This window comes from Crinia signifera, chromosome 4 (genome assembly GCF_055691185.1).
Source record: "Crinia signifera chromosome 4, ASM5569118v1, whole genome shotgun sequence".
Lineage (NCBI taxonomy): Eukaryota > Metazoa > Chordata > Amphibia > Anura > Myobatrachidae > Crinia > Crinia signifera.
Genome location: NC_139220.1, coordinates 42,763,064 through 42,907,242, shown reverse-complemented (window position 1 = coordinate 42,907,242; position 144,179 = coordinate 42,763,064). Strand labels below are relative to the sequence as shown.

The 144,179-nt window shown below is 46.1% G+C and overlaps 2 protein-coding genes across 3 annotated transcripts; both read left to right on the top strand.

The window, feature by feature from the left end:
- Positions 1-26,655: 26,655 nt before the first annotated feature.
- Positions 26,656-36,908, top strand: LDHB (lactate dehydrogenase B). Of its 2 annotated transcripts, none has more exons than XM_083181650.1 (8): positions 26,656-26,779; positions 31,763-31,896; positions 32,750-32,864; positions 33,962-34,135; positions 34,559-34,732; positions 34,806-34,923; positions 35,969-36,092; positions 36,629-36,908. In XM_083181650.1, exons 2-8 carry the CDS (start codon positions 31,768-31,770, stop codon positions 36,794-36,796), a joined length of 1,002 nt encoding a protein of 333 aa, XP_083037776.1. In that variant the 5' UTR covers positions 26,656-26,779; positions 31,763-31,767; the 3' UTR covers positions 36,797-36,908. The 2 variants fall into 2 exon arrangements, with proteins under 2 accessions (XP_083037776.1, XP_083037775.1); XM_083181649.1 differs by lacking the exon at positions 26,656-26,779 and adding an exon at positions 28,059-28,216.
- A 23,876-nt stretch (positions 36,909-60,784) lies between these two features.
- On the top strand, positions 60,785-131,204 carry PWP1 (PWP1 homolog, endonuclein). The gene is made up of 15 exons (XM_083181646.1): positions 60,785-60,996; positions 78,901-78,959; positions 81,040-81,224; positions 89,972-90,057; positions 90,606-90,702; positions 95,576-95,686; positions 100,962-101,092; positions 105,698-105,771; positions 108,441-108,537; positions 109,904-109,965; positions 115,260-115,371; positions 123,037-123,127; positions 126,922-127,043; positions 127,195-127,300; positions 130,135-131,204. The coding sequence occupies exons 1-15, from the start codon at positions 60,931-60,933 to the stop codon at positions 130,245-130,247; spliced, it is 1,512 nt and encodes a 503-aa protein (XP_083037772.1). The 5' UTR covers positions 60,785-60,930; the 3' UTR covers positions 130,248-131,204.
- Positions 131,205-144,179: the final 12,975 nt, after the last annotated feature.

Genomic DNA, 144,179 nt, shown 5'->3' with positions numbered 1-144,179 from the left:
CCTAGCAACCCAGCGTGCATCGTCCCTGCTCCTGGGGCCATCCCAGGTTGGGGTGCCACATATCCACCCACTTTAAGGATGCTTGTCCTCGGGCATCGAACTAGAAATGTTCCGGAAAAAGTCTTCTGGGTTTGGGTTCAACTATTCACTGCCCTCGGGGAGGGGGCCACATACATAAGTCACATTAACAGTTCTTTACACAAAATGTACATTACACAACATTGGGGCATTATGTACAGCATATCTATTCCCTGTACCGCAGGGGTAGCACGCCTCGCGTGCTCCTAACAGAACGCCTCGCTCCAGTCCCAGGGGGTGCGATCTCAACGTCCTCAGGAGCAGGTTCAACGATCCTCGAACTGGTCTGCGGCGGTATATTCGGAAGGAGTGGCATGGACCATCCGACATTCAGCATCAGTTCCAACGGGTCTTAGGACCATCTTGCGACGGGATAATCGTTGTCCAAGCTTTCTCTGCTGCTTGACTTGGAACGAACTGGAGTTTGATTCAGATACGGTTTGATCCGGTTGCGATGGGTCCGCTGTGAGTGGGCACCCTCCCGCTTCGCATCAAATCTACTCTTGGAGCGATTGTTTCTTTTCAACACTGGGATACCAACAGGTATGTGGTCAGCATGGGCATTCTGGTCATGGTGAATCTTCTGGCGGTCTCTACTTTGCGCCAACTTTTGGTCGTCCAAGGCTCTTGTGTCAGCCAACCTGGGCTGATGTCCTTGTACCCAGGGTGCACATGGTTCCCAGCGGGACGGTACTGGATTGGTGAAAGTGGGTGTCTCTATCTGCTCTCTGTTATCCTCCACCTCTCCCTCTGGGTGAATAGGCAAGCGGGAGGGGGCATCGGCGTTACTGTGGCAGCGCCCACTTCGGCACCGGTGGTAGCACCTGCGGGCACGACGCCTGTCTGCATCAAACCGGCTTCCTCTTATTGGTACCCCACCTAGGCCCGTCACGTCTATCGCTTGAGCACCCTTTTCTCCTTCTACCACGTCGAATTCCACCGTCTCGCCATCTTCAACACTATACCGGAACTTCTGCAGATGGCTTCTCTTTATGGCCGTCCAATGGACAAAAACATCATCTTCCGTGTCATTTCGGTTAATGAAGCCGTATCCCCTTCGGACGTTAAACCACTTGACAGTTCCTTGTACTCGTGTGGCCAGCTAGGGGGTTGAGGCTATCTGGGGCAGTAGCGGGGGGTTGCCCAATAAATAGAAGTCTCCGTTGGTGATAGGGAGTGGGTACTGAGGGCTGGCCTGGGGTACCAGTGAGCAGGGTACCTGATGTCAGGAACAGGGTGCAGGCTCCTGCCCGTTGCGATCGGGTCCCCCCGGCGTCTGGATAGCTGGTGCTGGGCTCCTCTTCTGCAGGAGGGCATGCTAGTGTGGGCGCTGCTGCTGCAGCGTTGCCACACTCAGCTGAGCCTCTCCTGACCCGCTGTACTCCACGTCGGCTTGTTCTTCAGTTATGCTCAGGCGCTGAGGGATTCTTCCCTCTATGGCCCCCTAAGTGCGTGCCCGGCGCGGCTGACGGGCAGGGAGGTCAGCGGGGTTCATGAGCCTCTCCGCGCTCCCTCCCAGGCTGAGTGCGGCAGTCTCTCCCGGCGTGTGACTGGGGGTCAGCGGGGGTCGCGCGCTTCATGCGCTGCATCCCTGCTCCCGGCGTGTGTCAGGGGTCAGCGGGGGTCGCGCTGACATCACCGCTCAGTCTCTCCTCTCCGGCTCGCGGTCTTCTTCCTCCTCCCGCTGCCGGTCTTCTACGGGCACCTGCTCCTTCCGACTCCTCCTTGGCCGGCCACGCTACTCCTCACACCTCAGGTACCTCCTCCTTTCTGCTCTGATTTGTTCCTCTTGGCTGTCAATCAGCCTGAGGACAGGTGTTTCGCGCCCCTCGGCACCTCCAGGATTAACCCCTTAGATCCTGGAAGCAGGGTTTTCACTAGTGCTGCGGTTGCCTAGCAACCCAGCGTGCATCGTCCCCGCTCCTGGGGGCATCCCAGGTTGGGGTGCCACATATGGACACAGAACTCAGAGGCATTTTAAACCTGGGCATTTCCCAAAGGGTCTTTATATGACCCAAGAACTAATTTGAATAATCTGTCTGTTCCTATTGCTCCATACCCCCCACATACTTGCATCTTATGTGTCCATTCCAGATGTATGCTCATAATGCTTTAAATTGCAATTGATTTAGTTCTGTATAATTAAGTAACAGTGGACACTATATTTGAGCCATACACGCTAAAAATTTTACTTCTTTTGGCAACAATATATGTTCCTTACGATTCATGCAACACTGTAACAACAATGCTTCTTCTGTAACATGTACTTCCCCACCGATGTCTGACACTGCAAATTGTTCGTTTGATTGACACAGTGACTCACCACCAGTGACCATCACCAGCAGCGCCGGTGATGACATCACAACCCCCTCCATGGGAGGCAACGCTGCACGGGTTTTTCCTCCCTTGGTGACCCTATATATACCTGTATGCACATTAACTCTGTATATCCTGAGGAAAGTTTGAATAAAAACTGAAACGTTGGTGTTCAGCACTGAGTTATACACACTACAAGCCCTGATCAGCTATAATCACCTGAACTGGTCAATTCTTTTTGAATGGGGTAAAACAAAATATGCACAGTAATGGGGCCTACACACATGTAGCAATCCATGGGCATTTTTTAAGAGATCTCACTAGATTGCTTAGAAAATGCCCCTACATTGCTCTGTGTTTAGGGGCATAGTGTTAGAGATGCCCGGCCCCCTGGCGTTCAATATCCAGCATGCTGGATAAATCTATTTAATCACCAGGTTTGCCAGGGTCAGGGACAACGTTCGCTATGTGTGTAGGCCCCATAACAGCGTAACTTTGCAGTGCCATGAATTCTAATACATCTCTGACAGGACTGATGCTTGAGCTGACTGCTGTTTGTTTGGAGCTTGTGTGACTCAGTGAGGAGAGAGAAGCAGAGATCAGTGCTATCTAAGCTTGTTCTGTCAGTGGCATTGTAGGTTACAAGAGACACATTCAATGGTCTAATAATACCAGAGGATCAAAGCCTTTAATCTTGACACTAAATATAACTGCTTGTGTCTGAGTACTGCACATTGCGGGCATATGCAAAGTCTAACATGAGTGAAGGTAACGTGTACCATGTCAGGCCATTCACAGTGGTATCTGGTATGTGATGATAGGTGGCGCTGGAAAGGCTTGTTAATGGTCTACTTCTAAGATGGGGCAGATTGTGTCAGGAGATGGGGGTTGTGGGATTTGTAGGAGGCCATTTTGTTTGCAGGCAGGAAGCGCACTTCTCACTAGCAAACATACTCAGCTGGCTAAAACCATTAACCAGCACAATAAACCAGATACTGGAGCCATTTTACGCTGTAGTCTTGGGAATATCTTCTGTTGGAGGTGCTATTTGTTTATTCAAAACAGACAAAAGAGTAAGAAGTGGGAAGTAGTATTTACTGTGGAAACGAAATAGTGGTAAATCTGCTTACTTTCATTGTAATGGTGAATTTACAACGTAGCTGTCATGGGCTGCGACTGCAGTAGCCACTGTTATTCATATTCTGTGTGGGGTTTATGTGTTCTCTGGATCAGGACTCCAGGTTTTGGCTGATCCACTTTGCCTTGTGTCCATGCATACCTTAGTATTTGGTTGTGGCTCCCTCCTAAGCCACTGGGTATATACTGTACAGTAGGTATGCTCTCAGCACTCAGAACCTCCCGGTTATATTCCTGTGATACTCTTAGTATATTCCTTGTTCCTGGTGATTTCTATGTTCCCAGAGATTCTCAAAGTCCTAGCAAACTCCTGTATGAGATTACTCCAGAGTTCAGGGTATTCCAAACGGTGTATCCAAGACTTCAGTGCAGCAGCTGTGTCCTAGACTGCATCCAGTCTGTGAGATCCTGCCTGTGTCACACGGTATCCGGACTATTTGTAGACAACAAGTAGATAGACAGCCATTAGGTCGACACCATTAGTTCGACAACTCAATAGGTCGACATGCTTTTAGGTCGACATACCGTTAGGTCGACATGTCATTAGATCGACATGTCATTAGGTCGACATGTCATTAGGTCGACACTGCCATTAGGTGGACAGTGTCTAGGTCGACAGCGAGGCACCGTGCCCAAAGCATAGCGGGCTGCGGTTCACTTCAAACTGTGTCCATGCCGACTGTGTCGACATTTCAGCCAAAAAACAGTGAAAAAACCATGTCGACCTTTTGACTGTCGACCTAGACACTGTCGACCTAATGGCAGTGTCGACCTAATGACATGTCGACCTAATGGTATGTCGACCTAATGACATGTCGACCTAATGGTATGTCAACCTAAAAGCATGTCGACCTATTGAGTTGTCGTACTAATGGTGTCGACCTAATGGCTGTCTATCTACTTGTTGTCTACAAATGGTCCCACATCCGTGTCACACTACCATTGCCTCCAGTCTGTGAGATCCTGCCTGTGTCAGAGAACCATTGTATCTTGTCTGTGTCCAGCTTCTGTGAGTACCAGCGGCTTCTCCTACATTGTGGTGGAAGTCGCACCTTTCATTACAATCTGCCATTGGTATTCTCACAGCTCCAGCTGGAGAATACCAATCATGTTGGTAGTCATGGAGGCGGTAGGGGTGCAGGCCTTATCGCATGAAGACTTGTCTTTTGTGTATGTTTTTTGTTTATTTGTCTCAAGACAGATGCCAGAGGCATTGGTCGCTTAGGCGGTTAGGTTGCAAACCACAATACCTTGGTTATAGTTTTGTTTGGTTTACTGCGACGGATTTGCATTATAGCGGTAAAGGCCGCAAATCCTGTGTGCGAGGTTATATGTTCAAATCCATGTTCATGTGCAGAGCGCAGTTTATCGTTGTGTTATCTAGTCAGTTTATCTCCTTCTAGTACAGGGCCGTTTCTAGAGGCGGACAAGCCGTGCAGCTGCCCAGGGCGCCGCACGGCTTGTCTGCCTCTGTTTAGCAGCCAGGGCGCCCACCAGCTTCCCCCACGCCGCTGTCCCCCCCGCACGCCCCGTCCGCCGCCCCAAAAAGATGATCTTTCTTGTACTTGGAGGGGAGAGAGGAGCGCATAAGTCTCTCCTTCCCCTCGCTGTGTCACTGGGCTGTTAGCCAATCAGCTCGCGGGCCGGCAGCCAATAAGGAGCCAGCCCGCGAGATATGATTGTCTGACAGCCCAGTCACAGTGAAGGGGAAGGAGAGATGCGCTATGCGCTCCCCTCTCCTCCTATGGGCAGGCCCGGTGACAGGGGGGGTCAAGGGGGACATGTGTGATGGGCCCCCGGCGATCTGAAGGGCCCATCTGTGTTGTCACCCTCGTATATGTCTCCTGTGTTGTGCAGCTGCTCACTGTGCGCCGCCGGGTGCTTGTGACAGTTCAGTTGTCACTCACGCCGCCAGCCCAGCCAGGTCCCGCCGTCGACGTCGCAGCCAGCCGCTCAGCGCTCGGAGGCTGAGCCTGAGTCGGCTGTCTGCACTCCGCTATGCTGCACTGCATGCCAGGAAACCAGGACAATTCCCGGCGGGCCGCCCACATGCCAGAAGAACCGGGCGCTCTCCCCCACTTCCAGGGCCACGGACTGTGCGGCGTTACCGCGATCACAGCGATGTGGTCATATGTCACTTCGGTCTCTCTCCCTGTAGACACGGCAGCTCTCTTCTTCTCTCCTGCAGTCAGGCCAGCTCTCTCTTCTGCTGCAGCGCCGCCACGCCGGGGACGGCTGCAGCCGTGAAGGGGACCAGGGCAGATACATACTGATTGCTGCCTCTTGTCTTGGACCTCCCTCCCCCCACATGTGGAGGACATCACCCAGCGGATGGTGTGCTGTTCATTGTCCGCTGCACCATCAAGCAGGTTAGCGTCTTCTATATTAATGTAGCCTGCATACCTGACTCTACTTGCATATTTGATAAGGATCACCAGCAACCAGGGGTTAAAGTGAGGCGGAACGGGGCGGAACTGCGTTCCGTCAGTTCCATTTTGGAGGCGGAACGGTTCCGCCTCCATCCGCTCACCTTGCCCCCTCTGCTTCTCCCTGCCTGCATTGCTAAACAAGACAGCCGGGTAGAGTGCTGGAAAACCCGGCTGTCTCAGAGCACGTCGTCCATCCGTCCGCGGGCGGCTATTTGAAATGACGTGCCAGCTTGCGACTGCCTGATTGGCAGCCGGGCTGCGCGTCATTTCAAATAGCTGCAACGCACACGGAGGGATGGACGACGTGCTCTGAGACAGCCGGGTTTTCCAGCACTCTACCCGGCTGTCTTGTTTACCTTGTGTTGCTGGCAGGGGTGTCGAGGATTGGCAGGTATGCATGGGCTGACCTTTCTGCAGAGCAGTCACCTGGACCATGACGCCTAGTAATGCACAGCCGGCTCAAAGCTCCACTCCCAGTGTCCGGTCACTGCAGACCACATCAGCAGAGAAAGAGCACTTTCTGGGACTGCAGAAGTAGCTGCCCGGGCTGAGATCCTTACTTGCCAACAGCTGAGTGGAGAGCAGTGCGGAGCTTCTGTGGGAGCTAGGGAAGCAGCGGCATCTGTTCTAGAATGACCATGAGCAGTGTAACCTGCACTGGTGGATGTCCAGCAGCTGCAGCAGGGAAACAAGCTATGTGCAGACCTCCTACCTGAAGAGGATGAAGGTGAGGGGCCCTGTGCCAGCCATTATATTATTGGTTTTATGATTGTGTCACTTTTTCACATGTGCCAATGTTGTGTACTGTGTCTTCATTCTGCAAATTATGTCATATTGGGGTGTGATGTAGGGTACATAACTTGTGGCATAATGTAGGGAACGGAACCTTGCAGTGTGATGTGGGGTTATGCGGTGTGATTTAGGGGATGGGTATGTGTGGTATGATGTATGTGGTTGGAGATGTGTGGCGTTATGTAGTTGGCATGATATAGAGTCTGTAGACGTGCAGCGTGATGTGGTGACAGGGACGTGCATCTTGATTTAGGGGCAGGGGAGTGCGGCGTGATGTAGGTGCAGGGACGTGCTGCGTTATTTAGGGACCATTGACAGACAGACACAGCAGCAATGGCGGGCTGGGCCAGGGGCAGGGTGCCATCTGCCCACCAGGCCACTACAATACTTCATAAGTAGGGCCACCGCAGCCTGTCACCTTTATGGTGTCTGCTGCACAGTGTGTGTCAGGCTCTGACAGGCAGCAAGCATGATAAAGGGGGCTGCTGCTGGCATGCTGTGTGCGCTATCTATGAGTACAGTAGCATGTTACCACTGGCACTGAGCAAGAAAACCCTAGCAATGAGCATGTAGGTAAGCAGCACTTACTGTATGTGGCATAATATGGAAGGGTCATTACCGTGTGTGGCATATTGTGGGGGAATATGTTGTGTGACATAATGTCTAATGGGCATTACGGTGTGCATAATCCCCTGTCCCACAAAGCCATGCCCTAAAATTTTGTGGCGCGCCTACGGCGCGCACTTTCACATTGTTTGGCCTGTTAGATTCTTTTGCACTTTGGGGCATAATTTGCATTAAGGGTGGCGTTATGTGGCCCGCATTATTGTTTCCATGTCTATGTGAGATAGGTCATACATTTTGAGCTCGCAGGGGGGCGCCGGGGGGGGGGGGGGGGGGGGGGAGAGATGGCGGGGAAGAGAGTTCCACCACCTCACCAGGACCACTTTAAGCACTGCCAGCAACTTAGATGTATGTTTATTTTATTTATATACAGTATGTCATATGCATAAGACTGTCAAAATCTGTGGTACTCTATGAAAAAAACACTGACGATGATCATGATGACTTCATGTAGACCACAACTTGCTCCTGGACTTTTAGTCTAGGTTAATGTTACAGCCTATTGCAATGGTTTCCAAACTTTTTGACTAGTGACCCTGGGATGCAGTGAGGCTCTCGCAGGGGTGTCTTAAGTTCATGGTTACGGACCACATTTTTTTATGGTGGATAATCAGAAACATCTGACTAGTCACCTCCTTTTCACCAACCATATCACACCAGAGCCAGCTGCTCTCTCCCTGACTGGGCCACAGTCAGTGGGCGCATCGTTATGCCCAAATAAAAAATGGCCGTGAGCCCCCTCCCCCAGCAGCAGAAACCATATAAGGCTGCAGTGGAGGAGAAGGACTGCTGCCCACCCACCAGCTACCACAGCAGACAAGCTCTTCCAGATCGGGACCCAGTGACATACACTGGAGCCAATTACAGAGGGACTGGAGGGCACTTACTGATGCTGACGCAGGGGCACTTACTGCAGGTGTTACAGGGGCCAGGGGGCATTTGCTGCAGGTGATATAGGCGCATAGTTGCACTTATTGCGCCCATATCCACACCAGCATGCACGCATATGTAAGCAACTTTAAAGTCACTTATATATGCACCACATCATTCAATGGTCAGCGACGGCACCCCTGAAGTGACAAAAAACGGGGACCTGCAGAGCCAGGCCATGCTCCCCCACCAAAGCCTCCCTCCCGATACACCACCCACTGGATACTTTATCCATTTTTCAGCCATAGTCACGTCTCCGACACGGCAAGTCCTGATTGCCTGGCGGCCAAAGTTGAGAGGTATAATTAATATGGACTGATAAGCAAATCTTGTTGCTCTGACTAGAATTTTCCATGGCAATGGCAATAAAATTAGTTTTAAATAAGTGCAATCTTAATAAATAAGGCTCAAATTAAGTGTCATAAATTTTGTGGAATATTGTATAAGAATATACCATTTAGGTTCACAAAACTGCTTACAGGAGAGCAGATTAGTATGTACATGTCTCTTCATAACAAATTGTCTCACTTTGACCATCTCTAATAAATATTAAGATTTTTGGAAATGTGCTGTTTTCGGGAAACTAGATTAAAATAATAAAAGGCGTGTTAGGGGTATTATGTTGGAAAACCTTCAGGGTCCCTGGCTGCGGCACAGCTCGGCAGCTGGGGGGGGGGGGTTGAAGGGCGGGGGGCCCCGGAAATATCAGTGTACAGGGCCCCAAGATTTCTGTTGCCAGCCCTGCCCCTGGGAAACAGAAGCAGCGGCGGCAACGGGACTCGGAGACCCGGACTCTGCTATCCCCAGCAGCAGCAACGGTGAGTTGTGCTGCTGCTGGGATATTATCCTCTGGCACTGTGGGGGCATATAGGTCTGGCACTGAGGGGGGCAGATGTGTGGCACTGTGGGGGCATATTTGCCACTGTGGGGGCATATATGTGGCACTGTGGGGGCATATATGTGGCACTGTGGGGGCATATATGTGGCACTGTGGGGGCATATTTGGCATTGTGGGGGCATATGTGTGGCACTGTGGGCGCATATGTGTGGCACTGTGGAGCATATTTGGCACTGTGGGGGCATATGTGTGGCACTATGGGGGCATATATGTGGCACCGTGGGGGCATATTTGGCACTGTAGGGGCATATGTGTGGCACTGTGGGGGCATATCTGGCACTGTGGGTGCATATCTGTGGCACTGTGGTGGCAAAGCTGTCACTGTGGGGGCATATATGGGTGGCACTGTGGGGGCATAGCTCTCACTGTGGGGCATATATGTGTGGCACTGTGGGGGCATAGCTGTCACTGTGGGGGCATATATGTGTGGCACTGTGGGGGCATAGTTGGCACTGTGGGGCATATATGTGTGGCACTGTGGGGGCATATATGTATGGCACTGTGGGGGCATATTAGTAAACGGCATCAGTTGTGCGGCAGCGGCGCGTTGGGCATAATGTGTAATAGGCATTGTGGGGAGTATTGTGTACTTGCCATCATGGTGTGCGGCGTAATATGTAATATGTAATTGGCATCACGGATAAAAAAGTGTATTATTTAAGTAGCCTGTCATTGTTTGGCCTTGATCTGTGAGGCATACTAGGTAACTGTGTGGGGCTTTATATTTTTATGTCACCGTGTGGTCTTCAGCCCGCCAACTTAAGTGCGGGAGGACAATGACAATTCCTGCGGTAACCAATGTCTGGACATGCAGGTTGCAAAAGTGAGATGTAAGGTAATTGTTTTGCTGCTAGACCACGCCCTTATTTTAAGCCACACCCCCTTTTAAAGCAAACCACGCCCCCTGTGTCGGCGCGCGCGCCTACGGCGCGCGCAATTTCTTGTATTTCATGTTATGTATTTGGGGGGGGGGCCGCATTTTTATTTATTTGCCCTGGGAGCTAAATTGTCTAGAAACGGCCCTGTTCTAGTACCCTGACTTGGTTAGTGCTTTGTGTCACAGCGAAAGACCAGGTGGCATCCAAATACTGGGTAAAGCTAGTCTGCCCTGGAAAGGCGGCTACTAGTGGAGAAGTCTAAGACCTGAGCAAGTGCCAGCCGAATCAGGGTATAGTAATAGAGTCAGGGTCAGGCACAGGTGCTGCTGTGGCTTCACCACCTTGGCCACAGAAGCACAAATCAGGCTGTAATCAACATCTTGCAGACCTGCCAGTCAGAGCAAGGGTTAACCCCAAGTTCACGCCAGATTATCATAACAGGAGCTTTTAATTGGTAAAGTTGTTAAAATACATTATAGAACAAAAAAGATAAACAAACAGGATGTTGTGTATCCATAGGCAATATATTGTGTGTTAGGATATTGGGGCAAGGGTCTCCCCTTACAGTTCACTTGATGAATTTGTCTATTCAGTAGCATATGTTTCTCTCAGACATGTATCCTTGAGTTTTGAATAAACAAGTAGCATCTCCAGACTGTATTTCCCTATATCTGACACGGCAGCACTACCAACTGAGTATATTATTTTTGATATAGACTACCATACACAATATAAAGGGTAATTGGTAACCTTTTGGAATTTTAGTAGAGAGCATCAGTGTCTAAACTCATCTTTTTCCATTTGTCTATTGCAGGACCCCAAACTCCCCTTTTCCTTCTCCAAATATCTTCAGTAAGCAGGTCCAAGGATTCTACATCAGCTAAGCAAGACCTACTGTATTGATGCCTGCTAGGGGCTAAGTGGCAGTACTGCTCGCCAGGGCCGGTGCAAGCCCCCCGCCCGCCCCAGGCAAAGCCCCCGTGCCACCCGCCGCCCGGCGGACGATACTGCAGGGGGGGGGGGTTCAGCGGGTGCGTTACGGCACGGAGGCGGGAGTGTGTGCAGGCGATAGTGGGGGGTGGTGGTTCGGCGGGTGTGTTACGGCACGGGGGGGGGGGAGTGTGTGCGGGCGATACTGCCGCACTGAAATCCCCCCAGCGGGGGAGCAGGAAGCGGGCGGCGCGGAGGGGGCAGCGTTAATTAACGGGTGGGATGGGGGTTGGGAAGGGGAGAGGGAGGAGGATGACATACTCACCTGCTCCCTGCTACCTCTCTATGGTACCTCGGCGGTTCACTACCACCCTCCAGTGGCTGGCGCCCTAGGCAAATGCCTAGTCCTGCCTAGTGGTGGCGCCGGCCCTGCTGCTCGCACACCCTTAGTTATGGCCCTGGCCTGCATAGAGGTATAACATAAATCATTGTCTAACAGATGTTTTCTCCTGCGCCGGAAAAAATCAAGGGATGAAAATTGGGAAGGACTAAGAATCTTTAAAAAGGAAATATTTAGGCTGGCTTCCAAGGGGCCCTGGGGAAAGGGGGGGGGGGGGAGAGTATGTATTGGTGCATGCCCCCCAACATGATCAATCACAGGAGGAAAATGATCTCTATCTGGAATTCTCTCTTAATATGTGAGAGAGCTAGTGATGCTGGGCCAGGGTACAGCAATCCCCCCACCCCTAATATGTCTATGGGGATATACCGGAAAAGCGTAAAAATTAACTAATTTTCAAGTGAAACTAATATATTATTTAACTCGTTACATGCAAAGTGAGATATTTCAATGACTTCCAGCTTATGAAAACTCCAAATCCAAAATTTCTGAAATTTAGAATATTGTGAAAAGGTGCAATATTGTAGGCTCAAATTGTCACACTCTAATCAGCTGATTAATCCAAACACCTGCAAAGGGTTCCTAAGTCCTTAAAGGAAGGACATTTCAAAAGTTGGATGTTCTCAGAGTGCTGTATCAAAGCACATTGATAGAAGGTTAAGTGGAAGGGAAAAGTGTGGAAGAAAAGGTGCACAAGCAGCAGGGATGCTCAAAACCTGGAGAGAATGGTCAGGAAAAGGGGTGTGGCATGGCGGTCTAACAATCGGGATCCCTACGGTCAGGATCCTGACATCGGAATCCCGACTGCCGGTGCTCCAACAGGGGGGTGAGGGCAAAGAAGTCCCTTGCTTCTTGTGAGCGAAAATAAGCCCGCGGGCTCACTGCGCTCACCACACTGTGGACTCGGTGGCTCGCTTTGTTCGCCACGGGTTCTATTCTCCCTCTATGGGGGTCGTGGATCCCCCACAAGGGAGAATAGTCCTTGTCAGTCGGGATCCCTACTGTCGGGCATTTAAACAGTCGGGATTCCGATGTCAGAGTACAGACCGCAGGAATCCCGACTGTCAGGCATCCGGTACCCCAGGAAAAGGCCATTCAAAAGTGTAGGGGAGCTTCACAAGGAGTGGACTGAGGCTGGAGTTAGTGCTTCAAGAGCCACCACACATAAACGGATCCTGGACATGGGCTTCAAATGTCTTATTCCTCTTGTCAAGCCGAGCCTGAACAACAAACAACGTCAGAGGCGTCTTACTTGGGCTAAAGAAAAAAAGAACTGGTCTGTTGCTCAGTGGTCCAAAGTCCTCTATTCTGATGAGAGCAAATTTTGCATCTTATTTGGAAACCAAATGGAGGAAGAACGGAGGAATGGAGGAAGAACGGAGAGGCACACAATCCAAGATGCTTGAAGTCCAGTATGAAGTTTCCATAATCTGTGTTGATTTGGGGAGCCGTGTCATCTGCTGGTGTTGGTCCACTGTGCTTTATTAAGTCCAGAGACAATGCAGCCATCTACCAGGACATGTTAGAGCACTTCATGCTTTCTTCAGCAGACAAGCTTTATGGAGATGCGGACTTCATTTTCCAGCAGGACTTGGCAGCTGCCCACGCTGCCACAAGTACCAAAACCTGGTTCAGCAACCATGGGATTACTGTGCTGGTTTGGCCAGCAAACTCGCCTGACCTGAATCCCATAGAGAATCTATGGGGCATTGCCAAGAGAAAGAGAAACATTAGACCTTGTCTTCCATAACACCTCAGCAGTGCCACAGGCTGATAGCATCCATGCCACGCCGCATTGAGGCAGCAATTCATGCAAAAGGGGCCCAAACCAAGTACTGGAGAACATATGCATGTTTATATTATTTAAATTAGTTTTTTTTTATTGATTTCATGTAATATTCAAATTTTCCTAAGGTGCCTATACATGGTACAATTGCCAGGCGCGATGAGATGCGTGCTCCCATGCACATCCCATTGCACAGCTCAAAAAGTATGTGCTGCAGTTCTTGTACTAGATTGTAACTCAAAAATTATGCGATGCGATCTAGTCCAAATTACATAAAATAATTGTACAGTGTATGGGCACCATTAGATTTTGGATTTCGTAAACAGTAATCATCAAAATGATAGCAAATGCTTGAAATATCACTTTGCATGTAATTAGTCTATATAATACATACCTCCCAACTGTCACGATTACAGCGGGACAGTCCCGATTTTCGGGTCCTGTCCTGCTGTCCCACCCGCGTCAGGCATTGTCCCGCTGCGGGGGGTGGCAGTTGGGAGACCCCCCAATCTAATAGAATAGACGCTGTGCGCATGCGCACAGCGTCTATTCTCGTATGAAAATGAGGTTGCGGCTAATTAGCATAAGCCAGGCCCTCATTTGCATACGCCCCGCCCCCTTTTCGCCGCGCAAGTGTCCCTATTCATCAGCACAGAAGTTGGGAGGTATGATAATATATTATTGGCACTTTAAAAAAACTGGAAATTTCTTACCAAATCTCTCACTTTCTGAATCTCACTGTATTACATTTCACCCACTGAGTCTTTATGACGGTTGCAGCTGGAATGAGTCACAAGAATATAAAAATAAATATATAATTCAGTACCATAAAACACAGCTCTGAAAATGTTACATGATCACCAGTGGCGGCCTGTACCTGTCGCCGACGCTCCCTGTAGAGTTCCCGGCACCTATGCTATGATGACAGGCGCCGGGACTGGCACATGCGCAGTACAAACATCTGTACTGCACATGTGGCCAGCTTCTATGGGCTGCTTCGGCAACAGCTCATAGCAGGGAATCATGGTCTCGGTGCCTTCACAATACAAATGGCAGGCACCGGGACCAGCACGTGCGCAGTTCTGATATAGGTACTGCGCATGCACAATCAGGGATTTTGCACGGCATCCCGCAGAAAGGCATCCCGGTGGGAGGGAACACCACCCAATGGGACTGCCTTGGTGACTGGTAGGTCGGACTTCCAATAGGAAGTCACTGCCAGTCACAGTGAAGCCATTCTCACAGACTGCATCTAGCTTCAGTACAGTGGCGGATTTTACCTGGGGGGGCTGCAGCCCTGCAACCCATAGCTAAAAATGGCCACTGATGATCACTGAAAATTTAGAGAAATAAGCTAAAGAACAATCTGAAAATAAAATTTGGCATGTCATCTTACATCCAAACACGGACAGGGACATGTATGAAAGTGCTGGCCTGCCCTGTTTGCCTGTAGTATAGCTGTCATGCCTGTTATATAATGGACTGATATAGTGATGTTGTCTAACATATATAAGTGCAAGGGGAAAGCAGCAAGCACCTGCAGATTCACCAAATGCACAGTTTCTCTAGTCCAGTAAGCAGGTTAGTGCCTAGTACAAGGCAGGGCCGGATTATAATGGAGGCACAAGGGGTCAGTGCCCCTGGGCCCCCCACTAGCTAGGGGCCTCCTTTGGTTGGCATGTATTTTTCATTTTAAAAAAAATATTTATTTTTTTCGCCAAAGGTTTTGTGCATGGGAGTGGGGTTGTGCTGCAGCTTCACCTATCTGCCAATGTGACAATGATTAAGGGTGCTGAGCATCGGGAGCCAAGGCACACTGACTGCACAAGTGTGCAGTGCATTACTGGGAGTTGACTAAGTCCCATGACACTTTAAACCAGAGGACAGAGGCTGAGAGGTTTGTGCTGAGCTCTAATTGGTGGAGCTCATTACATGCCCCATGGAGAACAGCAGCAGCAGCAGCAGCAGCAGCTTAGTCATGGGAGGGTTTTTAATCAAAGGCAGCACTAGGACTGTGAGGTCTCCTACAGAGTAAGGTGCAGAGGGACAAACACAGGCTTTTCATATGGTATTTATTTATGTATATGTGTGTGTGTGTGTGTGTGTGTGTGTGTGTGTGTGTGCTGTATATATATATATATATATATATATATATATATGTGTGTATATATATATATATATATATATGCAGTTACCCATTGACCAAGTTTATACTGCCTTTACTCTGTGTTTTGACAGTGTAATAGTCTCCCATGCAGTGTGCGGCCAGTAATGACAAGTGCAAGGGTGCCCCCCTGGCTAAAGTACCCCGGGCCCCCCGGAGGCTTAATCTGGCACTGGTACAAGGCACAAAGGGATACCGAGGTATCGATAGGGGGCGCCAATAAGGGTATGCCTTGCCAAGCGGCAACCTGAAAAAGGGGTGTCACGCCCTTACAATGAAAAAGAGGAAAAGGTGGAGCGGTTGCGCTGTATATCACTACTCAACCATGCATTCAATAAAACATGGGTTTTTATTACAATATAAAATATATAACAATAAAAATGTATACTTTTGTGTATTCACAAAATGATGTTAGTGCACACTTCTTAGGCCTGTGGCTAGAAGAATAAAAAAGTATCAATGTATACTTGTAGCATGTAAAAATACATAGATAAATGCAAGAAATAGGTGCTGCTGTATTTGGTATGGGGGGATGAAAGTCCCAAAAAAAAAAGGTTCACCTCAAATCAGTTGTGTCCTGTCCTCTTTTGGGCCCAAAAGGAAATGTTTTCCTTGGTGATGGGATGGATGAACCACTGTATGCTCTCCGTGGTAATTTGATGTAGGAGGCACTCCAGGGATAGATGGTTTAGAATCACCCCAATGATGGTATGGAAGTAGGGTCCTGGTTCGGCAGTGTTACAGAGGTGGCGTTCCTCCACAAAAGATGGTGTTGCCCGTCCTCGGATCCCGCACTCCAGGGGGTTTAGGAAGTCCCTGTGGGAGTCTATTTTTGGAAGCTCCACTGGTGGGCACAAACTGAATATGATGGAAGGTGAACTGGAAGCTGGGTGGGTGTACCAAATGGTACTGGTACAAGGCACGCAAGCAACAGACAACTGAGCAGTTGGTGAACTTGCTATGGACAGATTACCCATTCACTTCCATATCTTTATATCAAATAAAAAGAATGTCTGGCACCAACATACAGAACTACAATGACAGTACTGTATAAGTCTTTCTGCAATGCTGGCAAGGAGTGCTGCAAATTCTTCATGTTGCAGCATTTCTTTCCCAACAGGTAATTATCCAGACTGACAATACCCCCATCCACATATGCACTTGTACCATGGTTTGTGGAGCAGGACACTGATATGAACATCGGGATCTCCTCACTCACTGCATTTGAACATAATCAAACATTTACGTGTGTTCTTTAGCATTGCTTGATGCATCATTTTCCACCACCATCGACCAGGATACACACCCTGCTAACAAAAAAAAATGTGGGTACTCTTTACCTAGAAGGGCACCCATCGTGGTGATCGCGGGCATCGCGGGCAGTACATTAACGGCCGCGACGCGATGCCCGCGATCACCGCGATTTCCCATAGGGTTCAATGTTAAATTTTGTGCTGACCGCGATTTTACATTCAATGCTTCAATGGCCGCGATTTGGCCATAGGAATCAATGTTAAATGGGCTACAGAGCCCAAATAGGCACAATTAACCCTTAAATGTCCCCCCAAATTTGTAACGCCACCCCACGATCCACGCCAACCCGAAGCGTGGCGAGCGCAACGAGCCCGCGAGGGGCGGCGGTACGCGTCCTCCGACCTTTTCATGCCCTACTATCCACGTCGGCGTGGAGTTGAGAATAGAATAGTGTGGCGACCGCAGTGAGCCACCGAGCCCGAAGCGTGGCGAGCGCAGCGAGCCCCGCGAGGGGACGCGGATACCTTCACAGTTATACGCGTCCCCTCGCGGGCTTCACAGGTGTCCGTGGCGACGCGGACACCTGTGAAGTCCGCGAAGGGACGCGTTTACCTGTGAAGGTATCCGCGTCCCCTCGCGGGGCTCGCTGCGCTCGCCACGCTTCGGGCTCGGTGGCTCGCTGCGCTCGCCACACTATTCTATTCTCAACTCCACGCGGACGTGGATAGTAGGGCATGAAAAGGTCGGAGGACGCGTACCGCCGCCCCTCGCGGGCTCGCTGCGCTCGCCACGCTTCGGGTTGGCGTGGATCGTGGGGTGGCGTTAAAAATTTGGGGGGACATTTAAGGGTTAATTGTGCCTATTTGGGCTCTGTAGCCCATTTAACATTGATTCCTATGGTAAAATCGCGGGCATTGAGGCATTTTACATTAAAATCGCGGTCAATCATCCTTTTTAACATTGTTCCCTATGGGAAAATCGCGGTCATCGCGGGCAGCAGATTTTTATGTACCCGCGATTTACCCGCGATGACCGCGATTTTTTACCCCCGACGCCCGCGATTCCAATCGCGGGCGCCCTTCTAGGTAAAGAGTACCAAAATGTATATTGCAGTGGTTACCAAACTCTGTGCTATGGCACCCTGGGGTGCCTTGGGGAACTTCAGGGGTTCCCTGGATTAGTGGTCCATGAACAATTCAAATTATTTATGTTCAATGTAATAGGCAAATTGTGGACACAAAGAAGTGAATCCTGTCCATTAACACCCAAAGGATGGGATATAAGCATTTACTTATTTAACTTAATTTTTTTTTCTGATATTATCAATGAGAAACTTTTTGGCCTAGGGGTGCCGTGAAACAAATTCTCATATTCAGGATCGCCATGATTCAAAAAGTTTGGGAACCACTGGTATATTCAAAGCGTTGACGTTTATTACACAGTTAATTTTTATATCTAAATGTGTGTTCTGTCCTGTCTCCATTATATTTATATGGTCTATACCAGTGGTAGCCAACTACGGTCCTCGAGAGCTACCAACAGTTCACATTTTCCAGACAACCTAGCTGCTGCACAGGTGCACTCATTACTAGCTGAAACATTTTCAAAGATCCACAGGTGGAGCTAATTACTTCACTTGTGATTCTGCGAGGAGATCTGGAAAACATTAATGGTGTGTACACACGGGGCGCTAGTGTGCGGTCCTGGGACTCCTGGCAGCGGGTCCGGCGATGGGCAGCGGGTCCCCGGGGACGGGCAGCGGGGTCCCGGGGACGGGCAGCGGGGGTCCGGTGACTGGTGGGTTAACTCCAGCTCCTAACGCTGCCGGGCGGTGGGCGGGAAGCAGATTTTGAAAAGACTCGCCAGACGCTGATTGGCTGAATTCAGCCAATCAGCGTCCGGCAAGATTTTTCAAAGTCATCAGCACTTTCCGCCGCCAGGCACAGACAGATAGCGCTAGGAGACGGAGTGAGTGAAGGCTGCCGCTACACCAGTCCCTGGACCCCTGGACGCTGCCTACCCCCGCTGGCTGCACACAGGTATGTTGGCAGCGGGGGTCCAGGGACTGGTGTAGCGGCAGCTTTCACTCACTCGTCACTCCGTCTCCTAGCGCTATTTGCCTGGCGGCGGGAAGCGCTGATGATTTTGAAAAGACTTGCCGGACGCTGAATGGCTAAATTCAGCCAATCAGCGTCCGGCAAGTCTTTTGAAAATCTGCTTCCCGCCCACTGCCCGGCAGCGCTAGGAGCCGGAGTTAACCTACTCCAGTCCCCGGACCCCCGCTGCCTGTCCCCCGTGCCGGGGGGGGGGGCGACCAAATGACTGCCGCCCCACCTAGTTTCGGCCCTGTTCAGTGTCTCCTTTTCATCAGCGACACTGCTACAGTCACGGGGGGAGCAGCGTCACGGTGCAGGGGGAGCAGCAGCGTCTGGAAGGGGGGAGCTGCAGCAGAAGGGAATCCTTCTGCCGCTGTCCTCCCTGGCGCTGATGGGGGAAGCCAGCGACCATTAGGGAGTACTCACGGGAGAGCACAGCTGGCCATTTATTGCCAGCAGCACTCCAAATCACTGGCAAATCACTGGCAATATGGTCGCTCAGCGACCATATTGCCAGCGATTTCAGCCAATATCGCCCCCGTATGTACACACCTTTACTGTTGGTAGCTCTCGAGGACTGGAGTTGGCTACCCCAGGTCTATACTGTCTCCATTACGTGTCTATGGCAAGTGCTCCCGTACTGCATTGTTCCACCGCTGCCCCCAAATGTATAGAGCAAGAGATGGACCATACACATTGGGGATACCAGTCGGCTAGTGTGCAGTTGATGCCCAGATTTGTGCACCTTCCATTTGCAAGGTTTATTATTTCCTGCTCAATAATTAATAGGCTCTAACTTTGGGATACACACATTGGACCTTATTCTGGTTGATTCGCAAGGCTGCAAATTCGCAGCATTGCAAATCCACCAGATATCGCCCTGCAAATGCCGATATGCACAGCCCACCCCCCCCCCCCCCCTGCACGCTTCATTCGTATGCATGGGCGGCGAATGGCTGTTTAACATTAACGTCCATTCGCAGGCTGGGATGGAACACCCACATCATTCCATGGTCGTGACTATCGTATGATGTGGAAGGCACATGCACATCTAATGTCACTCTGAGGTAACCTTAGATGTGTGTGGCCATTCAGGGATAAGTGGGCGGTGATGTCAGCTGCTCGCCCCCGGTGCCCACGTCACTGGCCGATATACATAGGAACACCCAGTGTTTTCATGGGAACGCTAATGAAATGCTGGGCGTTTCCATGGGCCCAACTATTTGCCGCCGCCCCACGCCCGCAGCCGCAGCCTTGGGTGAAAAGTCTGTTCGCTATGGCTGCACACATCTGGCATATGCACATGCGCAGAAATGTGGCTGCCAGTGGCGTAACTATAGCTCCGCAGCCCCCGCGGTGGCGGGGGGGGGGGGCACACAGAAATTGGGGGCGCCGCCGGGGGGGCTGCGGGGCTATAGTTACCCGCGGTCTGCGTCTCGCCCGGCTCTCTGTCGGGACCTTCCTGACGTCACAGTCCCAGCCGGCCCCTGCTGCAATGAAAACTGACAATTAGAAAATGGCTGCCCCCATACTGCAGACAGTTTTCTGTCTGCAGTATGGGGGCAGCCATTTTCTAAGAGTCCGTTTTCATTGTAGCAGCAGGAGCCGGCCGGGACCGTGACGTCAGGAAGGTCCCGACAGAGAGCCGGGCGAGACGCAGACCGCGGGTAAGAAGGGGGGTCAGGTTAGGTGTGTGTGTGTGGGGGGCGCCGAATAAACGTGCGGCGGGGGGGCGCTAAATAGTTAGTTACGCCCCTGGTGGCTGCACATGCCCATACGCAAAACATCGGTCCCTGTGCGAACGTATGCTCCTTGCGAATGGACCAGAATAACCCCCCATTATGTTGCCAGTTAAAATTTCAGCAAACAATATGCTGACTACATAAAACTGACTGTACGACGACGGAGTAGAACTGGTAACATGCCGACCTTGCCATAATGTAATATAACCCTAGCGCTAACCATAACCCTACTACAAACCCTAATAGTACTGTCATTTTCTTCACTATTTTTCACTTTGTTGATATCATAACATTTAACATTCTGGTGTTGATGATATGGATGCCGACATAGTAAATGATGACAGTACAGTATGCCTTAGCTTTGAGTCTGTGATTACTATCTTTCAGAATCCTTATGCAAACTCACGCACTGAAGAGCGTGCCGAGTTATTCCATAGCTGGACCCGTGAAGGTGACTTAGACTGGGAGGTAATTATGTGCTGCTGTTACTCAGCTTTGTAGCAAGGTGAAACAGAAAATATTGTTTCCTGGGAAACTAATTATTGCCTGAGGCTAATTGCTAACCTTTTATTTTTTATTTACATATCTGTATATTTTCATAAGACTGATGCTTTGTCAGGGGTGGATTGGCGCAGAGAACATCTCCGGTGGGTTGGCGCGCCTGTGGGGCCATCTGTGAGGCCATCTGTGACCGGGAGAAGGAGATAGACCATGGGTCCTCAAACTGCGGCCCTCCAGATGTTGTGAAACTACATATCCCAGCATGCCTTGCCACAGTTAAAACTGTGGCAAGGCATGCTAAGATTTGTAGTTTCACAACATCTGGAGGGCCGCAGTTTGAGGACTCATGAGATAGACTGTTGGGGTTGGTGTGTTGCGGGGTAGAAGATGGCATGCTTGTGTTCGGTGTGTTAAGCCCCCCCATACACTATGGGCCTTATTCTAGTTCACTCTTTCTGACAAAATCCTTCTTAAGGGGCGATTTTGTGTAATATCGCAGGAAATATGGTCGCTGAGCGACCATATTGCCCACGATGGGAGTGTGCACCGGCGATATATCGCTGGGTGCGCGCTCACGTTTTTACCCCTGTAGCTGATTTCCACTGCCAGGCTCCCCCGGCAGTTTCTTTTTTCATCAGCGACCATCTCTGGTCACTGATGAACAGGAGACACAGAGCATATATTGCTCAGCAATATATTGCTAGCAATATATCTCCCCCGTGTGTACGGGGCTTGAGATGGACAAAACCATGTGCACTGCAGGTGGGGCAGATGTTACATGTGCAGAGAGAGTTAGATTTGGGTGGGGTTTTACTTCAAAGTGAGATCTATATTGCTGTGTAAAAATAAAGCAGCCAGTATTTACCCTGCACAGAAACAAAATAACTCACCCAAATCTAATTCTCTCTGCACATGTTACATCTGCCCCCCTGCAGTGCACATGGTTTTGTCCATCTAAGAAGGATTTTGTCAGAAAGAATGAACTAGAATAAGGCTCTATGTGAGTTCTCTGAGTAAAGAAGTCGCATTCGATCCCATTGAACTTCCCAGCAGCTTCCCAGGTGACATAATCTAATACGATACATTGTATGCAGTCCTTCTGCATACGATGTATAGTATGCGATCCCAGCACTATAGATGTATCAGATCCTACAGGCCTTGCGATCTCAGGCTCCGATCCGATATGCACTGTACTACCCATCGGATTGGAATCAGAGGTTACATACATGCGATTTGACACTTTTCATCCGACTAATTAGACCGATTTGTTGGAATCAGATGTAAAGTACTCACATTGCACAATGCCTGGCATGTTAGAAGGTGACAGGCTGCTGATGTGGGTGTGTAAGGGGCCATGCTTCGTATATTTTCCAGGGCCACTTCAAATTCCAAATCCTCCCATGACCAGAGCCAGATTAAGGTCTAAATGGGCCTGGAGCTGAAAATGATCAAGGGCCTATTATGCGCAATAATGTGGGGGGCGTGACCAGTGTTCTGGTTGGGTGGTCTGCTCATGGGTGTGTCTTTATTTGTGTAAATGCTTTCAACTAATTATATATGCCTGGAAAAGCATACCTCCCAACTGTCACGATTTTAGAGGGACAGTCCCGATTTTCGGGTCCTGTCCCTCTGTCCCACCCGCGGCAGGCATTGTCCCGCTGCGGGGGGTGGCAGTTGGGAGACCCCCCAATCTAGTAGAATAGACGCTGTGCGCATGCGCACAGCGTCTATTCTCGTATGAAAATGAGGTCGCGGCTAATTAGCATAAGTCGCGCCCTCATTTGCATATGCCCGCCCCCTTTTCGGGCGCTCGCACGGCTTCGCCGCGCGAGTGTCCCTATTTCTTCAAGCCAAAAGTTGGGAGGTATGGAAAAGGCAGGGGGCTGGCATAAGAAAAATGCATGGAGATATATTGGCAGGTGCCCTCCAAAGGTACACCCGCAGGATGCCGATGTCCTCAGACACTGGCGGGGTGAGGCGGTACTCCAGTCATAAAAAAAATACTGAAAGTCGAAACTTGGTAGACAACATTTCAGCACCTTTTATGTGGTCACCTAAAGCTACCACACCGTATACCCCTTATACAAATCATGTAACACAACAGTAACCCCCTTATACTGTACTTGCTCTTACATATTATGACATATGGAATGAGCCAAAATTCACACCGATTGAGCCAAAATTCACACTATGGCAAACAGATTGAGTCAAAATTCACATTATGCCACACAGATTAAGGAAAAATTCACATTTTGCCACATGGATTGAGCCAAAATGCACACTATACCAGGCATGTCCAAACAGTGGCCCTCCTGCTGTTGTGAAACTACACGTCCCAGCATGCCTTGACATAGTTTTAGCATTCCCTAATAGCAAAACTGTGGAAATGCATGGTGGGACTTGTAGTTTCACAACAGCTGGAGGGCCATAGTTTGGACATGCCTGCACTATACCAAACAGATTGAGCAAAAATGCACAATATGCTCCATAAACAGGGGCATTTGGTGCGCATTAAAAATTGACACCATAATGCCCATTACATGTTAAGCCACACACCATAATGTCCATTAGGTATTATGCCAAACACCATAATGCCTATTAAAAATGATGCTACATAAGTGTTGCTTACCTACATTTTCATTGCCAGGGGTTCGATGCTCATTGCCAGGGGTTCCATGCTCGTTGCCATGTGGGATTACATGCTCATTGCCAAGGGGGAATACATGCTCACGGTAACTGGGGGACAGCCACCGCGGGGCAGAAATGACCACCATTGACAGCGGGGCCAGATTAAAGCAGGGGCAAAAGGGGTCAGTACCCATGGGCCCCCTCTAGCTAGGGGCCCCCTGTGGTTGGCATGTATTTTTAACAAAAACATTATTATTATTTTTTTAGCTAAAGGTTTTGTGCATGGGAGTGGGGTAGTGCTGCAGCTTCACCTATCTGCCAATGTGACATTGATTAATGGTGCTGAGCATCGGGAGCCAAGGCACACTGACTGCACAAGTGTGCAGTGCATTACTGGGAGTTGACTAAGTCCCATGACACTTTGCACAAGAAGGCAGAGGCTGAGAGGTTTATGCTGAGCTCTGATTGGTGGAGCTCATTACATGCTTCTCAGGCCTATGGAGGACAGCAGCAGCAGCCTAGTCATGGGAGGGTTTTTAATCAGAGGCACTGACACTGTGAGGTCTCCTACAGTCCTATAGAGTAAGCAGTTACCCAGTGACCAAGTATATACTGTCTTTACTCTGTGTTTTGACAGTATAATATTCTCTCATGCAATTTGTGGCCAGTAATGACAAGTGCAAGGGGGTCCCCCTGTCTAAAGTGCCCCGGGCCCCCCGAAGGCTTAATCTGGCACTGATTGACAGCCGGGCAGAGAGCAGGGGGCTGCCTGGCTGTATTTAGAGCAATGCATGTCCCGGCTATTTGAAATAATACCCCTTTCACACCAGAAAATGCAGGGACTTACCCGGGAATATGATCCCAGGATCATGCAAGGACATTCTCGGACTGGCCCCTTTCACACCAGCCTAATCCCTGCATTTTCTGGTGTGAGGGGGAGAGAAAACCACCGCCGCCCCCTTTAAACAAACAGCTATATCTTCGGAACCAACTGACCCATTTAAATGTAGGCTTCGAATGATTTTGGTCCCGTGAAACTGGGCCGTTTGGTTCCAGAGAATTCTGACCTCAAACAACATGAACAGCCATGAAATTACATTTTAGAAATGAAAAAAAAATTTGGTTTACCCACAATATCTCTAGAACCAATGAACCCATATGGACCAGGTATCAGATTGAAGGCCCAGCGATTTGGGTTCGACTGAGATCAACCTCGAGCTTCTGTAATGCCGGAGTGGGAACTGACAGCCGTTGGAACCGGGTGGAGGTCGGAATTAGCGGGTCCCATATTATCCTATGGGGACAACGTTCCAGGTTTGCCTGGCGGTATCTCTGGTTCCCGGGGGGCTAGCGGCACGGGGCTGGGCTCGTTGGAAAGCCCTGACCCTCAGCTACAAAATGGGCCTACTTGGAGAGTGAGCCTGGAGCTGTAGCTCCTTCAGGCCCATTGTTAATCCGGCCCTGCCCATGACACCAGGGAAGGGCATTGTAGTGGAATTGGCATAAAGTCACAGACACGAGTGTGAGAAGCCCCCACTGTAGAATCCTTTAAAAATAGACTAAAGACATACCTATTTACTCAAGCATTTCACTGACATCCACTGTTAAGCTTGTTTTGTATTTTGAGCTGTAAAGACAATGGTGAAGCACTTTGAGTTCTATTGGGAGAAAAGCGCTATATAAATATCATCATTATTATAGACACAGCTGCAGGAAAAGAAACAAGGGGGGTTATTCTGGTTGATTGAGTCCACCAAAACCCACCCGGCGAATGGACGCCCACCCGCCGCCCCCTCGAATTGCGGGTTCGCCCGCACAGGCTGAGAATGGATGTTTTGCATAAACATCCATTCGCATGCCTCGAGTAACCGCCCACATCTTTCGATGGTCTCCGACCATCGAATGATGTGTTGCGTACACGCATATTTAAGTAACTTTTAATTCACTTACATAGGCGTGCACGCTGGCCCGGATATGGCCGGCCAACTGATATCCAGTGATGTCAGCTACCCGCCCCCCGCATCAGCGTCACTGCCTCATTACCATGAGAACGCCCAGCGTTCTAATGGGAACGCCCATGGAACACTGGCCATTCCCATATGGTAATGGGGCAGCCCGGCGTCCCCCGCCCATCTCCGCCCCCGCATGCCGCCAAGGGTGCGTGCACCCGGCGAACCGAAAGTTTGCCGTGGGTGCACGCACCATACGCCTGCACATGCGCAGATACCCACCTGCGCAGACATGCAACATCGTTCCTCCGTGTGTATGCCATGAGAGAATAAGGGTGAAATTTACTAAAGGAAATTTGTAAAAAATAGGTGTATTTTTATCCAGAAATACACTTATTTTTGACATTTAATATCCCAAAAATACGGCAATTCGTATTGGTATTGATAGCACATCAATACGAATTGCCGTATTTTCAGGATAGTAAATGTCAAAAATAAGTGTATTTCTGGATACAAATACACCTATTTTTTACAAATTTCCTTTAGTAAATTTCCCCCCAAATATCTCCTGCTTACTAAGTAAGTGCATGCAGTCAAAATCTAGTCAAATTGCTTAGAAAGTGATTGCAAATATCTGTGTGTACAGAATGTGAGATACTGATCGCAAACTCTCATTCTGAACCACTAACAGGCCTTTTTTTGAAAAAGCAAAATGGCTTAGCACAAATCTCTGCATGTGTATGTGCTCTCCATGGGAGATCTGGACACCAGGAAACCACCTACCCTAAATTTAGGGTTGCCTACCTGACCCTCTCCTTCAGGGAGAAAATGCTCTGTTCCTGGACTTCCCTGGTAATGTATGATTGCCAGCACCTGTGATAAAACTCCTTTTCTTAGCAATAACCTAGCTCCGCACAGGTGATGGCAATCATACATTACCAGGGAAGTCCAGAAACAGAGCATTTTCTCCCTGGAGAGGGTCAGGTAGGCAATCCTTCACCTACATAGCTTATGAAAATGGCTTAGCACACATCTCTACATGTGTATGCCCCTTATCTCAGGTGCTACTGAAACCATTAGTAATCACACAATCTATGCACTGTGTTAGCAATCTGCCCAATTGATTATTCCACATCAGCTGTGACCTAATTAGGCCCAATGACAGATAAATAGCTGGGAGCCAGGAGCATGAGGCATTCTCCCCATTGCTGGACACAGAAGGATCTCTGCAGGCTGCACTTAGGAAGGTTTGTCTGTGTGATAGTGATGTTAAATCTCTTTAATTGGTTTTCGGCAAGTAGAGTAGTTGGTAACTGTGGTACAAGGGCTGTACATTACAGCAGGCTGATGCTACTAGCTTTCAGAGTCACTTGGTTGCTGGATATGCTGTAATTTCCTCTGCAGGCATTCTATGGAACACAAGCTTAAAGTTTGCAAACAGGTCTGACAGCCACAGATGTCCAGTGCAGTGGTTCTCACATCGGTGCAGTGGCGGAACTCCCGGAGGCAATGGAGCTGCAAATTTTTAAATTTTGTATCCCTATCAATCCTTGCTATGATCCCTCCTTCCCTGTTCTTGGCTGCATCCCCCATAGGTTACTTTGGTGGATGCAAAGCAGCTAACTGTATTAACATCAGGCAGTGGGTCTTGGGGCTCCTGCAGGTTAATACACAAATGAAAGGATCACATATTGCAATGCGATCCTGGGTGGTAAATGCTGCCCAGTTTGCATATATGGTCCAATATAAGTGCCCCTAATAGCAGGGGCGGCTTTAGGGATGACGGCGCCCCTAGGCACAACAATAATGCCGCCCCCCACCCCCTGTCTTAGTATATTATTTTTATTGATTACTTATAAGCCCTCATTTGATAATAGCCAATATAATGGATTTATAAAAAAAAAAGCCAATAACTGTGACATGATCTTTTATTATGAATATATTACTAAGTAGGACAGTTTACAGGGGCAGTATCTGCTTGTCCTATCCATTTACACTCTATTTGAGATGGAATATGGTACAGTACAGTGGATATTTTGCAGTTATTGGTACATTTTGGGCTGACAGTACCATCACAGGCATCCAAGTGCTGCCCCCAAACTTGTGCCGCCCCTAGGCACGTGCCTCATGTGCCTAATGGGAAATTCGGCTCTGCCTAATAGTGTAGGTCAGGATGGGGACAGTTAGACCCTGATATTGACCATCCTGTATCCCTGTTGAAAGGTAAACAATTTATTATAAGTGGCAGTGGTATTAGATCCTGTACAATCCATATTTTCTATTCTTATCAATACAGTATATTTAACCATAGATCTGATTTTATTGTAGAATAGTATATGGGGTAACTAGTCTCAGCCACAAGAGTACAGCTACACTGCTGCATTGTGCCAATCTGATGAAGCCTGTGATGCCCTCCTAACAATGATCTTCCTCCTTGATCTTCCTCCTGTGTATGGCCTTGAAGCTGTGGCCTAGGCTAGGAGGCGTGAGGTGGAAGGCTGGGCTCTGGTGCCCTTGCAGAGCTGTCCTTGGAGGGGATTGAGTGAGGTGATGGGGTGTGTTCCTGAGCTGTAATGATGTAGTCACAGCTAGGAAGGCTGCAGCCACTCCTCTCACTCTACAGACAGCAGCAGCAACAACAGAACACACATCCCATCCGCCTCTCTCCCACAGCCTTAAGACATGTATGTATAATCTCTGTTCAGCTCTACGTACCTTGCTACACCTGTAGTAGCTGTGCTTCCAGCACTGAAGGGGTTAAACCTGCTGTCTTTGTCACTGCCTAATCTCCAGTGCAGCACAGTCCTCCTGCTTCATTAGGGTTGTTAGATTCCTGTATCTGTAGGAGTACCAGGGTAGCCTGGGTGACCAAGGCAACCTCTTGGCAATGGTCCCCCTGCTCATCCTGGCACCGCTCACTACTGGTCTGCAGGATGCGGGATGGATTAGCATTCATACCAATGTGCCAGGGCAGAAACAAGATGGTTATTTGTACTCTCCTGTTTATCTCTGTTCTTTTTCTGTTAGTATATCAGTATGCTGCATGGGTGATAGGACGTGATAGCTATCTGTGGCCTGTGTATAATGTTGTGCATTGTCGCAGCCAGCCCCTGGCCTCTTCTCAGCAGTCCTACACAGGCCTTTATTGTAGGACGTGAGCTGGAAGCCTGCCAATGCCTCATGCCTGCATTTAAAGGGCCCAGTAACTCCTGTGCAGTGTTTCTGCACACTGACAGTATGCACATGTTCTGTCTTGGCCTTGTAGTCCTCCAGAAGGAGGCGGATGTATGTCCTGGCACACCTCCTCAGGATGTGCCTGTCTGTAGCTATGCAATGGCTTCTGCCTCATTGCTCACGTTACAGTAACTGCATGTGTCTCCTTCCTGCAGTCGTCTGATAAAGAATACAGCAGATTAGTTATGACTGGGTCATAGCGATGGTGATGTGTCGGACATCTGTGGTTACTGGAAGTCTGTGCATGCATTCCCCAGGCTTAGTTATTACATAGTAGTCCCTTCCTATATGCGTGGCCACAATGAGTGCTAAGCTGGCTCGCAGAATGCAGTAATCTTTTCATCTGGTTAATGTAAATGTTTACACACTGCAACATCAAGACATAACTTGTAACTGTTTATGACGCATGTAAAAGTCGACCTGCAAAACTGCACATAATTTCCCAGGCATCTACAGAGCGAGAAACTAAGATCAGACAAGTAACAATTGTTCCCTTGGTTACTAGGTTTAGGTAACAGCTATACACCCCCCCCCCCCCCCCCCCCCCCCCTTGCCTTAACCCACATTCTGGGTCTAGACTGGTTTGGTAGCACAAGGGGTGGAGACTGTATGATAACATCTAAAGGGCAAGTGGAGGTGTTGTCCGTATTATCCAATCAGGTTGAAGCTAGCACTTTATATAGTGCAGTGGATTAAAGTTGGCTGGAATTCAGCAAGTTATGGGTAAGACGTACACATGCCCTCTTCAGCTTTGGAAATTGCTCAACTTCCTAATGTGTTATTGCTGACCCGTTTCTCAGGTCACAAAGCCGGGGCACAGATGTAGTCACATCGCATTCACCTGTTTTTATGAACCACAGGTGAAGCTAATGCCAGCTGTGATTCTGTGAGGAGACCAGGGAAACCTGAACTGCATAGGAGCCCTAGATCATATTTTCTCAATTCAATGCACAGAGCAGCAGTTTTCAAACTGGTTCCTGACCATCTTAGCATGGGTTCTCAACGCCATGTTGTAACAATCAGGTTAATGTCTCCTCTGATCGCTCAGCCAATGACCCAAGGAGTCTTAAAAATCATGGGTGTACTGAACACTTTATTGTATATCTGGGGGGGCAAAATCTCTTGAGAACCCCCTTATCGAGAAGGTGTGAGTTCTACAATGCTGTATGGAAACAGTGCCATGTACAGCAAAAGTCCTAAACTCAGCCCACAACAGGTCATTCCTTATTTTTAAGAATTTCTGTCTGGAATATTTATACCCGGCTCACCTGTGCATGTCTAAAGGTGCATACACACTGTAAAAAATTGGTCAAAATATCTTTCAGTGTTTATACAATGGAATGAGGATGCGCATACCCGCCAGTTTTTCATCAAGGTTGTTCGCCAACTGTGCATGCAGCTCTTTTTGAATATCTTTCAAAAAGAGCCTATAAACTGTAGCTAGGTCTGTCATCAATATCTTTTCGTCCTGGACACTGGGTTCAAGGGAAATGTCTTTCAAAGAAATGGTCAAAAACTGTACAGTGTGTATGCACCTTAAAAGAATGCCTCAAAACATAACCTGGAGGTGCTTGAGAACATTTGATTTTAAAATGTGCCGTTTTTAATTTATCTCTCATGACTAGATCTCCTAGAACAGCAGTCTGCTTTAAATAAAAGCTCAACTTTAGATGTTGCGCAAGTGCATAACTGCCATAAAATCTAACACTGCAGTATAACTATATATGTGACTGTCCAAATCCATGTAGTTCTTATCTCCTGCCTGGGATGTCGCTGTCTGCTGTGGTGTCTTTATCACATTGGGGCCTGTAGCTCAATACAGACCAGACTGTACTAGAAGCACCAAAGCAGACAGCGACACCCCAGGCAAGAGGAACCTCTCTAGTAGAGTGAACACTTATGTGAAGCTTGTGTTCCTCCCATACACTATCAAATAAAGGGTTAATTGAGGCTGGTAAGAAGCCCTGTGCTGCTTAGCTATGTACTGAATACATCAGCATAGCTGAATAAGGAAGTCTTGGGTAAGTGGGGACCAGAATAGCTGGTGTAAAAAATGTGTTGTGTTTTTTTTTTTTTTTTTTGTCCACTAAAATGTAATTGTAGGCTCTTGAATCGGGCCGACAGCTTTGGTCAAGATAACATAAGTAAATGTGGCTGTTTAGCTGTGCTAGAAGTAGCAGGATTTCTAGTTCCATAATTGACCTCTTCAGCTGTGTACACACTGTGCAATATGGTCGCTGAGCGACCATATTGCCAGTGATTTCTTTGTGCTGCACCGATAAATCGCCAGGTGCACTCTTCCATGATCGACCCTTTAATGGTCACTGCTGCTGCGACAAGCTGTTTTCCTCTGCAGCAGAATCTCCTTTTCATCAACGAGCATCTCTGGTCGCTGATGAAAACTGGACACGGTGCAATATATTGCACTGTGTGTGCACAGCTCTAGATGTCTGTCTCTATAGATGCCATGCAAAGGCTCGTTTTCTTTTGCGTCTTAACATAATTGTAGGCCAAGGCAATGCATTGATGCCCATAGACACCCATTCCTATGGTAAAAAATATGGGCCTCCAATTGCTTAGCTTCTCCACTACTCCAATGCAGTCAACACTCCAGTGGACAGCCATCTACCAATCAGACATGGGTATAAAATGCTGCTTTGCAACTGGCACATCTGGGAATCGGGCTCCACCTGCCTTCCAAGAAACTTTAGGTCCCTAGAATTGTGGTCCCCTGGCAGCTGCCCATCCATGGTTCACAGAATCCAGGAGAACTTGCCACCTGTTAGGTCTTGGCATTTAGAATTGGGTACTCCACTGTCTTAAGAAAATGTGTATAATTGGTTTCAGTGCTGTTGGTATTGTGTATGCTGACTCTCCTTGAATAAACATTGCCGCTAATTCTCATTTTCCTGAAATGAGAACCTCTGCTCCTAACTCCTCCTAGTTAACTTTTCATTTATTAATGAAAGCGCTGATTTTATCTGGTTTCTCCTTAGCCACCATGGCAAGTGTACAAGAGAAACTCCTAACCAGCGTTACAAAGGACAAGACGAGCATTCCTAAGAACAAGATAACAATCGTAGGGGTCGGGCAGGTCGGCATGGCCTGCGCAACAAGCATCCTTCTGAAGGTATGTGCCAAATATAGCAAGGGAAACAATTGGGCATGTGACAGTCACCTGCAGAGATGACCTTCAGCAACCAGTCTTTAGCCTTTTAAAACATTGTCGGCTCCCGTCTATCTGTAAACGCAGATTGCTGATGGGAGGCTCTAATCCAGGCGAGTAATGCACTAGAAGTCGGACCTGACGAAGTGACAACGCCTGCCATGTCAAATCTGAACAGTGTCATAGTGGAGAAGCTGGCTGTAGCCTCTGATTGGCCTCCCACTTAACCCATAATATACTTTTCTATCACTATACTTGGTTCAGTTCTATGTTTAGTGTAAAGGGACACAATTATAATCAGTATGCTCTATGGTGAGTGACTGCTAGGAAGACATTAGCTTGCACTTTCAGGTTAGTGTGGGGCTAAACTTTCCTAATAGCCCAGGCAATGTGTGGATCTCCTACTGTTGTGAACTAAAAGTCCCATCATACCTTTCCACAGTCTTGATCTTAGCAAGCAACGGCTATAGAGCCACAGGTTGCCAACACCTGTACTAGCCTAACCATTCAATGGTTGGTCTGTACAAGCTTCTAGTGCTGTTGACTTGCTTCATCTAAAGAATTCAAACTTACTGTGGATTAAGTTCCTTACCTTGGGCTAAGGGCAACGGACATAGTGCAAACTGTGACATTTAAGTGATTAAACACTGTATAAAATGACTTGCTGTATTTGAAACAAGTTTTGTTTAGTTCAACTTTGTTCTTGCAGAGCTGTTATCTGACCAGCTTGATCAGGAAAGATAGCAATGGTGGTACTCCTGCCCATAATGTGATCAGCATGACTTGTAGACTTGCCTTCATATGAGTGTCTTTGTAGGAACTGTGTGAGGAGCTTGCCTTGGTTGACATCCTGGAAGATAAACTGAAGGGTGAAATGATGGACCTGCAACATGGAAGCTTGTTCCTCAAAACAAAGATTGTGGCTGACAAAGGTATTTATGCCCCCTCAACAGTCCAAAGTTCAGTGCAACAATGGCTTGTCCTAATGGGTATGGGTCATTGGGTTGACCCATATTAGGTCAAAATGCATTGGGTTGACCACTGAAGGTCAACATAGCTTAGGTTGACCCATGAAATAAGTTGGCCTAAGTAAGGTAGGAAGGCCGACATCAGTTTCATGTGTGTTGTCATGAATGTCACCATGGACACCATAAAGTATTCCACTGCGCTTGCCATGCTTCAGGCACGGTGCCTTGCTGGGCTTGGCACACTATTTTATTCTCCCACCATGCCATAGTTGGTGGTAGGGCATGAAATACCGCCTGTTGGCTCAAAAAACATGACTCGTGTTGACCTTCCAGGCCTGTCAACCTTAACCATGATCTACTTCATGTGTTCTAAGCCATGTCGTCCTTCAGTGGTCAACCTAAATGGGGTTGACCTAGTGACAGCATCCCATCCTGATCACTACACCTACAGAAGTACAGTTTGGCCACCTGCTGTTCTGTAGCAGCTGGGTCCATGTGCACCTGCCACTTCTGAACATGGCCGTTATAATATTTCAGTACGGGGAACATCTCTGCACTTTAGTTGTATGCATCATATTCTGCTTGTTGACTTTCCTCCTATGATTGCTGTCACTGCAACACCTTTCTCATGAATTAACATAGACCACCTTCACGAATAGGGAAGTCAAGGCACAGGGCATCTTGCACTAAATGGAATGGGTCATGTAGGAGTATATAGCCTGGCCACTCCATCATATGGCCATGTACGCGCTCAGTCTTCTACTACTTTATCTACCTTTTTTATTGACTTGACTCCCTAAGGGCCAGATTTATCAAGCTTTAAAAAATAAAGTGGAGAGTGATAAACGGCCAGTAAGCCCCTCTGTCATATTTTCAAAGACAGACTATAACATGCTGGGTAGGAGTTGATTGGCAGGCTGTTTATTACATAGATAGAAGCTTGACACATCTGTCCCTAAGTTATGTATTTCATGTCCTTTGCTTAACTTCACAATGTCTACATACAGTAGTACCTAAAACTAGACACTATTGCACCTGGTCTGTTCTTTCCCTTTCTGCAGATTACCATGTAACCGCAAACTCTAAGATTGTAGTTGTGACTGGAGGGGTCCGCCAGCAGGAGGGGGAAAGCCGTCTCAACTTGGTACAAAGAAATGTCAATGTCTTCAAGTTCATTATTCCTCAAGTGGTGAAGTACAGTCCTGATGCCACAATCATTGTGGTTTCCAATCCAGGTAATCAAAGTATTGTTTCTTTCTACAAGAAACCATGCATGTTGTGGGATTGAGGTTTAATAATGTTGCGGCAGGGCAGTAGAGGGCCCAGGTACTTTTCTGGGGGATTGGTCTAATTGGGTTGAGGTGGGACCATGCATAAAACAGAAACAAAATGGCACTCTAAGCACCTCCCTGGCCGCACTACAGTATGTGGTAGTTGAGAAGAGCTACTGTACTCCACCCCTTACTGCCACTGAGTGGGGGTGGAAATTTGTGTCTGTTCTGGTTAGCAGGTACAGTAGCATGCATCACCCCTTAATAGGATGGCAACATTAGTGCACCTTAATTAATAACCTGTTGTGTATTCTATGTGTTAACTTTTGTTCCTCTGCTGGCTATCGGATGTCTAATGCAGATATCTTTCCATTCCTCTCCATCTAGTTGACATCATGACATATGTTACATGGAAGTTGAGTGGCCTGCCACAGAACCGTGTCATTGGCAGTGGAACCAACCTGGATTCAGCAAGGTTCCGTTATCTAATTGCTGAGAAACTTGGTATCCACCCAACCAGCTGCCATGGTTATGTATTGGGGGAACATGGAGACTCTAGTGGTAAGTAGCGGACACTGGAAAGCCAGTGCTCTTGAAATCCTTGATGTGGTATAACTTGCACATCTTCTCACAGTGGCTGTCTGGAGTGGTGTTAATGTTGCTGGCGTTGGTCTGCAGACTCTTAATCCTGCAATTGGAACTGCTGAGGATAAGGAGAACTGGAAAGATGTACACAAACAAGTAGTGGACAGGTATGTACTAACCTACTCCACACTATGAAAACCGATGGCTGAAGTCCAGCATGGTAAGAATGACCCTTGTAAGTCATTCTAAATTTGATAGTCAAAGATTATACCAGAAGTCTTGGTCTGACTGCAGTGCCCAAGTAGCCAACATAATTTGTTGCTTTATGCTTTCTATGAAGACTACAATCTTCATTACCCAAGCAGTTCCATACCAATAATTGATCTAAAGATGTGGTGTTGGATGGAAGCTCCGCTACCTGGTGGCATGTGCAGAGGTAATACAAAACCTTAACAAACATGACATTTTGGACCCATTTTAATGTGATCTTAAATGGACAGCTGAAGGGATATAGGGGCAGATTTATTAAGCTTGGAGAAGAGATAAACTGGAGATAAGTGGAGAAAAGGTAAAAGGAGATAAAGCACCAGCCAATCAGCTGTGTTTGAAAAAGACAGTTGGGAGTTGATTGGCTGGTGCTTTATCTCCTTTTACCTTTTCTCCGCTTTATCTCCAGTTTATCTCTTCTCCAAGCTTAATAAATCTGCCCCATAGAGAACTCTCTGAAGACAGAAGCTGTTATGGCTTGTGAGCTTTAAATTGGACTAACTGTAGTTTGTATATACTACATTCAATTGAAGTACTGTCTACATACAGTATTTAGTCCCTTGTAGAATACAAAACATAGGTGTGTGATACTCAGGGCTGCTGAGAGGATGGGGAGCAGGTACGAATTACCAGGGCCCAGCCTTGCTTTGGGGGGCCCGTCAGGGGCCTGGTCTGACCCCCTTCCCCTCCATCTCTCCTGGTTGGCAGCAGAACACACCTACAGCATGTGCTGTGTTGACGGCAGGCTCAGCATGAGCATTTCGCTGGCCTGCTATCAGCACATCACATGCTGTAGGTATATGCTGCTGAGGGGGTGTGGCCTAATCACAGGATGGCCACACCTACTGCAATTGGACCATGCCTCCAAAATTTTACCATGGCCTCGGCTGCCCTGGTGATACTTGTAGACTATGTTTAATGTAAATCCATGTTGTGCCACTACAGTGCCTATGAAGTTATCAGGCTTAAAGGTTACACCAACTGGGCAATTGGAATGAGTGTGGCTGACCTGTCTGAATCCATAACCAAGAATCTGAGCAGAGTGCATCCTGTCTCCACAATGGTGAAGGTAAGGGGACCTCATGGTAGAATGAGTTTTCACCTCTAACTGACTTCAAGGAAGTCTGGCAATATATATGTAGAATCTCTATTATTGTACATCATGCAATTAGTTGCTTAACTGACTGGTAACTCCAGGTGCTTAAGACTGATGGATCTAAAGAACATGGTTCTAATGACTTAAGCCACACCTGTAATGCATCCATACAGGTCATTAATTGAGTTAGTATTAGCGTGGTGTTCCTAGATAAACCCACCATTGACATCTAAAATGGATCGTAATAGTACATGTTAAAATTAATTGCTAGAAACTTAATTTTTCCAGATTGCTTCTAGGAAGCCTTGTTCATATTACTGGCTAAGACCTGCAATACCTAGCATGGAGAAACTGAAGGCTTGACCAATTGCAAAATCCTACTTTATGCCGTTACAAGCAGGCTTGTAACTACAGCCACACCCTCCTTGCAAGTAGGGCTTAATGGTTTTTAGGGTGTTTAGGGTGAACAATTTATAGACAAATATATCTTTTTTTTTTTTTCTTTCTAGAATCTCTATGGCATTGAAAACGAGGTCTTCCTGAGTCTGCCCTGTGTCCTGAACTCCCAGGGACTTGTTGATGTTGTGAATCTGAAGCTAACAGACTCTGAGGTTGCTCAGCTGAAAGCGAGTGCAAACACTCTGTGGTCCATCCAGAAAGATCTTAAAGACCTCTAGAACACTTCCTGCACGTGGTCTGCACACAATGCCTTCGTAGAGTTCCCTAGTTTGTTATATAATAATTTCTAAACTAAAAGTAGTTGTAATAATAAAATGTGGTGGAACAGAATGGCTTCTTGTGGAGTTCTTGGTCGGGAGTTTTACTAAACAAAGAACACTGCCATGATTATATATGACTATTTCCTAAATATGCAGGAGGCTTGGAAGAACCTGTGCAACCTTCCTGTTGAATAAAGTCTGAAAATATTTCACCTCTCCAGTACTTGGGACAACCTGGAGAAAATAAGTTTATGAACAAAGTTCGATGGCTGTTCTTGCCTAACAGGAAGGTAGAAAAACGTGGCCAGTTTATACTGGATCTTATTGACCATGTAGATGGTTAAACTCTCCTAGAGGTGCGCAGCTTTATAAGCCTATAAAGATAATTAAAAGGGATTTTGCTTGCTGTTATTTGGCAACAGGTTCCAAATGGCTTTTAGTTTTGATACTAACTGCTCAAAGCATTCACACAAACAATAGATTCACATGAGCAGTCAGTCTACAAAATGCAAATAGTTTGGGCTTGTCCTGATCTAAGACGGTACTCTTGGTTGTGGGGTCCTAGCTTCATCCATCAGGGAGGTATGTATATTGTGATCTTAATAGTTAAACTAGTTAAACAAATCTAACTATTGCATAGTGTGTATCAATGTCACATCTAATGTGCTGCACAGTGGGTGTCGTGATTTGATGTAGGATCGATTGGACTCTGTCAGTCTCTAAAGCTGTGTACACTAAGCGATATCAAGCAAAATTGCTAATTTTGGCCCTTCTGAGTGACACCATTTTATAATCTCAACCTATGGGTTGTTCGGGAGGTTTGCCTGTTCATACAGCTCAATCTTGACTAGATTCAATGACCATGTTTGGCGCAGTGACACAATAACAGAATATCACTTGCAATGTTGTGTAGTCACTAGATCATTTGCCTGGGGGTTAGGAAGACCCTGCCAATATCACTAATGTGTACCCAGTTTATGTGATTGCAGAAACCTGGCCAGCCTGTGGATCTTTAACTGATACCACAAGTTCTAGCATGCTCTACTTGTGTTTTGTCTGGCAGGGCATTCTGGGATTTGTAGCTTCACAATAGCTGGACAGCCAAAGGCTGCCCAGGCCTAGGCAGCAGGTACATTAGCAACAATTTAGCTAATCCCTCTTAAATCCTAACCAATTGTATTACCTAGATCTAGGAGATGGTTTCCCTGTGGCACTGCATGCCCTTCTACAGTTAGTTCAAGGGCATGCTGGGATGTGTAGTTCAACAGAAGCTGGCATGTCAAAGGTGGCTCACACCTGACATGGCTTAGGGTAGGGGTGGCCAAACCGGTACTCGAGATCAACCAACAGTCTGTGTTTTCCAGGTTACCTAGCTGGTGCACAGCTGTAGTTATTACTGTCACATTTTAAAACGTGCTGCATTCATTCCTACTATAGGTCCACAGGTTGCCTGGAAAAGATCTTGGACAGGTTTGGCCACCTCTGGATTAGGGTATTTTGAACTGGAAGGAAGTGTCATAATCTTGACAGGAAGATGGAAATATGGTTTTTTTGGGTGCCCCAATTAATAAAACTATGTTCCCTTTACACACCAAGGGGGGTATTCAATCCCGGTACACAACTGTCGATCCGTCCCGACAAGCTGTGGCCCATTTTTCATTTTGCTCGACAGCATATCGCCAGGCAGGATTCAATGTCATGCCTGCCGATTGGTGAAAAGGGGGCGTGTTAGCATAAACAGCTGTGGATTGTCAAGATTCAGCCGTGATCTTGACCATTCGTGGCCATTATCAGCAAAACTGGCCCAACAGCTTTTAAAGTCTGGCCCATTCTGTTGATGTGCCTATTCAATGCTGTTGGACAAGATGGCATTGAATAGGTGCCTGCTATTTCCCCGTTGGCATTGTACTGAATACCCCAAACGAGGATAATTTGAAAGTGAAACTTAAAACTGAACGGTTCACACAAACTAACAATCAATGGTTCCTATGCCCAGTGCAACAAACAGGCCATGTTTTGTGGATGGTTTTTAATCCTGCACTAATCTATATTGCTGGGTCAGTCGATAGTCACTATTCCATAGACCAGGGCTGGGCAATTGCGGCCCTCCAGATGTTGATAAACTACACATCCCAGGATGCTTTGTATTAGTTTTGCTATGTGGCCATGCTGAAACTGATGCAAGGCATGCTGGGATGTGTAGTTCATCAACATCTGGAGGGCCGCAATTGCCCAGTCCTGCCATAGACAAATATCCAGAACATGATTGCATAACCTTTGAGGATTCGAGTCATTGGCCTAAAGATTGTTGCATAACTTAAATTTGTGGTAATGCTTGGATCAGCTATAAATCGCAAATTGACTCCTCTGGATAACATTGGGCTGCCCCTAACAGCTAGGATAATCTTATGTAGAAGTATCTATTGGCATGCATTACCATGTATACTACTAATGTATTTGTTTTAACAGTGGGAAATGCAATTGTCTGAACTATGGCTAATTCAGAACAAATGTGTTTCCCCCTAAGGGTAGTGAGAACTCATGTGTAAATCTGGCCTTTGCAAAGTCTTCAACCCTATAGAACCTGAAACCTTTGTTGGCAATAGCAGTGAAGGTCCTTGTAAGTGACAACCAATCCTAGGATCAGGCTGGGGTAGGGTTGCCACCTCACTCATCTTGGATTCCCGGAGACTTTTCCCTCCCCCTCATTAATGCGCACGTGCGCTGCTGAAGTGGGTGTGGTCCAATAAAAGGGGCATGGCCCCTGTAATATCTAAAAACTCAAACAACCAATTTTTGCCATCTACGCTTCTTTAAACACCCGAATTCTGGGAGAGGAGGCAACCCTAGGCTGAGGTGAACAAGGTGGCCTACCTGATTAGGCTTTTACAAGCTGGTAAAACTACTGCACATGTTGGCTAATGTGGAGTAACTGAGAAAGTTAAAAGGGGAATGAATGCAATCACTAAACGTCTGTCTGATGGAAAGGGGCCTGTCAGAGGTTTTGGATGCAATGCAAAGAAAATGGCTGCTCTAGGAAGCATCTGAAGACAGACTTCTGGCACCACAGCAAATGATGCAGCATCCTACCGGATTAAGCTTGCACTGGGTTCACATAAAAGATTGGGCACATTATCATTCTGTTGAAGTCCATCGCAAACTATGATCTGCAGTGCTGGAGGTTATTTTATATACAGATGTGTATTTATCCCATGAAAATCCTATATTTTAATGAGTGGCTGCTTACTGCATCCTGCTCACATGCACTCAACCAGCTACTGATAGTGTATTTCAACTGTGCAGCAGACCAGTTATACCCCCTTTTAAATTGCATTTTATAATGTGTGTTATTGCTGGGTCAAGGTGCAGAGTGAAAGGACCAAACCCAGGTTGACCAGCCCAGCAATTCAACCTGGGTTATAAGAAGGGTTAAACCTGGTTTAGTGTGATATGGTCAGACCTGGCTTGGCGATGTGAAAGCAGTATTACTGTGCCGGATTGCACACTCAGCTAATCCGCAACAAAACAGAAGAATTCCGGAGTAGATGAGCGGCGGGGGGGGTTGGTTGTTGTTACTGGCACGATGTTACCTACAGATGGGGCAGGCCTCTTCCTTGCTGGCGAATCACCAGAACGTCAACGATGGCGATCTGACTGAGTCGGCGGGGCGACGGGAACCCTGTCCTCAGGGAGACGGACAGGGTTAGGGGGGGTGCTGGCAGGGACCCCGGGTTACCGCCGACAAGCCGGTGGCGACCCGGGGGAGCGACTGGAAGCGCCGTTGGAAGGGGACGCGCACGCCTCTCGTGTGCGCACGTCCCCTTCTCGCTATAGATATGGCGCTGGCGTCGCCATCCCCTGCCAAGATGGGAACTGCCCCATCTGTAGCTATGCCTCCGATTCCAATATCCTGTCCTCCGAGACTCCCAACTGTGCAGGTTTTACAGATCTTCTCAGTATCACCAGTGAAATAATTATCACTGAGGATCTTTTAAATCTTTTTTCATTTTATAAACCCCCTTTTTTTTTTTTTTTTTATAAGTTATTGAATTAGGTTAAGAACCTGTATATAAATCATCCAACATCATTTTCTTTAAGAAATATATTAAAAAAATTGATTTCCCAAGAACATCAGTAATAAATATATCAATTTACTAATAATTGGAGTATCCTGAGATTGTACGGTTTCCAGCTGCTCCTCTGCAGCCACCGGATGTAAACCGTGCAGCAGAGGGCTTCTGCTTTTACATTTCCTTTCAGCTTTTATGGGTTGGGGGTTCCACTGGGCTGTTTGATCATCAATGATTGGCTGCACTGGAGGAGGGAACAAGATTGTGCAGAAGCTGGGCGGTCCCACTGCGATGGGCAGTTTCTAGAATATAATCTTCCAGCCCCCGCTTAATTAGTGGTTTCGACCAGCCTGGCATATTCAGCAGTTGCCTACCGTCTAGCATCCTGCTCCTTCAATTAAACAGCTGATCTATCGCTGGACCATCAATCAGTGTGTTCCATTGATGTGTCTGTGGATGGCGTCATTCAAACATCTCTTCGGCTGTACAACATACTATAAAGATATATTAGTGCATCATGCTGTGCGTACGGGCAATCTGCCAACATCCGCAATAGAACTGGCGCAAGGTAAATGCACCCATTCAGTTGTGATGGTAGTCCCAATGAATCAGGTGGTGTGTATGGAGAAGACTCTGCTTGATTCGTCTGTAGATATATCTGCAGATATACCTATTAGTATGTATCCATTAACGATATTGAGTGCACACACACTATACAGTATTGTGAACAATATCGCTCCGAAGCCCCCTAGTGTGTATGGGGCTTAAGATATTAATTGTAAACCTCATTAAGGTTACTTATTTAACATAGTCTAATACTGACCTCTAGTGGCAATATATTATTATTAAGCGTTACTGTTCTGTATTTACATACTAATCTTGATAGTGAAAATAGTTAAATTATTGCACATGAGCAGAAGGATTTTCTTTGTCTGCAAATCAAAGTCCTTGAAGTGTGGACTCGTTAACTGAAATAAAGCAGAGAAGTTATGCTTGCATGTCCACCTGTCTGTGATTCTTTTATCCAGCTGAGTCTGTGGGGCAGATTTATTAAGCTCGGTGAAGTGATAAAGTGTCTGGTTTTTATCACCGGCCAATCAGCTCCTAACTGTGAAGTTTTATAGGTTTGGTTTGAAAAATGACAGGTAGGAGCTGATTGGCCGGTGATAAAAAACAGACACTTTATCACTTCACCGAGCTTAATAAATCTACCCCACAGTTCCAAAAACTACTGAACTACACAAAGAGACAGTTCAAGTTCATAAAACTGTGTTGTGACTGCAGCTATGATTCCCCAAACTCTCTTTTAACCACTATAATTGCCTAGATGACCGATGCTTAGTTTTCAACGTATGTAATTCATACTTTGCTAACCTTCCGAAATCGAGTGCCCCTCACAACCCCCAGAGCATCCGGACCACCCCCCACCCCCCTCCTCCACTGGCCAAATACTAGGGATGGCCATTGATCATTGATGATTCAAAATCATTGATGGTTTATAACCAATGTAGAATAGTTTTGCCATCGATTGGGGAGAACCAGATGGTTTCCCTCCATCGATGTCAAGCAGAATAGAATAGTGGGTTAAGAAATAAAAACACTGCGGGGCAGGGCTTTACGGGTATTAGGGCTGTAGCATAGCATAGCTCAGGGCTGGGCAATTGCGGCCCTCCAGATGTTGATGAACTACACATCCCAGGATGCTTTGCATTAGTTTTACTATGTGGCCATGCTGAAACTGATGCAAGGCATGCTGGGATGTGTAGTTCATCAACATCTGAAGGGCTGCAATTGCCCAGCCCTGGCATAGCTCCACCCCTAATACCCATAAAGCCCTGCCCTGGTCCTGTCAGTCAAATAAAAAGGATGGCCATTGATAGTTAAAACCATCGATGGTCATACATCACATAGTGCAAATGACCATTGATGGTAGCATACAATCACCATTGATAGCAACCATCATTGGCAATAGAGTTGTTAACCATTCCTACCAAATACTGGCATTATAATGATAATCATTGTTCTACTTATATCAATGTAGCAGTGTTAGAGGTCACGTGTATTATCTACATATCGGTATTACTGTAGTATCACATCATCTACAGCAGCGTCTTCGGGTATCGGCTGGCTGTGCCACAAGATCTCATCATTAATTTATTTTATTCAATATGTCTGTAAGTGCCAGATGTAAAAAAAGCATATGGCTGCAAAAATGTAAAACAACACAATATGGTTTATTTTGGTGAAATAATGCTACTTCCTGTGTTACCAGATACTGTAGGTTTTTGTTTAATTAAAATATAACTTCATAGGTAATAGAATTCAAAAAGTTCGACCTGTTCAATTAACAAGGTATTGAATGAAATGACCTTGGTTCTCCACAAATGATAAGCAGCCCGTCCGACCTCCTGCCTCCGATTCAATGTGCATGGGACCGCGCATTTGGTCGGATGGGATATCTGCATGTGCGATTTGGGCCGATTTCACAGCCCGATTCATCCGAATAGGGTGAAATCATGCCCAAATCGCATAGTGTATGGGGGCACATAGCTGCATTGCTTATTCAATAGATCCGGGCAGACAATGGGCGAGATGTATGAAATGGAAAATGCGGTAAAACCCCGGTTTTACCGCATTTTCCAATGTATCAAAAATGATACCGCACTGAAGGGTGTCGCCACCTTTGGGTGGCGATACCCTATAGAAGCCTATGGGCTTCTTTTCGCCGCCCGCCGAAGCAAACCCGCCGCCTCGCCGACCCCCCCTCTGGCTTACCTTCCTGAAGGGTCCTCCTGGACCCCGGAAGGTAAGCCCTGCCTCCCCCTAGTGAAGCAGCCGGACATCCTTCCGGCTGCAGGGAGGAGGAGGAAGCGCCGGGGACAGCATGCATAGCTGTCCCCGGCGTGAGAGGAGAGCGTGGCGGCAGGGAGGTCAGGGAAACCCCTGCACACCGGTGTACAGGTATCGCGGGGGGCCTCCGTCACCATACCGCGATGCCAGCCGCATATGTTAGTACATATGCGGCAGCATCGCGGCGGTGAAGGGCGGCGATGTATTTTAATACATCCCGCCCAATGGCTCTGTTTCAGACGTGGCTGGATGAAGCAGCAGTAATGCAAAGATATGGTAATGTAGCAAAAGGCGTCTGCTATAAGTATTCACTTCCAGCATGCATATGTGATTCCGTGTTACGTCCCACTGTTGGGGACAGCGTCAGATCATTGTGCAATTACCAGTTGGCTGAGTGACCTATTTTGCAGCTTCTGTCAAGAAGCCCCCCCCAGATGGGCGCAGATTGTCAATCTCTGAGATCGTACTGGACTTTCCCAATACGGGTCCTGCAAATACACAGTTCTGAACATCTGCACTTTGCAACAAGAAACAGACCCCCCTGTTCGTGTACAGATTGTATCTGTTCCAAAACCGACATATAGATGTCCAAACTCCCAGAGCATTGTTTATAAACAAATAGCAGCTGAAGGGGTAAAGCAGAGCCACTACTTAAGAACAATTTGTAGACCATTCATTCTTTAAAGGTAAACTAAGCGTATTTGTAGGGTGTATTGGGGCAAACAAATATCTTAATGAGAATAAGTATATAGGCCAGATGTCTTCCGTAGGGATAGTCTTCTGTAAAACAGCAGTCCAAGCAGATCTAACCAAATCCAATAGCACAACATTTCTCACCGCTCAGTAGGGATAGATTTACCAAGTGGCGGTTCAAACCTTGAAATTGAAAACCGCAATAACATAAAGGTGGCTTCTGGTTTGCAGCCTTAAGCCCTGTACACACACATCAATTTGCTTTTGATTCAATGTTAGATTCGATTTTCCATTAGATCTTTCTATGTACCACCCCCACTATCAACGCAAACCCGAAGCGTGGCGAGCGGCGGCGGTACGCGTCCTACGACCTTTTCATACCCCCACTATCCACGTCGGTGTGGAGTTGAGAATAGAAAGTGTGGCGAGCGCAGCGGATACCTTCACAGGTATCCGCGTCCCCTCACGGGCTTCACAGGTGTCCGCGTCTACTCGCGGGGCTCGCCACGCTTCGGGCTCGGTGGCTCGCTGCGCTCGCCACACTTTCTATTCTCAACTCCACGCCGACGTGGATAGTGGGGGTATGAAAAGGTCGTAGGACGCGTACCGCCGCCGCTCGCCACGTTTCGGGTTCGCGTTGATAGTGGGGGTGGTACAGCCTCAAAAATGCCAGTTAGGGTCCATTGAACATGTTTAATACTAATTCCAATGCATTTGGATGCTTTTCAGTGCAAAATCGTATGCGATCGCATACGATCAAATCGCATGCGATTGCACACGATTTTGTAAAAAATCGGCCAAAATCGCATCGCATCGCATGCCACTATATATGGCATGCGATGGGAGCCGTGATACTCCACAAGTACCGATTTTTCTGTTCGATTTTGTGAAAACGGGAGCGCGCATCGAATCGAATGTAGATTGAAAGTGACACAAAAACCATTCGATTTTGTTAAGGATTCGATTCAATTTAGCTTCTATAAGCAAAATCGAATCGGAAATCGGGAAAAATCGATGCATGTGCACAGGGCTTTACATTTTATACAATACTGCAGTGCAGTGGTAGCCAACTCCAGTCCTCGAGAGCTACAAAGAGTTCACATTTTCCAGCCCACCCAGCAGGTGCACAGATACACTCATTACTCACTGCTACATTTTAAAAGATCCACAGGTGGCGCTACTTACTTCACTTGTGATTCTGTAAGGAGACCTGGAAAATGTGAACTGTTGGTAGCTCTTGAGGACTGGAGTTGGCTACCCCTGCTGCAGAGAATCCCAGCGCAGAGAGATCTAGCCGAAGACGCCATGTTGTTTATAACTGGTTACCTTGTACAGAATTAGAGATAAATATTACAATTCCTCTCTGATTATTTGTCCCATAACTGTCACATCTCCACCTATTGGGGCAGATTAGATTGGGTGCGGAATTTACCACACCGCTACAGCTCTACCCTCTACCTCAAGTGATAAGCCCCGAGGTGTTCTTACCACAGATTGTGCATTAGCCATGGGTTTACCGTGTTCGGAAATTGACAAAGAAATTGAATAGCTCTGGGGGTAAAATATGAAAGTTGCAGCTGCCTGGTAAGTCCTGTGGCTAATTGAATCTGCCCCATAGTTACTTCATTAGAGGCGAAGCACTGAGGGGAAGCCGTAGTCTTCCTGCTCTGGCAGGTGGGAAATAAAAATGAAATAGAGAACATCACAAATATGAGAGGTCTGGTTACCAGATGCATAGAGAGCGAGGGCAGGATGTGCCAACCACTTGCTTTACATTCTGCCACCCATTGTGCCAGTTCTAATCTCATGTGGTGTCCCGCAGGGTTCCATACTATCTCCCATGCTTTTGCTGTTTACATGCTACCACTGGGTGACATAATCAGACGTCATGGCCTGGTCTACCACTGCTTTGCAGATGAAACTATAGCTGTCCTTTGCTCCAGGCACTGAGAACCCAATACCAACCCTAAATGGCTGTCTAGCTGAGCTACAGGAGTGGAGGAGTGCCAGTTGACTGCGACTGAGCCATCCAACAGGACTTACACTTGGGGGTGCAGAACTTCAAAATACGGAACATGTGCGGAACCTTGGTGTTGTCCTGGATAGTGGCTTGACACTTAGAGCAGTATTCAATGAGGCCAATTCGAAATATTTCACGGCGAATTTGTGCTATTTTCGCGTTGGAAGGTGATTTTTTGTGTCAGAAAGTGAATCACCCTATTCAACGTGCACTTTTCACCATTTGCGAACAGTGAATGACGGACAACTCACCGTCTGATACTCTCCGCAATTCGCTGTGGTTTTTCAATGTGATTCGCCGTGAGTGTATTCAATGAGAAGATGGCGAATTGTTTTCTAAGTGATTTCACCGTTTAGCAATCGCTATCTTTTTATGGTGAACTGGAATGTGAACTTTTAAAATAATTTTTATTCGGTGTAAAAAAAAATCAGGAATTTTATTATCTGAAGGGGCATGCTACTTTTATTCATGTGCTTACAGCACATGAATATATATTTAATTACATTTTTTTATTTTTTTTACACATAACAGCCAGCAGGGGGCCAGGAGCCGCTCATTACATATTCATATATTCACTTCTCCCGACCATTACATATGCACAATCGGGAGCAGTGCTTGCGGCTCCCCACCCAGTCCCCTGCTGGTTCTCCCGGGGGAAGCTTGTGCTGCCTGGGTCCCGGGGAGCCATCCACCCCCCCACATACATTCTGGGTCAGGCAGGGAGACTTCCATCTTCCTTCCTGCCACCATCCCCTGGCTCCCTGCGGTGCCCGCCACAGGGGTTAAGATTCGCCGTCAGGGGCAGCGAGCTCCTGCGGCATTGAATACTGTGACAGGGAGGGCTGGCAGCGAAGGCTCCAGCCCTCCGGAACACGGCGATGGTGCAGCGAATCCTTAACAGGATTCGCTGCACATGCCGAATTTTGTCATTGAATACTACCCTTAAACATCAGGTATCAGCCACAATTAAATCCTCATTTTATCATTTAAGGAATTTAGCCAGAATCAAGCACTTAATTCCCTCAGAAGATCTGCCTAAAGTCATACATGCATTTGTATCATCACCCCTAGACTACTGCAATTCCCTCTACCTTGGTCTCCCAGCAAAAGAATTGCACCGCTTGCAGATGGTACAAAATACAGCTGCCAGGCTATTAACCAATCAGCCCCGCTCCAGCCACATAACACCCATTCTGTATTTGCTGACTATAAGATGGCAAATAATTTTCATGATTGGCTTACTGACTTTTAAAGCTCTACATGACCAGGGCCCAAGGTACGGGATGCAGTTTAAATCCCGGCGGTCGGGATCCCGGCGTTCAGAAATCCGACGCTGGAATCCCGACCGCCGAAATCCCGACCGCCGAAATCCCGACACTTTCTCCCTCCGTGGGTGTCCACGACACCCCTGGAGGGAGAATAAATTAGCATGCCGAGCGTAGCGAGGCACCGGGCCCGCTGCGTGGCGAGCGCAGCGAGCCCGCAAAGGGGGGCGATCCACGTCCCCCCCTTGTCGGGATTTCGGCGGTCGGGATTTCGAACGCCGGGATTCCGACCGCCGGGATTTCATACTGAATCCCAAGGTACCTGCAGCAGCTTCTGATCCCTTATTGTCCCACTGGATTACTGCGATCGGTTGATGATGGATTACTAACAGTACCCAGAATTTCCCTGAATTCATCTGGGGTTCGAGCTTTCAGCGCTGTAGCTCCAACTCTATGGAACTCACTTCCCCACTCAGTTCGAGAAGCTTCCACTCTGGAAACATTCAAAAATAGACTCAAGACTTTCATGTTTACCCAAGCATTTCACTAATGTCCCTTGTTAAGTTTGTAAAAGGCTAATGCAAGCACTTTGAGTCCTATTAGGAGAAAAGTGCTATTATTATTATTATTATATTTACTAACATATGTGATTATTATCTCAAAGGGCAGCTCTCCCGATAAGATGGCTGGCGGTCCCTGGTCTCCTGTGTTTGTTACCTGTGAGTCCCCATGCGCTTGCACAGGATTCGGTATGAAATCCCGACGGTCAAAATCCCGACAGTTAAAATCCCGACAAGGTCAAAATACCGACATATAGAATGTACAGGTTAAACAGTCAACATGACTTTGTGTCGACAGGTCGCAAGGTCGGCATGGTTTTTTTTCTTCAGTTTTTTGACCTGACTGTCGACACGGTCAACATGGACACAGTTGGAAGTGAACCGCAGCCCCTCGCGTCGCTCACAATGCTTCAGACAAGGTGCCTCGCTGCGCTCGGCACACTATTTTATTCTCCCACCATGCCCTAGTGGATGGTAGGGCATGAAATGCCGCCTGTCGGCACATGTCGGGTCATACAACAGTGAAAAAAGCCATGTCGACCTCACGACCTGTCGACACAAAGTCATGTTGACTGTTTCAACTGTACATTCTATATGTAGGTATTTTGACCTTGTCAGGATTTTAAATGTCGGGATTTTGTCCCTGTCGGGATTTTAAATGTCGGGATTTTGTTCTTGTCGGTATTATGACCCATTCTGGATTTTGACCCTGTCGGGATTTTGAATGCATCCCCTTGCACAGAGTTATTGGGTGGCTGCAGGGCATGCAGATCCCTCACACAGCACAAAGCAGATATCCCACATTCTTCTATAGGGCATTATATACTCTGCATCCGAGCCCCGGTGTGAGGACATTAGTACATTTAGGGACCCGTATATCATTTATTATTTTTGCGGCTAAATCCGCAAAAACACCCGTTTTAGCCACAAACATTAATTATCCCCAGAATGTATCAGGAAGGACCATAGCAAAGATATACGATCCCTGCTGCAATCCCTCCTGCACCGCTGCATCCCTCCTAGGTTCCTAGGGGGGATGCAAAGCTCTCTCTTCGGGTCCCTGGGCTACCGCCATTCTCAGATTACGATAGCCCATTGTAGCCCATGGGCTACAGACCCCACTGCCGCCGTGGCAGTGCGTTCAGCGGGAGGTCAGCACTGACCGCGCATGGCAGAACCCCAGGCACCCGGCTAAGCGCATTACAGGGACACGCAGGGGCAAACGCAGGATTTTCAGAAGGGGGTTTCCAGAGGGGCGGAGCAAAGCACGGAGACGGACACTTAGGTGACCCAGTATATGCCGGGTCAATTAAAGTATTATAGATAGACCAAATGTATATAAATAATAATAATAATACATTTTTTTTATAATATTTATATATATACATCTGTATATATATATACACACACACACACATACAGGGGCATCAACAGCAGTGTATACCCCTGGGCATAGCAAAATTACCCCGTTACTGCACAGATGGTGGGAAATAGATTTCTTAGATTTTAAAGGAATGAAAAACTAGAGAATCCCACCTACCAAATGGTATTGGGGACTAGGGGATCAGAGTTCAGTAGGCAGAGAAATCTGCCAACAAGTATATAAAGCTACTTTCCAGGTGTGTGGAGCTGGAGCAGTAACCAGCTGTTGGAAGGCTGATATCTCTGGTTCTGGGGACAGTAGAGACAAGCTACTAGTGTCCATCAAAGGGGGGAGAGTCCCAGCTTTTGGAATATACCCTCAGAAAAACTCTTAAGGCGTCTAATGCATTATTGAGATGAACCTTTTCTTTCAACTTAAACCTTGATTACCCCTAGCAGTAAATCACACGGACACATGACCTGAAATAACTCACACGGACACGTGACCTGAAATATCGACACGGACAACCACTGCATAAGTTTAAAAAGGTAAAGGGTATTTATTGTGGTATGACCCTATTGAAAGGGATGGCCTAGAGAGCGCTTGACGACCAGCCAGTCATAAACGTTAGCAATGGCGGCGACTACAACGCCCCAACTTGTAACTAGGGCGAGGAACCGCCCCCATTGAATTCAAAGCCAGCCTGCGCTGTGACTGTCTTGCCGCCCCTCCTAGGGCCTAATGAGGACAGTTCTAAAAGTGTCCTGCGTCCCCCCTCGGGGGCAGAACTCACCAGCCTTCCTGGCAGAGGGTGGCAATACCTCACAGTGACCACCTGTACTTCAAACTGGACTGCTGATCGAGAGCGCCCTCCCGCCAATTAATATTAAAATTGATGAGAGCCAAATTTGGGTGACGGCCGAAAGGCCATGTGGTAGGTTAGCACAAGGGAGGGAGGGTGGGAATCCAGACTCAAGAGGAAGATGGATCACCTGACTACCTCTTATATACCTCCACCTAAGCTACCACCCCTTCTACACCTGATTGGCTACCCCATCTACACTGCACTTCTATGGGTAAGTGACACTCTGATTTCTATCTTTGTCATACCATCTCAAACTGCACCGACTCTTATATTCCCTCATGCCTAGGCAGCCCTCGCTCTCTCTAAGGCGTCTAATGCATTATTGAGATGAACCTTTTCTTTCAACTTAAACCTTGTTTACCCCTAGCAGTAAATCACACGGACACATGACCTGAAATAACTCACACGGACACGTGACCTGAAATAACGACACGGACAACCACTGCATAAGTTTAAAAAGGTAAAGGGTATTTATTGTGGTATGACCCTATTGAAAGGGATGGCCTAGAGAGCGCTTGACGACCAGCCAGTCATAAACGTTAGCAATGGCGGCGACTACAACGCCCCAACTTGTAACTAGGGCGAGGAACCGCCCCCATTGAATTCAAAGCCAGCCTGCGCTGTGACTGTCTTGCCGCCCCTCCTAGGGCCTAATGAGGACAGTTCTAAAAGTGTCCTGCGTCCCCCCTCGGGTGCAGAACTCACCAGCCTTCCTGGCAGAGGGTGGCAATACCTCACAGTGACCACCTGCACTTCAAACTGGACTGCTGATCGAGAGCGCCCTCCCGCCACAGTTGGGTTCAAAAATTGCCACTTAAAGACAATTACTGTAGAACCCAAGCCCGCCAAACCAATCAATAACTAAGTCAACCAGAGTAACACAAACCTAATCCCCTATCTGCAACAACTGAACAAGTCCTGAAGTAGAACGGCCATGCCTGATTCCGACAAATGTACACCATCACTTCTGTAGAAGGATGGGGTCTCCAGTGCTAAAGAGGGGTGTCTAACCGCTGTGCCTCCCATGGACGTGACCGCTTTGGAGACCGCAAAGTTGACCTTGCGTCTGATCTTCTCTAATGACTTGGGGTTCCAGCAGCCCCTCCAGTTGAAACGAGGCACTATGTCGGACCAAACTATCCGCAATCCAGGCCAAAGGCCTACCAGAGTATTAAGATCAGCCTTGATCCTCAAAATAAGGCCTATGCTGGTTCCCCGGCCTAAGTCGTTACCTCCTAGGTGTATCACCAAAACATCCGGGCGACCCCAGCGACGCTCTTTATCTGACAATAATGGTAAAAGACCATTCCACCGGAGACCCCTGACACCGAACCAATGTACTGCCTTCGCCCCTAGCTCTGCCCGGGCCCTGACAGCTAACTAATGATTGAATGCCCAGAAAATGTATGAATGCCCGACGAACCAGACAGTGGCATGAGTCGTTGAAGGGGGGGGAAGGGCTGAAAAAGAAAACCCTAACCGGTTAGCATTCAAACTTAAACTGTATAAATGCACAACGTAGGGTTAGACATATAATGCACAACATGAATTAGTACACTAGAATCCAAGTGAAGGGGAAAAACTTTAAAAAAACCTCCGGTGGACTTGAGGGGGGGGAAGCCAATTGTAATCAGCCCACTATCGGAGGAAAAATTAAAAAATTCCCTTCACACCGTCGATTCCGTAACGCTGCCGTTACAAAACCGATTGTAAACATAGTTTTTGGATCCAGCGCCGAAGGCGCGTGCTTAACCTTATCTAGACGTATATAAGATTTATAAGCGGAGGACTTCCAGCGGCCGAGTTGCTGAATGGCATTCACTGGAAGGCCCTCCGCTGCTGCGTTGGTGGCCGCACCAATACGGAACGAATGCGTCCCGTAATCGGCGACCTCCAAACCCAACGCAGCCACACAGCGCTTAAACACAGCAGTGAATTGAAAGCGCGTCACGGCCATGTATCAGCATGTGCGAGGAACTGGGCCGTAGCGGCAGGCCTCAAAGGCAGATATGCCGTGGCCAGCCGCACGGCGCAGATCCCCTTTCCCGCTGGGACTTAAGGGATGCCAGCGGCCTCTGCCCAACTGATCGGTCTCAGACCGGCAGAGCACACAAAGGACGAACCGTCCTGGAAGACCATGTCTTCGAACCGCACCTAAATCAGTGGCATTCTTGCTGGCCGCAACCAGCCCGCCGACCCTAAAGTCCCTAAAGAACGCAAAAGAGAACGCCACCCGACAGAGTGACGTCTCTTCTGTGCCCTCCGCTACGCTCTGAACACAGGCTACAATTTCCACCGCGTCTACAGCTCGATGGACTTGCGGGAATCCGCTGTCATAGTCTGTACTCTCGCCCACCAATCAAAGCCCTTGCTAGCGCAAAGGCTTTGGTGGGGTCCCGTTCTCTGCGTAATTTAGCACGGAATATATCCCGGCTAATGCAACAGCCATGGCAGATGGACAGTCCCGCCCCATAATGCCCATACCCGAAAACAGCAAAGATCATCGACCGACTTCCGCTGTTCCCCGGGGACTCCTAAAAAAGGCCGCCACGTCCTGCAGCGTGGCTGCATGAGCCCTACTGGTGGAGAGGGCCAGGGATGGCAAGATAATCCACCCATGTCTGCTCTACGATCTGCCCTATAGGACATGTATAAGTGAGCCCAAGGGGCGCAGCAATCGGTACCAACCCGCGAAACTTCGCAAAGTAGAACCGCGACAGGGCATCGTCGATGCCATGGTCGACCCCTGTAATGTGCTGCGCCATGAAATGTATGATGCACTGTAAGCGGTGCAATACCAAATGTCTGAGCAGTGTCAGGGGTGAAAAACGGTGCCCTGTTTGTTAATGGTGTGTACCCCACCTAGGTTATGTCACCATAACCTCCCGTCTGGCTTGCTAACGTATGAGCCCACCATCCCACCGCTACAGTGATGGGAAAGAACTCTAATAGCCGCAAATTGGCCGTGAAACCCCTCCCAATCCATGATTGAGGCCATGGGGCCCAGCGCCATTTGCCCAGAAAAATGCCCCGAAACCCGTGGACCCCGGGGCCTGCGTAAATACTGAAGGCTGGCTATGTCGAAGACATGACGCACGGTGGGCCCTTGGTCCTGGCGTCGGCCACTGACACCCCTAAGTTAGGGTGTCACGGGAGGAGGCAGGAACGGACCCCATGACCCACTTGGCCCTGAGTGCATGGTGCCCCAAATTTGTGGACCAACCCGGGTGCTTTATCAACAGCTGATAACGCACTTGCAACTTAATCAGTAATAGCATCGTTGGTGGATGCCCCATGAGGGTAATACAGGTGCTGGCTTAACCGGTGTTCACCCGAAGCCTTCTTGGGTACTATTCCCAAGTGGAATAACACGTGCTGGGCCATGGGTCAGCCGTGCATGGGCCTACCATTCTGCCCAGCGCTGCCTCAGCTCACACCTCATGTCTCCCCACCTCGGGGGCATGCACCACTGATTTAAGAAGTCTGGGTGGAACTACCCTGGCGTCGCCGGGATGGGCAAATTAAAACCGTAACTAAACCTTGAACAACAACAGGGCCTCTTCCCTGTTAGCGTAGGCATGTATACGGGGTTCCAGCTCAAACAGGACTATGGAGCTGTTGTCTCACTTAGCGCTAGTGCTGGCGTCGCCAGCTGGGCGGCTTTACAGGTCTTAGCTGGGTGACTGGCCCCCCAATTACAGCATTCGTGGCGAAAAGGCATTTGCCGCCTCTATCACACTGCATCGTTGAAGGCAAAGCATTTGCCTTTAGCGGCTGGCTTGCACCCTTATTGCCAGGGGGAAACTGGAATCACGGGATGGGACTCATAAGCAGCGTGGCCTTTACCCATGTCCCGCCACCATATCCTGACATGCTTAGGGCCCTCGGCCGTAACCCGTGTGCCGGTGTGGGTCAGACTAAATTTCCCAACATAATCCCTCAGAGCCGGAACCTTGCAAGCTAGAAAAACCTGTGTACCAGGGACATGTACCGCCTAACGTTGTTGCGCTTCTTGGGTCTAGGGTCAACAATGGCCAGCTGGAAACACTTAACCCCGTGGTGAAAACCCGGATACAAGCTTTCACCGGCACCGGCCGATTTCTTGGCCCTGCCGCCATAAGTTAACGTGAAAACATCCCGAACTTCCTTTGGCTATTTTCCCTTAGCGCCTTTATGGAGACCCCTGTACCCTGCGGTGTTGCTGCGACTGACCATGTCAAAGGAAAGCTGGGACTCAGCGACGGGTTTAGTCTTGCTAGCCCGCTTCCCCCCGCCCCTGCTTGCTGTGCAACTGCGCGCGCTACAATCTTGGCAAACCTGCGGGGGCGTCCAATGGTTCCTGACCTCTCGCAGCGGCGGAGGAATGGCCCGCAGAATATTCAGAGGTATCATATTCATCATGCTCACCATCACCCGGAGGGTTGACAGCATCCGGAGACCCGGTCTCATGCGGCGTCCCTGCAGCAGCTGCAGTTGCCTGCGTAATGTTCTCTCCAGAATGATGATCCACGTCCGTGGCTGTTCGCCGGGCAACTGATGAGACCTCGGAAGAAACATGTAAAGTGGTTAGTGACTCACTCATGACCAGTGCAAAACCCAACCCCACCCTGAAATTGTGAGGTGGCGGAGGTAGCACTATAACCAACTCTACTAGAAGGGGCCTGAGAGCTGGATAGGGATGAGCGGGGAAACCCGCCTGCCAGGTGGGAGCCGGGCGTGGCTGAACAGCGTGCCCAGGGAATCCCGCCTAAGCCTGGGGAGAATATACAAACTCCACACAGTTAGGGCCATGGTGGGAATGGAACCACTGACCTATTGCTGTGAGGTAGCAATACTAACCATTACACCATACATGCTGCCCTGGGCCTGCCCAATATTGGCCGCAAGGGCCGTGAAACCGCCCCCCCAGAACTCCCCGCAGGGAAAACCGGCTGACAGGGACGGGTGGGTAGATGCCCCCGAAGTGCCGTCGGGACGGGTATTGGGTCTGAAGGTCCGGGGCCGGAAAATGGGCCCGGAAACTGGGCAATACCCAGATGGGGTACCTGTGCGGGCGTGCCGCCTTGTGGCGGTGCCCATGGCGCCCCCGTCCCTGAGGGGGGGGGGTGTAAATAGTGGGGGTTAATAATTAATGGGAACCCCCCCAGCCGTTGGAACATTGGCACTGGCAGCACCTTGACCGGTTACAAGCCCCCCCAAAAGAGGGGCCCCATTGACCCCGGAGCGGTGAGTTGTGGGAGGGGACAGCGTCCGGGAGGACCCAAGGGGGGTGCAGGTGGCGGGGTTGCCCTGATCAGGAAGGCAACCCCATATGTGTTGGCTAATGACCCTGTGTAAGGTGGCTGAAAGCCGGCCAGCAGGGGTAGCTAGAGCCCCATGTCCTGCAGCCAAAATGCCCTGTATGGATGCAGGCCGCCCTCATACCCGGGCGACCTGCCCCCCCCCCCCCCCCACCATGTCCAGGCTAGAGTGCTGGGCTGAGGGCCCGCCGCCGGAGTGGAGCTCCTGGGCGGCTAATGGGACCCCCCAGCAGCCGCTTGTGCGCCTTTTTGACCAGCCGCGAGGCGGCTGAGGAGAGGTGACTTAGTGCCGTCCGGGTGAGCCGGAGGGAGGCGCGGGGACTGGGGACTGTGCAACCGTGTGCACACCCCGCGCCCCCCCTTTCTCGGCGCCTGAGAGGTCCGAAGTGACCAGGTTATGCGGTGCGCTCGGCGGGGACCCGCCTGGCGTGCGCACCGCTGCAGGGAGGGGGACAGAGGACTATGCGTCCTGCTGGGGAGCAGGACTGGGCTCCATGGTTCTGACGCGGAAGCCCGCGCCGCCTGTCAGCCGCTACCACCCGCTGCTGCGGCCACGGAGGAAGGGCAGATGCCGCATGCCAACGGGGAGGGGGGCCGCCTGTCTGGCGCTACCACATGCTGATGCGGCCACAGAGTAAGGGCAGATGCCGCATGCCAACGGGGAGGGGGGCCGCCTGTCTGGCGCTACCACATGCTGATGCGGCCACAGAGTAAGGGCAGATGCCGCATGCCAGCGGGGAGGGGGGAAGTAAAAATGGACGGCGCACAGCTACTGGGAAATTGTAAATGGCTAGTGGGGACAATTAAGCTAGATGAGGGTGTCACCAAAATGCCACTTATCTCTTTCCAGCTGCAAATGTGGACCTCCTGCAACTCCAGAGAAAATCCAGACTCAAGAGGAAGATGGATCACCTGACTACCTCTTATATACCTCCACCTAAGCTACCACCCCTTCTACACCTGATTGGCTACCCCATCTACACTGCACTTCTATGGGTAAGTGACACTCATAGGCGTGCGCACAGGGGGTGCACAGGCACCTCCTAATTACGGGCACCCCCCGCACGATTACAGCCAGGCAGAGCCAGCTCTGCTTGCCTGAGTTGAGATCAGGAGCAGCCAGCAGTGCAGAGCGCATAGGTAGTCACCCTTCCTCCCACGATCCTAGCCGAGGCAGCATTCATCTGGCACTGCAGTCGGGGCTTCCCTGAGGCTGGGCCCGCCCCCACACTCAGCTCCGTGTTACACAGGGGTAGATTTATGAAGTGGCGTTGATGTGTAAATGCGCTATCCCCGTGCGCTGAAGCAGGGGATAGCGCATCTCCTAATCTATCAAACCTGCGTTGCCGGCGTCCTAACGGCGGCGATGGGAGGGAGGGGACATAGCGCAAGTACTATTACAAGTACTGCGCTTAGCGGTCAAACTAGATTTACGATTCGCCGCTATCCTCCTCCCGGCAGCTTAGCGCTGCTGTCTGCTTCGCCAGTCAGATCTGGCGTTGTTCACTTCGTTTCTGACCTTTATTTTTTTATTTACTCTACAATCTACAAGCAGCCTCCAACATGAGGCATCCATCCACTCCTGCCTTGAGAGCAGGGTAAATAAACTAGAAATTGGGTCACAGATGAAAGATTACCACAAGGTGCAGTGACGACGCCGCAGCCTCGAGCTTCGCGCGTGCGCACCACTGTCTTCCCCCCGTCTGCCTTTGTAAGCTGCGCATGCGCCGGATACCAACGCGATACCAAGATATCCGGCGCATGCGCATAAGACGCCGCCGGACGCCAGCGCGTCATTCGTTATGGGAGGGAGCGTATCCCCGACAGGAGGGGATAACGCACTCCCATAACGTGCAGCCAGACAATAATAAATACGGCCGAAAGGCAGGTTCTCTTCACCACGATAAAGTGGTGAAGCGAACCTGCAGGCTTAAGGAACGAAAAAGGACTCTTAATAAATCTACCCCACAGACCAGCAGCTCTTCCTGCCTCTCCGCCTCCCTCCCTCACCACATGGCTGGTTCCCTGCAAGTCCCTGACATGAGCCCTCAGCCAGGTGAGTGCTGTGTGCACTGAGGAAATGGGGGCTGGTGTATCATGTGTGTGTACTGCGTGTAATATGGGGCAGCTATGTATAATTGAATATGTTGTGTGCAATGTGCTGCATGTATTAGCTGTGTGTAATGTATTATGGTGTAATATGGGGGAGGGGGTGCTGTGTATATGTAAATACGTGTAATATGGGGGGGAATCTGCATGTAATATACTATAGTGTTTTGTACAATGTGCTGTGTGTACTGTGCAGGGTGTAATATGGGGGAGGGGGTGCTGTATATATGGTAATATGGGGGGGGGAATCTGCATGTAAAATACTATAGTGTTTTGTATAGTGTTTTGTGCAATGTGCTGTGTGTACTGTACAGGGTGTAATATGGGGGAGGGGGGTGCTGTGTATATGTAAATATGTGTAATATGGGGGAATCTGCATGTAATATACTATAGTGTTTTGTGCAATGTGCTGTGTGTACTGTGCAGGGTGTAATATGGGGGAGGGGGTGCTGTGTATATGGTAATATGGGGGAATCTGCATGTAATATACTATAGTGTTTTGTGCAATGTGCTTTATGTACTGTACAGGGTGTAATATGGGGGAGGGGGTGCTGTGCATATGGTAATATGGGGGAATCTGCATGTAATATACTATAGTGTTTTGTGCAATGTGCTTTGTACAGGGTGAATATGGGGGAGGGGGGTGCTGTGTATATGTAATGGGTGTAATATGGGGGGAAGCTGCATGTGATATATTATGGTGTTTTGTAGAGTGTTATATATTATATGTGTACAGGGTGTAATATGGGAGGGGGGTGCTGTGTATAATGTACTATGATGTGTGGCTGAGTACCCCGGTGGCCTGCAAATTGAAGCGCAGCTCCAGAAATACCCTAAGCCGCCTCCTTTCACAATCCGGACTGTGCATGCACAAAAAGAAGGCTGGTAGTACTGTGGGAAGGGACACAGCATGTGGCCCCAGCCCAAGCACCATGTCTGTCAACATGTAGCTGAGATATCAGTGTGTGTAGCCAGTACTGCACTTTGTACTTTACTTTTTACCTGCCACTGCAGGGCACACCCCTGAGTGACAGTAGACACGCCCATGGGTGGAGATAGACACACCCTTTGGTCTAAAATGTGGTACTCCCCCCCTCAACGGCACTCCATACGATGCCTTACAGTGTGATCTATAATCTCCCTGAAACTACTTTTCAAAAGTAGGCAAGTATGAGGAAGGGTTCAGAGCAGTGGCGGGCAGGGCAGGGGGCCAGACTGTCAGCTGCCCCGCAGGCTGGTAAATTTGGGGCCGCAACTCCCCCTGCACCCTCTATAGTCTGCCTCCAATGGACGGAGATCTACTTTCACCCCTGGCTGCCGCTTGTTCAGAGAATTAACAAATCTGGCAGAAGGGGGTTGCTGGGCATGCCCTCTCACAGCAGCTCAGTGCAGAGCCAGACAAGCTCTTCCCCTACTAAAGAGCAGCAGAGGCACGAACTCCAATGTAAGATTTTAAAAAGTATTTTTTATATATACTGTATAGGCAGTTTGTCAAATGTCGAGATTTTAAAGGTTTGTAAACAAAACATGTGTGTTTATATGGGATATATATGACAAACGTGTGGCACCCAGCATACTGTCACAAATGAATCAAATCACAACATGCTGCTTATAGATATGCATGTCTACACGCAGCAAGTTGTGCTTTGATTCATTAGTGACAGTCCGCTGAGTACCATAAGTTTGTGTTTCTGTATACAATATATGGTGTACGCTGCAGCAATTACAGTAAAGAGAGTGTGTTGACTTATCAATGTGTGTGTGTGTGATCTATAGATAGATATCACACACACACACACATACATACTGTACCTGTATGTTTATATGTAAGGGCTGAGACACCCACTTGCATTGACTACAGGAGCTGAAGTGATGGGCATTACTATGTGTGGCGTTATGTGTAATGGACATTACAGTGTAAATTTTTGCAGTGCGCCTTCGCCGCGCACTGTCTCTGTTTCCGGTATGTGTGTGGGGGTAATGATTTCAGTGTGAAGTGCTTATACATAAATAAGTCCCCTTCTATTTAGTTTGCATTAATGGCCAATAGGCAGCGATGGACACATCCAGTAGGCGGTGATTGACACGCCCCTTCAATGGTGCACCCCCAAAGAAAATGGGCTGCGCACGCCTATGGTGACACTCTGATTTCTATCTTTGTCATACCATCTCAAACTGCACCGACTCTTATATTCCCTCATGCCTAGGCAGCCCTCGCTCTCTCAAGTCAGACAGAACCTGAAATATCTGACTGGGAAGAGCAATTAACAGGCTTGGATGGGGAGCACTGCTTTGAAGTCAGATATCTCCGATTCCCAAGGGCCGATTTTTAAAATTCTTGTACCCATGGAAAGAGCGGACCCTCAGCTTTCAGGGAAGGGTCCTTAGACTCCTGGGGTTTTTTTTCCTGGGTACTCAGAACCCCCCCCCCCTGCGTGCGCTACTGACACGTGATGATACATCCACACGAGAGGATGGCATATTACAATGCGATCCTGGGTGGCAATATTCTGCCAATAAATGGGCCCCATAGAAATGTAGTAGAAACTCAGAAAACTCCGGTTTTACTCCATTTACATCCCGCCCTGAGAGATCTAAGTAGATAGATTCGTCCATTGTCAAGTTGCACAATAATTTCAAGTTTATTTCTTGTACATTGGTAGATGCAGCATAATAAGGTACTATACAGTATGTGTAGGAAACACTTTTAATTTGCTATTAAGTTATAACAAGTAACCTCTCGATCCTCCACGCTGCAGCTCCCCGTCCAGTCACCTGTGCAGTAGTGGGCAGTGGCACAGGGCAGGACGGGAGGGACACACTGTGTATGAGGATATACAGCGGGAGGAGAGGCCTCGGTGAGGCAGCCAGTCATGTGGCCGGATACATAGTGACACAGGAACACACGTGTGAGGGGTGGGCGCCGCCATTGCTGCTGCTGGCATTTTATACTGTACCGATTACCGCGCACATACAGCAGCCTGTACCGGGAACACTATGAGCTGTCAGATCACCTGTGTGTCCTGGATACAGAGGGGCGTCGCCAAAGAGGTCCCTGACAAGGTGCGGCATCTGTGTGTCTGTTATATTGTTGTCCTCATCTGTGATAGAGATTCCCGTGTCCGTTTACTGAATCACTGTGGTAGAACTACATGTCTCAGCGTGCCGTGTCAGACTCTCATAACAGGCTACATGATTTTAAGAAGAACACAGCTGTATTCTTTCCTACTTTATTTACATAAGGATTAATTCCAGTTCCTGTGGTTGCATGTCTTTAATATCTATATGGATATATATATATAGAGAGCCCATTCAGTAGATGTTTTGGCTGACTGAACATACCATACGGGCAGAGAGAGCAAGTAAGTTTCCAACAAGACACCCAATGTGTACCCTTTCAGGCTTGCAATACTTTGGGCCCGGTGGCTCATTCTGATTCGCGCGCCACCCTTTACTGGAATGAATAAATGGTGACATGGATATTCAAATTGGTGTGCCACCACTGCCATTACAATGGTATGTTCCATCGGTCAAGTGGTGTAAAGCTACAACCACAGCGTGGGAACTAGCTGCTACCATATATTACACACACATTGCTTAACACTTTAACCCATTACCAACCAGCAAAGAAGAACTCTAGTATAAAAGGGGTGCCGGACAGCTCCCCGACAGTCGGTCATTCCTCCGACGTCTGAATTCCGACTGCTCCCTCGTGGGGGTCCACGACCCCCATAGAGGGAGAATAAAATAGGTGGCAAGCACAGCCTGCCACCGTGCCCGCAGCGTGGCGAGCGCAGCGAGCCCACAAGGGGCTTCATTCCGCTCCCCACGCTGTGCAGTCGGGATTCCGACGTCTGAATAATGACTGTCGGGGAAATATACCACACCCGTATAAAAGTGAATGTCAGAGGCAGTGTAGGGACATGCTGGAAATATACATAATTTTAGGTTCCTTTCATACACTTTCACCTTACCGCCTGGCCCTGAATCACTGAGTACTGGTATGAAGCCATGTTACAATACTTCTACTTCTCCAAGGACATAATATCCAAGCCACATTGAGCCGGTTCTCCAGAGGGTTTTTGGTTGGACCTGGGTCGGATGACCCTGGTTACCTGTTCACAATGCCTGATAATGCGGCTATCTAGTTTGGGTGGCCCTTGTTAGCTATGTCCTCCGTCGTCTGTACATGTACATGGAACTGTATATACAATGTTACACAATATATGTTTCTCTTTCAATGGTCCTGGTGACACAGCTCAACACTGGGATGTAGGAGGGTCCGAAGGAGCCAGGCACCTATCCTAAAGCTTTAGAGGGTAGGCTCCTCCCCTACTGCATCCCGGACTCTTCAGTTCGTGTTAGGTGCCCACTGGAGTGGGTGCTATTCTAAAGGGCTGCAGGAGCAGCCGAAGAATTAGAGTAGTTAGGGAATTTTTATTGTTTTATTAACTTTCACCCTAGCTAGGTAGGCACAGTGTGAGGATTCTCATAGTGAATCCTCACACTGCTAGCGCAGCAGGAGCTGACAGAATCGCGTCCTGTCAGCTCACTGTGCACAGGGGAGACGCTGTCTGGCCTCCCTGTGCAGCGCTTACAGCTTCTATTAAGAAGCTGCCTGGGCTCCGGAGTACCCTGAAACCGGCTCCACGTTTAGGTGGGGATCATGGGGGACAGGCGCTCCGTGATGGCGGCGGCCATTTTATGCGGAGCTTACACGCTGAGCTCCTATATGAGAGGACAGCAGCGTTGTGACAGGCATGTTCCAAGTGGTCCCCAGTCGAGGGGGAGATACTGGAACTAGGAAATCCTACCTAGGGAGCGGCTGACTGGGGGTGGTTGGCGCCAAAAGTCACGGACCCCGCGGCAGCAGGGACTTTTGGTCTCTTCCCTCACTCTGTGTTCGGCGCCTTTCAGAACGCTTGCAGCGGAGCTGAGCTGGCTTACTGATCCTGGCAGAGTGATTTGGATTTCCTGGGCATCGTTTCCCCGCATCTGAAACCAACAGACAGCTAAGTGACTGGGTGCATTGACTCTGTATAAACGCTGGTACATTGTTTGCACTGTATATATATATATATATATATATATATATATATATAGTAGATACAAATAGGCGGCACTCGCAGGCTTTCTTAGTGATGAAAAACGTGAAGTTTTATTCAAACACGATCCAACATGTTTCGGGTCTGGCCCGTCCTCAGGGATCAACAGTGTAAGTACAAGTGCACATATTTAAACATCTAGACAGAACCCGCCCCCTAATCAAAACACACTTCACCTGGAAAAGCTCACCTACGGCGTCCATCGCCAGGTCCGGCTCCCGCCACCTCCACGCGCGTCGCTCCGCCAATGACGTCGCATTGGGCACACCACACTCCGTCCAGGAGTTGCCCGCTACGTCATCAGTCGTCGCCCCACATCGTGAACCGCAGCTCACAGCCAAGCCTCGCTCTGGGCGTCGCAGTGCGCCGTCTCCATAGTGATATATCTAAAACAGAAACAACAAACCGAAATGTAAAAACCTGGTTAAGAGGCTTAATATAAGCCATTTAAGAGGCAGCGAACTGCCATATCACTTGTGTTTACACATAATTAAGTGAAAAAAGTGAAAAAATGCATAAAATACATATACAACATAAGTTACGCTGGAAATACATTTGTACACTGGGAAGTCGCATAGTTCTTTATATAAATACTTTGTTTTCACAATTATAGGCACAATCACCTTGTCATACTAATACTTTGGTTGGTGAGATACCTTTAATTGACTTCTACCAGTGTTACTAAGGAGACCCCCTTTGATCACCATTAGGGGTACACGAACTTCACGGCTATCAGAGCTTAATGCATAGAATAAATATAAATTAGGGCTTTTGCCACAGTATGGTCATAAAAAGCTCTGCAGCCCATGCTGCTCGTTCAACCCCCTTGGCGACAAGGTGTCCAAAACAAAAATCCATTTGGATTCAGCTTGTAGCAGTTTCCTACCCCTATTGCCACCTCTGACACTTTGGGGAATATGATCGATGATCTTAAATCTTATGCTTGCCAAGCTGTGTTTTAAGAGGGCGCAGTGTCTTGCGACTGGCTGGTCACTGGTACCTGTGCTGAGAGCCTGCCGGATAGATGACCTGTGGTTTGCCATGCGATCTTTGAATTGGCATTCTGTCTTGCCCACGTAATATAAACCACATGGACAAGACAGAACATAAACCACGTACTTAGTGGAGCATGTCACAGAGTGTTTAATAGGTATTTTGCGACCTGTATGTGGATGACTGACTGTGCTCCCAACAAGCATGGCTCTACAGGTGGTACACCCAATGCATTTATAACACCCCTTAGGGCGGGTTAGAAAATGGCTAGCTGCTGGTCTTTTGGTGAGCTCAGTCACATCTACCTTGACCAGCATATCAGCAAGATTCCTGCCCCTCCTGTACGCTGGCATGATTTTTTTATTGTGCAAGCTTTTTAGTTCCCTGTCAGAGGAGACTATAGGCCACAGTGATTTCACTCTTTTAGTGTGAACCTCGCTGTTGGCCGCATGCTGTGTGACCCATGGAATTCTATCTTTAAGTTGTTGATCTGTGTCATTGTTTTTCTTTTTGTTAGATGTGAGGGCCATTTCCCTAGACATTCCTAACACTTTTTGTTTAGTGGCTGCTAAATCCTCCTTCCTGTAGCCTCTCTCAACAAATCTATCCTGCATGATGTCTAAGTCCCTTTTTGTTTGTTCTTAATCACTTGTGATCCTTTTGACACGCAACATCTGTGAGTATGGGAGGCCATAACGTAGCGCCTTAGGGTGGCAGCTCTCATACCTCAACAGAGTATTGCGGTCTGTCTCTTTAACAAAAATGGATGTTTGCAGTTTGTTGTTTCTCAAGCTGATTTTTACATCCAAAAAGTTAACATCCTGTGTACTCATACTGTATGTCAATTTTGCTGGGCAGTTACTTTGATTGTGAGTATCAAGAATACTGCAGAGTTCTTCCTTGCTGCCCAACCAAAATATCAAAAGATCATCTATGTAGCGGAGGTACAAAAGCACCTTCCCCACATAAGTTGTCTCATAGATGAGCTTCTTATCAACCATGTTCATATAGGCATTGGCGTAGGAAGGGGCCACATTGGACCCCATCGCCACGCCAAGCCTTTGGCGATATATTTTACCATCAAAGTAAAAGTAATTACGATGTAACACAAGATCTAATAACTGAAAAAAGAAGTCCTGCTCAGGACCCACATACGCTGCTGATTCCTGCAACAGAGCTCTGGCGGCACTCATACCCTCATCATGGGGAATGCATGTGTACAGCCCCACCACATCGGCGCTGCACATGATCACGTTGTCAGGGAGATCACCCAGATTCTGTAAGCAAGCAAGCAGCATATTGGTGTCCTTGAGGTAGGACCTTGTAGATTGTACACAAGGATTTAACAATGCGTCTAAGTAAGTTGAGACTACCTGATAGAGAGACCCCCTGGCCGATATGATGGGTCTGCCAGGAGGCCTCTCCAGTCTCTTATGCACCTTGGGCAAGGTGTAATACATTGGCATCAGTGGAAAATCTGTGATTAGGGCTTTACCCAGGTCTGGTGAAATAGTCTTATTGTCCACTGCTAACTTAATAAGAGAGTCCAATTCAGCCTTATAAGGGACAGTGGGGTCATGCTGCAATAGTTCATACACCTCCGCATCATTTAATTGTCTACGACATTCAAAAAGATAGTCCGATAAGTCCTGCACCACCACTGCGCCTCCCTTATCCGCCTTACGTATTATAATGTCAGACCTTTTTTGTAGATCCTCTAAGGCCATTCTTTCCATTTTAGGTAAATTAGGGATGTTTTTTCTGTCAACAGAGTCACAGCTGCCGACAGCATCCATCATTCGGCTAAAAGCCTTAATGGAGGGGCTAGCGCTGGGGGGATCAAATCTAGACTTGGGCTGTAATCGCTTAACTTGACTTGGTATGTCACTGGTTGTGGCAGTGACCGATGATGTGTCACTAAAAAATTCTTTTAAACGGAGGGATCGCCCAAACTTGTAGCTATCCACTCTCCATTCAAAGTCATTAGACATAAAGCTTGGAATGAAAGATAGTCCTTTTGACAGGACCGCTGTTTCATACTCACTCAATTGTGTGCTTGACAAATTGAAGACCAGATTCTTTACTTGCGGCTGTTTTTCTGGCTTGCTTTGCCTTTTGCTTTGGCCGCCGCGCCGCGTCCACCTCCGCTTGCCCCGAGTGGTTTTGGTCCCGCTCGGGTCGTAACCCCTAAAGGGGTCAATTTCTTGGAGGTTGTGGGTTGTTGACCATCAGTATCGCTGGCAGATGTGCTAGTGCCATCAAACTCGGCCCGCTTGTATCTTTCTCTGCGTTGCCGGTTATGAGCATATGGTGCCGGTTGTGGCCCTGCTGTGCTTAGCCATTGATAAACCCGGTTCTGTTCATAGTCCATCTGCACCTTTCTGCGCTTTTCCCGTTTAAATTTGGTCAACTCCCTCTGGTACAGATCAATCTGATTCTTCAACTTTAAATTCCAATCTATGCTTGTGTCAGCAATCAAGGTCGGCACCTGTGTCGACTCAAACACACTGATTTTGCTTCTAGTAGCCAAAAGTTCTTTAGTGGACTCATCCACAACCAGGAGTACCAAATCCATGGAACATTTATTTAATATGCTCACCCACTTTTTGCAGAATGCTATGTTCTGCCGGCCGATAGTGGGGACGTTCCGCACTCGAAAGCCTCTTGGGATTTGCTTCTCCTTGAAATAGTCGGCCAGTGTAGAGGCATGGAGCATGTAATCCACCTCCCGTTTTTTCAAAGCATACCAGTCTTTGTAAATATCATCGCTATCAGGTGCTGATGTATTAGGCTGGGTAATCACCGCCTGTAGGATGTTGTCCGTGTCGCTATCGGAATAGCTAAACACGGGTTAGAAAATGGCTAGCTGCTGGTCTTTTGGTGAGCTCAGTCACATCTACCTTGACCAGCATATCAGCAAGATTCCTGCCCCTCCTGTACGCTGGCATGATTTTTTTATTGTGCAAGCTTTTTAGTTCCCTGTCAGAGGAGACTATAGGCCACAGTGATTTCACTCTTTTAGTGTGAACCTCGCTGTTGGCCGCATGCTGTGTGACCCATGGAATTCTACAGGAGGGGCAGGAATCTTGCTGATATGCTGGTCAAGGTAGATGTGACTGAGCTCACCAAAAGACCAGCAGCTAGCCATTTTCTAACCCGCCCTAAGGGGTGTTATAAATGCATTGGGTGTACCACCTGTAGAGCCATGCTTGTTGGGAGCACAGTCAGTCATCCACATACAGGTCGCAAAATACCTATTAAACACTCTGTGACATGCTCCACTAAGTACGTGGTTTATGTTCTGTCTTGTCCATGTGGTTTATATTACGTGGGCAAGACAGAATGCCAATTCAAAGATCGCATGGCAAACCACAGGTCATCTATCCGGCAGGCTCTCAGCACAGGTACCAGTGACCAGCCAGTCGCAAGACACTGCGCCCTCTTAAAACACAGCTTGGCAAGCATAAGATTTAAGATCATCGATCATATTCCCCAAAGTGTCAGAGGTGGCAATAGGGGTAGGAAACTGCTACAAGCTGAATCCAAATGGATTTTTGTTTTGGACACCTTGTCGCCAAGGGGGTTGAACGAGCAGCATGGGCTGCAGAGCTTTTTATGACCATACTGTGGCAAAAGCCCTAATTTATATTTATTCTATGCATTAAGCTCTGATAGCCGTGAAGTTCGTGTACCCCTAATGGTGATCAAAGGGGGTCTCCTTAGTAACACTGGTAGAAGTCAATTAAAGGTATCTCACCAACCAAAGTATTAGTATGACAAGGTGATTGTGCCTATAATTGTGAAAACAAAGTATTTATATAAAGAACTATGCGACTTCCCAGTGTACAAATGTATTTCCAGCGTAACTTATGTTGTATATGTATTTTATGTATTTTATGCATTTTTTCACTTTTTTCACTTAATTATGTGTAAACACAAGTGATATGGCAGTTCGCTGCCTCTTAAATGGCTTATATTAAGCCTCTTAACCAGGTTTTTACATTTCGGTTTGTTGTTTCTGTTTTAGATATATCACTATGGAGACGGCGCACTGCGACGCCCAGAGCGAGGCTTGGCTGTGAGCTGCGGTTCACGATGTGGGGCGACGACTGATGACGTAGCGGGCAACTCCTGGACGGAGTGTGGTGTGCCCAATGCGACGTCATTGGCGGAGCGACGCGCGTGGAGGTGGCGGGAGCCGGACCTGGTGATGGACGCCGTAGGTGAGCTTTTCCAGGTGAAGTGTGTTTTGATTAGGGGGCGGGTTCTGTCTAGATGTTTAAATATGTGCACTTGTACTTACACTGTTGATCCCTGAGGACGGGCCAGACCCGAAACATGTTGGATCGTGTTTGAATAAAACTTCACGTTTTTCATCACTAAGAAAGCCTGCGAGTGCCGCCTATTTGTATCTACTGTCTGCAAGGGTGGAATATCCCGTCGTGGAAGGCACCGGGTATTACTGCAGTATTCAGCAACGAGTGCCGGGCAGCAAAAAGTCTACATACAGGTACAGCCACAGTCAGTGTGCATTACCTAGCCAAGGCACCTCATTGAAGCAAATCCTCAATTTAGGGAGAACTCCGTTTTTACTGGATTACAAATTAACATCTGTAAGGACCCCGTGGTTGGTGTTCTCGAGCAGCAAGTACTCTGCATGCAATATGGAACCTGTCATACCAGGAGTAAATTTCTCGCAAATCGACACAGGGGACCGTTTTAGCTATTCCGATAGCGACACGGACAACATCCTACAGGCGGTGATTACCCAGCCTAATACATCAGCACCTGATAGCGATGATATTTACAAAGACTGGTATGCTTTGAAAAAACGGGAGGTGGATTACATGCTCCATGCCTCTACACTGGCCGACTATTTCAAGGAGAAGCAAATCCCAAGAGGCTTTCGAGTGCGGAACGTCCCCACTATCGGCCGGCAGAACATAGCATTCTGCAAAAAGTGGGTGAGCATATTAAATAAATGTTCCATGGATTTGGTACTCCTGGTTGTGGATGAGTCCACTAAAGAACTTTTGGCTACTAGAAGCAAAATCAGTGTGTTTGAGTCGACACAGGTGCCGACCTTGATTGCTGACACAAGCATAGATTGGAATTTAAAGTTGAAGAATCAGATTGATCTGTACCAGAGGGAGTTGACCAAATTTAAACGGGAAAAGCGCAGAAAGGTGCAGATGGACTATGAACAGAACCGGGTTTATCAATGGCTAAGCACAGCAGGGCCACAACCGGCACCATATGCTCATAACCGGCAACGCAGAGAAAGATACAAGCGGGCCGAGTTTGATGGCACTAGCACATCTGCCAGCGATACTGATGGTCAACAACCCACAACCTCCAAGAAATTGACCCCTTTAGGGGTTACGACCCGAGCGGGACCAAAACCACTCGGGGCAAGCGGAGGTGGACGCGGCGCGGCGGCCAAAGCAAAAGGCAAAGCAAGCCAGAAAAACAGCCGCAAGTAAAGAATCTGGTCTTCAATTTGTCAAGCACACAATTGAGTGAGTATGAAACAGCGGTCCTGTCAAAAGGACTATCTTTCATTCCAAGCTTTATGTCTAATGACTTTGAATGGAGAGTGGATAGCTACAAGTTTGGGCGATCCCTCCGTTTAAAAGAATTTTTTAGTGACACATCATCGGTCACTGCCACAACCAGTGACATACCAAGTCAAGTTAAGCGATTACAGCCCAAGTCTAGATTTGATCCCCCCAGCGCTAGCCCCTCCATTAAGGCTTTTAGCCGAATGATGGATGCTGTCGGCAGCTGTGACTCTGTTGACAGAAAAAACATCCCTAATTTACCTAAAATGGAAAGAATGGCCTTAGAGGATCTACAAAAAAGGTCTGACATTATAATACGTAAGGCGGATAAGGGAGGCGCAGTGGTGGTGCAGGACTTATCGGACTATCTTTTTGAATGTCGTAGACAATTAAATGATGCGGAGGTGTATGAACTATTGCAGCATGACCCCACTGTCCCTTATAAGGCTGAATTGGACTCTCTTATTAAGTTAGCAGTGGACAATAAGACTATTTCACCAGACCTGGGTAAAGCCCTAATCACAGATTTTCCACTGATGCCAATGTATTACACCTTGCCCAAGGTGCATAAGAGACTGGAGAGGCCTCCTGGCAGACCCATCATATCGGCCAGGGGGTCTCTCTATCAGGTAGTCTCAACTTACTTAGACGCATTGTTAAATCCTTGTGTACAATCTACAAGGTCCTACCTCAAGGACACCAATATGCTGCTTGCTTGCTTACAGAATCTGGGTGATCTCCCTGACAACGTGATCATGTGCAGCGCCGATGTGGTGGGGCTGTACACATGCATTCCCCATGATGAGGGTATGAGTGCCGCCAGAGCTCTGTTGCAGGAATCAGCAGCGTATGTGGGTCCTGAGCAGGACTTCTTTTTTCAGTTATTAGATCTTGTGTTACATCGTAATTACTTTTACTTTGATGGTAAAATATATCGCCAAAGGCTTGGCGTGGCGATGGGGTCCAATGTGGCCCCTTCCTACGCCAATGCCTATATGAACATGGTTGATAAGAAGCTCATCTATGAGACAACTTATGTGGGGAAGGTGCTTTTGTACCTCCGCTACATAGATGATCTTTTGATATTTTGGTTGGGCAGCAAGGAAGAACTCTGCAGTATTCTTGATACTCACAATCAAAGTAACTGCCCAGCAAAATTGACATACAGTATGAGTACACAGGATGTTAACTTTTTGGATGTAAAAATCAGCTTGAGAAACAACAAACTGCAAACATCCATTTTTGTTAAAGAGACAGACCGCAATACTCTGTTGAGGTATGAGAGCTGCCACCCTAAGGCGCTACGTTATGGCCTCCCATACTCACAGATGTTGCGTGTCAAAAGGATCACAAGTGATGAAGAACAAACAAAAAGGGACTTAGACATCATGCAGGATAGATTTGTTGAGAGAGGCTACAGGAAGGAGGATTTAGCAGCCACTAAACAAAAAGTGTTAGGAATGTCTAGGGAAATGGCCCTCACATCTAACAAAAAGAAAAACAATGACACAGATCAACAACTTAAAGATAGAATTCCATGGGTCACACAGCATGCGGCCAACAGCGAGGTTCACACTAAAAGAGTGAAATCACTGTGGCCTATAGTCTCCTCTGACAGGGAACTAAAAAGCTTGCACAATAAAAAAATCATGCCAGCGTACAGGAGGGGCAGGAATCTTGCTGATATGCTGGTCAAGGTAGATGTGACTGAGCTCACCAAAAGACCAGCAGCTAGCCATTTTCTAACCCGCCCTAAGGGGTGTTATAAATGCATTGGGTGTACCACCTGTAGAGCCATGCTTGTTGGGAGCACAGTCAGTCATCCACATACAGGTCGCAAAATACCTATTAAACACTCTGTGACATGCTCCACTAAGTACGTGGTTTATGTTCTGTCTTGTCCATGTGGTTTATATTACGTGGGCAAGACAGAATGCCAATTCAAAGATCGCATGGCAAACCACAGGTCATCTATCCGGCAGGCTCTCAGCACAGGTACCAGTGACCAGCCAGTCGCAAGACACTGCGCCCTCTTAAAACACAGCTTGGCAAGCATAAGATTTAAGATCATCGATCATATTCCCCAAAGTGTCAGAGGTGGCAATAGGGGTAGGAAACTGCTACAAGCTGAATCCAAATGGATTTTTGTTTTGGACACCTTGTCGCCAAGGGGGTTGAACGAGCAGCATGGGCTGCAGAGCTTTTTATGACCATACTGTGGCAAAAGCCCTAATTTATATTTATTCTATGCATTAAGCTCTGATAGCCGTGAAGTTCGTGTACCCCTAATGGTGATCAAAGGGGGTCTCCTTAGTAACACTGGTAGAAGTCAATTAAAGGTATCTCACCAACCAAAGTATTAGTATGACAAGGTGATTGTGCCTATAATTGTGAAAACAAAGTATTTATATAAAGAACTATGCGACTTCCCAGTGTACAAATGTATTTCCAGCGTAACTTATGTTGTATATGTATTTTATGTATTTTATGCATTTTTTCACTTTTTTCACTTAATTATGTGTAAACACAAGTGATATGGCAGTTCGCTGCCTCTTAAATGGCTTATATTAAGCCTCTTAACCAGGTTTTTACATTTCGGTTTGTTGTTTCTGTTTTAGATATATCACTATGGAGACGGCGCACTGCGACGCCCAGAGCGAGGCTTGGCTGTGAGCTGCGGTTCACGATGTGGGGCGACGACTGATGACGTAGCGGGCAACTCCTGGACGGAGTGTGGTGTGCCCAATGCGACGTCATTGGCGGAGCGACGCGCGTGGAGGTGGCGGGAGCCGGACCTGGCGATGGACGCCGTAGGTGAGCTTTTCCAGGTGAAGTGTGTTTTGATTAGGGGGCGGGTTCTGTCTAGATGTTTAAATATGTGCACTTGTACTTACACTGTTGATCCCTGAGGACGGGCCAGACCCGAAACATGTTGGATCGTGTTTGAATAAAACTTCACGTTTTTCATCACTAAGAAAGCCTGCGAGTGCCGCCTATTTGTATCTACTGTCTGCAAGGGTGGAATATCCCGTCGTGGAAGGCACCGGGTATTACTGCAGTATTCAGCAACGAGTGCCGGGCAGCAAAAAGTCTATATATATATATATATATGTTTTCACTTGCATCATGTCTGAGCATCAGTCTGTGGTTTTGGGGGAGGAGCCCTTATTGCACTGAGCGCGTGCAATGTATGCACACAGAAATTTGTCCCTGAGCAGATGGCCAAGGGGGGCTTATGTATTACTTGCGCTGCTGTGAGACCCATGGGGAGTGAACCCCATAGGGCAGAGCAGATTGAACCCGCGTGGGCCAGTGCCCTAGGCAGGTCAGTGAACGCAGTGCAGCTTCTGGACAGGCAGAGTGATGTGTTGGTAGAATCACAGAGACCTATGCCATCATCTCAGCAGTCTTCTGGCTCCTTGCCTCTTACCCAGGCAGATCCTGCTCTTATTCAGGTGATGCAGGATACTGCTAAGGGGATCAACAGGTTTAGTGAAATACTAGACAAAATGGATGTTGATGTTGCAGGGACCCCTAAAAGGTCTTATGCTATGCCTACTTTGGCAGATGAGGAGGAGGGAGAGTATACTGACATTCCCTGGGATCAGGGTGATGATTTTGAAGAGACCTCTTCTGCTGGTATAGAGGATCTTATTGTAGCTGTGAAACAGGCTTTAAAACTGTCTGTGGAGGATAAGACTCCTGTTAAAGGTGTTTTTAAGCGACAGCGGAAGGAGGCTGTTACTTTTCCTTCAGATGAGGGGTTACAGGAATTGTTGGAAGGGGCTTGGAAAACTCCTGATAAGAGGCTACAAATGCCTAAGAGATTCCTTAGTCTGTACCCCATGTCAGAGTCTCATGCGGAGCTCTGGGAAAAGGTGCCAGTTGTGGATGCTTCAGTGGCACGTTTGTCCAAGGCTACTGTATTGCCAGTACAGGGCGGTGCAGCTTTTAAAGATTCTGTGGATAAAAAGCTGGAGGGTAACCTCAAGGCTATTTTTGAAGGGGTGGGATTCACCATACGCCCCCTTATTGCTTCAGCCTGGGTCTCTAAGGCCATGATTGAGTGGGCTGGTGAATTATGCACCATGCTGCAGGCTGACCCTGGTGCATTGCTGCTGGCAGAGAAAATTAAGGCAGCTGCAGAGTATGTGGTGGAAGCAGAGGAGGAAGCTCTTAAAATGGCGACCAGAGTGTCCACAGTCTCTATTAATGCCAGGAGAGTGCTCTGGCTTAAGGCCTGGGAAGCGGACAATGAGTCCAAAAAGGCCCTAGAAACTTTAGCTTTCAAGGGGAAGTTACTATTTGGAACTGAACTAGAGGAAATTATTAAACAGGCCACGGGCGGCAAAAGTACATTTCTGCCGGCTCCCTCGGCTAAGCAGACCTCCAGATTCTCTGCTTTTAGGCCGTCCTTTCGGCCCTCCCCTAGAGGTGGTGCGTCCTTTCGAGGACAGTCTTTCAGGGGAAAGTTTCAGTCCTCTAGGGGCAAGACACAAAAGTCCAAGTTTGGTTCCTTTAACAAGAAGCCTGCCTCCAAAGGAGAGGACAAACCCTCCGCATGACTGTCAGGGGTTTTGCCCGGCAGTGGTAAAGGTGGGGGGGCGTCTCACGCACTTCAGGGACGCATGGGCTTCTCTAGACCAGGATGCCTGGGTGTTAGATATTATAACCCAGGGCTACAAAATCCCTTTCAGAGGTCCGCCTCCGAAAAGGTTCATCCCCACATCCTTACCAAAGGAGGCGCTGCTTCGTACAGCTCTTGTGAGAGCAGCTCACTCTCTTTTGGAGAAAGGGGTGGTTACCCCGGTTCCCAGGGCAGAGTGGAAGAAAGGCTTTTACTCCACTCTGTTTCTGGTGCCCAAACCAGACGGGTCTTTCAGACCAATACTAAATTTGAAGTCCCTAAATGTTCACTTATGGGTAGACCATTTCAAAATGGAGTCCCTACGGTCAGTACTCCTGAGTCTGGACCAGGGAGAATTTTTGGCGTCCATGGATGTCCAGGACGCATATCTGCACGTCCCTATACACCCGGAGCATCAGACCTTGTTGAGGTTTGCTATAGGAGACCTGCATTTACAATTCCGGGCGTTACCCTTTGAGCTAGCAACCGCGCCAAGGGTATTCACAAAGATAATGTCAGTGATGGCGGCGGTGCTGAGGCTCAGGGGAATCACAGTAATACCCTATTTGGACGATCTCCTGTTCAAAGCAGAGTCAGCAGCCATGCTTCAGAGTCACTTGGCAGAGGCCATCAGTTTTTTGCAGGCTCACGGCTGGATTTTAAATTTACAAAAATCTCAGTTGGTACCATCACAGAGGCTCCAATTCTTGGGAGTCATACTGGATACCCATCTCCATCGGGTATTTCTCCCGGAGGTAAAGGCCAGGGATCTGGTCACCTTAGTCCAGGAGATTCTCAGAGCTCGGAGCATTTCAGTATGGAGGTGCCTCAAGCTCCTGGGGAAAATGGTGGCGTCATTCGAGACGCTGCAATTTGCCAGGTTCTACTCTCGGGTGTTCCAATGGAGCATTTTGTCAGCCTGGTCAGGAAACACTCTGACCATGAAGTCGGAGATGATAGTGCTGTCTTCGGACACTCGAGACTCCTTGAAATGGTGGACAGAAGTAGATTCCCTTCAGTGGGGTCGGTCATTACAGACCTGGGACTGGTTGGTAGTAACTACCGACGCCAGCCTCAGGGGCTGGGGGGCAGTAGTCCTGGATCTCAGGCTGCAGGGCCTGTGGACAGCAGAGTAATCAGTGTTACCAATCAACATCTTGGAGCTGAGAGCTGTCTGGAAAGTGATTTCCTTGGCGGGAGACAGGTTACTGAACCTCCCTTTGAGGATTCAGACCGACAATGCCACAGCTGTGGCGTATCTGAATCACCAGGGAGGTACATGCAGCAAATTGGCCATGTGGGAGGTGTCCAGAATCTTCCTATGGGCGGAACAGAATGTTCCAGCTGTATCGGCTATATTTATTCCAGGAGTAGAGAATATAGAAGCAGACTTCCTGAGCAGGGAGGAGCTCATGGAAGGGGAATGGAGCTTACACCCTCAGGTGTTTCACCAGATCACCTCGATGTGGGGAACTCCGGATGTGGACCTGATGGCATCCAGGTTCAACCATAAGGTGCCCAGGTTCTATGCCAGAACGAGGGATCCACTAGCGGAGGCAGTGGATGCCATGACTATTCACTGGCAGGGAGATCTCCTCTATGCATTCCCACCAGTACCAATGTTAGCGAGACTTTTGAAGAAAATACAGGGGCAGAAGGTTCCGGTGATCTTAGTGGCCCCAGATTGGCCAAGGAGGTCCTGGTACTCGAGGCTTCAGAGGTTGTCTGTGGACTCATGGCGTCTACCTCTGAGGCCAGACCTTCTAAGACCAGGCCCATTCAATCACCTGGATTCCGATCGATTGATTTTGACGGCTTGGCTATTGAAACCGCCATTTTGAAAAGGAAAGGGTTTTCTGAGGCAGTAGTACAGACTATGATAAAAGCCAGAAAAGCTGTATCTTCGGCAAATTATTATAGAGTCTGGAAGACTTACATTCGATGGTGTGAGAGAAGAAAGGCTCACACATCTCATTTCAAGCTATCAAGAATGATGGAATTCTTACAAGATGGTTTTTCATCGGGCCTAAGCCTTCAGTCATTGAAGGTGCAGATTTCGGCCTTGTCCATCTATTTCCAGAAAAGGATAGCCATTTTGCCGGAAATTCAAACCTTTTTACAAGGGGTATCCAGGTTGAAACCTCCATACAAGCAACCAGTAGCGCCTTGGGATCTGTCACTGGTTTTGGAATGCCTTCAAAAGGTACCCTTTGAGCCTTTAAGGTCGGCGGACACATGGAAGCTAGTGTTCTTGTTGGCAGTGGCATCTGCTAAAAGGGTGTCAGAGTTGGGAGCTTTGTCATGCAAATCTCCCTTCCTAATTTTTCATGATGACAGGGCAGTTCTGAGAACAGTGCCTCAGTTTTTACCGAAGGTAGTCTCTGCCTTCCATTTAAATCAGGAGATAATTCTACCTGTGTTTCAACCCCCTGAGGGTTCTAAGAAAAGGGACAAGTTGAAGAGTTTGGTTGTTGTGCGTGCTTTACGCATCTATGTGGACAGAGTAAAGAGTGTCAGAAAGACTGATACTTTATTGGTACTGTATGTACACAAAATTGGTTGGCCTGCATCTAAGCAGACTATTGCTAGGTGGTTGCGATCTGTGATAGCCTTTGCATCCACCAAAGTGGGTAGGCCTGTACCGGCCAGAATAAATGCGCATACCACCAGGTCAGTTGCCACCTCTTGGGCGGTTCGACATGGGGCCACAGCTGAGCAGGTTTGCAGGGCTGCCACTTGGTCATCTGTTCATACCTTTGCCAAATTCTATAGATTCCACGAGTTCGCGTCGGAGGACGCATCATTCGGGCGAGCAGTGCTGAGAGCTGCAGACCTGAGCGTACCCACCCAAAGGACCGGCTCTGGAACGTCCCAGTGTTGAGCTGTGTCACCAGGACCATTGAAAGAGAAAAAGGGATTTTTGTAAGAACTTACCGTTCGAATCCCTTTCTCTGATATGGTCCTGGTGACACAGCGATCCCTCCCTTACGCTCAGTAAGTATGCCAGAAGTTTCATGATGTTCATGTTAAAATGGTTAAAAGTTAACAGTTACTGTTATAAAATGTGCATATAATATGTGCAGGCGTTTGTATTGAGTTAAGGTATTCCAGTGGCTTTGAAAGATTGAACTGAAGAGTCCGGGATGCAGTAGGGGAGGAGCCTACCCTCTAAAGCTTTAGGATAGGTGCCTGGCTCCTTCGGACCCTCCTACATCCCAGTGTTGAGCTGTGTCACCAGGACCATATCAGAGAAAGGGATTCGAACGGTAAGTTCTTACAAAAATCCCTTTTTCCTCGTGTGGAACTGACATGTACATTTGTGAGAGGTCAGAGATACTTTCTCTTATTACATTAACGGGGAGTAAATAGGCTTCCCATACTATATTGGACATTTAATAAGCATCACAAATATTATCAGGCATATATTGGTATATTACCACACGGACATCTCAGATGTAAGTCCCAGTAAAGCAGGTGACCAGGTGGCCAATATCAGTCCCATAAACAGAGTCCAGTTGTTGTATTGGTTTCTCTGGTGGGCTCCTGAAGAAGCTGGGTGTTGGACCCAGAGAAACGCGTTGAGCCCATCTACAATCCCCCCTTTTTTACATTGGACTACATTCCTAAGAAGCATTGACACAAGCCAGGCGAAATCCAGACCCAAACGGACTCTCCAGTGCAATTGCACTCTCCCATCCGGACCGCTAATCCGAGGCAGCGATTGGAATTTACATCTATCCTCCAGGTTTACCATTTCGCCCACCAGAGAAACCAATACAACAACTGGACTCTGTTTATGGGACTGATATTGGCCACCTGGTCACCTGCTTTACTGGGACTTACATCTGAGATGTCCGTGTGGTAATATACCAATATATGCCTGATAATATTTGTGATGCTTATTGAATGTCCAATATTTTATTGTAACCCCCCTTTTATATATTGATAAATTTATCAAGCTAGAAAATACTACAGCTTTTTACAGTATTTATTTTAATAAATTTATTGTACAGAATACCGTTCCAAATCATATTTTTTCAGCCAGCGCTGGTACATTTCTCTTTTTTCTTATATTGCATTTCGGGACCTGACAAGTCCCAAATACCAGCTGCAGATAGTAGCGCACTGATCAACCACTTTTTTCCCATACTATCCCTTTAAATCAGGGGTGGGGAGCCTCAGGCCTTGGGGCCGTATGCAGCCCCAGTAGCTGGTCTGATTGGCCTGCCCAACGGCGTTGCCGGGAGTCAAGTACAGGGGAATTCTCGCGAGAGGTTGATAGTTCTCGCGAGATTCCTTTTAATCAACAGCAGCCGAAAACTGTCAGTCCTATGTAGCGGCAGCCACCGGAGCGTGGGACGGCTGCAGCCGGACAATTTGTAAGAGAAATTTTTACAATGATTTTTTTTCCCCATACAAACGGCCCTTGGCGCAAAAAAGGTTCCCCACCCCTGCTTTAAATCAAGACACTAATGAATTACACTGTTTTTGTGGCTGGCTGACTTAAAAGATTGTATTTTACCTGGTTTTAGTCCGCCACAGAACTTGTGTAATCTGTGGGTGTCCCATTTTATAAGGATAGGATGGTTAGCCCGGTTATTGTAATGAATGCAGTTCTCTAATGTGAGTTTGTATGCGTGCTTTTTTTAAAATTAATCTTTTGGTCATGGTTCCCCCTCAGGTTCAGCTCAGCAAGGAGGAGCTAAAAAAGCTTATTACTGAAGCCAAAGAACAGTTGGAGTAAGTAACGTGCTGCAAAATCAGAATCAATGACAAATTCAATTAAGTCCTGAAGATGCTTGGACCGGTTCCGATGACCGCTGGTCAATGACTACAGAAGGCAGGTTCTACTGGCACACTATGGATGTGCAAGAGGAGTTTGCCTACAGGTCATGTCCACCACGCTCCCGGTGTTCTAACACTTGAGTCTGACTTCCATTACTGTCGATCTAGACGCAGTCGACAGTCTTTAGCCACCTAAGCATGGTCAACCATAAAATGGTTTATCTAGACATCTTTGATCGTCCCGCTACTGGTTCTACTGGCACACTATGGATGCGTAAGAGGACATCACCTACAGAAGGCAGGTGCTGCTGGCACACTATGGGAGCGTAACCTGCCTACCATAACTGGCAGGTGTTTGCGCTGGATTGAATCTGCCCCTATGATGTTTCTTCCTGCATATGGTTCTATCTGTGTGGTTTGATCGCTGAGCTGCTGCATCTGTGGTCAATTTGGTTACATCTGAGCAATGGCCAAATTACATAGATGTAGTTATTCAACAATTTTTTATATTATCCCCCAGATCTATTGTTTGGGTGGGAGGGGACTTTCACAGCATGAAGTCGTATCTACCTATGATTGGCCAGGTTTTTTTAAATTTGGGATAACTGATAACTGCAACAAAAATAGAAGTAAGCCCTATTCTAGTATATATGCCCCCTCAAATGGGCATCTTACAGTTGTTGGAAGAAAGGTTATACTTGGCTTATACCTACATAGCCAGATATATATTTTACACTAGTAAGCCAAACGCTTTGAAAGCTAGTCTGCTTCCTTCTGTGTTTGTGCATGTGTGAGAAAGAGATGTAGTTTCACTCTCTGCCAGCAGATGTCAGTGTTTCGGAGACTCTGTGACACTAGACCTATATATTGATGATATATATATCCTGGAAACTGACAATTAGGAGTGGATTGGTTGGTACTTTATGGTCTCTCCATTTTATCTCTGCAAGCTTCGATATATATGCTTAATGAGAGCATGGGGACATCTCATTACTCTCTGTCCCGGTCAATGTCATAGTAATTTGGTGTATAAATGAATTTGGCATCCAGTACTAATCCAGTGCATTTATGTAGGGATACCATTTCCTTTCAATGTACAAAATTAATTTGCAATCTAATCTTTATCATCACATTTTAGTCCTCCTTTCTGATTACTCATTATCTATGGTATTACAGTACATCAAATAAGCCTGCACACTATAAAGGTGCCCATACACGGTAGAGTATTTCAGTGCGTTATGAACTACTGTAGATTGCATCGCGTGCGATGCGATCTGAAGCTAGTTAAAAAAGCACGGACTGCACAGTCTTTATGTGCGACGGGATGCCCGCGGGAGCGTGCATCGCACAGCACCGTGTATGGGCACCTTAAGTGTCTTTTCTTTTGTTTATGTTTATTTTAAAATTTACAAATAAGTTGTTACAAAGGCATTCTGGATTCAAGTAATAATAACATATAGCGCTCATTCTCCCATAGGACGCCAAGCCCTGAGTACAGACTTTACATGTGGGGTTCTAAGTGTTTAATTTTTTTAAAAAAAAGTACAGTTTGTAGTCAATTCAGTTAAGGGTGATGTCTGCGAAGATCTATTTTAATGCTGGCAATGCACCCTTCATCTCCCCCAATTTGTGCATTTAATTTTAATGCCCATATAGGTGCATGTTAAATATTCTATGTTGGGGCTGATGACATCACAGTTAATTAACTCAATCCCTTTGAGACCACCACTCCTATTTAGGTTGTGCCCCATCCCCTATGTAGCCATTTGGTGAGATCCCACTTTGCCAATCGATCTCATCCCTCTTTACCATATACATTTCATTTTCACAGTAGTGGACTGTAGATTCCTGGGGGGGAAGGGGGGAGTTTATTAAGATAGTAGTTCTGTTTCACATGGGATGTTGCTATGGGCATAATAACAAGGAAAAATCGCTAACATCAACATTTCCTTATTCTAGTAATATGTAGCAAAACTTTCTTATGGTTAGTAACTGTGGCGCTGAGCACTTCTGTCTCTTGTTATTTATTCTTCAGGGGGGAGCTTGAAGATAATGAAGATGAGGCTGGTGAGGACGCGGACGATGGGATCCAAAGTACAGAAAGAACTGAAGAAGATGCCACTCGGTCAGCTGAGGATGAGGAGGAAAACCTCACAAAGCTGAAGGATGATGAACTTGCAGAGTATGACCTGGACAATTATGATGAGGAAGGAAGAACAGGTACAGCATTCCCCGGCTGTTCACACGGTGTATTAAGAGCTTCCTTCATTTTTGGATGATTTTAATTGATTGGTTTATACATTCCCTCTTGCAGCTGTTCCTAAATACATTTTTATGTTCTAGTTCAGGTTCTTAGATGCTTGTCACCATGTTGTCACTTGAGCAGACCTGGGTTATATCCTAGTCTAGCAAATGCAAACTACACTTTATAGTGTTTTATTATGGCAGTGTGCTGACCGCCGGGCAGGGCACTTTTCCAATCGGGAGGGCACATTTTATGTACAAAATTGGTACTTGTTTTCTAGCACGGCGCCCAATATTTTGATTGTAGTACATCTTATACAATCGCATCGATGCGATTCAATTTTTAATTGTCCAAGCACCCTGATGGGCATCGGGCTCAAATTCCGCGTCCCCTCGCGGGGCTCGCCACGCTTCGAGATCGGTGACTCGCTGCGCTCGCCACACTATCTAAAATCAAATCCACACCGACGTGGAGAGTGGGAGTATGAAAAGGTCGGAGGACGCGTACCGCCGCCGCTCGCCACACTTCAGGTTGGCGTTGATAGTGGGGGTGACGTTGACAATGGGGGTGCATTTAACATTGTAAGCACCCATCAGGGTGCTTGTACAATTAAAAATCGCATGCCATTTGCTGGCATGCAATGCTATGCAATATTTCATTGTACAAGCACTCCTGTTAATTTAACATGAATTAATCGCATCACACACCACTAAGTATAGTATTCGATGGGCGCCGTGCTAGGAAACAAGTACCACAAAATTAAAGGGGGAAAAAAAAAATATATATAAAAAATTGCACATTGCGCTAGGATTACGCCCGTTAAACATGATGCTCCCGTATCATCACTGGCAAAGTCGGCCTTCGGCTGGCTTTACCAGCACATCTAGCGATGATAGCTCATATTCGCAAATCGCGAGTTAATTGGTGCTCCTGATTGGCTTCTGAGCTGAGAGCTCTGATTGGCTTACGAGATGCGAGCCGGCGTGTCATTTGAAACACCTGCGCCACGGACAGGTGGACCTGCTCTGAGACATCCAGGTTTCCCACCGCTCTGCCTGGCCGTCTCCTTTACTGCACAGTACAGTGCACACAGTAACTACCCCTGGCACTGTGCACGAAACCCCTGGCACTGTGCACGAAACCCCTGGCACTGTGCACGAAACCCCTGGCACTGTGCACGAAACCCCTGGCACTGTGCACGAAACCCCTGGCACTGTGCATGAAACCCCTGGCACTGTGCATGAAACCCCTGGCAAAGAGCAAGAAAACTCTAGCAATGAGCATTTAGGTAAGCAGTACTTATTTGCATAATATGTAATGGGCATTACCGTGTTTGGCATATTGTGTAATGGGCATGGTGTTTGGCATATTGTGTAATGGGCATTATGGTGTGTGGCTTAATGTGTAATGGGCATTTATGGTGTGTGGCATTATGGTAGCCTTGATAAAGCCTGCTTAGACAGGAGAAACACGTGTCAGACCCCACGGGGCCCGTGCTAAATGCCGCAAAAATGCATAATTATGCTTAAAATTATTAATTGATGTTATTTTTTTATTTGGATGTGATTAGAGACCTGCCAAAAAAATCTTTGTGATCGTTCATGCAAATGTCAACTCCCAATAAGGGACACAGAATTTATTGCAGATACTGATCGATTATCCCTAAGCCTGGAAAGTCAGGAAGTGGACAAACCATATTGGCAATGTGATAAAGTGATTCATCAGAAATAAGACCCTTTAAAACACCTCTACAAATAAACACAGATTCTATGCTACACTGGTCTTTACAAAATTGCAACATATTATATTGCAATTGAGGCAATATAAATATTTGTATTTGCAACAGTGTCACATCCTCAACTGATAGAAGCCTGGGCTCTGTGCCAAAAGAAACAGAGCTCCATACTAGAAATACAGCTAGATATACTGAATAAAACAATGCTCTAAAGGCCCGTACACATTGGTCGACTTTGAGCTGAAAGTCGTTCAAAACAGCAGGTTTGAGCGGCTTTCAGCTAAAAGCCGCCCAGTGTGTATGCCCGGGCGACGAGCGCTGCTGCGTGCTCCCGCAACATCGCCGGGAAAGCCGCTCTTCTGCTGGTAATACGAGCAGATGAGCGGCTTTCAGGACGGCTTTGCATAGCGCTGTGCTATGCAACGCCGTCCCCCCCCCTCTGTTGGCTCCGGGCAGGGGGAAAGCCGCTCAGTGTGTATGCACTCAGCGGCTTTCCCCGCACATCATCACTGTCCATACACGCTGGGCATAGTCGCACAGTATGTATGGACCCTTAACTCTCAGTTGCTAAAACAATACCCAAACACGGCATGACACAGGCCCTGCGTTTTTAACGCTATTTTTTGCACTACTTTCTTACCCCAATAACACAATATATGTTGTTTTGTCATAAGTATATGTGATTTTAACCTCTTATTTCGTCTTGTCTAAACATATGTTCCATGGCCCCGAGTTTCAGCACAGTAAAAGAAATACAAAAGGGTAATTTTTAATAAAAATGTATTAAAAGAAATCGACAGAATTCATACCCAAAGGTGTGCATCTAATCTCGCAACTGCTTTTTTCTCTGTGTGGCATAATCCCCTGACCCACAAAGCCATGCCCTAAATTTTTCAGCGGGCACTGTTCTGTTTATTAGGTATTGAATTAGTTGTGGTATTATGTAGCCCACATTCTTTTTATGGGTGTGTGGGATAGGCCATAAATTTAATGCATGCAGGTGGGGCCGAACACCCTAGCACCCACCCTGGCTGTGACATATGCTTTGGTGGTTTGAGTTCTACCACCTCTCCAGGACCACTTTAAGCACTGCTGCCCACCAATGTACATATGTATATTAATAATAGTAATGTAAACTACTGGCGCAGAACAGCAATGTATACGATACTAGTCCCAATGTACATTTTGTTATGGCGGGCAGCATGGAGTGGCGTCTACCTGTTCAGCTGGGCTCCGACTATATGCAGCCCAGCGATCAGTTCTGAATCAGGCCCCAAGAACAGAAATGCACTGCATAAAATGTTCCCACACTTGGAATTCAAACCCAGACCATTATGTAAATAACGTTTTTTCAGCAAAGTCTGAAAATCTCTTGCTCTTTGGGGAAAATAGCTCAGTGTGTACGCACTACTATGATGAAAGATATATCTATTTTGGAAAAGTCTTTTGAAATGAAAATCTCCTAGTGTGTATGGGCCTTTAGTCTGTGATTTCTAGCTGCCTCCATTCTGCTTTTCACCTGATGACACCCTGTCACATGCTGCCCTGTCCTCACAAACACAACACTCCTCTCCTGACATAATATAGTGTTCATTCTAGCACCCGCTATCTTTGTAAACCCATGCAGTTCCTCTTTCCTGCCTGGGATGTCGCTGTCTGCTGTAGTGCTTCTAGCACAGTGCGGTTTGTATATCAGCACTGATATGCAAACCAGACCTGTGCTAGAAACACCACAGCAGACAGCGACACCCCAGGCAGGGAACAGGAACTGCATGGGTTTTCAAAGATGGCGGGTGCTAGAATGAACACTACTAATATGTGCTGCAGGAGGACCCTGCTTTTTCACTATATAACTCTGTTGTGTTCTACTCACATAATTTATAATAGTATAACATGTAAACACATGAATTGGGCTATAACGCCAACATGGAGACTACTTTTTATTTGAAACAGGTCTCTGTAGGTAAAATAAATAGTCATGTTTACTTTGAATGTATAGTTACTAACGCATTTTTCCACTTGTGACTTTATCAGAGATATTTTACACAATAATGACCATTGGGATTTATTAAATCAGAGCTAATCAAAAGCACAACATTTAAATTAGCCAACTAAGGGCAACATGTAATGGCCTGCGATGTACAGGCTGTGCGGAAAGTTCTGCGCGTATGACCTTCATTTTATTTTGTAAAAAAAAGTTTGGGAGTGTGGATGAGGAAGAATCCATGATGGCAAGATAGTTTTTTTGAGCTGGTCTTTGGTTGCTTTAAGTGATCCACTAAATCACACAATCCAGTAAAAAAGCATATAATTATTAAATAGTTCATTGCATAATTCCTAACCTGCAACAAAAAACCTCGGAGCAATGGGCACGACCAGAGGAGAATAAGGTGTGTACCTAGTGTACGGCACTCTCCAGATGTGGACATACCCAGCAAGTATTGTCTGTGGGGTGAATAATATGCCTTATGAGTTATATTCAAAAACATTTTTTGGTATTGTGCAGACAGTTATAGGCGGCACATGTATCACAAATTTTTAGATAAAACTTCACAAGTAAGCACCGGGAAGTCTGAATACCATTGCTTCCAACCTGTCTGAGTAATAGAATGATCCATGAGAGATTAGGTAATGTATAGCTAGGACTTTCCTTGTTGCTGGCAGAGGTCTCGCCGCACCATCCTAATTTTTGGATCATCTGTTTGTGAAATTGCCAACATAAGTTTGCATCTGAAAATACACTAAAATTGTTGTGTTCATGTACTGGGAAATTTTACCAACCATACACAAATGTCATAAATGGCCCAATTTACATACAATCTCGACCGATTGTATGTAAATTGGGCATGTTTTGGGCCATCTCAGAGCATTTTAGATCTGATTACGATCCAATGCGCGGGTCGTTGGGTCGTTTTTCAGTTTCTACCTGCAGCAGGTAGGATCTGAAAACGACCATTGAAGTGGGTTCGGGTTGTGATTGTATCTGATGCAGATACATCTCACGATCTGCCTCGTTCTGGTGTGTACCGGGCATTACATCCTTAAGACCGTCTCTACAATACAGCCAGTATCGTTAAGCCCCGCCCTAAAATACAGCCAATATCCTTAAGTCCCTCCCTACAATACAGCCCATATATTTAAGTCCCTCCCACCAAGTCCTGTAGAAGGAAACGCTGCCTCCCCATTCTGGAAATCGCTGTTACCTAAAAGTGCCCGTTTTAATGCAGTGATCGTTTACAAGGCAAAACCAACTTGTTTTTTTTCTTGTAAACGATTGCCGCTTTAAAAATTGTTTTTGTGTTTTTTTGTAAAGCCTGTACTGTAAATTTAAGGTCATGTAAATTCTACAGACTTGTCGTTAGATTTGTTAGGTGACAGCTGTCACTCATTGTAGCGATAGCACAAATAACTTGTAATGCCCTCTGCTAGGGCAATTAGGTTAATACAAGAGAACAAATTTGTAGGAGCAAGGGTACCGCAATAGTAATTACAGTTTAATCAATTTACATTTGCCACGTCAGCTTGTGAGATGAGACAATTTGTCAGGATTGATTAGAAAGAATTGATTTGTCAATGATACATGGTCTAGAGCAGAAGGCCTTAATCTATACTGCTTGGTTTGCAGAAGATCTGTGTAATAAACAATTACTAGCAATTTACTCTATATGGAGGTATCCAATTTGTGCAACTATTACTATATACATTGCTATTTTATGTATTTATTTTTTACTTCACTTCTTTTTTTGTTTCGCCTTTACTGTGTGCTGGCAGTGGCGTATACTTTTGCTGTTTACACTAAGTATAAAAGCTACCGGTGACACAGTATTATCGAATAAATGTGAAGTCATTCAAAGGTAGAAATACCTTTTTAATAAAGCCATAAACCCATATGTTACAGTGGCTTTGGGCCAGATGCACTAAGCTTCAAAAGTGATAAAATGGAGAGTGAGAAACAGCCAGCCAATCAGCTCCTGCCTGACATTTTTTAAACACAACCTGTGACGTGGCAGGTAGGAGCTGATTGGCTGGCTGTTTATCACTCTGTATTTTATCAGTTTTGAGGCTTAGTGCATCTGGCCTTTTGTCCTGTGCTAGGACACGGGTAGTCAGCTGGTTACACTCTAGACAGGTAAGGCAAAAGAATGATGAGACATGTAGTTTTACAATACTCTGAGAACATGGGGTTGCTTATCGTTGATCTACAGCAAGTCTCATCTGTCATTGTAGACAAGTAAGGATTGCCCAGCATAGCCCAAATATGTTTCTAACAGGCATTCAGCAAGTGGCAAAGGTAGACCTTGCTTTGTCAGTCAGTCAGTGTTGCCTCGGTCATGTCACTGTTTCCTTAAGCAGTGGTTACCAAACTGTGGGGTAGATATATTAAGCTTGGTGAAGTGATAAAGTGTCTGTTTTTTTTATCACCGGCCAATCGGCTCCTACCTGTCATTTTTCAAACCAAACCTGTAACTTCACAGGTATGAGCTGATTGGCCGGTGATAAAAAACAGACACTTTATCACTTCACCGAGCTTAATAAATCTGCCCCTGTGTGCTGTAGCACCCTGGGGTGCCTTGGATTGGTGGTGTAGTAGTACCAATTTAAAATATTTATGGTCACTCTATGAAGCACATTATAAAATATGCTGACAAACAGAAGGAATCCTGTCCCTCACCATGAACCGAAGGATGATATAGAAACACAATTTACTTAATTTTTATTTTTCTGCTTTTTCTCATTTAGAAACTTTTGGCCTTGGGGTGCCGTGAAATTTTTTTTATACTCTAGGGCGCCATGATTTAGAAATGTTTGGGAATCACTGTCCAAATAGACAGTCTAATGCACCGGTGTTAGAATTTATACTAGAACATTTATAAACGGTACAGGACGCCTTTTCTTATACAATCAACTTGTTCTATACTCTTGGTTCCAAAGTCAAAACTCGCGACAATCGCTTTTCCTTTACAATAGTAATGATTAGTAAGGGGGCAGCGTGGTTGTACAGAGGTCAGCATTGTTGTCTCATAGCTCTGAGCTCATAGGTTTAATACCTACCAGGGCCTTCTCTTGTGTGTGGTAAAAAGGGATCAATAAATATGGAGTCTAGGTATATATTACTACCCGAATCCATAAGAGCAGTGAAAACTATAAAACAATGCACTCCCTAGTGTGATTACCACAATACAGCTGTGGAACCTGCCAACATCATCACACCATACTGAGGCTTCCCTCTGGTGCTACTACTGCAAGCACGTGGTGGCAAGTTCATTGTATGTCAGGCCTCGTATTAATGTTCCGGATTTAACATCCAATTTTTTCTTATAACGGGTTCAAATTAGAAACCAAATGTTTTCTAGCCAGTAAAAATAAGCTTTAAAATGTTTTATAAACAAAAAAGAACAATTTTACAGGTAAATAAAACATATATTGTAGCAGACAAATATATTTGACTATATAGTAAAAATCGAATTGCACATAGGGGTTATTCTAGTTCACTCTTTCTGACAAAATCCTTCTTAGATGGACAAAACCATGTTCACTGCAGGTGGGGCAGATGTAACATGTGCAGAGAGAATTAGATTTGGGTGGGGTTTTACTTCAAAGTAAGATCTATATTACAGTGTAAAAATAAAGCAGTCAGTATTTACCCTGCACATAAACAAAATAACTCACCCAAATCTAATTCTCTCTGCACATTTTACATCTGCCCCCCTGCAGTGCACATGGTTTTGTCCATCTAAAAAGGATTTTGTCAGAAAGAGTGAACTAGAATAAGGCCCATGGTGCAAATCGCACAGTGCTAGGCAGCACCCAATCCCGATACGCTGCACCGCGGAATCGAATGTAGAAATAGACGGTGCAGCACAGCTCAAGGAAAAAACTTTACCGGTAGCAAACGTGCAAGAAAAGATAGTACAGGTAGAGTATCCCTTATCCAAATATCCGTTATCCAAATTATTCCGAAAACCATACATTCCAGAAAGTGGAGGTGCTAAAAGCACTACTGGGGACATCTATAACAGCACTGCTGGGTATATGACATGTAACTGACACTACTGGGGACATCTATAACAGCACTACTGAGTATATTATATGTAACTGGCACTAAGTATGTGCAACAAAATGATAGTTTAGCATTCAAGGTCAGTACATGAGATAGTACACAAACTTTGTTTCATATGTTGAAACCTTGTTTTATGCACAAATAAAATGTGTGTGTGTGTATGTCATGTGTTTGATGTGCTTATACAACATAAATGCCAGATGCCTCATTGAAATATATATGAAGTATTCTGAAATACGAAATAATCCATTATCCAACATTCTTATGGTCCCGAGCATTTTGGATAAGGGATACTCAACCTGTAATAAATGCTGTCCAGGTAACGAAACTCCCAAACGTTATGTCTGTATATCACACTTCATCTAGGGTCCCACTCCTGAGAAGTCCAAAAATTCAAAGAGAGCCATCGCTATATATTCACACACACACACACACTATGGGGGTCATTCTGAATGATTGGCTCCCTACACGTTCGCACGGGGGCGCAATGTTTTCAGTCTGCGCATACTGATGTTTGAGCATGTGCAGGGTCCCTGGGAGAATGGACTCAGCGACTTGCTCGGTCCGAGGGGGTGGGGGGGGTTTGGTGAGCGGGGACCACGGTGCATTGAGCAGCATGCCCCTTATTCCGAAGAAATAGACTGTGCTGCCCAGTATATGTCTACTTTCAATTCCGATTCAATTCGGATTGGGATCGAATCGGGTGCTGCAAAACACAGTGCGATTTGCCCTAACTTGCTATCCATTTTGACTGTATAGTCAAAATCGATATTCCAAATCGCACTGTGTGTACACCGCTTTAGTTGCTGCGGAATGTGTGTGCACTATATGAATAAGTTGATAAACCAATACTTCCTCTCTCTGTGTCTGGTTGGCCCCCAGTCATTATCGTAGACACTAATGCCTTTATTTTCTGTTCTTCGTAGATGTCGGAAACCTTGGCGATAGTCTTGCAGGGCTCGCAGTATATTGCAACAGTGACCAAGATGCTTACATCACCCTAAAAGATACAGTAAGTATACCTGTACATTACTGCTATATATTCATTACAGATAATGGCAACCAGAGCAATCCAACCAATTAAAAACTCTGACTAAACATAAACAAACAAGTTACAGTTCAGGTAGTGGATAGCAGCAATATTCATATACTGTATAACTTATTATGTAAATGATGAAGATATAAAAAAAAAAGTTTGATGGAAAGAACAGCCTTAAGAATTGACAAACATTAGCAGAAGCACTACAATGCTCATCCCAACAGCTATTAGTCCTGTTGATTGGCAGGTTACTTGCTGACTAAGTAGCATTAAGATTGCTCATATTGAAATGAGAACTTATCTTCCCACCTCCCCTCCTACTGAAAGGGGGGCTGTCACCTTTGCTGAAACGGCTTCTTTTGACAAATATTTGTGTACTTGTGTTAATGCTTCGTGATCTACGGGGGTGGTGCCCCTTTGTATTACTCACTTCCCAAATTGATAGGCACATTTAATGTTCATTTATTATAATTTCACTGCATTTTTTGGTTTGCTAATACCAAATCCTCATTTTATTTTAGGAGCAATATGAGACAGAAGATTTTGTTATTAAACCCACTGATAACCTTCTGGTTTGTGGGCGAGCAGAGAAAGATCACTGTAATCTTGAAATTCATGGTAAGCAACGGTCATTGATTTTGTGTTGTGCTTTATATGTATTCAAAAGTTTGGCAGCATTGAAAATGTTTGTGACTATATAAAAAGGACTGCCTTCATAATCCTATAATATTACCACTTAAATCAGGCATGTCCAAATTGTGGCCCTCCAGCAGTTTTGAAACTACACACCCCAGCATGCCTTGCAATAGTTTCAGCATTAACTAATAGCAAAACTGTGGCAGGGCATGCTGGGACTTATAGTTTCACAACAGCTGGAGGGCCACAGTTTGGACATGCCTGGGTATAAATAAATAGTCAAAGAGCAGAGTTTAGTTACAGAGACACTTTTTTTGGTGCAAACTAAATGTGTGGCAGTTTACATGAGAACCATACTCATTGCTTTTAAATCTTATCCTCCAATTCATAACTGGACAATTTGTAAATATTTACTTATTTTGTGCCATATGTTGTTCACGTTATGATCAAAATCTAATAAACGATCCATTTAATTTAGAATGGAAGTATTTTAAATATTGCAGGTTACAGACTTGTTGTACAGTGACAAATAATAGGCTGTGAACCCTTTGATATGACCTTTCTGCATAAATTGGTCATAAAATGTGATCTGAACTTCATTTAAGTCACAGAAATAGACAAAGCAGTCTGCTTATACTAACCCAGAAATACAGTACATGTGCTGCCCATATTGGATACATGTTTTTATACCCTCAAAGTATAGGTTAGAAAAAGTATGTGAACTCCTATGACATCTCAGAAAGCTAATTGGTATCCACAGATGGATTCCCTGGAGTCCAGTCAATCAGACAGATGACAAGAGGGCCAGATGTATCAAGTTTCAAAAAGTGATAATTTGGAAAGTGATAAACAGCCAGCCAGTCAGCTCCTACCTGTTATGTTACAGGCTGTGTTTGAAGAATAACATGTAGGAGCTGATTGGTTGGTTGGTTGTCTATCACGGTCCACTTTATCACTTTTTGAAGCTTGATACATCTCACCCTGAAGGTGTTGGTTACAGCTGTCCTTCCCTTTACAAGCCACTGTGCAAACAACATCTCATACGATTAATAAATGCTGGCGTGCCTCCCCAAGCAGGACTTTTACAAGTACCTCCAGCTACGCCACTGGTTGACTTCACTTCCTGGTAAGTCCAAAGTAGCTCCTTCCCTCCCTAAAATTATTGCAGCTAGACTGTCTTCCCCCGGTTCACCGAGGCGGAATATCTAAATGGTATAATTGCCAGATTGACAGGTGTAAGTCGGGAAAACTGACAGCCCAAACTAGATGGGAATCCGACTTATCCAGGTCTTTGGAGGTGGAGGATTGGGATTGGGATGCTATCTCCCACGCTTGCTTTAAGCTTTCTAAATGCCTTAGCCATTGTGAGATGTTTTACAAACTCTGCCACAGGGCCTACTTCACTCCTCAGCGGCAACACAGGATATGGCCTTCAGCTTCAAAATTTTGTTGGAGAGGGTGTGGGTGCATTGGTTCTATCCTACATATATTCTGGGAGTGTCCAGTGTTACGCCCGCTGTGGAATGAGGTATTCTCCCTCATACGCGATGTACTAGGGACAAGGGTGCCTGAGGATCCTGGTTTTGGGTTGTTTCAATATGCTACGCATCTCCCTCGGGAGGACATTTATGTAATGGGACATATATTGGTATCCACTAAGGCAGCTATCGGACAGCTCTGGAAGTCACCTTCTGTCCCAGATATACACCATATTATTAGTAAGGTTCACAAACACTTCCTTTTTGAGACGGCTGATTGCACCTACGCTCCCTCTGCTACATTGATCCATCACAAGTGGCTTAAATGGAGCGTCTACATTTAAGATGTTGATACCTGAATTGCATAGCCTCCCTATATTTGTATTTGTTATCGCTGCACCACAACCCTGGGGCACCTACCACCTGTCCTTGTGTCCATATTCCCTTGTGTGTCTGTCTGGGTATGTTGTTTCTCTCCCCTTTTCCCCTTATTCTACTCTTTTAAATTTAAGTCAAAAGGGTCTTCAGTCCTCTTTGACATTGAATTCAACTGTCTAATTTTTATGTAACTGCATGTTACTGTGTATTGGTTTACTGTTACTTTGCGATGTGAAGTTTGTTCACTCAACTGTTTGACTTAAGATTTTTTTTGGGGAAATACATTTTTATTAAGAAATGTTTGCGTGCATAAAGGGTTACACAAGTATATCTTGAAGCTTTGAGATTCATCTGTCCATAGCGAAACCGATGGTCTATAAATAGGTTTCAGCCCACGTGTGGCCATCCTACAGGGATGACTTGGAGAGCATAGAGAGAGTTTAAGAATATTAGTAGTGTGGTTTGCATAGTGTAGATTCCCTGAAACACGGAATAAGAATTGGGTTTAACGAGAGGACACCATGCTGCAAGTCCTAGGTTCACTATCATCACCATCTGGATTTTAAACCGCTGTCAAAATGCTCTGTTGACATGAAATGATAGTTGAGTTGTTGGGAAGATTACAAAACACAACAGATTACAAAAAAAAAGGCACAGCACACTAGCAACTGTAATGCATGGCGGAGGAGCATCATCTTTTATTGCTTATACCCCTTTTCCACTGGCCATTTTTAAATGCCGGGACATTTTGCCCAGTGCAGCCGGACCCCATTCTCCCACCCCCAAATTACCGGGTTAAAGCTTTTCAACCTGGTAATTTGCTGAAATACCTGGGTTTTTCAGTGGTGTGAAAGGGTCAACACGGGTCTTAAATCCCGGCACTCCGACCATGTTCAAGAGCGGGGTTGGAGTGCCGGTATTTAAGACACGTGTTGACCCTTTCACACCACTAAAAAAAAAAATGGGTTCCTCTGCAAATTACCGCGTTGAAAACTTTAACCCTGTAATTTGATTTTTGGTGTGAAAGGGGTATTACTGTCTTCACCTCTACCGTGGCCCAATGACGGTCATGACCTTAACCCGACTTGGATGCAGTGGCATGACCGTAAATAAGTGGTTCACACTGAACTTCCCTAGATTGTTGCTGGACTGGTAAAGAATGGTCCAGAGTTCCTTCTGGCAGTTGTGCAGATCAGACCCACATTAGGTTAAAGTGATGGCTGACAAAAGAGGGTCAACCAGCTATTTAAATCCAGGGGTCCACATTCTTTTTTCCTCCCTGCACTGTGAATGTTTACATGGTACGTTCAGTAATGACATCAAAGCGTATAGTTGTGTGTTACTAGTTTGTGACTTAGAAGATCAGGTCGGATTTTATGTCCAATTTACCCATAAATGACTGTAATCCCAAAGCGCTCACACATAATGTTTTCTTGCCACTCTATCTGTACCTTTTTTTATTGCTTAATTGCTTAAGTATTTTTAAGTACCTTTAGCAATCAGCTGAGCACAGAAGTGTGTAGAAAAAAAAGTGTTTTCTTTGATCAATTTAATTAAAAGGATTTAGTTTCTTGGCTCTTGAGAATTAAAGGAATTAAGAAGAAAGATTACCACCTGGTCCAATTCGCCTGTCCCTCAACTGTTTACATGCTATATTTTTGGGTATCTTGATCCATTTCTTTACTATTTAAAGATAAAGTCTCACATTTGTAGGGGGAGTTGCAGTTAGTGCAGCGTTCCGTCACAGCCTTGTGCTTTAAGTTGTTGCACACATTTCTGGTAATTACAGGAAGGAAGACCACCCCTATTTGCCCAATGGCGCACAAGCAAACAAGATAACCCTGCCAAGAGAACCCGCAGTGGGTAAAATTCTAATACTATTAGAAATAAACTTTTTTGATTTCCAATGTATATTTTCATTAATCTAGTGTTCAGTCTAGCACCCTGCATCTTCCAAAACCCATGCAATTGCTCTTCCTTGCTTGGTGTGTTGAACTCTGCTGTGCTGCTTCTAGCACATGTCTGGTCTCCAAATCAGTGCTGAAATACAGACCACACTGTGCTAAAAGCAGCACAGCAGAGAGCAACACCCGAGTCAAGGAAGAGAAATTGCACAGGTTTTGGAAGATGCAGGGTGCTAGAATGAACACTTTAATATAAATTAATACATATACTACAATGCAGTCTGTTTAGCTGGATGGGCCTGTTATAGGACAGTAATATTGTAAAGGGTTTTTAAACCTCCAGTTATTCAGTTGTATTGTACATGCCCTGCTGCAATATCCTATGCAGCACGGATGGTGTATTGGTTAGCATTACTGCCTCACAACACTGAGGTCATGGGTTCCATTCTCACCGTGGCCCTAACTGTGCGGAGTTTGTATATTCTCCCAGTGCTTGCATGGGTTTCCTCAGGGTACTCTCAGTTTCCTTCCATAATCCAAAAATATACTGGTAGGTTAATTGGCTCCCAACAGAATTAACCTTAGAATGTCTGTGTCTGTGTGTGTGTGTGTGTGTGTGTGTGTGTGTGTGTATGTGGTAGGGAATATAGATTGTAAGCTCCACTGGGTGACTGATGTCAATGTTCAAATATTCTCTGTAAAGTGCTGCAGAATATGTGTACGCTATATAACTTAATAAATTATGTAGCATTATTTGTATGGTTTCCTTCACTATGTTATAATCCTGTAGTTCTATAATCAGGTGTTGTCTTAATGCTTTGTATATGACACTGCTGTGCCGTCTGCAGTAGATTCATTTTATCCAGACAGCGTCTTTGTGTTCAAAGAGGTCAGTGACTAAACCCGCTCTGCCGGGGTAAATAACGACATGCCTAAAAAGTACAGAAATGAGCTAGAAAAATATAATCCATAAAAATATTAAGCAAAGTTGCTGTAGGACCTGTAGAAGCATATCTCTTTTTTTATTAATACTGTATCTTTCTCTTGCTTGTTTCTGTAATACGAAGCCATGTATAATCTTGTGATTGTTTTCAGTGTACAACCACGAGGAGGATTCGTTCTATGTACATCATGACATTATCTTACCTGCGTACCCTCTATGCGCCGAGTGGCTGAACTTTGACCCAAGCCCTGAAGAAACTACAGGTAAGTTACATACAGCCCTGAAAAGTGTGGCAAGATCCTCTAAAGGCCCAAACACACTGGGTGACTTTTGTTGTTTGAGCTAAAAAGCTGGACAGTGTGTATGGGGCAGCGATGAGTGCTGATGCGCGCTCCCGTATCATCGCTGGTCAGACCGCTCATCTGCTGGTATTACCAACAGATGAGCGACAGGGTGAATGGCTTGCCATAGCGTCTTGCTATGGAAAGTTGTCCACCCCCTGCGAAAAATCGCTGACAAGGGGGAAAATTGCTCAGTGTGTATGTACTGGGCATTTTTCAGCCCAGCAATTTTTCCTATCATCGCTGTCTATACATGCTGGGCAAAATCGCCCGGTGTGTATGGACCTTTAGACTGAGTATGCTCTGTTCCTCTTTCAAGTGACCCCCCCCCTTGGGGCCAGATGTACTAAGCTTAATAAGTGATAAACCACCAACCAATGAGCTTCTACCTGTCATTTTTCATACATATCCTATGACATGGCAGTTAGGAGCTGGTGGATTAGCATTCTCCATTTTATCACTTTTCAAGCTTAGTACATCTGGCCCTAGGTCTGATACAGAGTTGAACGCAGGTCTGGGCCCGCATACAGATTCCTGATTATTGGATCCTGTTGCTGCAGAAGACTGAACGGGCCTTGCAATCTCGCACTCACTACCCCTCTTCCACTGCCTGATTGACAGGCAGCCTTAGAACAATGGAGAATGCACTGGTGCTGGCACAAATACCATAAAAAGATGTTTAAAACATACCCATGTATCAGAAGGGTTAAAAGCAGGGTTTATTGACATAAAAAAATTGACATAAAAAAAAAAAATTAAATTAAAAAACTAAATTCTTAAAAAAGCATACATAACATGAGATACATATAGGAGATGCGGGGGATTGCCCTTTTCCCCAAAAAAGAGTGTCTCTCACCCTAGTTCGAGTCTGCGGTGGGCTATTGCCGACAATAGCTCGGACCATCTTTTTGCTCTGGTCAGCAATAGCTCACCGCAGCCTCGAACTAGGGTGAGGTACCCTCTCTCTTTTGGGTAAAAGCTCTGATCTGTGTATAAAGTACACACATGTTGGGGTGGTGTTGCTGTGACAGTCTTGTTGTCGTGATTCTGTTGCAATAAACGAAGGCAGCAAAACAAATAGATATATTCATATCACACAGCATTTTTCTATCTATTTATATATTCTATATAATATATTATTCAATATAATATATTCTATTTTTCTTTTTTTATTTTGTCAACTGATCAGAGAACACTCATTTTCTAAAATGCAGCAGACAGTTGACATTGCGACTGTGGTTGCTATGGGTTACAGCACATGTTAGAACTTCTGCAGCTCCCACCGCTTGTCTCCTAAACCTGCAACATCTTAAGGCTCTTTTAGAGCTGCGTTTGGCCTGCATTGCTTGTTACAGGGAAAAAGGGGCAGACTGTATCATTCTTTAATAGGCCTGCTTCCTTGAAGACACAAGAATGGCAGGTGCAATGGTATATGAACAGGCTCATACCAGAGGGTGCCAATTGCCTCTGCCCAAAAATCAGAAGTGAGCTGCCATCGTACTTGGATATGTGTCTGCTGTGCTCCGTCTGCCAGGCCCAGAACTGCAGCTATTCACTTAAGAGCCAACTGGGATAACTATTGTATTAAATCTTTTAATCTAAAGCATCTGTCCCTCTCAGTTCTACGTAACATAAGGGCTTTTTACTTCTTTGTTGCGAACAGTCAGCAAACCATTTAATACACAATAGTCCTTACTTGACTTATTAGCTGTTTGCTGACTTCATAATAAGCCCCAGAAGGAGAGCTGTAATAGCTGGTAAGTGTTCGTTATTTGCAGTAAAACTTTATATTTCTCCTCTCTGTTCCGATGATTACATGAAATCAGCGTTGGCCCAATCTCCACCTTGGCTGATCTGTGCTTTTTGTTTTATTGATAAATCTCACAATATGGTTCTAATGACTTTAGAGCCGGCTTACTCGGGGGAACCATAGCTTCTACTTTAACAACATCAGATATTTGCAGCCATAATGGATATTTCTACAAACTTTAATGAAAATCTTACACACGTGTTGTACACAAGAGGCGCTGACCCCCCAGCACTCTGCACTGCTATATCTGCGCTGCACGTGGCAAGTGGTACCTCTGATTAAACAGAAGGCCATGAGAACACTGCTGTCCCCGTATACTATTAACACTCCAAACTGCAGGGACTGTTGCTTTAATTCCAGATAATAAGCTGATTAGCGGCAGTCCTACACTTTATGGTGCGTACACACGGTTCGATTCCATTTTCGATTAAATTTCTATTAGATATGGACTATTTGACCTGCTCTGAAGTTTTTTTTACTTCTTTTCGATTTCCACTATTTCCCATTAGATTTGCTATTAGATCAACACTGGCTCCAGGCAGGAGATGGACTTTGAATCGAATGCTGCAGTGAACACATTTGCACTATCTACTATTAGTCTTAGCTGCCATTATGATTTTTCTATTCGATATACACTGTACACTACACGGGAGTGCGCATTGGGATCGAGGGCGGGGTGTTTTAACATCTGCAGCCTTGTATCGCCGGCCACCGCATTCTTAATGACCGCATATTCTCTAACATATGCGGTCATTAACACAAGGGACAGCTCTTGCGATAAGAGCTGTCCCTTGCGATGCGGCGCTGGTGCTGGACTTACTGGTCTGTGACCCGGGAGTCCATCTGCGCATGCACAGAGCGCCAGAGCCTGGGCATGCTGGGAGGGATTCGTGACTGATCCCTCACACAGCGCTGCGGTAAGAAGCCCATAGGCTTCTGCAGGGAATCGCCAGCTTTTGCTGGCGATTCCTTCTGCAGCGCTGCCACTGCGGAGGAGCAATAGAGCATACAGAAATACGGTAAAAACCCGATTAACGGGGTTTTTACCGCATTTCTGTGTTGGAGAATCGCCCCCAAAATCTGTATTGAATGTAGAAAATCAATTTGATGCCCTTCTGTAAGCAAAATCGAAAAATAGTGCATATCTCCTAGAGCAGGCCTGGCCAACCTGTGGCTCTCCAGATGTTGTCAAACTACAAATCCCATTATGCCTTGCCACAGTTTTGCTATAAGGGAGTGTTAACACTGTGGCAAGGCATGCTGGGATTTGTAGTTTCACAACATCTGGAGAGCTACAGGTTGGCCTGCCCTGTCCTAGAGCATACACACAGTGAGAGATACACTATTTTTCTATTAAATTTTGCTTATAGAAGGGCAACAAATGGTTTTCTACATTCGATGCAGATTTGATCCCAATGCACTCTCCGTGTAGTGTAAATCCAATAGAAAAATAGTCCTGGCAACCAAGACTATATGGTGGAAATCTAATAGTAGATAGTACAAATCGAATGTGTTCACTGCAGCATTCGATTCAATGTCCATCTCCTGCCAGGAGCCAGTGTTGATCTAATAGCAAATCAAATAGAAAACAGTGGAAATCGAAAAGAAGTAGAAAAAAATTAAGAGCAGGGCAAATAGTCCATATCTAATAGAAATCGGATCGAAACCGGAATCGAACCTCGTGTCTGCTCTATAAGGCTGGGTGCACGCCCGCCCCCTGAGTACCCTCAATTGCATGCGAGTGGATGTGTACGCTTACACATCCCACTTAAATTGCGACCACACAAGCAAAAAATCATGCTCGCTGACCATCAAATAATTTTTTTCCCCCTTCCATAGATAAGTCAGTCTAGACTGACTTTTATCTTGGCCGGAGACAGTGAAATGCTGGGCTGGCGCTGATGTCATGTGACGTCAGTTGGCCGTCCCAAGCAGGCATTAACAAGCCTGCCTGCGTTCCTCCCTCTGCTTGCCCCCATTCCTCCCACTATGGAGCAGAATCCCCGGCAGGGGGGAAACTCAGCAAGGGCTTTTGCTCAGGTAGTTTGCGCATGCACAGACCCCCACCATTGGCCCGCAACAAGCTGGTCTGAATCACCCCCCTAATTCAGAGACCTACACAACTGTGAATTTGTGTGCAGTAGCCATACAAAAATATGAAAATGCCGCAGCCATTGAGAGTTGTATGGAATGCAATAATAAAGGAAGGTGTGGCTGGAGACCTGGCCCACATGGGCAAGATGTCAACAGTGTCACTGAAAGGGTTAACGCTCTTGCCGAAGCACCATTTTTGAATGGACCAATCAGCAAGGAGCATCCCTGCAGATTGGAGAACTTCCCGGACTGCAGTGTAAGGCTGTCCTCTGCATATTGCTTCGATACGGCATAGAAAGGTTCCAGCATTGGGAGCTGAGACTAGTGTTTTATTAATTTAAATGTACATAAAATAAGCTGTATTTTATAAATATCTATGTTATAAAAGTCAGCCGGTCAGCCATGTGTAAGCGCCTGACCAGAATTAGTGGCCGAATACTCTTATATTAGCCATTTGGCCCAAAACTGCAGCAGGACTCTCAACACATGTTGCATACATTAATAAAACCATGGAATCGGACAATTATTGGTCATGCTGGTAAATAAACTGTGTGCCTGGTTATTGTGCTACAGAAACTTGCCCAATGTGATCTCAATCAGGGCCACCCATAGGGGGGTGCTGTGGGTACAGCATTCCCTGGCCCCGGCCTCTGGAAGGGCATGGGCAGCTCATTGCCTCCGCTGTGCTCCTGTGCAGGTCCCGAAGCACGGGCTTCTTCAATGCAGGACGCCGGCGGCCAATTAAAATGCTGCACCAGTTTATGAGCCAATCAGAGCTCGTGTACCGTTAGCCAATCAGAGTGACTGCCGGTACACAAGCTCTGATTGACTTACCAGCCGGTGCTGCAGTTTAATTGGCCACCGGCGTCCTGCATTGAAGAAACCTGTGCTTCGGGACCTGCTGCATTCAGCAGAAGGGGATGTGGGACTCTGAGTCAGGCGGTAAGTGAAGGGAGGGGAGATGAGGGGGGGGGGGGCCCGGCCTGGAAATCAGCCCCGGGTCCCCAAAATTCTTAGTGGCAGCCCTGATCGCAATGTATTTTATGGCTTAATCTCATTCAGTCTAAGCTACATACAGTAAATGTGTGGCTAGATTGGACTGTGACTCTGTTGTCAGGACCGGCGTCCGTGCCAGCTTTAGCTTGTAATGCTGCTGTGAATTTAAGGCTAAAATGACTACAAATGTCTGATTGCTGCGTGGTATAGACAACATTGTGTTTCAATAGGTTTACACACCTTTCATATCCTCCAGCTATTTGTGCTCATCTGATCTGGTGACTTGTATTTCACCAGGAAACTACGTAGCCGTGGGGAACATGACCCCCGTCATCGATGTCTGGGATATAGATCTGGTGGACTGTCTAGAGCCTGTCTTTTCCCTTGGAAGCAAGAAAATAAAAAAGAAAAAAAAGAAAGGAAAAAAGGTAATTTTGTGGATGTGTAGTTTTTTTTGCAATATAACCCATTGAGGGCCAGTTACAGCTTGTGGTTAATGGAATTGGACAGCAGAATTGATGATAAATGCCAATGCTGTTACTACACTTGATGAGGAACAGATTGTGGACAAATGTTAGGACTGTTCAGCGGTGCTGGGTAATTTGTGTTACTGGAGTTTTATAGACTTGTGTGTTGTGTAGGGAAATGTAACAGCGCGGGCTGCTCCTGAGACACCTCTGTCTGACATCTTGGAAAATACAGATTTATGTGAATCTGACAGTGTTCTGTTTTGTTAGACAAAAGCATTATGTTGGCACAGCATTTTATATCTATATAGATTAGTACAAAATGTATGCCTGTATTTATCTGACATATAGTGCATCTGTTGCCCACATATTGTCATGGCAATGCAGCCTTATCCATTCCCTACACACCAGAGACATCACTGTGGATGCAGCCTTATCCATTCCCTACACACCAGAGACATCACTGTGGATGCAGCCTTATCCATTCCCTACACACCAGAGACATCACTGAGGATGCAGCCTTATCCATTCCCTACACACCAGAGACATCACTGAGGATGCAGCCTTATACATTCCCTAAACACCAGACATCACTGAGGACGCAGCCTTATCCATTCCCTACACACCAGAGACATCACTGTGGATGCAGCCTTATCCATTCCCTACACACCAGAGGCATCACTGTGGATGCAGCCTTATCCATTCCCTACACACCAGAGGCATCACTGAGGATGCAGCTTATACATTCCCTACACACCAGAGACATCACTGAGGATGCAGCCTTATCCATTCCCTACACACCAGAGACATCACTGTGGATGCAGCCTTATCCATTCCCTACACACCAGAGACATCACTGTGGATGCAGCCTTATCCATTCCCTACACACCAGAGACATCACTGTGGATACAGCCTTATCCATTCCCTACACACCAGAGACATCACTGTGGATGCAGCCTTATCCATTCCCTACACACCAGAGACATCACTGTGGATGCAGCCTTATCCATTCCCTACACACCAGAGACATCACTGCGGATGCAGCCTTATCCATTCCCTACACACCAGAGACATCACTGATGATGCAGCCATATCCATTCCCTACACACCAGAGACCTCACTGAGGATGCAGCCTTATCCATTCCCTACACACCAGAGACATCACTGAGGATGCAGCCTTATCCATTCCCTACACACCAGAGACATCACTGCGGATGCAGCCGTATCCATTCCCTACACACCAAAGACATCACTGAGGACGCAGCTTATCCATTCCCTACACACCAGAGACATCACTGAGGATGCAGCCTTATCCATTCCCTACACACCATAGACATCACTGAGGATGCAGCCTTATCCATTCCCTACACACCAGAGACATCACTGAGGATGCAGCCTTATCCATTCCCTACACACCGGAGACATCACTGAGGATGCAGCCGTATCCATTCCATACACACCGGAGACATCACTGAGGATGCAGCCTTATCCATTCCCTACACACCGGAGACATCACTGAGGATGCAGCCTTATCCATTCCCTACACACCAGAGACATCACTGAGGATGAAGCCGTATCCATTCCCTACACACCAGAGACATCACTGAGGACGCAGCCTTATCCATTCCCTACACACCAGAGGCATCACTGTGGATGCAGCCTTATCCATTCCCTACACACCAGAGGCATCACAGAGGATTCAGCTTATCAATTCGCTACACACCAGAGACATCACTGATGATGCAGCCGTATCCATTTCCTACACACCGGAGACATCACTGAGGATGCAGCCTTATCCATTCCATACACACCAGAGACATCACTGAGGATGCAGCCTTATCCATACCCTACACACCAGAGACATCACTGAGGATGCAGCCTTATCCATTCCCTACACACCAGAGACCTCACTGAGGATGCAGCCTTATCCATTCCCTACACACCAGAGACATCACTGAGGACGCAGCCTTATCCATTCCCTACACACCAGAGGCATCACTGTGGATGCAGCCTTATCCATTCCCTACACACCAGAGGCATCACAGAGGATTCAGCTTATCAATTCGCTACACACCAGAGACATCACTGATGATGCAGCCGTATCCATTTCCTACACACCGGAGACATCACTGAGGATGCAGCCTTATCCATTCCATACACACCAGAGACATCACTGAGGATGCAGCCTTATCCATACCCTACACACCAGAGACATCACTGAGGATGCAGCCTTATCCATTCCCTACACACCAGAGACATCACTGAGGATGCAGCCTTATCCATTCCCTACACACCAGAGACATCACTGTGGATGCAGCTTATCCATTCCCTACACACCAGAGGCATCACTGAGGATGCAGCCTTATCCATTCCCTACACACCAGAGACATCACTGTGGATGCAGCCTTATCCATTCCCTACACACCAGAGACATCACTGAGGATGCAGCTTATACATTCCCTACACACCAGAGACATCACTGAGGATGCAGCCTTATCCATTCCCTACACACCAGAGACATCACTGAGGATGCAGCTTATACATTCCCTTCACACCAGAGACATCACTGAGGATGCAGCCTTATCCATTCCCTACACACCAGAGACATCACTGAGGATGCAGCCTTATCCATTCCCTACACACCAGAGACATCACTGAGGATGCAGCCTTATCCATTCCCTACACACCAGAGACATCACTGAGGATGCAGCCTTATCCATTCCCTACACACCAGAGACATCACTGTGGATGCAGCCGAAACCATTCCCTACACACCAGAGACATCACTGAGGATGCAGCCGTATCCATTCCCTACACACCATAGACATCATTGAGGGTGCAGCCTTATCCATTCCCTACACACCAGATACATCACTGAGGATGCAGCCGTATCCATTCCCTACACACCAGAGACATCACTGTGGATGCAGCTTATACATTCCCTACACACCAGAGACATCACTGTGGATGCAGCCTTATCCATTCCCTACACACCAGAGACATCACTGTGGATGCAGCCTTATCCATTCCCTACACACCAGAGACATCACTGAGGATGCAGCCTTATCCATTCCCTACACACCAGAGACATCACTGAGGACGCAGCCTTATCCATTCCCTACACACCAGAGACATCACTGAGGATGCAGCCGAAACCATTCCCTACACACCAGAGACATCACTGAGGATGCAGCCGTATCCATTCCCTACACACCATAGACCTCATTGAGGGTGCAGCTTTATCCATTCCCTACACACCAGATACATCACTGAGGATGCAGCCGTATCCATTCCCTACACACCAGAGACATCACTGTGGATGCAGCTTATACATTCCCTACACACCAGAGACATCACTGAGGACGCAGCCTTATCCATTCCCTACACACCAGAGACATCACTGAGGATGCAGCCGTATCCATTCCCTACACACCAGAGACATCACTGTGGATGCAGCTTATACATTCCCTACACACCAGAGACATCACTGTGGATGCAGCCTTATCCATTCCCTACACACCAGAGACATCACTGAGGATGCAGCCTTATCCATTCCCTACACACCAGAGACATCACTGAGGATGCAGCCGTATCCATTCCCTACACACCATAGACATCACTGAGGATGCAGCCGTATCCATTCCCTACACACCAGAGACATCACTGAGGATGCAGCCGTATCCATTCCCTACACACCATAGACATCACTGAGGATGCAGCCTTATCCATTCCCTAAACACCAGAGACATCACTGAGGATGCAGCCGTATCCATTCCCTACACACCAGAGACATCACTGTGGATGCAGCTTATACATTCCCTACACACCAGAGACATCACTGTGGATGCAGCCTTATCCATTCCCTACACACCAGAGACATCACTGAGGACGCAGCCTTATCCATTCCCTACACACCAGAGACATCACTGAGGACGCAGCCTTATCCATTCCCTACACACCAGAGACATCACTGAGGATGCAGCCGAAACCATTCCCTACACACCAGAGACATCACTGAGGATGCAGCCGTATCCATTCCCTACACACCATAGACATCATTGAGGGTGCAGCCTTATCCATTCCCTACACACCAGATACATCACTGAGGATGCAGCCTTATCCATTCCCTACACACCATAGACATCACTGAGGATGCAGCCTTATCCATTCCCTACACACCAGAGACATCACTGAGGATGAAGCCTTATCCATTCCCTACACACCAGAGACTTCACTGAGGATGCAGGGCCAGATGCACTAAATTTCAAAAGTGATCAAATGGAGAGTGATAAGCAACCAATCAGTTCCTGCCTGATTATTTTTAAACACAGTCTGTGGCATGGCAGGTAGGAGCTGATTGGATGGCTGTTTATCACTCTCCATTTTATAACTTATCCATTCCATACACACCAGTTATGTTTTCTTCCTTTTATTGCTGTGTGACAATTGGAGAGTACTTCTCTTTAGATAGATACTGACTTTCTCAGATACAGTACTGGGTATTGACTTGCTGGTAAAACCTCAGCACCGGCCCGATATAAAACACTTTCATGCTTATTTCTACAGGGCGCCTCTTCAGAGGAAACTCACGAAGGTCATTCTGACGCGGTACTTGATCTTGCCTGGAATAAGCAAATTCGGTAAATGATTCAGAACTTCGTCACTTTTTTTTTTTAAATTTATTATTTTTGTAGTTTCTTTATCCAGCACTGGACTACCACCTACATGTAAGGCTAAAACATTTATAGTGCTTCTGTAATTCAGAATCCGCAAATCCAATTATGTTGTCCAACTATAAATGTAAACTGGACCAATCCCATAACCCAGTTATACCATCATAGCTGCATATATTCAGCGACAAATTATACAAAAGGTGAAAAAGCAAAAAACACTCGTTCTACTTCTTTGGTTGTTCACTCATAATCATAAGGTTTTCACCATCAGTAATTCAACTGCAGTGGGCTTCATTTCATTGGCTGTAGAGATCATCTTCTCGTTCCTCATGTTTGGTGTTTCTCCTCCCACCTAACTACAAGGTGACCTATGCCTTGGGGCCAGATGCACTAAGATTCAAAAGTGATAAAACGGAGAGAGATAAACAGCCAGCCAATCAGCTCCTGCCTGACATGTAACATACTGTGTTTGAAAAATGTCAGGCAGGAGCTGATTGGCTGGCTGTTTATCACTCTCCATTTTATCACTTTTGAAGCTTAGTGCATCTGCATATGTAAAGTGTTTTTTTTATAATTACTTGTGTGTGTTTCATGAGAATCTGCTGAAGCCGTGTTTAAATTATTCTGTATGACATGGGGGCTATTGGGTTAAAATACTATGCAAATTGTGAGATTATTAGAACGCATTGAGGACATGTACCATTCTAACTAATTGGTTAAACAAAGATGTTTTATTCATTTTATTCACATTCACAGTATGGATTATTCGATAAACATGGTCATTTGGTCTTTCAATTCAGAAATGTAAAAATAGTCCAGAATTTACAGCAGAGTTTCCCAAACTCCAACGTTACAGTTCAGGTTTCAAGGATAACTTTGCTAGAGCAAAGGTGATTTTTTTTTTTAAGTGCTTCAGTCAATTTGATTTGACATCTGGACTCGAGCACGGATATCCTTAAAACCTGGACTGCAATGGCAGAGTATGGGAAAATCTGATTTACAGCAATTGTTGTCAGCCCTACGACACAATTATCCCCAACGGGTCACGTTTTGTGGATCTCTGTCTGTGGAAAAAGGTGGGATAATAACAGACCCAGCAAAATATGACCTGTTGTTGGTGCTTAATGGCTGGAGCTGGCAGCCCCTGGTATACAGGGGAGGTTGGCAATCTGTACGCCCCTCCTCCAGCAGTTGTGGAATCCCAGCATGCACTGTTCTTGCTATCAATATTATAGGTTAACAAGACTTGCTTTTTTTTTTTCTCTTTTTTTCCCCCCCTTTCTTTTCCTCTCTTCTCTCTCTCCCTCTTTTCCTTTTCTCCCTATTTGGGACAATAATGTTTGATGCTCCAGAAGATGTAAGGAGCTGGCTTTAAATATCAATCAAGGCACTCTATTTGATGGTGGGCCTGCTATACTTAATAGCAAATGTATGCACTTTTTTGAGGGTAAAACTCCATGTAATATTTTTTTTTCTTATTTTTTTATTCTTTGCCCTTATGTGATAAAGAACGAATATTGTACGTTGATACGTTGAATTTTTCTGTTTTTTTGTATATGAAGAAAATTTATAAATAAAGATTTAAAAAAAAAAAAAAACCAAGACTTGCTGGTACCACAGCTAAAGGGAACGATAAGCTATAAGCCAGTCTGAAGTACAGCAGTTGGAAATCTGTGTTCCATTCCTTGGCTCACACTGAAAGCATTTTAATAACGCAGACTGATGAATTGTCAGAGACGTGTTTTCTCTGCAGTCCATTAGAAAACCATTATTGCCTGTTGCTTGTACTTTTTTTAAAGATCAAAACATGTTTTAGTTCCATTGCTAATGACAAAAGTCTGTGTGATTCATTTTTCCTTCAATCTAGGAAATGTTTACGTTTAACTTGCTTACATTACAGCATAAAAGCTACGGTCTGTTTTTTTAAATCATTTTAAATAATTTTAAAAGTACAAATGATGCATTTGCGTTCTACACATAATGAAAGGACGAGCTCTTTACTCGGTCCCAAACTGGCATCTTTGTTCTCTTAATCTCTCATTCCTTTCACAGCGTGCCCCTGGTTTTATGGTCTTGGATTTCTCATTTAGTGTCCAGATGCCTTTATGGTGCCCTGCTTCTCCTGCATTGGGTCGACCACTGAAGGTCCACATGCATCAAGGTCGACATGGGGTTATGTCGTTGGGGTCTTTAGGTCGACACATGCATTATGTCAACAGTCAAAGGGGTTTTTCACTTTTTTATCCTGAATGTGGACACAGTCAGCATGCGCCCGCTATGCTTTGGGCACGGTGTCTAGCTACGCTCTGCACATTAGTTTATTCTCCCCCCACTCCCTAATGGATGGTAGGGCATGAAATACCGCCTGTCAGTACATGTTGGCACATGTTTCACAAAACGTGAAAAACACCATGTAGACCTTTTTGACTGTTGACCTAATGCATGTGTCGACATAATGACCCCTTCAACCTAACCCCATTGCGACCTTCAGGTGTGGCGCTTTACAGTGGTCGACTCAATGCTTCTTGATCTTCCTATTGTCGACCTAATGACCATATAACCTGGCAACTATTCCACCGTGCTAGGCTGTTACGTTATATTAGATAACCACTGTCTTGTTTTCCTCCCTCCTGCAGTAATGTCCTGGCCAGCGCATCAGCAGATAATACAGTCCTTCTGTGGGATTTGTCTGTGGGGAAACCAGCTGCCAGCCTCACCATGCACACAGACAAGGTACTGGAGACTCTCATACACCGCTAATGTGATCTCTAGTCTTTTGTGTATTAGGGACCACAGGGCTTCAGTATCGTCGCGCAATGAAATCTGAAAGTGCACTAATTTACAAACTGACAGTTTAGCATAATACACCACTGCCCTCCCTATTAAATGGGGAAATGGTGTGAGAAGGGCCTTGCTTGTAAGAGCTTCCATTCTAGTTGGTATATGGGCAGACCTGAATAAGAAGGGGAGGATACTCTATATATACACACACTCACACACACACTGGAATTGTAGGGGATCAAATGTTGTCAAGAAACCATTTCCGGGAGAGTATTTACAATACATTAACACACAATGGGGTAAATTCAGGTAGCGATGAGCCCCTTCGCTGTGTTCACAAGTCTGGGGTGTGACTGGGCTGCTCATTGGATTGAAGTCTTTTATTTTTAGATTAAGTACAGTGCACAGGTTGGGCGTAAACAGGAGACTTTCTATAGGCCCATACACACTAGACTGTGGGGGCTTGCAATGTGCCGCTGCTATTTCCGACGTGGGAAATAGCGGCGGCTCCCTATTCAATGCTGTCATTACTGACAGCATTGATGCGGGATCACGGCAGAACGGGCCCTACTTCAGACGCTGTCGGGCCCATTCTGCTGACAATCAATGGCCGTTTTCGCTGCCACGCCCACTTTGTGCCCATCGGCAGGCGGGACATTGAATCCCGTCTGTCGTTATGCGGTCGATCTGACTGCAAATGGTCCTGGATCACTGCTGTCGGTGGGCATCGACAGCCGTGATCACACATTGCATACCCACCTATATTGGTCATAATATCGCTCAGAAAGGGCTTTCTGAGCGATATTGTGAACAATATTGTCTAGTGTGTCTGTTGTACATTGTTAACGTCACGCGCTCCCTCGTTGAAACATGTTCGGATGAGGGAGACCTTGTTAACGATGGTTGTATGATCGTCGCCCCCCCCCCCCCCTGCTGTCGGACCCCTTGCGTATGGCATCAGCAAGTGTGTACGCACTTGCCGATGCCTACTCCCCGCCAATATCGGCGTTGGCGGGAATCTTCTAGCATGTATGGGCCTTATGCCTGACCCATGGAAGATTAGCAATCTGCATAAAGGATGCAATTTGAATTTCACTTTCTAATTTCACTTTACAAGAAGGACAAAAATTTTATCAACTTCATAATTTGTATAAATGTCCTCCTACTTGTCCCTGTGCTATTGTATTATTGTTACCGTGTTCTGTATCGGCAGTCTTAAATGGTTAGTACTTAATCTGTTATGTAAATTAGGGAATGTGAGTTTTTTTCTTTTTTTCAATAGTTCTGATTAATTCATATTTGATATTCTCTCCACAAGGTCCAGACATTACAGTTCCACCCATTTGAGCCACAGACCCTTATATCTGGGTCGTATGACAAGTAAGTGCACTTTTTTGTCTGTGCGTCTAGTGAAATGTATAACTCCATAGCACCGAGTAGGCTTTAATATGCATGTAAAATTATACAATAAGCGGTACTTGTTTCCTAGCACGGTGCCAGCGATTTTAATTGCATTGATCGGGACCTAAAAAATCACGTCCATTGCATCGCATGCAACCAAATCGCATGCGATGCGATCGACGCAATTTTTACATTGGAATCAATGTAAAATGGTCCCTGAGACCCAATTTTACATTGGGCCCAATGTAAAATACACCCTAGACCCCAATTTTTATTGCATACCCCCCCCCCCCGTATGGGTCAAATGTCCCCCCCCCCCCCATTGTTAACGCCACCCCACTATTGACGCCAACCCGAAGCGTGGCGAGCGGCGGCGGTACGCGTCCTCCGACCTTTTCACACCCCCACTATCCACATCGGCGTGGAGTTGATTTTACCGAGCCCTAAGCGTGCCGAGCGCACGCGCATTACTTCACAGGTATTATGCGTCCCGCGCGGGGCTCGCTGCGCTCGCCACACTTCGGGCTCGGTGGCTCGCTGCGCTCCCCACACTTTCTAAAATTAACTCCACGCCGACGTGGATAGTGGGGGTATGAAAAGGTCGGAGGACGCGTACTATTGGCGTCAATAGTGGGGTGGCGTTAACAATGGGGGGCCATTTCACATACAAATTACCCATAAGGGTGGGTATAAAAAATCTGGTCCATTGGGCCATTTAACATTGTTCCTTATGTAAAATCACGTAGATCGCATCGCATGCCATTATAATGGCATGCGATGGACGCGATCAACACGATTTTCTCATTGCCGGCAATAAAGGATCAAAATTTACAGAAAATCGCGTACATCGCATACCTTAAGTTAAGGTATGCGATGACTAGAGACAGGATTATATGCATTTGCATATTTGCATATGCATTCGCATATTTTGCCCATTCTCATTTGTTATTGCATATTTTACCTAAAATCTAGTGATGGCGCATATTTTAGGACCCACCACCTTTTCACCCACGAAGCACAGCACTGATTTGCCCTCCTGCTGGCCAGGTAGTGGTAGAGTGTGCAGGCCGGGCCAATATGTGCGCAGTGTGGGGGACATTGCTCTAGGCTGCCAATCTATTTTAATAAAAGTAAGTCGGGGAGGGTTTTGCCACAAAACTCCTAAACCTTTGTCTGCCCCTGGCCTGGAACTTTGCGCCAAGAGAGAGACTTCTGCAGCAGAGGAGGTGGGCGGAAGGATTTTGACATCACGCGGCGCGGAGGAAACTCCGGGTCACAGTGAGTATGCGGCGCAGGGAGAAAGCCTTCCACTGCGCCCCTTTCACATGCTATGCTGACATTTGATCCATCTGTGCTGGAGATGAGGGTCTGTGTAGTTGATAACAGAAGAGCCTAGGACGCTGCAGTCTGCTGTAGCAGCCAGGAAGGAAAAAAATCCTGTGTACAGCACTAAACATCTGCAGGTGCTGTGGGAGTATTTTTTAGGTTTATTTGCAACTAATAGGATGCTGATTTTTGAATAAATAAGTTAAAAATTACTTTTTTTTAATTATTTAATGTAGCATATTTTGACACTTTTCATGTATATTTTAAGTATTTTGTATGCATATTTGCATGCATATTTCAAGCTTTTTATATTGCATATAATCCTGTCACTAGCGATGACCCACGACGGGCGCCGTGCTAGGAAACAAGTACCCAATAAGCTTTTTGCTCCTCAATATGCAGCCCCAAAAACAAATCCTTCTGGACATCCCTAAGAGGTGGCACATGCATCCAGTAGTGACAAAGCAGGGGTAGTAACATTTGGGATGCCCTACCACCTTATCTTCCATGATCTATCAATGGATGTAATTGATCACTATATGAGATTTCCTCTGTTCCCCATTCAGCCATAACTCTCATGGACATCTGTGTTCTCATTGCCCTAATAACACGAACAGCAGCTTGGGTTCATGGCAAGAATTGGATAGCATGTTGGGTGTGTCAGAGTTCAAAGGTGAAGAAAGCAGAGCGATTTTGCAGCTTCCAGAGGTTGCTCATACAAGGGGTTTGCAATAAGTTTCCATATACACAAAAAGTATTTTATTTACAAACAAAGGGTTCCGCAGTGCCCAATAACAGAGTGCATAAACAAATATGCAAAATAAGACTGCAGTCTTAAGGTGCCCATACACAGTGAGATGCGCGACCCCGCGCACATCCAATCGCACAGTTCAAAAAGTATGTTCTGCACATACTTTTTGAACTAGGTACTGATTTGCATGCGATCTAGACCAAAACGCATTCAATGATCGCAAAGTGTATGGGCACCTTTACAGTTCCAGACAATATAGAGAACAAGTACAATATAGAGAACAAGTACAGAGCATATAAACTTGGCTGAATCAACAAATGACACTGAAATAAGTTTCAAGGTAGCAGAAGTCCAAGGGATTTTATGCCATAAAAAGAAGTATAGAGTAGAAGAGTTTAAAAGTAGGAGAAGCACATGAGGGAAGAGGGTCCTGCTCAGGAAAGCTTACATTCTTAAGGGAAGGGGCAGGCAAACTGGTGACACTGTTGGGGTAGACAGTGTAGAACAGAGGGTTAGGATGACAATTGGCTGGGTTTAGTGAAGAAGTGGGTCTTGAGAGCTATTTTGTAGATAGGTGGAGAGTCTCATAGGTAGACCATTCCAGAGAAAAGGAGCAGCACATGAAAAATCTTGGAAGTAGGAGTGGGAGAAGGTAATCTGTATGCAGGAGAGGCAGCATGCATTAACGGAGCACAGAGGAAGGGTGACCAGTGTATAGAGAAATTAGGTCAAATATGTATATGAGAGGAATGGGTGAGTAAGGGAATGTGAGAAGCTTGAATTGGATTCTGGAAGCGAAGGGGAGCCAGTGAAGGGCTTGTAAAAAGGTAGGTAGACATAGTACGTTTGGAGAGGAACATAAGCCTGGCAGCAGCGTTGAGTATAGATTGTAGTGGAGTGAGGTGGTTTGTAGGGATGCCAGATAGAAGATTACAGTAGTTCAGTCTGAAGATAACCAAAAAGTGGACATGTTTCTTAGTATCATTCTTGGTGAGAAAGGGTCTAATCCTTTTTGAGATGAAAATGGCAGGTTTGTGAGAAGAGCTGAATGTGTGGTTTGGAGGAGAGAGGAGTCCATGATTACTCAATAAGAGCGCACTTGGGGGCTAGAGGAGATAGTTGTGCCATCAACAGTGAGATTGTTAGAAGTGAGGTTTAGTTTAAGAAAGGGCTTGGACATCAAAGAAGAGATCGCAGAGAGACCGTAGAAGATACAACTGAAGAGTGGGGCGAAAGGTGGATTTGAGTGTCATCAGCATAGAACTGATATTGGGAGTCAAAATATCTATTGAGCTTAACTGAAGAGGATGTATAGAGAGTAGAGAGTATAAGAGGACCAAGAACAGAACCTTGGGGACATACAGTATACGATTAGGGGAAGTGAGGGTGAGGTTGAGTCACATGAGGAGACAAAGAAGGAAGGGTCAGAGCGATAGGAGGCCAGGATAGGACGGCTGTATCACGTAGACCAAGGGAGTGAAGGATCTGCAGAAGGAGAGGCTGCCCTTCTGCTTAACATGAGGTTTCTGTCCTCCCTGAGCTTGCCTTTGGACACCTGCATTACGGTTTGATGGGTGCACGGCCCCAGTGTCAAAAGCAGCAGAGGTCAAGGAGAATAAGCAGAGAGTAGTGGCCATTGGATTTAGCAGCAAGAAGGTCATTGCAGACTTTGTGTGGGTAATATCAGTAGAGTGTAGAAGACTGAACCTAGACTGCAATGAGTCTATTCAAAGTTACACAAGCTTAAACTATTTGATGAATCACTTGGATCCACCACTGTCCTGGACTTTTGGGTACGTGCATTGTAGTGATTAAGAAGGGCACCATGAGCCCCAGAGTTTGGATGGTGCCTGGAAATGGCTTCCAGCACTTGACAGGTATTGTATGTCGTATCAGTCTGTAGTGACGGTGCGGTGCTGCACAAGGGGTGTGGTAGCTACATGACCTGTCTTGGCCACTTAAACGCCCTCCATTTACGTGGCCACCTCCAACTGGGGTTGGCGGTTGGATCTCGTGGTCAAAACTGTCACCAATGCCTCCTCCTCCTGCTCTCAAATCATTGCAGCCGCCAAGTAAGTCCCTGGCGATTAGTGGTGACCAGTGGAAAAATCATTCGATGTGAGTGTCGTACGATTGGATTTTTACATATTCGCTAAGCTGCGAAGACTTCGCTAGCTGTACTCATATATTCGCACTGCAAGCACATTAATTCGGGGGGACACTGTCAGCCCTGCTCTACATAGCAGAGCATAGATAGCATGCAATATTCACAGTGCAGGGAAAGCCACATTGATGGGAGCAGTGGTGTGCTGCAGGGTCACGCCTCTTCTCAGTTCGCACCACCTCCTTTTCAAGACCCGATTTAATGCACAAGAATTGGAATTATGCAGATATGTCCATAGAGATTTATGGTCGAAAGTAAAATCTATTATTTTTTTTACTGATAAGTTGCGTACTCTAAATGAAATCTGTAAAATGTCGCCTTTGGTGTTTTAGGGAAGCTTTCAATAAATACAATGAGTAACTGCTCACCTTTTGAGAGTGCTGTTTTAGAATGGGTCTGTAGTCTTTTAGTATTAGAGTACTTTCCTCCTAGCAAGCTGTCAAAAGTGAACTTTCTAAATGTTCTACTTAATGCTTTGTTGTGACATTTCTCTCAATGATAACCAAAGGCAAAATCACCATCAATACACAAAATGCAACAGAAATTGTCTGTACCATCTGTTAATTGAGCCGGACAGACCTTCAATCCCGTGTTGCATCCTGAATTTTCTTTTTGCCACGTGCTTTGACAATGTGAACTGGAGTACACCTGGGACGCCGTCTAGCTCTGCGACAGATGGCTTGCGGTGGTGTTTTTAGAACATTTATCTAATCCCGCTCAACCCTTGGTGAAATCTGAATTGTATTCTATGATGAGAAAAGTAATAAATCAGGTTCTATGAGGTCCCCAACGCATAGAATTTGAAGGCATCTTACCAGAAATACATCGTCGGTCAATGTGTGAACGCAGATTCTTGTCTAAACTCACATATTTGAAGAGTTACAATTTGTGTCCGAGTATTTTATTTATTCTAGAATTTCTTAGTGATTAGAAGAAAACCACACTTTTTTTTTTTGTGAGAATGGTATTCATTTTTGTGGCATACTTTTGCTATTTAACATGGAGTTTTTTTTATTTTTTGTTTTGTTTTAGGTCAGTGATCTTATATGACTGCAGAAGCCCTCAGCAAAATCATAGAACGTGGAGATTCAGTGGACAGGTGGAGAGAGTCACATGGAATCATTTTAGTCCCAGAAACTTTTTAGTAAGTTTTTTTTTTTTTTTATATATATATAAAAAAAAAGTTTAGTTTATTTTGCGGCCATACTTACCTTTTTCTAAAAAGTTCAATGACACAGATACACTAGGTAGTAGGATGTTCACTGGTGCACATGATGTATGTTTCTTGTGAATTAAAAATATATAGATATATCAGGGTTGCCGACCCTCCCGTATTTAGCGGGAGTATCCCGCTTTTTGATCCTTTCTCCCGGTCTCCCGGGAATATGTTGGATCCTTGCGGCTTTTTAGCCTGCCTAGCAAAAAACAGTGACTGCGCATGCGCAAGTCATAAAGTGAAGGGGCTGAGCCAGAGCAGCATATGGAGCGGCATGAGCAGCAGAGGGAGCGGCACAAGCAGCAGAATGCAGAGCCACAGATGAGATGGCGAGCTAGCGGGGCTGCTTCGGTGCTTCCCTCCTGCTTTTCTCCCTCTGCTCCTGCTTTTTTCTTTAATACTTAATAGGGTTCCTTGTAGTGCTATGGTACTCTTTTAAATGTAATTTGGATAGTTCCGCCCATGTCCCTTACAGTAAATGGGGCAGGGTCATGGGAGGAGCTATCCAAGCTGCCCTCTCCCACAAAGGAAAGCTGAGGAGTCGGCAACTAGGAGATATATTCGCATATAGATACTGTTCTTCTGTGAGTATGAGCTTTGTTACAATATAGGTACAAATAAGGACATTTATAACTAAAGGCTCATACACAGGGGGCGATTTGGCCTAGACTGCACACTGAGCGATGTAGAGTAGGGAAATCACCATTGAGCTTCCCGGTGGATAGATCGCCCCCCCCCCCCCCCCCCCCCCCATACACGTAGCGTTGTGTGTATGGGCTGGCTGTGCTAATCAGTGTTCTCTGGTTAGAACACTGGCAATTTGACTAGATCTTGACTTCATGTAGTCAAGATCTGAGTCAGCGATGGCAACTCGTGGGACCATGCCTCGCATTCGCAATGGGTTATGCAAACCCATTGCGATCTAGACCGTAAACTTGGTGCTATGTTTGGATGTGGGTGAATTTTGAGTCACAAGACACATGTAAATAGTCTGCTTTTACTGCAGAGTTTTTCTTCCAGCTCAAAATGTTCCCCACGCTTTACCGGTAGAGTGAAAAAGCTTGCCTACTGTCAGATCACTTCCTTAGGGAACGGTACATCTTCTATCCATATAAAGTTACATACAGATGTATCCAGACCATCTGCTTTCATTAATTTGATATAGCTGTGTTTTGCTACCTAACCTTTCCATCTAAGTATAACATATTATTTTCTTCTTTAAAATGTAACTATATTTGCTGCACAATGCTCACAGTGGATACGACACAATTGCAAACATTTGTATAATGTGTGACATGCCTACATTTTCTTTCGTAAATGCCCACCCTCTTTTAACCCCCCCCCCCCCCTTTCTCATTGGTTTAGTGCTCCTCCAATCAGGAGCTGGCTTTCATGTACAGTCACCATGTTGTACCTCTACTGCTACTGATAGATTAGAAGGGCTACAACTGAGTTGCAGAGCTCTCAGGTACTGTAGCTACACCTTATCCCTGAGACACTGCTCTGTACAGGAAGGGTTCATATGAGGTACTTCCACCAAAGTACCAATTAAGGCAAGAGAGGGCATTGGGCCAGATTAACCAGCCAATCCGCTCCTAACTGCCATGCTACAGGCTGAGTGAAACATGACTGGAGCTGATTGGCTGGTAGTTTATCACTCTCCATTTTGTCACTTTTTGAAGCTTAGTGCATGTGGCCCAATGAAAGTTGTTTCTTTTAGAATCAATATGGGGTAGATAAAGTAACACGGAGAACTTGCCCATAGCAACCAGTCAGTTTTTTAGTTGTCTTGCATACTCTGTAAAATGATAGTAATAAGCAAATTGTTCTTTTGCACTTTTATATTTCTTAAAGGTGAGATACAACAACACACATTTTTTTCAAGCAGATTTGACCAGATTGAGACAAATATTGCCCTTGTGCCAGATAAGTTTAGTTAACAGTTTTGTCATTGCACCATCATGTGCAGTATTAATTTGCCCACTAGGGGGCACTGTACCATTACAGTCTATGCCACAGGAAGCCTGCAGAATGAGTGCATTCGATCATACTAATATCAAGCAGAGAATGTTCCCTGTATAGAATAGTTTAAAGGATCATTCAGTTTCTGAAAAGTGCCTTTATAAATGAGGGGTCCATGTACTTGGCCTTGGAGATAGATGAAGTACCAGCTAATCAGCTCCTAACTGTCATGTAAAGGCTGTGTTTGAAATCTGACTGGTTGGTACTTTATCTCCGTCCATTTTTTTTTCTCCCAAGGCTTAGTACATAGACCCCTGAATGTCTTACTAGCTATTCCTGAACGTTCCTCTGATGGCAAGCAGTTCTTTGCCAGCAGAAAACCGAAAAACTGTCCCTGAGGATGGGGTATCATTCCCGAAACAAAGGAATACAGGACTCTCTGTTAGGGTGAGATGTACTAAGCCATGTCAATTGATGGAGAGTGATAAACCACCAGCCAATCCGTTCCTACCTATCATTTGTCAAATGGCTTGTGTCATGGCAAATAGGAGCTGATTGGCTGGTGGTTTATCACTCTCCATTTTATCACTTTTAAAGCTTAGTGCATCTGGCCTGTAACCTGATTACATACCTCCCAACTTCTGACCTGTAGAAATAGGGACGAGTGCCCGAAAAGGGGGCGGGGCGTATGCAAATGAGGTTGCGGCTTATGCTAATTAGCCGCGACCTCCTTTTCATACGAGAATAGACGCTGTGCGCATGCGCACAGCGTCTATTCGACTAGATTGGGGGGTCTCCCAACTGCCACCCACCGCAGCGGGACAATGCCTGCGGCGGGTGGGACAGCGGGACAGGACCCGAAAATCGGGACTGTCCCGCTGTAATCGTGACAGTTGGGAGGTATGTGATTACCAGCTTGTGAAGCTCCATCTGTTGTGTTTTGCTGCATATCGGTCACAAGTGATCCCTGGAGGGCATCCCAGCAAGTTTCCCCTCTAACTACTGAGTGCCGGACATTATATTTCTATGTGCATGTTGTGTGTGTGTGTTTATAGATAGAGAGAGAGATACAGTATGTTTGTGTGTGTTTAAAATATGCACAGCTAAATAAGTTTCCCTGCTCCAGTATCACAGACTGTGTGCACTGCCAGTAAATGAGAATTCCACAGAGATTAAGGTTTTAAATTGACCTGAGGCGCAGAGTGATAAATTGATTTGCCTGAGATCATAATCAGCTGCCGCAAGATTCAAGCTGAAATACTAGTTTGGATTTTGTGCCATAGTAAATAAACACAAATAATCTTCACTAAATGTAAAGGCTTCCATATACTAATACGGGGCATCGCATACAGCCTCGCATGCAATACCTTGGCAACTGCCCGCTAGGAAGGTGGCTGGCCCGCATACAATACATCCTAGGCAGTCCTTTTAGATCACGCTGTAGCGTATGCGACCCCCTGCGCACAGGACCAGAATCAGAGGTGAGGCATATATACGATTCTGGATTTTACACCGGATTTCTCGGCCTGATTCGTCAGAATCGGGGGGAAAAAACACAAATTGTTTAATTGTACAGCCAGCTTAAAGATGGCTAATATATCTTCAGTTTTTGTTTTTCTGGCATGCTGTATATGTACCTACGGTATGTTTAATCTGTAATTCTGAAAGCATTGTTCATTATTGTCCAGACTGCAGAGCTTGCTGTAACTTCTAGCTCCACAACAGCTGTATAACCAAGGCTTGCATACATTTTTATATATAGTTGGGTCCTAGCCTGTTGATAACTTTTTCTTATTTTTATTTACAGAGTTATCTAGCACAACAATTGTAGACTAACTTCTGATACTTGTGTTATTATGACTTTAGGCCCATACAAACGGGGTGATTTTTCCTTTATTTCAATGCGATCTGACTAGATCATAATCTAGTGTACCCTGTGTGTACAGACCATAGCGATGGCAATGCATGGTCCTGCGTGTCACCATCACCTGACTAGATTTTGACTTCATGCATCAGTCAAAATCTAGTAATATTACCAGTGTTCTCAGCAGAGAACTCTGGTCAGCACAGATCACAGCACACGACGCTGGTGCATCGCATTTGTGCTGAGCAATCTGTGCTTAAGTACATCGCTCAGCACAGGACTTCCATCGCCCTGTGTCTACAAAGTTTTGTTATGTTTAGTATTAGGGTATGCAGTCCAGCTCCCCCAATATAGTCTGTGTTTAAAACTCAGGGGTAGATGTATGAAGCAGTCATAAGGGAGGAGAAGTGATAAAGTGCCTGGTACTTTATCAATGGCCAATCAGCTCCTAACTGACCCTTTTTAAGCCCAGCCTGTTAACTTAACAGTCAGGAGCTGATTGGCCGGTTATAGAGTACCAGGCACTTTATCACTTCTCCTCCCTTATCACTGCTTCATACATCTTCCCCTCAGAAAAAAACTGCTGCTGCTATTTGACAGTGCTGACCACAGTTTCCATGGTTACAGGTGTTGCCAAGACGCATCAAGCCATAACAACCAATCTATCAAATGCCATTTACCAGTGTATTTCGGAGTCAGGGCATGTTATTAAAGGAAGTTCATTTTTCAAGTACAGTATATGTACTAACTATTCCACCACGTCATAGTGGGATAATAAGTTAAACTGGACATATAACATTTAGTGGAGTTGTCCTCAGAAGGAGAACATATTGTTATGGCATACATACTTTGTATTATTTTATAAATAACACTATTATTAATTTTGTGGCAGTGGCACCCAAACCCGCACCCTTCAAAGAGCCCTATGAGGAAGAGAGCACTTTAGTGCAAGTTCATGTAGTCGTAAAGTGTGGCGGCTGCCGTGTTGGGGCGCACGATCATTGCGTATAATTGAATTGAGCCCATACATTCTTTAGGAAAATAGGCTGTGACACACATATTCATATTGCTCCAGCCAGATTGCAGAATGTCGCACAACACTAAAGGCTGTATTCAATGAGAAATATTCTCCGTGCATGGCGAGAGATTTTGTTCTCTCGCCATGCACTCGCCCTGTTCCGGAGGGCTCGCTGCCACTCCTGCTCCCACTATTCAATGTGGTTAAGACTCGCCGCCACTCGCGGCGAGTCTTAACCCCTGCAGCGGGCAAGCGTCCGCGGCAGGGAGCTGGCAGGGAGCCGGGGGACGGTGGCAGCCAGGGAGATTAAAGTCTCCCTGGCTGCCCCAGAACATATGTGGAGGGGAGTTGGGCTCCCCGGGACCCAGGCAGCACAAGCTGCCCCCCCCCCCTATAGCCAGTGGGGGACCCAGTATTCACTGCACCCGATCGTGCATATGTAATAATTGGGTGCAGTGAATATATGAATATCTAATGAGCGGCTCGAGAGCTCCGGCCCCCTGCTGGCTGCTCTGTGTAAAAAAAAAAAATATATATATATATATTTTTTTCAATTAAATATATATTCATGTGCTATAAGCACATGGATAGAAATAGCATGCACCTTCACAGAAAAAAAATCCTGATTTTTTTTACACCAAAATTAAAAAAAAAAAACCTTTTAGTTTAAAAGTTCACATTCCAGTTCTCCATGAAAAGATGGAGAATTGCTACACGGAGAGAGACGGCGAAAATCACTTAGAAAGACGGCGAAAATATCACATTGAATAGGGTGGTTCACTTTTGGAGAGCAAAATGCTCCTTCCAACGCGAAAATAGCACAAACTCGCCATAAAACACGGAAAAATTGAATATGGCCCTAAATCATTAACACATGGATGTGCGCTGTTATACACAGGTCACAAATTTTGTGTTGCCAATATAAAATGCATCATCTTTAGCTTCCAATGGAACAAATACCCAAAGTGGTGGAATTGTCTGGAAACGCTGAATGTCTACATGACATTAGAATGATAACTATAGTAATTAACAAGGTTATGAATCATGTTGGTTGTAATGCACAAGTACAGCCATGTTTATAATTTGACAGATGCCCAGAATCTCTGGTTCAGAGATCTGCTTTGTCTCCAGCGCTGTTATGCTGGGTACACACCAGAATGATTTGGCCTCAATCCTGTCAATTTCGATGCAATTTCGACCGATGTTATGTAAATTGGGCATGTTTTAGATCCGATTGTGATTCCATGCTCGTCCCTGCTGGTCCTTTGGTAGTTTTGGAGATCCTAACTGCTGCAATCAGGATTTTTAAATGATCCCTTCAACTGGGTACAGATCGTCATCGGATCGCATGTAGATCATGCGACCATCATACAATTTTCTCACACTCATGATCGTTCCGGTGTGTACCTAGCATTAGAATTTGCATCTCTAGACATAAAGCACAAGGAGGACTGAAGGAACCCTGGCAGCACTGACTGGTTGTTAGTGTTAGAGATGGGATTGGGATGGGTTAGAGTTATTACCAGGGTGGGTTAGAGATATTACCAGGATCAGACCCTTTCTCACCGGGAAATACCAAGGCCCTTAACAACTCAACTGGTCATCTACTGTAATCTGCTCCTATCTGACCTCTATGACATGGATGACTCAAGACAACCACCTCTCTTCACTCTAATCTATACTCCATGCTGCTCATCTTCCTCTTCAGACATACTGCTGCTGCGTTCCCTTCAGAATCTATTTTAAACTTCTCACACTCACTTACCAGGCCCTCACTCGTTCTCCTCCCATTTACATATAATATTTGACCTTACATATAATATTTGTCTTTTCCCACCTTCAAGATTTTGGCTGTGGTGCTCCCTATCTCTCAAATTCTCTACTCCTCCCTATCAGACTCTCCACCTTCTACAAAACTTAAAATTAAGACCCACTTCTTTATCAACCCAGCCACCTCTCACCTTCCCCTTCTGTTCCCTACCTCATCTGTGTCACTCCTGTCTGTCTGTCCCTCCCCTTTACAATGTAAGCTCTCATAAGCATTGAAGAGAGAATTTTCGGTACTTGTGTACTATCATGGCGCCCATCGCATCGCAGACCATAAGGTATGCGATGTTCCGCGTTGTACCCCGATGTCATACAATGTTTTGTATGGCATTGTATATGGCATACAATGCGATGCGATTATAAGTTGTATAAGCACCCTAATGGGGGCTTACAATGTTAAATGCACCCCCACGCCACCCCCACTATGAACGTGAACCCGAAGCGTGGTGAGCGGCGGCGGTACGCGTCCTCCGACGTTTTCATACCCCCACTATCCACGTCGGCGTGAATAGAGAACTGTTTTCCAACCATCCACAAATAGCTGTGTGTGCTTTATGAGACTCTTAGTCAAGTACATTCCAGTAAGCAAATTGGGATTTAATAGTAACGGAGGTGCATTAACCAAACTCTGAGGAAAAACAGAAGCTGTCAAAATGATGATCAGTCTACTTACATTGCTTTCCATTTAACGCACTTAGATGAGCCGCCTCTATGACCTCTGGCAAATTACAGGCAAAAGATTGATTTCGTAGAAATAAATCTATCAGAGGTGTGACGGAGAGGTTCGATAAATGTCGGATTCTATTGTTTTCATCTTGGTTTAATTAATTTTCTCTTATGCCAAACAAGTTGTATTTTGGCTGTAATCAAAAGGTTGGTCGTTATTTTGCTAATGTGTCACCATCCGATGTGTGTCTCCTAGGCCAGCACAGAAGACGGATTTGTGTACTGTTTGGATGCGCGGTCAGACAAGCCCCTGTTCACATTGAAGGCTCATGATGGAGAAGTGTCTGGTATGTATGTTATGTTTGTTTTTCTAACCATCATAATGAAAAGAGCGGCCTCGGTCTTTCTATTTGAATCCTATAAATTCAAGGTTTTTTTTTAATAAATAAAGTATAAAGGTCCCCACACATAGAACAATTGAGTAAATGATCAGAGGGTTAAATCTAATCCTACAAGTTTTTAAACGATTGGTCGGTCCGATCAGTAGAAAACGGTCATATTGCTAAAAAAAAAGAATCTTACCAGAGGGCACCTTAAGGTGACTGACAACAAAATGGCTGGACGGCTGGGGCAAAGCATCTCCATGAACGCCGGTCTTGTGGGATGTTTCTGTATGCAGTGGTAAGTATCTCTAAAGTGGTCCACAGAAGGTCCCCTAAACCCCATTCACACCGCACCTCAGACCCGGGTAAAACCCAAAAAGGTCGACACATTCATTAATATGTTTTGGAAGACAAATATTTAGTGCGGATGATTCACCAGTGCGAATCATAACGGCACGGGCGCACTTTACAGCGGGCTGAATTCTTAAAAGCTCTTGCACGGACAATGTACGCAATTAGCATAGTGCTGCTGGGGGAGCAGGGAAACCATGTGATGCTCCCCCAGTGGCAATACACTGAATTGCGTACTTCGCTGGCGCCGGGGAGTGACTGCTGGAGGAGGGGGACTGAAAGCTGTCGCCCGCGGGGATCGCCAACCGGAGGACAGTAAGTATAAAACTAAGCCCCCACCACCCTGCTCCCAGTGTAGTTTCACTGCGGCGTGAAGCATATTAAGTGTATTCGACCCAGCAAAGGATGCAAGATAGGCTTCATTCTGGTGACGTTTTCAGCATTTAAACACATGAAAACTGCACCTGAATGGCATCTTGCACCCTTCGGACCTAATAGGATTGACCTCCAAGTCTAACCCTAACCCGCACTCTAGTGCCTAACTATAACTGTCCACCTGGTGCCTAACTCTGACTGCCTCTTCCTGTGTAGCCTAAACCTAACATACTGTACTCCCTTTGTGGCCAACACTAAAAATGTTGAAAAAAAACCCATGAAAAATCATGTGTTGATCATTGAAACTGTTGACTTAGTCACTGTTGACCAATCTGAGGGCCATTAATGACTGTAATGCTAAGTACACATCAGACTATGGGCCTTATTCTGATCGGTGCGGCTGGATCCGAATATGCGGCCAGAACCGTGCGTGCGAAACCCCGCCTTCCATACGGATCGCCAACTCCGTCCGTACGCGGTAAGAAGCTGGCCGAACGGACCGCACGTGTAGTTTTCACGGAATACGCCTCCTCCATCTCAGGGAACCTCCCCCATCATTCGATGGTCGCAGACCATCGAATGCAGGACCGAGTGCTCCACCAGCTCCCGCAACCTCAGACCACACGGACATTTTTCCGTGCAAAAGCAGGGATCTGGGCGGGCAGCTGACATCCGGCGATGTCATATGTCCGCCCCCTACACGTGCGTCACGACTGCATTACCATACGTACGCCCAGCGTTTGCATGGGAACTCCCATGAAACGCGGGGCGTATGCATATGGTAATGAGCCCAAATAGCCCTTCACGCCCCTCTCCACCCCCTGTTCGGAGTGTTCACATTTCATGCGGGATTTGGCCAAACGCCCCACTCGCACATGCGCAGAGACGCCTCTGCACATGCGCAGACACAAAACATCGGCGGCACGAACGCACGCGGATATTACCGCACCAACCAGAATAAGGGCCTATGTGTACTGAGGTGATATCAGCAATGACAGGACCTGATGCCGGACCAACGAGTGACAGAAGGGAGGACCGGGGGCTATGTGACCACACCATTGGTTTGGGGAACCCGGGACAGTTCTGTAAGGCGTGAAGATTACTGGATAGCCACATTAGCACATAAGTATGATGCTGTGCGCTCTCATTTCTGCAGCTTCTGTCCCTCATTCATTGTTTTGTTACACAATACAAAGCTTCCATTACTGAGGAGCTCTGGTGGGGACCCCTCTTCTTACTGTACTGCTGCCTCTGTGACAATAGATGATAGGTCATTAGCCCCTCTGTGAGCTGCTGGCACTTCTGTGTTCTCTTGTCTTCCAAATAAACAGAAAACAGTAACTCCATCTCTGTCCCCTCCGCTGTGATCTCTAATAGAGACTATTAGCTGTGTTTCTGTATTCTGTGTACAGTGTGGCAGTGACATTCTATCAGCCTGCTGCTCTCTCATCCCTGGCTGTATTATTTTAAAAGAAAAAACTTCAGATTGAGCACGTGCTATTGTAACGGACACAATCCAAGTCTATTGTAACGGACACAATCCGCGCCTATTGTAGCATACGCCACCCGTGCCTATTGTAGCATATCAAAGGTGGCTTTTGGCACCCAGAGCATGTTGAATAAACAGTTAAACCCCTCCCAGGGGAGTCAGGGGGTAGGTGACTATGAGGGGTCTCCAATAAGGAGATGGCCTGTGGATACCTTATTTCCTTTTGAAGCCACACCTTAAGCGGGCACAAAATACATCCCATACCGCCTGTCACAGTGCCTCCTCTGTCATTTGTTTCTGGTCCTGAAAGGGCGTGAGGTCTAACTGGGAGTGGTGTGGTTTCATGGCACACCACCCCCTCTTTGCACGTACTACTGCAGAGTCGAGCAGGCCAGCTCCAATCTCATGGGCTGGAGGGTGTATGTTTTAGTTAGGACAGGTGGCACATAAATCTCTATCTCATATAACTGACCCATACACACTGCGATAAGCAGCGTGCAATGCGATGCCCACTCCCACAGGCATCGCACAGTACAAAAAGTATGTGCTGCACATACTTTTTGTACTGCCCACGGCAAAAAACACATGCGTTGCGATCCGCCTAATGGGCACCTTTAAGGAGCTTATATGTCTAGTGTCTGTGTGTAACCAAAACAATGCCATCTGCTGGCAGTGAGTGAAACTACATCGCTTTCTCATTCACACATACAGAAACACAGAGGCAATCACAAGGTAGCAGACTAGTAACATATAAACACAATTTGCTTAATGTAATATTGGTTTCTGAATTTCTCAATAATTTCTCAATAAGAAACGTTTGGACTAGGGGTGCCTTGAAAAATGATAGCAGGTTCCTATTCACACAAGGTCCCTTATTCTGATTCAGTCGGACGGCTGCGTGTTCGGTCGGACGGCCAATGTATTGTGCTTGCGCATGTGCAGAGGCGTTTCTGCACATGTGCGAACGCCGCGCACGTCCGAATACGGCGTGAATTCCGTACAGAAAACTATCAGTTGGAACAATCCGAGCAGGTAGTGGAGAGGGGCGTGAAGGGCTGTTTGGCCTCATAAACATATGCATACACCCCGCTTTTCATAGGCGTTCCCATGAAAACGCTGGGCGTACGTATGGTAATCCGGCCGTGACGCACGTGTGGGGGGTGGACAGCTGACATAGCCGGATGCCAGCTGCCCGCCCATATCCCTGCTTTCGCATGGAGAAATGTACGAGTGGTCTGGAGCACTCAGAGCTTTCTGACCGCTCGGTCCATCATTTGATGGTCGGCGACCATTGGAGGATGGGGGAGGTTCCCACAGATGGGGGAGTTGTTCACATGAAACATCCACTCGCGGGCCATTCACTCAGCGTCTTACCACATTCGGACGGTGTGATCGATCCGTACGGTAGGCGGGGCTAAGAACACTCGGTGGCCGCCCGAAAATACGCATCCGTCCGAGTCAACTAGAATAAGGGCCTAGGTACACATGTCTATTTGCAGTTGTTTATGCTTTTTAATTTTTTTTTGCCTTTTTTGAAATCCAGGCCTTGAGTTGAGCAGCCAAGTTAAAGGTTGTCTGGTGACATCGTCTCAGGATAAGTTTGTGAAGATTTGGGACATTTTACTGGACAAACCAAGTCTCATTCACTCTCGAGATATGAAAATGGTAAGAGTCTGCCCGTCGGTTACTGTACTGCGTCGGCCATTTTATTTACGTACTTGGTGCTGCTACAGAATTGCCAACTGCTACAAATACATTAACTTGGACATTATCTTGTTGTTTGGGCTCATTTACAAATATTATCTTTGTGTTTTAGGGTATACTGTTCTGTACAGCATGCTGCCCAGATTCTCCATTTGTTTATGCCTTTGGAGGCCAGAAGGACGGATTGAGAGTGTGGGACGTCAGCAGTATTGCTGCCGGTGAGTGGATCACACAGTGTGTGGTGTTTGTGAAAGTAGGGTTATTTCACAGTGACACAAAGCTTACTATAGAATTATTAGGTATTGGGCAAAATTTACTTAGAATACGTATTGGTTGTATTCGTATTTAGTATACGACTGTTATTGGTGGAGTATTTAATTTATACATTCTTATTCCGGGGCATAATTTACAAACATCATTGGCAAACGTGGGGGGGGGGGGGTTCTGGGGATCCCCAAAATTTCTACAACCAGCACCAGGCTCAAGGGGTTGTTTTGGTTGGGGAAACAAAAGGAGTGGGGATCCGCCATATATTGGGAACCAGCCAGCAGGCAGCAGGGTAATGCCACAGCTGTGGGAAACTTATATAAGTTTGAGTCCCAGCAAGCCTGCAGCGCATGCAGGGACTTTGAGAATCACAAGTTCCAGCATGCAGTGCATTAACCAGCCAGCTGGTACTTGTAGTTTCACAAAAGTAAAAATAGTTAAATAAAACAGACACATACAAACAGTAAGACTTTATTAACCACTACAATCTTCCACTCCTACTCACTATGGAATCCCTCGTTGGCCTGTCCTCTTCCCCATGTAGAATCCAATTTTGGTTCCTGTGGATAGAGTATCACCTGCTGTCGTCTTTGCTTCTACAGCTGTGTTTATATCTGTGGCTTCGCCCACAGACTGGGAGTTAGGCCCGCCCACCAGGCAAGCAGGAGTGGGCATCAGGATTTCTCCGCTCATGATTGGCTGGTTGGCACCCCCCCCCCCCGAGCATCTGTCGGCTGAGCCACAAAACTAAACACAGCCCACCGCTTCAGCCCAGGTCGGGTTAATCCTGGAGGGGGCAGGGGGGCCCTTTATTGGGGGGTCCTCACTGTTCCTTTGTACGGCGCTGCGAAACACTTGTGGCGCCTTATAAATAAAATTATAATAATAATAATAATAATACCCCAGGGTCCCTGCCCAGGCTGACCGGTCATGGGGTAAATGTTTTGGCTGGGGGAACTTATATAAGTATTACCCTGCTGGCTGGTTCCCAAAATATGGGGGACCCTTACTCCTTTTGACCCCCGCATTTTGGAAACCCTAATTAAATTGTTCCCTGAATTTCTAGAACCAGGATCGGCTCTTTGGCATATTTTGGTGTATTTTCGTTAGTAAATTCCCGTCACACTGCAGTACACAGACAGAATTTGCGAATTGGGCGGATATCACATATTGAAATAGTTTGCCTGGTTAAACTGGACCCATAAATACAGCTGACCACCACAGGCCACAGGTCGACATGGACTAGGGTAGGCTGACATTAATAAAAGGTGGACACATGTTTTGGGGTGTCTGTCGCCAATGTAACGCGTCCCCTCACATGGCTCGCTACGCTCGGCACACTATTATATTCTCATAGTCTGACCAGTCACTGTCTAAAAGAATGCAGCCTATCCACTCACTAGAAGTTAGTGACCTCATTGAAGTTACTGTAGGTACTTATATGTACTTATATGAGGTATTTTGTGTTAATCTTTTAACTATTGTTTTTAAGTATATAATTGTGAACATATTTTTATGTGGTTAGACTTTTGGGGTAAATGTCCCTGTCGGGCTGTAATTAAGATCGCTGGTTTTAACATTTAAATTCTATTGGATTTTCACTGTGCTGAGCGTTGATCATATAGTCCCATGTGAGACCTACAGTATTTTCTGTGCTAGACTCTTATGGGAAGACCGTGTGACAGAACATACGGTACCTAATGAATAATCTAGAGTTTCCCAAGCTCTGCAACTACAGGCCACATTTTTGGGATGCTTGTGTCCAGATGACAATCAAATTAAGTAAATTGTGCTCAAGCATGGACTGTAATGGTGGAGTTTGGCAACCTCCATAACCTATATAGAAAAAGACTAAACCATAGATTCTCAAACTCTGGGGGTTATTCAGTGCTGCCATTAACATCCGCATTGAAGGGTGTCCGACCCAACGTTTTCTGTTTTGATGGAAACGGCTGCTGATTTTCGAATTCGTGGCCGTTTTCCGACAATCCGCGTCACTTTCTTACAATTTGCAGACTTTCTGACACTCTGCAGTCGGTACATTGAATACAGACTGTGGATGTACTGTCGGATCAGATGAAAAACTGGACGTTCTGACAGTAGGAATCCCAGATTGAATACCTCACTCTGTCCTTAAGGCTCCAAACACATTTTTCAGGCCACCCATCAGGTGCAAGGTGTAGTCATTACTCATTGACACACGTTTTAAAAGATCCACAAGTGGAGCTAATTATTTCACTTGTGATTCAGTGGGAAAAATCTGTTGGGAGTCCTGAGGACTGAGTTCGAGAACAGTGCACTAAATTAATGGCTCCGGTCGGTACCATGGGATATTTTTATGAAAATACTTGCATTGCACATAACCAAGGGGTGCCAAGGTGAAGTGTAAAGATTGCTCAAGCCTTTTGAGAACAGCCATGGAGACCAAGAATGTTCATTATATTCTATTGCACAGATTACTTTCTAAATTAGGGCGGAGCAGGGTAATGTCATAGTTCCATACTTGGCCACACCCCCTTTCTGGAATTGGTGCCTCTTGGGAAATGTATTTTGAATCTAATTAGGTGCCATGTGCACAAACAACTCAAATGTCCCCCAGTGTTTATAATACATGTTCTATGAAAGTGATGGTACGATTAGTCACGCCATTGTTGACATTGGACTGAAATTAGTATTTAGATAAATAATCGGCCGCCATATGAGAAGGACTGCTTTTTGCAATGCTTTAGAAAACTGAAAATGTATTCTTTATTGTATTTTACATTTTTTTTTCTTTTACTCTCAGTAAAAGAAGCATTTGGTAGCAGAGAGCGGCTGATGGTGACCAATCTACCCAGCACATCTGCCAGCGCTGCCCAAGGGACCGGCGATGGGGCTGCTGAAACGATGGAGTCCTAGACCGTCAGATTCCCTTTTGTGTCTACTTGCTACTTACATCCACCCTCCTCCATCTTCATGGCAACATTAATGCAAATGTGTGCATCAGCTTCAAATGACTTTATATTTGAGACCATTCAGTACAATTCCTGGGAATTGACCGTGACCTCTACGACTGTGACTGTGTTTCATCTATCGATTGACTGTCTAATGTGACTATATAAAAGCAGAGGAGGTTCCATGTTTCCAGTATTCAGAAATATTGCTAATTATTGATGTTAATATGAACACTCATATGCAAATTTATATTGAACCAGACACCCGGAGATCATTAAACTTTTAAGTTGTTTTCCAGAACGGTACATGGCACTAGCAAAGTTGACCTTAAATTTTGACTTAAAGTCCTTACAGGGCGTAACTGCATATTATCACCATTTATTATAACAAGTGTAAGATGCAGTGTTTAGCATCACTAGGAATCCTTTATAAACCAGCGAATCATTGTGCAAGACTCACATTCTCACACACAGATATACGAATGTCGCATACCAAATTAGTGCCATCTTGTGAAGTAGATTTGTCGCATTGCATTGTGAAAAATGTAATGCGTCTCTCTTGTGCCACATGTCTCATACCTCATGGCACAAGGATAGATCTGTAATATTTTACTTACGGTAGGAACAAATAGTGGATGCTGCAGATCACATTAAACCTAGGCACTAAGCTAGTAGTAAATGATTTAACAAGCAACAAGTGTATCGGAGGTATGGGTAAACTCTTCCAAGATGTGGTTATGGTGGTTTAGCAACTGGAGCAGCAAATAAGTAAGATTGTCTTTTCCTGGGGAGTGATAAGTAAACCAGATACCAGACTCCACACTGTCCTTATTCTCCAGTGGCATATGTTTAATCCTAAACTCCCCTCCCGCTGCCTAACCTTCTCCCCTGTGCCTAATTCTAACCTCCTCGCAGCCTAACACCCCCCCCCCCCCCTTTGAAACCATATCATCCCTATTCACGATGCTCCCATTGTCATTTTTTGGTACTTGTGTATTATCACGGCGCCCCCGATTTCCATCGCAGGGCATTGTACAACCAAAAAATCGTGTCGCATCGCATGCGATGTGATCGTACCCGATTTTTAATTGTACAGGCACCCAGATGCCTGATTCTTATCTTAAATGCCCCCCCGACCCGATTTTAGATTGTACACCCACCCTGATGGGTAATGACTATGTTAAATGCCCCCTCATTGCTAACGCCACCCCACTATCAACGCCAACCCGAAGCGTGGCAAGCGCAGCGGTACGCGTCCTCCGACCTGTTCATACCCCCACTATCCACGTTGGCGTGGAGTTGATTTTATATAGTGTGGCGAGCGCAGTGAGCCACCAAGCCCAAAGTGTGGCGAGCGGACGCGTAATACTTGTGCGTAATGCGTGGGGCTCGCTGCGCTTGCCACACTATATAAAATCAACTCCACGCCGACGTGGATAGTGGGGGTATGAAAAGGTCGGAGGACGCGTACCGCCGCACCTCGCAGGCTCGCTGTGCTCGCCACGCTTCAGGTTGCTGTTGATAGTGGGGTGGCATTTAACATACTCATTACCCATCAGGGTGGGGATACAATTAAAAATCGGGTCTGGGTGGGCATTTAACATGGGAATTATCCTAAATTGCGTCGCATCGCATGGCATGCCATTATAATGGCATGCCATGCGACGCGATATTAAAATGGTACACTCAGCCCGGGAAAGGCTCAAATCAGGTCCCATCGCATACCGTAATTAGTGGTATGCGATGCAATGGGCGCCGTGATAATACACAAGTACCCATTTTTTTCGGGATCCGCCCCTGGAGCCATGATCTCTATCATTGAATCTATCCGGGATTACATTAAGGGGCCAATTCAGACCTGTTTGTACAGGCCCGAATTTGGCCATGTTTCCGATAGTGGGGGGTCGCATGTGCATTGGTACAGATGGGTGGACCCCCTGTGCTCACCAAGGCATTCACGCGGGTGGGGAACGCCCAGCGCTTTATGGGCATCCCCATGAAAACATTGGGCGGACTGATGCCTCCCAACTGCCCTACAAAAGCGGGACAGTTGGGAGGCATGGTGTAATCCTATTTATTCATTTCATTCTACTTTGTTAGTACAAATAAGTGTTCACAATTTGCTATAATCTACATAATTCCACATGTTCTAAAGTCTAAAAATATTAACAGCAATAAACCTTCAATGAAATGTCCATACTGTCCGCCTCTGTCAGGCTTCATGTTAAGAGATAGCTATGTGCTCCCTAGGGTGCACGGACAGGCGCTACCACGGGTGCTATGCCAAGAGCTGCCACTTAAAAAGGGGTAGTCGGCCCCAAAAGAACCAGAACAAACAAGAAAAAGAAGTGGCGCTGGTTTTGATGAAATAATCGTACAAATATTTAATAACAATTTAAAATAACATATCATCAAACAATTGCATACAATAATAAAAAGGGTGGGTCAATAACTGGACCGGAGGCTGAATGGATTGGACCCAAGTAAGATGGAAATGGGTAATAGCTGTGGTGATCGGGGGGGAGGGGAGGGGGTGTTGCCCAATAGTTACCACTGTGGGTGATTGTGATCCAGTCCCAAAAACAGAATGAACCTGAGGACCATTGGAATTCTGTTTTTGGGACTGGATCACAATCACCCACAGTGGTAACTATTGGGCAACACCCCCTCCCCTCCCCCCCGATCACCACAGCTATTACCCATTTCCATCTTACTTGGGTCCAATCCATTCAGCCTCCAGTCCAGTTATTGACCCACCTTTTTATTATTGTATGCAATTGTTTGATGATATGTTATTTTAAATTGTTATTAAATATTTGTACGATTATTTCATCAAAACCAGCGCCACTTCTTTTTCTTGTTTGTTCAGGCTTCATGTTAAGCACTGAGGACCATATGTATCAAGCTTCAAAAAGTAATAAAATGGAGAGTGGTATATATCCAGTCAATCAGCTCCAACCTGCCATGTTACAGGCTGGGCTTGAAAAATGGCAGGAAGGAGCTGGTTGTTTATCACTCTCCACTTTATCACTTTTTGAAGCTTAATACATCTGTCCTTGAGTATGGCAATAAAACACCAAAGAACTGAAATGGGAGATGGCTGGGAGACGGAATTAATTAAAGTGAAGAGGATTGTAGATCACACGGCCAGTTGCTCAATATTTGTTAAAATAAAAACACAGGTACAAGGTGGGAAATTCTATAAGGTTTCTGTTGCCCCCTGCAGGCTAGTGGATGCCTGCGGATGATCCCCTTGTTGTCAGTCAGTTCTAAGTAGGACATGACATGTATACAGGATGGGATGAATGACAATTGTCACTAAAAATTCAGCAAAACATTTTCAGCCCTGAGCTGTGGGGGAAATTTAATAACGTGAAATTTAATAACACAAATACACATGAAATAGGCGTATTCGTATTAAAAAATACGCCTATTTAAAATGCCGAAAATACTGCAATTCGTATTTAAGAATATGAATAAATACACCATCAAAAGAATAGGAATCACCATTCAAAAGAATGGGGATTCCTAATTTTCTAAGCGAACGTACATAATACGTAATTAGTGGTATTCTTGAAGTTCCAGCATGCAGGGCATTAAAGGGCCCGCTGGAAATTAGCGGCCGTATATAATATATGGCCATTAATTAGCGAGATAATTGGAGAACCACAAGTCCCAGCATGCGGGGCATTAAAGGGCTCGCTGGAACTTGTAGTTCCACAGCAATACAAATAGTAATATAAACACACTGGCACACAATTAAAGTAAAACTATTACAATCAGAGCCCACACATAGATACTTACCTACCTTGAGATGTAGGTAGGTATCGGTGCGTCCGTATTGGGTACCTGTGGAAGGAATCCATACTTAGAGGTAGATCAAGTCCTCTTTGTTCTAAGTAGGTTTTACCTAAACATCCATTCACATGCCACTGGGAGCCTCCCACATCTTTCGAAGTTTGGTGACCACCGAAAGATGTGGAAGGTGCACACATCTGTAAGTTTGCTATAAGCAACCTTACATATGCGTGGGCGGTGGCTGACATCCGGTGATGTCAGCTGCCCACCGCCCGCATGTCCGTCACGGCTCCATTAGCATGAAATCACCGGCATTCTCATGGACATGCCCAAGAAACGCGCTTGGTGTTCCCATATGCTAACGCTGCCCCCCCCCCCCCGTGCGACCTCTGTTCGCAGTTTGGTCGCCGTGGACATGCACAACAAGCGCATGCACCTGCACAGAAATGCGCAATGTAAAATATCAGCCATGTGCAAACATACGTGGGCCTGCGAACGGACCAGAATAAGGTCCTTGAACAGAGCGAATGCTGTTCATTTGTTCAAGTTCACTTAAAAAATTGCATGTTCTTATGGGGGGAGCTGGGAAGTTCAAGGTGCACCTACAGTAGATATATGTGGGCTAGGAGCACTCATGGGTCTTAAAGCACATCACCAAGCCATACATTTAGTGGGGCAGTCCTGGTATTGGAGAACTGTTCTAAGAATGCGACATGGATTCTCATTTCTTTAGGGTAGGGAAGTAGTCCACTGTCTCTTAAAAAAAAAAAAAAAAAAAAAAAACCTTCCTGCTATGTGACCACAACCCTGTGATATGGCCATACCCCACCATGCCAAAGCGACACCCCATCCTGATTAGCATTTTACCAGTTTTGGCTGTTATGCTTAACGTGCATCCATCTCCAAAAACTTAATTTTATTTTACTGTAGCAGATATTTGCATGTGTAACATATATGCCTGTGTATATGTTAGAATGTTAAGAAATGTAATTATAAAAGTATAAGCAGTTTCCACCTCAGGATTGATATTGTGTAATGGACTCTGGTAAAAATATGGTAACATTGACCGAGCAACCAAACTGCATTTGTTGCTCAGAAACTTTCTAAAACTGGACAGCATGGACATACATATACTAATGATTATGGCTGATACAGACTTTGCCATACATATGTGTTATTGTTGACTTATTGAGCAAGAAACTTTGATGGCAGTAAATGTATTATTACCACAGACTTTGGTCAAGCAGCACTTGTACTGTGTTGCCCCCTGAGTGACCTTACAGCTAGCTGTCTATCAAACAAGGGTAGTGAGTGTCCTCGAGGACACTAAAAGTGCGGGAAGTCAGCTGTCTCGAGGGCTGAGCGGGAGAACAGCTGAGCTCGTGCCAAACAGCTGACCTCCCAGTCTGTATATAAAAGAGCTGTCAGTGCAGCGCAGGTCAGACTGCTGTTCCCTCCTTCCAAGTGCCGACCTCCCTGCTTTAGCAAAGAGCGGTAGCTAGGAGCAGAGGAGGGGAAGCCGGAGAAGGAGTCCTCTAATGCTAAGGAGTTACTGCTGATAAGGGTATCTCCTCCGCTACTGCTCTGAACTGTGCATTTGGCCGCTGTAACACTAAACCAAGCGGAGAGAGAACTCAGCAGCTTTAACCCCTGCACTGCCAGAATAAAAGGACAGCTACATTGAAGGACATCGCCTTCATACTTAAGAGCCACAAAGCAAATGAGAGCCGCCGAAGGCAGGTACAGCGTGTAGTCACCCCCCTCTACACCCAGAGCGATACTGGCACCCTACAGTAAAGCTGAGCGGGAGACGGGAGGCGGAGGTGACTACAAGGAAGAAAGGTGCCGCTAAATATACTCACCGCTGCACGCCATTCAGGAGAGGAGAAGCTGCCTATCAACCAGCGGAGAGAAGCGCTGACAGTAGATCGCCTGCCGGAGACATCCTGCTGCATTCGCCGGAGAGTCTGACAAGACGCGCCTCCGCTGGCGTCACCTCCCACAGCGTCGCTGATTGGAATCGGAGGCCACCTCCCAGCACTCGTAGTGAGTAGCGCTGTCAAGCCCCTTCACACCCTGGTGCCGCCCTTACTATAGGCGGCCACCAGCGGGAGACGGGAGGAGGCGTGGACAGCGGAGGAAAGCGCTGTCCATCCACCGCAGAGAGGGAGAAGAGTCGCCGCCCACCATCACCGCTTTCAACGCTGCCCATCCACCGCAGAGAGGGAGAAGAGTCGCCGCCCTGCAGCCGCCCATCAGCCGCTGCTGTAACGCCCCTCTACACCCTGGTGCTGCCTATGCAACGGGTAGCTACCAGCGGGAGACGGGAGGAGGCGTAACAGCTATTGGGAAAGCACCCTGTCACAGTAGAAACGCTGATTCAATGCCTCTAGCCAGAGATCAGAGCAGCCCAGTGTCACACCCCTCTACACCCAGGGGCCGCCTGCACCTATAGCGGTACCCTGCGGGAGACGGGAGGTGGTGTGGCAGCAATCACTTTGGGCGTTGAGGAGAACAGGGTAGCCACAGAAGAGTAGAAAGTACAGGGACAGAGTCAGAAGCCAGACCTATCAGTCACTGCAGCCAAGTAAAGCAGGAAGAGAAGAGGAAAGAGACAGAGAGAGAAAGAGAGACAGTTGCCTAGATAGACAAAGCTGCGAGAACTGGTGAGCTAACCTCCTTATGCACTATAACACCACAGGAACCCCAGACATTTATGTTAGCTCCGTTTAAGACAGCAGCTGTAATAGGAATAGCTCAAGCTTCCTGCTGCACTGAATAGGAGACTTTGTAGCTAATGCCCCTAAGCTCACAGCCAAGCAATTATAGGAGAAAGATAGAAAGTCTCAATCCTCTAAGGGAAAGCCAGAATATTGTATCTAAATTCAGTGACTCAAATACTTTAGGTGATTAATATCACATATCAAAGGGACAGAGACATAGACTTCTACAGTGCTAGGAACACCTAGTGAAGGCCAGCGGAGAGACTTATATTTAGACAGGTTGCTTATTAACCCATTCACACCTTCAGCAAACTAAGGGTCCCAACGCGCGCCAACAGATATATTTATATGCAGTGTTTTTTATTATGCTGGCCAGCGCATGGTAACTTTTTGTGTAAATGCATGCATTAATATATGTATAGGAAATATAGAGAGTATAGCTGTTTATTGAGGATATATATGTTATGCAAAGTTATTTATTGAACCGTCATACTGTGTAAAGTTATATTCTGCTTGTTCTATAAAGTTATTGATGTGTCATGTTAAAGTCATTCATTGAAGCCGTATGTTATGTAAAAGTTGTTTATTGAATTCAAATGTTACACATTGTAAAATCATATTCATCATTTTAAGAAAGTAAACTTACCCTTTTATATAAATACGCTGTACCTCTGTTCATTTGAGAGCCCTAAAAGGAAATAAGTATAATATCAGTATAGTCTGTGTGGTAGCCACATACCTGCAATTAAAAGGTGGTTACACATGAGATTCAATAAGTGACCACAATGGTGGAGTAGTGGACTACTAGCAGGACGCAAATGCAATTTACACAACTTTTTTTTTTAATGTATACTTTTAGTTTGGTGCTTTAAATAGAAAAACTGCACAATTGATGGTGCATAAAGTCACCGAGCAATGTCTATGTTGGCTGAGACAAAAAAAAAACCTCAATCTAAAAGACTTTGCCCTCTAGTGTTGCCAATTAGACAGCAGAGAGTGTACAATGACATCATAGGGCAGTGGACAGCTGTAATGTGAGCTGACCTTTCCAGCATACAGAAGAGGTACGTGTATGCTGTTTCAGGAAATGTGAGAACTGTTAAGGGTTATGGCATCCTTAATGATTACGGAGAGAATCCCTCATTCCACAAAGCGCTCTATATTTCTCTTCTTCTATATCTGCAGATTCATTGCAACTTATTCTTTATTTTGATTTCCTTTTTGTTGTCACTTTTTTTAAGCCATACAACACTGCACAGAATTCTATCACAAAACACCAAAGTTGTATTTATTTTTTAGAAATGAAGCGTGTCACTGTGCATACTCCATGTTACTGATACTCAAGGGAAGCTTCATTCTCTTTACCAAGATGGCCACCAAGGTTACTAATAAGTACAGGTGGATCTGGCCTGGTTCTTGCAGGGGCTGGCGATAGATGGAGCTCCCCATCGGTCTCTGCGGCTCGCCGCCAGTCCCCGTATGTGCCCTACTCTAGCCACCAGTAATGGTAAGGGCATACCTTAGTTTTTTGCTGTGATATTTCAAGGGTCACTCCCTATAGTGTTATCTGGATTACTTATATACATTGACACCACTATCTCCAGACGGTCCTCCTCCACTGTAAATTAGATCATATACTCTCTTCTATGCTCTGGTTGGTTAGAAGAGTCAACAAATCAGAGACCAATAATGATACATTATTTCATATTTTTTTGCTTGGCCATCTGACATGCCCTTATGCAATGAAAGTGCTGAGACTGCTATAGATGCAGGGTCACTAACACATCAGGTGGTTTGAATGCTAGAGAAGGGGTGTCACAAATGTGGAGATGTGACACCGCACTGCTCTGCAAGTCTGAATTCATTGGAGTGGCGTCCGCCAAACAGAGGTTGTTGCTCTGCCTCTGAAGCCGATGCAGTCTTTGTAGACAGGCCTGGGTAATCTGTGCCCTCCCCACTCCCCATCCTCTGCTTGCATACTGTAACTTGTCCATAAAGGACTAGAGTAGGGATTCATAACTGAGGTCCTTGAGGTTCACTTACTGTCCATCTTTTAGTGAACGCCATGTTTGAGCGCAGCTAGTCAAATCAAAATAACTAGGTAGTAATTAAGTCACCTGTACTCAAGTATGACTATCCTTAAAAATTCCATAAACGTTCCATAAACACCCAGCATAGGACCCCAGAGCGCACTAACTTCAGTTTGCAACCTCCAGACTGGAGCAGCTAAGGGTCCACTGTAAGTGATATTATTGTAAGGTGGAAGCGTTTAGTTATAACACCTACTCAGAGCCATGATGCGGAAAACCATGTAAAATTACAGAGAGAGTCAATGACTGATAAGTCCCATGGTGCAAAGGTCTCCAAGGTATTATATTCTAATTCTGTACCCCTCCACCATTTTTTTACCCCTCTCTATGATTTTCTTGACTCTCCCCCCCCCCCCCCAACTCTCTACTTCTAATATCTTCCTGCTCTCATTTGTCCGATTTATAATCTATTATTCTAATATTCACCTTTTACTCCCATCCTTTACTCACTTTGTCCCTTGGAGTAACTCTACTTTAACTTGCCCTCATCTCCGCATTCTCTCCTCACCCCCTTCCTCTATCTTGTTTCTTTTTCAATGTACACTATATTTTAGTTTGAGTCAGATTATTTAGAGAGTTTGATCTGTTATTTCTATTGTTTTGACCCTCGTCCTTGTTGTTTCCAGCTATTATGTTACTATTCCTATTTTCCTTAATAAAAAAAACCTTTATGATAAAATAAAGCGGCAGCGCTCTGCTGATTCCATAGCTGTGGAGTTCCAAACTTCTATGGGCATTAGTGTAAGCACAAAAACTGTGTGGCAGGAGCATAATGGAATGTGGTTCCTCGTGGAAGCCTCACATCAGAAAGGCTAATGCCAATCGTAGGATGGAGTGGTGTAAAGCACCCTGATGCTGGACTATGGAGTGGTGGAAACGTGCACTGTGGAGTGGTGAATCACGCTTCTCAGTTTGGACAAGTCTAGGATAGCAGTGGGAACGTTACCTGCCTGCCAACTGTGAAGTTTGGTAGCGGAGAGATAATGATATGGGGCTGTTTTTCAGGGTTTCGGCTAGGCCCCTTATCTTCAAAGAAGGCCAGTCTTAATGCTTCAGCATAGCAAGAGATCTTGGACAATGCTATGCCTCCAACTTTATAGCACCAGTTTGGGGAAGAACCTTTTCTACTCCAACATGACTGTGCCCCAGTGCCCAAAGCAAGGACTATGAAGACATGGTTTGATGAGTTTGGTGTGGAAGAACATGACTGGCCACACAGAGCCCTGACCTCAACCCCATCGAGCACCTTTGGGATGAACTGGTACGGAGATTGCGAGCCAGCTCTGCTTGTCCAACATCAGTGCCTGACCTCACACATGCTCTACAGAAGGACTGGGCACAAATTCCCACAGAAACACTACCGAGAAAAGTGTAAACTGTTACAGCTGCAAAAGGGGGACCAACTCCACAATAAATGATATGTATTTATATACCATGTCATTATAGTCCCTGTTGGTGTAATGGTCAGGCGTCCAAATACTTTGGAAGCACAGACATAACAGAAATGAAACAACATGTTGTCCTCCATAGTGCACTTGGAGCATAAAAGCTGCCTTTTCCCAATTGCATACACTTGCTACCTCTACTGAAGAATGGGATCACATCAAAGGCGATCAATCCCATCCCTCAATATTTACTTTTCTTCATTATAACGAGTTAGACACGGACGGCGCAGGGCACGGCATGAATTATTCATGGAACTATAACTTCAGCTAAATACTTCTTTAGACTCAGCTCTTCCATTTTCAGCAGTGTTCTTTGAAAATGCATTCAGTAATTATTATAATTAATGGAAGTCCTATTAATTCTGTGGGGAAATTTTATGCATAAATATTAAATCACCCTCCTAATGCACTTCTTGTTTTATGCTATTTCAGCTTTGTATGTGGAAGTCTCTTTGTTGCAGTGTTAATCCTGCAATTCTAAGAGGGATAATTATTTATTTAAAGTGGTCGATGGTGATCATGCTAATGAAGTACAAGGGTCGAGACGCACTCAGAATACTTATCGCTGGAACACAAGTAGCCTTTTTTTTATTATACCCAAAAGTCTATTTCTGTTGTTTTATGCAGCGATAATTTCAGTTTGGAGAAGTAAAAAAAAAACACTAAAAATAAAAAAGCAAAACATCTGCTTCTATGGAAATTGTTTAGAATATATACAATGCTGTATCTTTCTTTTTCCAAGACAAACTTTACACACATTCTACAAAGGCCTTCCAGGTGCAATGTATATTCATCCCGGGAAATTTTTCTTTGTAATTAAGCAGTCGGCGCACCTTTATATTTATGCAAAAGATAAAGTAATGCACAACAGCATAGTACTTGTCTGTATACATTGCAAGATGCGCGAAAACCCAACAGCTGTTTCAATGTCCAAGTACCTTTATCAAGGGAAGCTGCACAATTAACGAGCATCTATCTATATATTAATAGTCGAAGGATGACTTTGACTCAGTGACATTTCTATGATGCTGTTGTCTTAGCAGGGCAAATCATCACAAATGTGAAAGCTCTTGGGGGCTGATCAACTCTATTTGGAAGGAGCAAATTCTGGCTCGGTTCTTATGGGTTCCGAGTTACACACTCGCCGTGACATTTATTGCGTAGAGGAAGGGATGGGGGCAGATGGCACTGGGCATTCCCATGAGAACGCAGGCTGACCGATGCCTGCTGGGGCGGGTGGCTGACGTCACAGGACGTCAGCGCCCTTCCCCTCTTTAGTCAGTCAATGTTCCACCTAGCAAACCTTCGCTTAGTTGAAACTGGGCACATCAGCTAGTATTTTGCTTAATACGTGCTTGGGACAGTTAAGTTCAACAAAGACCTGTTTCCACTTCAGATTCTCATGAGCATATATAGAAAACTACATGATGCCCAGACTGTGTCAGACTGGGAGGGTTATGGCCAACCAGGGGAGCGGGGAGGGGGTCACAAAGCAGGCTGTGTCCAGCGTGTGATGTCATTATGCCATACAGCTACCCAATAGAAAAAAAGGTTCTCAGACTGATCCTTAGGACCGTAAACTCTTCATGTTGTTACTAACTAATTTTAAAAGATCCACAGGTGGTGCTAATTATTTCATTTGTAAGGATATAAATACATTAGAGACTGTACAAAGAAGGGCAACTAAAGGGCAACTAAAATGGTGCATGGCCTACATCACAAAATGTACCAGGAAAGACTAAAAGATCTTAATATGTATACTTTAGAGCAGAGAAGGGAAAGGGGGGACATGATAGAAACTTTTCAAATATATCAAGGGTTTTAACAAGGTACAGGGGGGAGACATTCTTCACAGGAAGATGAGCAACAGAACACGAGGACATGCACTGACACTAGAGGGAGGAAGATTCAGGGGAAATTTGAGGAAGAATTACTTCACAGAAAGAGTAGTAGATAAGTGGAATAGCCTCCCAACAGAGGTGGTAGAGGCAAATACAGTTGTACAATTTAAACATGCTTGAGATAGGCATATTGATATCCTTACAAAAAAATAAGGATCAAATATGGTTTGAGGTAACATGTTTAAAAAGGGGCAGACTAGATGGGCCAAGTGGTTCTTATCTGCCGTCAAATTCTATGTTTCTATTAATCCTGTGAGGAGACCTGGAAAATGTTTTGAACTGTTAAGTTTGAGTTTGGGAACCTATGCAATAAGAACTATGTTAGGAAATTAAGAAAAAATAATAGCATACAAAATTACCCTGAAAACTTCAGCAGTAGGTCATAATACCGGAAATAAAAAACAGATCATATAAGCAAATTCTACAGAAAACATGATCAGTTGTGCGCTTTATTCAATATATTAAGCAATGTCACATTGAGGTGATAAGATTTAAATTGTATACCCTCCTTTCCAGAGAGGTGGCACCTGTTCACTTAGTGTCCAGCTTGTTTAACATGTCTTGCAACAGATGGCGTTTATGATCCAGTAAAGTACTAGATATGCTTTCTTAATGGAGGACTTTGTGTAAGGTGTCCTTGGTGCTTTGCCCATATAAATCTTGGAGCAAGGGCACAATATAATGTACAATATACCACATAATGGGGGTTATTCTAGTTCACTCTTTCTGACATATTCCTTCTTATATGGACAAAACCATGTGCACTGCAGATGGGGCAGATGTAACATGTGCAGAGAGAATTAGATTTGGGTGGGGTTTTACTTCAAAGTGAGATCTATATTGCAGTGTAAAAATAAAGCAGTCAGTATTTACCCTGCGCAGAAACAAAATAACTCACCCAAATCGAATTCTCTCTGCACAAGTTACATCTGCCCCACCTGCAGTGCACATGGTTTTGTCCATCTAAGAAGGATTTTGTCAGAAAGAGTGAACTAGAATAAGGCCCAATGACTCACTGGTCTGCTTAGTTCTGCAGTCAGTGGGCCTGATTCAGATGCTGGACTCCGTATCTTAAGAGCCCAAGGATTAGGTAAATACCAGCCCGCCGCCCTTCACAGACTAATTCCCACTGTGCACACATGGAGAATTCGAATGAACCCATCCCTCCTTTTCACTGTGATGACAGTGGTTAGAAGGATGCCGCTGATGATGTCAGCGGCCCTCCCTCCCAACGGCTGGGAAGGCTTGTGCTTTCTAGGGAAGGCTCAGAAAATGCCAGCGGCATGCCCCCAAACAGCCGCCCGCTGTCAATCACACAGCGAGTGGCCAGGCTCCAGGTTCCTGTCCAGAGTCCCTGTGGTTCATCCGTGCACAGAGGGTTTGCACATGGGGACTCCGGACTGTGCGCGTGCACAGTCCTCCAATGATCAACATGGCTTCAAATTTGCAGCAGCCAGGGCAGAATTGGGCCCAATGCTTTTCCTGAATTATTTCATTTGAAATTATTATTTAGAAATGAATGCAACCGCCACATTTCAATACTCCCAGGGTTTCTAATGATATTTTGGACCAAGGGGCTTTAAAATTGCCACTTCTTTTGTGGCAAATAGCGGTACTTTCAAAACATCATACAAAACTGTAGAAATAGTCCACTGCTGGGAAACTGCATACAGCCACCAAATATATATATACAGTATATTAACAAACATATTTGAATCATTCTTCTCTCTACATAATGTAAATGAATACTTATGACTACTCCATACAATTGGATAGAGCCTGCTCAGCTTCAGTAGAATCATATATTTGCTCAATAACAATCTCACTATATCATTAATGGCTTCTTTTAATTCACTTATGTGCAATAATCATATATTGAAAGAGAGAGCACAGGTAATATTAATTATCCAAGTATTTAATCAATTAAAACATATTGGGCC

Bases quoted from the DNA above. Each gene is read 5' to 3' on its own strand.
- LDHB (XM_083181650.1), top strand. From the start codon at position 31,768: ATGGCAAGTGTACAAGAGAAACTCCTAACCAGCGTTACAAAGGACAAG. The intron at 32,865-33,961 runs GTATTTATGCCC...CCCTTTCTGCAG, and splicing joins AAAGATTGTGGCTGACAAAG to ATTACCATGTAACCGCAAAC. The intron at 34,733-34,805 runs GTAAGTAGCGGA...ATCTTCTCACAG, and splicing joins GGAACATGGAGACTCTAGTG to TGGCTGTCTGGAGTGGTGTT.
- PWP1 (XM_083181646.1), top strand. From the start codon at position 60,931: ATGAGCTGTCAGATCACCTGTGTGTCCTGGATACAGAGGGGCGTCGCC. The intron at 95,687-100,961 runs GTAAGTTACATA...GTATTTCACCAG, and splicing joins AAGCCCTGAAGAAACTACAG to GAAACTACGTAGCCGTGGGG. The intron at 115,372-123,036 runs GTAAGTTTTTTT...TGTGTCTCCTAG, and splicing joins TTAGTCCCAGAAACTTTTTA to GCCAGCACAGAAGACGGATT.